Source organism: Phyllobates terribilis, unplaced genomic scaffold (genome assembly GCF_046119375.1).
Source record: "Phyllobates terribilis strain yellow unplaced genomic scaffold, ASM4611937v1 Scaffold_142__1_contigs__length_4687701, whole genome shotgun sequence".
NCBI classification, from domain to species: domain Eukaryota; kingdom Metazoa; phylum Chordata; class Amphibia; order Anura; family Dendrobatidae; genus Phyllobates; species Phyllobates terribilis.
In genome coordinates this window covers 17299-161477 of record NW_027362902.1, presented here as the reverse complement: position 1 = coordinate 161477, position 144179 = coordinate 17299, and positions in this window count along the sequence as shown.

The window sequence follows — 144179 nt, the reverse complement described above, 5'->3', positions numbered from 1 at the left end:
CTACGTATTTTGTGATGTGGACCAAGTCCCTCTTGCAGCAAAGCAACCCCACAACATGATGCTGCCACCCCCGTGTTTCACAGTTGGGATGGTGTTCTTAGGCTTCTAAGCTTCTCCCTTTTTCCTCCAAACTTAACGATGGTCATTATGCACAAAAAGTTCAATTCTAGTTTCATCAGACCACAGGACATGTCTCCAAAAATTAAGGTCTTTGTTCCTGTGTGCATTTGCAAACATTAATCTGGATTTGTTATGTTTCTTTTGGAGTAATGGCTTCTTCCTGGCAGAGTGGTCTTTCAGCCCATGTTGATACAGTACTCGTTTCACTGTGAATTGTCACTCTGACAATCTTACTAGCTTCTGCCATCCTCTTCACAAGGTCTTTTGCTTTTGTCCTGGGGTTGATATGCACATGTCGGACCAAAGCACGTTCATCTCTGGGACACAGAACCCGTCTCCTTCCTGAGTGGTATGATGGCTGGACATTCCAATCTTGTTTGTACTTGCATATAATTGTTTGCACAGATGAACGAGGCACCTTCAGATATCTTGAAATTGTACCCAAGGATGAGCCAAACTTGTGCAAGTCCACAATTCTCTTCCTGATATCTTGGCTGATTTATTTACACTTTCCCATGATGCTACACAAAGAAGCAGTGTGTTTCAGGTGTGCATTAAAATACATCCACAGGTGTGTCTCTAATTAACTCAGATGTTGCCCAAAAAACTATTAGAAGCTTCCAAACACATGGCATCATCATATGGGCAGTCGAGAATTGTTTAACCACTTTGCGCCAGAGCCTGTTTTTGCCTTAGCGACCGGGCCAATTTTTTCAATTCTGACCACTGTCAATTTATGAAGTAATTACTCTGGAACGCTTCAACGGATCCCGCTGATTCTGAGACTGTTTTATCGTGACATATTGTACTTCATGATAGTGGTAAAATTTCTTCGATATCACTTGCGTTTATTTGTGAAAAAAATCGGAAATTTGGCGAAAATGTTGAAAATTTTGCAATTTTCAAACTTTGAATTTTCATGCCCTTAAATCAGAGAGATATGTCACACAAAATAGTTAATAAATAACATTTCCCACATGTCTACTTTACATCAGCACAATTTTGGAACCAAAATTTTTTTTTGTTAGGGAGCTATAAGGGTTAAAAGTTGACCAGCGATTTCTCATTTTTCCAACAAAATTTACAAAAACATTTTTTTAGGGACCACATCATATTTGAAGTCACTTTGAGGGGTCTTTATGACAGAAAATACTCAAAAGTGACACCATTCTAAAAACTGCACCCCTCAAGGTGCTCAAAACCACATTCAAGAACTTTATTAACCCTTCAGGTGCTTCACAGGAATTTTTGGAATGTGGAAGAAAAAAATTAACATTTAACTTTTTCACAAAAATATTACTTTAGACCCAATTTTTTTTTATTTTTGCAGGGGTAACAGGAAAAAATGAACCCCTAAATTTTTTGTGCAATTTCTCTTGAGCGCGCTGATACCCCATATGTGAGGGAAAACCACTGTTTGGGCGCACTGCAGGGTTCGGAAGGGAACGAGCGCCATTAGACTTTTTGAATGTAAAATTTGCTTGAATAATTAGCGGACGCCATGTTGCATTTGGGGAGCCCCTGATGTGCCTATACAATGGAAACCCCCCCACAAGTGCCACCATTTTGGAAACTAGACCCCTTAGGGAACTTATCTAGATGTGTGGTGAGCACCTTGCACCCCCAGGTGCTTCACAGAAGTTTATAATATTGAGCCGTAAAAATAACATTTTCACATTTTTCCCACAAAAAATGTTTTTCATCCCCTAATTTTGCATTATCATAAGGATAACAGGAGAAATTGCACCATTAAATTTGCTGTGCAATTTCTCCTGAGTATGCCGATACCCCATATGTGGGGGAAAACCACTATTTGGGTACACTGCAGGGTTCGGAAGGGAAGGAGCGCCATTTGACTTTTTGAATGTAAAATTTGTTTGAATAATTAGTGGACGCCATGTCGCATTTGGGGAGTCCCTGATGTGCCTAAACAGTGGAAACCCCCCACAAGTGACACCATTTTGGAAACTAAACCCCTTAGGGAACTTATCTAGATGTGTGGTGAGCACATTGGGAGACATAATAAACAAATCAGTAGCAGGTGAAGAATTGGTTTTATTTATTTTTTACGCCGTTCCTCGTGCGGTATAAGTGAAGAGATTACTTTATTCTTCGGGTCGGTGCGATTACAGAGATACCAGATTTATATCGGGTTTTTATGACTGACAGCTGTAACACACTAAAAGACGCTTTTTTTTGTAAAATCTAGTTTTTGCGTCGCCATATTTTGAGAGCTATAATTTTTCCATATTTGGGCCGACAGTCATGTGTCATGCTCCGTTTTTTATTTATTTTTATTACGTTGTGCACAGAAGGAGTTAGTGTGACAGTTTTATAGCTCGGGTTGTTTCAGATGCAGCGATACCAAATATGTGTACTTTTTTTGTTTTTGCATAAATATACGGATTTATCGGTTTAATATTTTATTTATTTATTTTGTGATTTTTTTTTTTAGTAGTTTGAAAACATTTTTTGTTACTTTTTTTTTACATTTTTACTTAGTACCTGTATGGGACATTAATTTTTATTTTTCTGATCACTGATCTCATGTAATGTAATAGACATATATTACATTACATGAGATCTTTGCTGACTGTTTCACAGTCAGAGTCTCCTGCCAGGCTTCAGCTGCAGGCTGAGCCTGGCAGGACACCATATATGGCAGATCTGGAGGCGGTCATGTGACCTCCAGCTGCCATAGCAACGTCAGGTCCTGGAAGGTATCAGGGGTCGTCGGAGAGGTAAGTAGAAGACCCCCTTCTCCTCCTGCTGTCTTCTATATGCCGCGATCACTATAGATCGCGGCATATAGAAGACAGCAAAGGGTTAACATCACTGGGACCTGATCCAATCAGGTCCCGATCATGTTCCCTGTCAGAGCTATCGCTCTGCACCGCACCCGTAGCGCTTGCAGGACCCTCGGGGTGCTGAGCGCTGCGGGACCACCCACCGTTTTTAAGCGTCCGCGCTGCACAGAGCCCTGGCAGCGCCGACGTTTATCTACAGTGGGTGGTCGGGAAGTGGTTAAATTTAAAAAAAAAAGTTTTCACAAAGTAAAATAGAGAGTTACCTTTTTATTATCATCTAGGACTGTGTTCATACTTTCTATCCCTAGCGTATCAATAGGTCCATCAAAGATAACCCATTTTCTTTCCGGGGTCTCAGATAACGCAAACTCCCGGAAAGTATTAGCGACTATCCCATCGGTCCACTGCAAATGAAGAGAGGCATCAATAAAATTGCTCTTCCCATAAAATCCAATACAATCCCACAATTGAAAGGATTATTAAAGGGAACGCCTGGGATTATGATATTGATGATACACATGTATTGACTACACGTGGCCCCTATTGAAGTGAATGTGCCGGCACCGGGAGAGACCGCAAGTAAGTGATTTGCATATATGCGGTCACATGCCAACTAGAAGTGCGTGACCTCACTCAAAGCAAGTGTATTGAGTGAGGCCAGACACAGTCTAGTCAGAATGTGGCTGGAAGTATGCAAATTTATGCTAATTTCTGGCATAAATAATACAATTTGTTGCTTCCATGTCTGATGAGGAAAATAAAATTTTTGTGCAAACAGGGAGTAAGTCATAATAAAATGATTGCCCGGCAATGTATGGCTGGGGTCTATGTCTCTGAAGGAACCCCTTCTACCATGTCCATAAGCCATAAAAGGGGAGATTTTCCCATTTTCAGCAAAGATATTAGTATTATAAACAATAATTCCAATCATAGACGAACCTCATGTGACACTGGATCAAACTGCCCGAACAGCTGCCCCATGGTGATGGCTTTAGGGCTCACTGTCCGGTAAATCACTTTTTCTTCTTCGCACCCTCGCTCACTCATAAGAGACAGCGTATCAGCGAGGACGTGGAGGACCTTTGTTTTTCCAGAGAACGGCTCTCCAACCAACATAAAACTGTACGGGATAAACAAAATGCAGCATGGTCCATTGTATAAAATGGAAACAGCGAAGAATAAATCCCCCGTCCCATGGACTTCTGTAGTTCCAGCTTACCCGTGTCTGACAATCATCATCTCATACGTCTGGATCATTTCCTCCAGGAAGACCTTCTCGGGCTGGATGTTGTGTCCAGCACAGCTCTCCTGTGCGCATTCCAGTAAATCCTGAGCAAAAGGAAGGTAAAATATTTCATCAGTCTGTTTACAGTGGATCCAATTAGAGGTGGGAGAATACATTTTCAGGACCCAGATCAGCATTTTGTGGCCGCTGGACGGGACCCCTGAGAGCCGCCTCTTAGCTGCCGGCATCCCCGGCTCCTCTTCTGATTATATGGCCTGGTGTACATCATGCTGCAACCATAACGTCATGCCAGGCCGGCTAATCTGAAGAAGAGCCGGGGGGCAGGAAGAAATAAGGTGGCTCTCAGGGGTCTCATTCAGTGCCCACCACTGACCTGATGTCACGCACAGTGTAGGAAAGACAAAGTGCGACACAAAGGGGAAGGGAGCCCAGACACTAGGGAAAGAGGGAAATGGAAACCTCCTAGGCTGATCTGCAATCACCCTGTCTCCCCTACCGACTCTATATTGGTTCCTCACCAATTGCCGCACAGGAACCTATCCCTGTATTTCCTTAGCGCTTGGCCCTGGATAGGGAAGGGGGGGTGAGCACTAGTCGATCCCCACTGACAACTAAAGACAGCAAGGGGAGACAGACACAGGGGAAGTAGCTTAGCTAGAGTCGACTTCAGAAAGATGGCACACACATCCTCTTAGCACCAGAGAGGAAGTAAGAACTGCACTTGCTCCAAGCCTTCACAAGGGGTCATGTGAATATCACTGGCACCTCTGTGTAGCAACCAGGAAGTATTTAAACACCAAGGCCTGATTGTCAATTAGAACAGGAGGGAGGTAGCCGCTGGGTCCTACAGTGAGACCGCTAAGAAGATGTGGCAGAGGAAATAAAATGCATAATTATATGCTTAATTGTAAAACACTGGGCAAAACTGTAACTGAAAAAGACCTGGGTGTATTGGTGGACGACAAGCTCACGTTTAGTGGCCAGTGTCAGGCAGCTGCTCATGAGGAGAACATAATTTTACCTCTATACAAGTCATTAGTGCGACCACACTTAGAATACTGTGTACAGTTCTCGTCTCCGGTGTATAAGAAAGACATAGCTGAACTAGAGCGGGTGCAGAGAAGAGCGACCAAGGTTATTAGAGGACTGGGGGGTCTGCAATACCAAGACAGGTTATTACACTTGGGGTTATTTACTGTGGAAAAAAGAAATGCTTAGAGGTGATCTTATTACTATGTACAAGTATATGAGGGGACAGTACAAAGACCTTTCTACTGATCTTTTTACTCTGAGGCCTGAGACGGGGACAAGGGGGCATCTTCTACGTCTGGAAGAAAGAAGGTTTAATCATAATCACAGACGGTGATTCTTTACTGTAAGAGCAGTGAGACTATGGAACTCTCTGCCGCATGATATTGTAATGAGTGATTCACTGTTAAAATTTAAGAAGGGCATGGATGCCTTTCTTGAAAAGTATAATATTACAGGTTATAAATACTAGATTCCTTGATAGGGCGTTGATCCAGGGAACTAGTCTGATTGTCGTATGGAGTCGGGAAGGATTTTTTTTCCCCAACGTGGAGCTTAGTGTTTGCCACATGTTTTTTTTTTGCCTTCCTCTGGATCAACATGTTAGGCTATGGGTTGAACTAGATGGACTTAGTCTTCCTTCAACCTTAAAAACTATGTTACTGTAATGCCAAACGAAGGGATCTCCTGCAACCAACTGCAGGGCGACTGTCTGTCACATCTGACGCACCCATGACACCTGGCCATTGGATTAGTCTCCTGCGAATCGATTCATTCATCTAAAAAAAAATGTCTCCATAACCTACAACTAAACTAGCGATAAATCACTCACAGATGTTTTAACCATTTTTTTTCTACATCAGATCATCTTGCATTGGAGGTATAAGCAAGCCCCCTTACCTCTGGTGCCCCTGTGCAGCTGCCCAGGTTGCACTAATGGGACCGGATGATGAGTGACAAGGTCATGTAACCCAATTGCAAAGCAGTGGATCAGGATCGGGTGATTTCAATGGGATTGGTCTACCATCTACTGTGTATGGGGGTCTCATGACAGATTATGTTGGGGGACATAAAAATCGGGCGATTGGAATTTAATCACGCGATCCTTACTTTCTGACCCTGAAATTAGCAGCTGCCATAAGATTCTGGCAGCGACTCTGTCATAGAGAACAGAGGAGGGAGCATTCCTGAATATGGGGGAGCCGGGAAAGATAACTGTCATCCAAATGATAGCTGGCCAGCTATATAGGACCTATCACTTGCCATTAATATGCAATTTTATTACCTGGTGTAAATGCCGCTGTTCTCCTGAATCCAGTGTTGTTTTTCTTTTGCTCCTGCGCCTCTCCATTCCTGACATATAGCCTCTTTATAGAAATCTAGTTCATAATTTTTAATAGCCAATTGGGCGTGGTCATCAAGTCCTCTCTGTGGGAGTCTTCAGGAAGGCCTTGCCCAGTTGGCTTAAAGGGCTAGAGGAGAGTGACAGATGTCAGGAACGGAGAGGAGCAGGAAGAAAAGAAAAACAATGCCGGAGTCAGGAGAACAGCGGCATTTACATATTTATGGCGAGGGACAAGTCCTCTTTAAGTCTTGGAAAACCCCTTTAAGACACTATTATATTTTAATACCTTATAGTCGGCTTTCGGAAGTTGAATGCCAGGGAACAGGTCACTGGTAATCCCATTGAACAGAGGAATATCATGAGACAAAAATTTGGGTTCGTTTACATCCTTAATTGACCGCAAGAGCTAAATAGAATGAAAAAGGATTAAATGATAAAATAATTCATATACAATATGACATGAAACAATATTAAAAGTGAAGAACCCCATTACAAAGGAGCCGTCAGTTCTTGTGGTATGTCTGTATTAGTAAAGAATAGTATTCTCCAAAAAATAAGTATGAAACCTCTTTTCCTAAAACTCTACATTGTATCGTCCCTGTGTTATACCTCCTGGAAATGTATGTGTAAATGATATATAATGTATATATAATCTATATAGGGGACAACCCTATACAATCTGACTGTGCCCAAACAGTGGTGACATTGTCAGACTGTGTAGGGGACTCGTTATTGACAGATTTCAATTAATTCCTACATTTCCAGGAATGATAAAAGAGGAATGGAACGCTGCTGAGTTGCACTAAAATATGCTGCAGAATTGTTTTTCCATAGGGAATACATGTGGCCTCTGTGTTACTGTTAATTGCCGGCTGCAGAATGAGTTAAGTGAGATACTGTCAGTGAACTCGTTTTTGCTGGCTGACGGGGAGTTTGTAAATGTTTTATCTGTCTTTTTCTGAGCTCCTCTCAGTTTATTTATGACCACAGACCTTATCAAAATTGAATGTGCAGGGAATCAAAAAGCCGGTGAAAGCCAAGCGATGCAACATTTTTAATAAAACCCAATTGTTAAAATGATTTTTAGCCTAAAATACATGCGTTTAAGTTAAAAATCAAAACTGTCCCATAAGATGAACAAGCTACGTGTTTAACAACTATAGTTTTGACACTTTTGCACAGATGAGATCTAACAAGCCAGGAACAGTAATGTGCAGAAATTATTTGTAGGTCTCTGTCTGCTACTATAAAATCATACATCTTTAATTTTTGTGATCCAAATGCTTCTCGGTAAGATGGTAATGCTATCCTATACGAGATGTAAAGCGACCAACAGTTCAGAACTTACAAGAATATCTTCATTTTCATGAGGGAATTTCAGCTTCAGATTGCCAGCAGCGATCAGCACAGCCTTTACTGCACGCATCCCATAATCATAATGGAACTGGGACGAGAGCGGCTCCGAGCACAGCCGGTAAGTCATTACCATCTTCACCGAGAGAGGTTTAGCGTGCAGAAAACCGTAAGAATAAAGGCAGATCTCCGCAATCAGAGCATAGTTGGGGACCATCATTGCTACAGTCCGGAAAAGAACCTGAAATGCGCAAACCAGATGGGTCAGTCAACAAATGAAACTAAATTACTGTAAACTAGGCATAGAGCCGGGGAACCCATTATGTCCATTTACACTATCCTCCACCCCAGACCTAAAAGTGATGTGTCTATTCCACATCAGAGGAAAGTCAGTCAAAGTGTGGCTAAAGGGGTATTCCCATCTCCAAGATCCTGTCCCAATATGTAATAGGTGTAATAATAATAATAATGTTTGCAAATATCTCCAATTAGAAATGTAGTATAGTTATTCTGATTAGCTATGTTGCTTACCCCCATGTGCAGGACATTGCAGTAGCTTAGGTATCCATGGTTACGAGCACTCATAGTAACAGTTAGTTACTTGCTAGTGGTCGTAACCATGGATACCTAAGCTACTGCTATGCCCTGCACATGGGTTAAGCGACATAGCTAATCAGAAGAACTATACTACATTTCCAATTGGAGGTATTTGCTATTAATATTATTATTACACCTATTACATATTGGGATAGAATCTTGGAGATGGGAATACTCCTTTAACACTTTCCAAATCTCTCTCCACACCTCTACTGTGTCCATTTTGGAAAATAGGAGAATGGGACATCAATATTAAGGAGCTTGCAGAAATGAGGGCATCCGGTGTTGTGATTATACATAGGAAATGTACAATCTCATATAGGTTTGGGGGAGAATAATCCCTTTGATGAAATCTTATGTTTCTTTTGTAAACCTAGTATTTACTTGAAAGTTTGTGAACCCCTCAAAAATTTCTGTATTACTGCATAAATTTGACTTAAAGCTACATCAGTCTGTGAGGTCACAAAGGAACTCAAGGTAACCTCTAAGCAACTAAAGGCCTCTCCTCACATTAGCTAATGTAATTGTTCATGAGTCCACCATCAGAAGGACAATGAACAACAATGGCGAGCATGGCAGGATTGCAAGGAGAAAGGCAATGCGATTTAAAATGTCACTGCTAAAACTCACCTGGGCACATCAATAGGTAACTGGAATAATGCTTTGTGGAATGATGAGGCCAAGATAGAGATTTTAAGTGAGAAGCTATATGTTTGCAGAAAGAAAATACTGCATTACAGCATAAGAACCTCCTATCATCTATGAAGCACAAAGATGGTAATCGTAACATGCTTTGGGCCTGTTTTGCTGCACTTGGCCAAGGACGGCTGCCATCATTGATGTAACAATGAATTCTAAAATCTATCAGCAAATGCTAAAGGAAAATATCAGGATATCAGTTCATGTACTGAATCTCAAGAAAACGTGGGTCATGCAGCAAGACAATGGCCCAAAGACACAAGTCGTTCTACAAAAGAATGGTTGATTAAACATAAAGTTTTGGAATGGCCGAGTCATAGTCCTGAGCTGAATCCTATAGAAATGTTGTGGAAGGGCCCGATGCAAGGCACTGGGACGCTTTACCTTGAGGTTATCCGGCAGCTCAGAACGTCCCGCGGAGCCAGGATTCATGGTAATGGCTGCGAAGTAATTTGGGTTAAGCTTCAGTTCTGTTCCTTCGAAGTTGAACATGTCCATCTTCATCTGGATGGCTCTCTGGATGCGGAGAATCTGTTGGGCCACCACGGACAACACCTCCAGCTCAATACGGTTAAACTCATCAAAACACGCCCATGCTCCCGATGATGCCAGCCCTTGGAAAAACTAAAAAAAAAGTATATACCCAATACAGACCAAAAGTTTGGACACACCTTCTCATTTAAAGATTTTCTGTATTTTCATGACTATGAAAATTGTACATTCACACTGAAGGCATCAAACTATGAATTAACACATGTGGAATTATATACTTAACAAAAAAGTGTGAAACAACTGAAAATATGTCTTATATTCTAAGTTCTTCAAAGTAGCCACCTTTTGCTTTGATGATTGCTTTGCACACTCTTGGCATTCTCTTGATGAGCTTCAAGAGGTAGTCACCGGAAATGGTCTTCCAACAATCTTGAAGGAGTTCCCAGAGATGCTTAGCACTTGTTGGCCCTTTTGCCTTCACTCTGCGGTACACCTCACCCCAAACCATCTCGATTGGGTTCAGGTCTGGTGACTGTGGAGGCCAGGTCATCTGGCGTAGCCCCCCATCACTCTCCTTCTTGGTCAAATAGCCCTTACACAGCATGGAGGTGTGTTTGGGGTCATTGTCCTGTTGAAAAATAAATGATGGTCCAACTAAATGCAGACCGGATGGAATAGCATGCCGCAGCAAGATGCTGTGGTAGCCATGCTGGTTCAGTATGCCTTCAAATTTGAATACATCCCCAACAGTGTCACCAGCAAAGCACCCCCACACCATCACACCTCCTCCTCCATGCTTCACGGTGGGAACCAGGCATGTAGAGTCCATCCGTTCACCTTTTCTGCATCGCACAAAGACACGGTGGTTAGAACCAAAGATCTCAAATTTGGACTCATCAGACCAAAGCACAGATTTCCACTGGTCTAATGTCCATTCCTTGTGTTCTTTAGCCCAAACAAGTCTCTTCTGCTTGTTGCCTGTCCTTAGCAGTGGTTTCCTAGCAGCTATTTTACCATGAAGGCCTGCTGTACAAAGTCTCCTCTTAACAGTTGTTGTAGAGATGTGTCTGCTGCTAGAACTCTGTGTGGCATTGACCTGGTCTCTAATCTGAGCTGCTGTTAACCTGCGACTTTTAAGAACCAAGAATATAAGACATATTTTCTGTTGTTTCACACTTTTTTGTTAAGTATATAATTCCACATGTGTTAATTCATAGTTTTGATGCCTTCAGTGCGAATTTACAATTTTCTTAGTCATGAAAATACAGAAAAATCTTTAAATGAGAAGGTGTGTCCAAACTTTTGGTCTGTACTATATAATCAAAACATGTCAGCAGAACATCGGTTGGAGTCAGTTTATTATCTGCAATGGAGCAGCTTAACATTGTATGTACCTTTGACATTGCTATGTAGTCCAAACCATCAGAGCAGTTAAAGACCACACACTGCACGGCCAGCGCCTTGGCCAAATCTTTGGTGGTCTCAGTTTTTCCTGTGCCGGCCGGACCTTCTGGAGCTCCACCAAGATTTAGATAAAAAGCACCGATCTACCAATGAAACATGGAAGAACTGGTATGAAATATCAATAAACTTTCTAATAAGTTTCATGCATCATACAAAAGTCAAAAAGATTTCTGAGCATAACCCATCACATCATAGCAGAGTCCGCTAGCATCTGTCAGTGAGCGGAGTGATGACCAGGCGTGGGGAGCTGCCCAGGTACTCATAGGCGGACTTCACATTGCAGTTGATGATTCGCACTCTCGCATTCTCATTCTCCCAGTAATAGCGGAGTTGGGCAAGCCACTGGAAGTCTGTTTCATGAGAAACTCCTGAGCAATGTAGGAAAAGATAGTCAACCTCTAAGACACTGCAGAATCACAAGGGAGAGTTTCTAAAGGGAAGGCAAATGCACATACATTATAGGACAAAACTCCTAGTCACCGAATTCTGCTTTTTTCATTTAGTCCCATTGCCCACGGTGTATAACATCCGGACTCTAAGCCCCCAGTTTATAAAATCCGGCCTCTCGCCTCCCCCGGTGTATAACATCCGCCCCTTGCCCCTAGTTTAGTATAACATCCGTCACCTTGCCCCCCCCGCCAGTGTATAAAATCCATCCCCTCAACCCCACTGTATAACATCCAACCCCAAGCCCTCCTTTGCATAACATCCGACCCCCAGGGTATAACATCTGGCCCCCAGCCCCGGTGTATAACATCTGCACCCTCGCTCCCTCCCCCTGGTGTATAACATCTGCACCCTCGCTCCCTCCCCCTGGTGTATAATATCCGTCCCCTCGCCCACGGTGTAATATCCGTCCCCTCGCCCACGGTGTATAATATCCGTCCCCTCGCCCCTGGTGTATAATATCCGTCCCCTCGCCCCTGGTGTATAATATCCGTCCCCTCGCCCCTGGTGTATAATATCCGTCCCCTCGCCCACGGTGTATAATATCCGTCCCCTCGCCCACGGTGTATAATATCCGTCCCCTCGCCCACGGTGTATAATATCCGTCCCCTCGCCCACGGTGTATAATATCCGTCCCCTCGCCCACGGTGTATAATATCCGTCCCCTCGCCCACGGTGTATAATATCCGTCCCCTCGCCCACGGTGTATAATATCCGTCCCCTCGCCCACGGTGTATAATATCCGTCCCCTCGCCCACGGTGTATAATATCCGTCCCCTCGCCCACGGTGTATAATAGCCGTCCCCTCGCCCACGGTGTATAATAGCCGTCCCCTCGCCCACGGTGTATAATAGCCGTCCCCTCGCCCACGGTGTATAATAGCCGTCCCCTCGCCCACGGTGTATAATAGCCGTCCCCTCGCCCACGGTGTATAATAGCCGTCCCCTCGCCCACGGTGTATAATAGCCGTCCCCTCGCCCACGGTGTATAATAGCCGTCCCCTCGCCCACGGTGTATAATATCCGTCCCCTCGCCCACGGTGTATAATATCCGTCCCCTCGCCCACGGTGTATAATATCCGTCCCCTCGCCCACGGTGTATAATATCCGTCCCCTCGCCCACGGTGTATAATATCCGTCCCCTCGCCCACGGTGTATAATATCCGTCCCCTCGCCCACGGTGTATAATATCCGTCCCCTCGCCCACGGTGTATAATATCCGTCCCCTCGCCCACGGTGTATAATATCCGTCCCCTCGCCCACGGTGTATAATATCCGTCCCCTCGCCCACGGTGTATAATATCCGTCCCCTCGCCCACGGTGTATAATATCCGTCCCCTCGCCCACGGTGTATAATATCCGTCCCCTCGCCCACGGTGTATAATATCCGTCCCCTCACCCCTGGTGTATAATATCCGTCCCCTCGCCCCTGGTGTATAATATCCGTCCCCTCGCCCCTGGTGTATAATATCCGTCCCCTCGCCCCTGGTGTATAATATCCGTCCCCTCGCCCACGGTGTATAATATCCGTCCCCTCGCCCACGGTGTATAATATCCGTCCCCTCGCCCACGGTGTATAATATCCGTCCCCTCGCCCACGGTGTATAATATCCGTCCCCTCGCCCACGGTGTATAATATCCGTCCCCTCGCCCACGGTGTATAATATCCGTCCCCTCGCCCACGGTGTATAATATCCGTCCCCTCGCCCACGGTGTATAATATCCGTCCCCTCGCCCACGGTGTATAATATCCGTCCCCTCGCCCACGGTGTATAATATCCGTCCCCTCGCCCACGGTGTATAATATCCGTCCCCTCGCCCACGGTGTATAATATCCGTCCCCTCGCCCACGGTGTATAATATCCGTCCCCTCGCCCACGGTGTATAATATCCGTCCCCTCGCCCACGGTGTATAATATCCGTCCCCTCGCCCACGGTGTATAATATCCGTCCCCTCGCCCACGGTGTATAATATCCGTCCCCTCGCCCACGGTGTATAATATCCGTCCCCTCGCCCACGGTGTATAATATCCGTCCCCTCGCCCACGGTGTATAATATCCGTCCCCTCGCCCACGGTGTATAATATCCGTCCCCTCGCCCACGGTGTATAATATCCGTCCCCTCGCCCACGGTGTATAATATCCGTCCCCTCGCCCACGGTGTATAATATCCGTCCCCTCGCCCACGGTGTATAATATCCGTCCCCTCGCCCACGGTGTATAATATCCGTCCCCTCGCCCACGGTGTATAATATCCGTCCCCTCGCCCCGGTGTATAATATCCGTCCCCTCGCCCCGGTGTATAATATCCGTCCCCTCGCCCCGGTGTATAATATCCGTCCCCTCGCCCCTTAGTGTATAACATCCAGCCCTCGGACTTGTATAACATCTAGCCCCTCGTACCCCTAGGGTATAACATCTGGCCCCTCGGCCTTGTATAACATTAAGACTCTCGCCCCCCACCAGTGTATAACATCAATCCCCACGCCCCCCGGTGTATAACATCCGCCCTCTCATGCTGTGTGCGGTTACTAACATATGACAGAACGGCTGGTGGTGCAGAGCTCTCTGATACCAGCGCGGTCCTGTAATAGGAGCCACCGGGGTAACAAGTCTGGATATTACATTTCTTCCCTCCTAAATCTTCCCCCATCACATGTGAGTGATATTATTAAGGAGTAGAAGGAACTGCAGCAACTCAGGAGACCCCGGAACATTACAGAGCGGGGTCACTGAGTGCTGAGGAGCAGAGGGCAGAACGCTTTCCTGACTCCATTGGTAACATCACCACAAACACTGCGCCCCCGCCAGGAGCTTCATGGCCGAGCAGCTGCATGCAGCCTTACATCACCAAGCACGATGCCGAGCGTCAGATGGAGTGGTGTGAAGCCGCCACCACAGGACTCTGGAGGAGACCTGTTCTGTGCAGTGACGGATCACACTTCTCTATCTGGCATCTGATGGACGAGTCTGGATTTGGTGAATGCCAGGAGAACGTTACCCTATTAACTGCATTGTGCCCGCTGTACAGTTTGCTGGTGGAGGTATGGCCTTGTTTTTAGGGGGTGGTCTAGGCCCCTTAGATCCAGTGAAAAGATATCTTAATGCTTCAGCACAAGACATTTTAAACAATTGTAGCTTCCAACCCTAAGGGAATAGAAGAGCAGAACTGTTTCACACACGTTCTCAACCTCAACCCCACTAAACACCTTTAGGATGATTAATTAGAAAAAATACTGCACAATGGCAGCATAAATATGTCACCGCAACATAGGGAAGAACAATGTCAGTCACACATCAATTACATTGCCATATGTCTGCTCAGGCTTAGAATGGCTGACCATTCAGAGAATTACATAATACCTACAAAGAAACCGAACAAAAGGTCATTAACCCCTTAATAACATCTGACGTACTAATACGCGTCTGTGCCCTGGGACTTAAGAGCCAGACCCGTATTAGTACGTCATGGCGATCGCGCGCGCACACAGGCTGTGCGGGCGCGATCGCCGCCGGGTGTCAGCTGATTGTCATAGCTGACACCCGGTACTATGTGCAGGGAGCGGTCACGCACCGCTCCCAGCACATTAACCCCCGCGATGCCGCGATCGAAGTCGATCGCGGCATTGCGGGGGCAAGGGGAGGTGATCGCCGATACTCACCTCCTCTTCCGGCTTCCAGCGCAGTCTGCAAAGGCTTCCCGGGTGTTGCCATGACGACCCGATGTCGTCATGACAACATCCGGGTCACCAGAGAGCAGGAAGATTGCTTGGACATGCGCAGTGCATCTCCAAGCAATCTTCACACTGTGCACTTCTGACAGCCTTCATGGCATAGGGATGGTGCTCCATTCCTGTGCCATGCAGGCGATCAGAAAAAAAAAAGTGAAAGTCCCAGAGTGGGACAAAGTAATAAAGTGTATAAACTGTGTGAAAGTGGAAAAAAAAAAAAAAAAAAAATGTGCAAAAATATTATAAAAAAATAAAAAAAATAATACACCAAAAATAAAAATATAATGTACCCATCAATAAATATTATTATAAAAAAAATAAAAAAAAAACAATAAAAGTACACATATTTGGTATCGCCGCGTCCGGAACAACCTGACCTATAAAACTGTCCCACTAGTTAACCCCTTCAGTGAACACGATAAAAAAAAAAAAAAAAAAACAAGCAAAAAACAATGCTTTATCACCATACTGCCAAACAAAAAGTGGAATAACACGCGATCAAAAAGACGCATATAAATAAAAATGATACCGCTGAAAACGTCATCTCGTCCCGCAAAAAACAAGCCGCCATATAGCTCCATCAGCCGAAAAATAAAAAAGTTATAGCTCTCAGAATAAAGCGATACTAAAAAATATTTTTTTCTATAAAATAGCTTTTATTGTGTATAAGCGCCAAAACATAGAAAAATTATACAAATGTGGTACCGCTGTAAACGTACTGACCCGAAGAGTAAAGCTGCCTCATCAATTTTACCACACGCGGAACAGAATAAAAAAAAAAAAAAAAAAACAATTCCTGAATTGTTGGTTTTTGTTTATTCTGCCTCCCAAAAATCGGAATAGAAAGCGATCAAAAAATGTCACGTGCCTGAAAATGGCACCAATAACAACGTCAAGTCATCCCGCAAAAAACGAGCCGTCACATGACTGTCTGCCAAAATTTGGAAAAATTATAGCTCTCAAAATATGGCGATGCAAAAACTAGATTTTACAAAAAATGCGTCTTTTAGTGTGTGACAGCTGTCAGTCATAAAAACCCCATATGATTCTGGCATTGCTGTAATCACACCGACCCGAAGAATAAAGTCGTCTAATCACTTATACCGCACAAGGAACGGCGTCAAAAATAAACTCTTGAGTTAGGATTGGGCTAGGGTTAGGGCTGGGTTTGGGGCTAGGGTTGTGCTGGGGCTAGGGTTGTGCTGGGGCTAGGGTTGTGCTGGGGCTAGGGTTGTGCTGGGGCTAGAGTTGTGCTAGGGTTAGGGCTGGGGTTGGGATTTTTTTCAAAAGTAAGAAAAAAAGATGACGATATGGCGACTAGTGTTGAGAGCAAGTGCTCGCTACTTGAGTTTGCATCGGGTGCTCTGGTATGCATTTAGTATCGTGGGTATTTGAGTGACATGCTCGAGTCTCTGCCCCATATGCTTCGCGGCCAAAAAACTTTACGGGGATTGCCTGCCATGCACGAGCGATCCCCGCATGTTTTTTTTTGGGTGTCTAATAACCGTGAAACATGCGGAGCAGGGACTCGAGCATGTCACTCGAGCACACGCTGTACATGGTGCATACCTGAGTACCCGATGCAAACTCAAGTAGCGAGCACTTGCGCTCAAGAATAATGAAAACTTATTCAATATGATGACCTAATGTAAACAAATAATGTGCCGTACCTCTGGGTTCAAAATGTTCACTATACACCTTAATAAAATCTTTGAGGGGTATAGTTTCCAAAATGGGGACACTTGTGGGGGAGCTCCACTGTTTAGGCACATCACGGGCTCTCCAAACGCGACATGGTGTCCGCTAACAAATTGAATGGAAAATCGGCTCAAATTGTTAGCGGACACCACATTGCGTTTGGAGAGCCCCTCTGTGCCCAAACTTTGGAGCTCCCCCACAAGTGACCCCATTTTGGAAACTAGACCCCCCAAGGCACCTTTCTAGATGCATAGTGAGCACTTGGAACCCCCAGGTGCTTCACAAATTGATTCGTAAAAATGAAAAAGTGAAAAAAAAAACACTTTTTCATTTTTATGAATCAATTTGTGAAGCACCTGGGGTTCCAAGTGCTCACTATGAATCTAGATAGGTGCCTTGGGGGGTCTAGTTTCCAAAATGGGGTCACTTGTGGGGGAGCTCCAATGTTTGGGCACACAGGGACTCTCTAAATGCAACATGGTATCCGCTAACAAATTAAATGGAAAATCGGCTCAAATTGTTAGCGGACACCACATTGCGTTTGGAGAGCCCCTCTGTGCCCAAACTTTGGAGCTCCCCCACAAGTGACCCCATTTTGGAAACTAGACCCCCCAAGGCACCTTTCTAGATGCATAGTGAGCACTTGGAACCCCCAGGTGCTTCACAAATTGATTCGTAAAAATGAAAAAGTGAAAAAAAAAACACTTTTTCATTTTTATGAATCAATTTGTGAAGCACCTGGGGTTCCAAGTGCTCACTATGAATCTAGATAGGTGCCTTGGGGGGTCTAGTTTCCAAAATGGGGTCACTTGTGGGGGAGCTCCAATGTTTGGGCACACAGGGACTCTCCAAATGCAACATGATATCCGCTAACAAATTGTCGGCTCAAATTGTTAGCGGATATCATGTTGCATTTGGAGAGTCCCTGTGTGCCCAAACATTGGAGCTCCTCCACAAGTGACCCCATTTTGGAAACTAGACCCCCCAAGGCACCTATCTAGATGCATAGTGAGCACTTGGAACCCCTAGGTGCTTCACAAATTAATTCGTAAAAATGAAAAAGTGTTTTTTTTTTCACTTTTTCATTATTACGAATCAATTTGTGAAGCACCTGGGGGTTCCAAGTGCTCACTATGCATCTAGAAAGGTGCCTTGGGGGGTCTAGTTTCCAAAATGGGGTCACTTGTGGGGGAGCTCCAAAGTTTGGGCACAGAGGGGCTCTCCAAACGCAATGTGGCGTCCGCTAACAATTTGAGCCGATTTTCCATTCAATTTGTTAGCGGATACCATGTTGCATTTAGAGAGTCCCTGTGTGGCCAAACATTGGAGCTCCCCCACAAGTGACCCCATTTTGGAAACTAGACCCCCCAAGGCACCTATCTAGATGCATAGTGAGCACTTGGAACCCCTAGGTGCTTCACAAATTAATTCGTAAAAATGAAAAAGTGTTTTTTTTTTCACTTTTTCATTATTACGAATCAATTTGTGAAGCACCTGGGGGTTCCAAGTGCTCACTATGCATCTAGAAAGGTGCCTTGGGGGGTCTAGTTTCCAAAATGGGGTCACTTGTGGGGGAGCTCCAAAGTTTGGGCACAGAGGGGCTCTCCAAATGCAATGTGGCGTCCGCTAACAATTTGAGCCGATTTTCCATTCAATTTGTTAGCGGATACCATGTTGCATTTAGAGAGTCCCTGTGTGCCCAAACATTGGAGCTCCCCCACAAGTGACCCCATTTTGGAAACTAGACCCCCCAAGGCACCTATCTAGATGCATAGTGAGCACTTGGAACCCCTAGGTGCTTCACAAATTGATTCGTAAAAATGAAAAAGTGTTTTTTTTTTCACTTTTTCATTATTACGAATCAATTTGTGAAGCACCTGGGGGTTCCAAGTGCTCACTATGCATCTAGAAAGGTGCCTTGGGGGGTCTAGTTTCCAAAATGGGGTCACTTGTGGGGGAGCTCCAAAGTTTGGGCACAGAGAAGCTCTCCAAACGCAATGTGGTGTCCGCTAACAATTTGAGCCGATTTTCCATTCAATTTGTTAGCGGATACCATGTTGCATTTAGAGAGTCCCTGTGTGCCCAAACATTGGAGCTCTCCCACAAGTGACCCCATTTTGGAAACTAGACCCCCCAAGGCACCTATCTAGATGCATAGTGAGCAGTTGGAACCCCCAGGTGCTTCACAAATTGATTCATAAAAATGAAAAAGTGTTTTTTTTTTCACTTTTTCATTGTTACGAATCAATTTGTGAAGCACCTGGGGGTTCCAAGTGCTCACTATGCATCTAGATAGGTGCCTTGGGGGGTCTAGTTTCCAAAATGGGGTCACTTGTGGGGGAGCTCCAATGTTTGGGCACACAGCAGCTCTCCAAACGCAACATGGTGTCGCTAACAATTTGAGCCAATTTTGCGTTAAATTTGTTAGCGGACACCATGTTGCATTTAGAGAGCCGCTGTGTGCCCAAATATTGGAGCTCCGCCACAAGTGACCCCATTTTGGAAACTAGACCACCCAAGGCACCTATCTAGATGCATAGTGAGCACTTGGAACCCTCAGGTGCTTCACAAATTGATTCATACAAATGAAAAAGTGTTTTTTTTTTCACTTTTTCATTGTTACGAATCAATTTGTGAAGCACCTGGGGGTTCCAAGTGCTCACTATGCATCTAGATAGGTGCCTTGGGGGGTCTAGTTTCCAAAATGGGGTCACTTGTGGGGGAGCTCCAATGTTTGGGCACACAGGGACTCTCTAAATGCAACATGGTGTCCTCTAACAAATTTAACGGAAAATCGGCTCAAATTGTTAGCGACACCATGTTGCGTTTGGAGAGCCGCTGTGTGCCCAAACATTGGAGCTCCCCCACAAGTGACCCCATTTTGGAAACTAGACCCCCCAAGGCACCTATCTAGATGCATTGTGAGCACTTGGAACACTCAGGTGCTTCACAAATTGATTCATAAAAATGAAAAAGTGTTTTTTTTTTCACTTTTTCATTGTTACGAATCAATTTGTGAAGCACCTGGGGGTTCCAAGTGCTCACTATGCATCTAGAAAGGTGCCTTGGGGGGTCTAGTTTCCAAAATGGGGTCACTTGTGGGGGAGCTCCAAAGTTTGGGCACACATGGGCTCTCCAAACACAACATGGCGTCCACTAATTATTCAAGCAAATTTTACAATCAAAAAGTCAAATAGCGCTCCTTCCCTTCCGAGCCCTGCCGTGCGCCCAAACAGTATTTTTTCCCCAAATATTGGGTATCTGCGTGCCCAGGGGAAATTGCACAACAAATTTTGGGGTCCATTTTTTCTTGTTACCCCTGTGAAAATAAAAAAAATTGGGTCTAAATTAACATTTTTGTGAAAAAAGTTAAATGTTCATTTTTTTCTTCCACATTCAAAAAATTCCTGTGAAGCACCTGAAGGGTTAATAAAGTTCTTGAATGTGGTTTTGAGCACCTTGAGGGGTGCAGTTTTTAGAATGGTGTCACTTTTGGGTATTTTCTGTCATAAAGACCTCTCAAAGTGACTTCAAATGTGATGTGGTCCCTAAAAAAATGGTTTTGTAAATTTTGTTGGAAAAATGAGAAATCGCTGGTCAACTTTTAACCCTTATAGCTCCCTAACAAAAAAAAATTTTGGTTCCAAAATTGTGCTGATGTAAAGTAGACATGTGGGAAATGTTATTTATTAACTCTTTTGTGTGACATATCGCTCTGATTTCAGGGCTTAAAAATTCAAATTTTGAAAATTGCAAAATTTTCAAAATTTTCACCAAATTTCTGTTTTTTTCACAAATAAACGCAAGTGATATCGAAGAAATTTTTCCACAATCATGAAGTACAATATGTCACGAAAAAACAATCTCAGAATCAGGGGGATCCGTTGAAGCGTTCGAGAGTAATTACCTCATAAAGTGACAGTGGTCAGAATTGTAAAAATTGGCCCGGTCATTAACGTGCAAACCACCCGCGGGGCTTAAGGGGTTAAAGGAATTGACATAAAACCCCTTTATTAGTCCATCCATGGTTATGGAAGGACACCGCACAGAGGAGGGCACACACACCATTGATAGAAAATATTACACACCGCACCTAGGCCATCCAAAACACTGACTATAAAGAATATCAATTGTGGCAATGAGTCATATACAGGGGACGCCGACACATACAGATGCAAAAACATTCCTATACAGTTATATGAAAAAGTTTGGGCACCCCTATTAATCTTAAGCTTATTGTTTTATAAAAATTGGTGTTTTTGCAACAGCTATTTCAGTTTGATATATGTAATAACTATTGGACACAGTAATGTTTCTGCCTTGAAATGAGGTTTATTGTACTAACAGAAAATGTGCAATCTGCATTCAAACAAAATTTGACAGGTGCATAAGTATGGGCACCCTTATCATTTTCTTGTTTTAAATCCTCCTACCTACTTTTTACTGACTTACTAAAGCACTTTTTTTGGTTTTGTAACCTCATTGAGCTTTGAAGTTTATAGCCAGGTGTATGCAATCATGAGAAAAGCTACTTAAAGTGGCCACTTGCAAGTTGTTCTCCTGTTTGAATCTCCTCTGAAGAGTGGCATCATGGGCTCCTCAAAACAACTGTCAAATGATCTGAAAACAAAGATTATTCAACATAGCTGTTCAGGGGAAGGATACACAAAGCTGTCTCAGAGATTTAACCTGTCAGTTTCCACTGTGAGGAACATAGTAAGGAAATGGAAGAACACAGGGACAGTTCTTGTTAAGGCCAGAAGTGGCAGGCCAAGAAAAACATCAGAAAGGCAGAGAAGAAGAATGGTGAGATCAGTCAAGGACAATCCTCAGACCACCTCCAGAGAGCTGCAGCATCAACTTGCTGCAGATGGTGTCACTGTGCATCGGTCAACTATACAACGCACTTTGCACAAGGAGAAGCTGTATGGGAGAGTGATGCGAAAGAAGTCGTTTCTGCAAGCACGCCACAAACAGAGTCGGCTGAGGTATGCAAAAGCACATTTGGAGAAGCCAATTTCCTTTTTGAAGAATGTCCTGTGGACTGATGAAACCAAGATTGAGTTGTTTGGTCATACAAAAAGGCATTATGCATGGCGGCAAAAAAACACAGCATTCCAAGAAAAACACTTGCTACCCACAGTAAAATTTGGTGGAGGTTCCATCATGCTTTGGGGCTGTGTGGCCAATGCCGGCACCGGGAATCTTGTTAAAGTCGAAGGACGCATGGATTCCACTCAGTATCAGCAGATTCTTGACAATAATGTTCAAGAATCAGTGACAAAGTTGAAGTTACGCAGGGGATGGATCTTTCAGCAAGACAATGATCCAAAACACCGCTCCAAATCTACTCAGGCATTCATGCAGAGGAACAATTACAATGTTCTGGAATGGCCATCCCAGTCCCCAGACCTGAATATCATTGAACATCTGTGGGATCATTTGAAGAGGGCTTTCCATGCTCGGCGACCATCAAACTTAACTGAACTGGAATTGTTTTGTAAAGAGGAATGGTCAAAAATACCTTCATCCAGGATCCAGGATCTCATTAAAAGCTACAGGAAGCGACTAGAGGCTGTTATTTTTGCAAAAGGAGGATCTACTAAGTATTAATGTCACTTTTCTGGTGGGGTGCCCATACTTATGCACCTGTCAAATTTTGTTTGAATGCAGATTGCACATTTTCTGTTAGTACAATAAACCTCATTTCAAGGCAGAAACATTACTGTGTCCAACAGTTATTACATATATCAAACTGAAATAGCTGTTGCAAAAACACCAATTTTTATAAAACATTAAGCTTAAGATTAATAGGGGTGCCCAAACTTTTTCATATAACTGTATAGTGACCACCATCTCAATATGCAGAAATGACTACTGCCCCATAGACGTCATTGTAAGTACACCCCAAGATTGCTTTACTGTGACAAGATCAATTGTGTCCTATGAAAACTCAAAGAAAAGAGGGGGGAATATAACATAGATAAGGAAAGAAGATAGGAATGGGGTGAAATGTATGAAGGTGCTCGGCATATTGAGCTGTGATATCTGTAGAGGGACGGACTCCATATTAACATCCTGTATATGGATTTAGAATAGGGGGCCATAAAAGCCCCTGTAGGTGTAAAGTGGAGGGGGCACAATACCTTTCTCCATGTAGTGTATGATAAATAGAACATGGTATTGGAAAGTTTGGTGCCAGCCATGATGTTTGCACAAACCTGTTTGGATCATTTCCATGCCCACGTCACGAGCGTGCCCCTCTATGGTGATGAGAGCCCCCAATGTGCTGCGAGTCTGCTGGGACAATTTGCCTCCTCGCACAAACTCCACAATATCATTTAGCTGGAGCTGCAGATTATCATAGGAGTTTTTCAGGCCCTACAAGAAGGATGTAACGGTGAAATCATCTGCAGAAACATTCATAGAACATACATATTGCAAGGGGGCTGAAATCTATACAGATTATAAGCTGCAGACTAGATGGAGAACTCCACAATATGCAGGCACTTTATAATGTACACAACAATTTTACAACATATCTTTATAGAAGTTGGAGATCTGGATTGAACCCAGAGCTCCAAATACCCAGATGTACCTCTATAAAACCCTGCCACAAACAGCATGGAAAACTCAATGCAGATGGATTCATTTTATGCTGGTATTATGGGAAATCCCATACAATGTCTTCCCTTATTGGTAGATATGACGAGAGTAGAGATGAGTGAATGGATTTGCAGGACTCTGGTCCAACAGTCCGGTCAGTATTCCACGGCCGCAGGACCGGAGCTCAATGAACCGGCATCTCCGGCTCCTCTTTTGATGTCGATGTCATAGTTGTGGTGTGAGGCACAAATGACATCACGCCTGGCCGGCTAATCAAAAGAGGAGCCAGGGATGCCGGCATGTAAGAGGCGGTTAGCAAGGCTCCCATCCAGCAGCCACAGACTACTAACCTGCTCTCTTAGACCAAGGTCCTGCATATTTAGTTGCTCATCTCTAGACAAGATGCATGAATCAATGCAAAATCCCAACAATACTATGGAGCCTTTTGGGTACCTTCAAGATATTGAGCCGCTGTACAACTGCAACCCCCAGGAGAAGACCCCTGGGCAAGAACAGTACATGGGCTCTTTGCAGTCTAATAACGTGCTGTGAAAGAAGCTACTTGCATCTTTTGATGTGAATGTGGGTCCCCTTACCTCTGTTGCACCAATGGTATATCCGCCCCTGGAAACTCCTATAAGCTGCGTCCCTGGGTATGACAGTCTATTAGCAGGAGAACACATGAAGTCTGTCTATGAATGTATATATATGTATTTCTCCCAGAAAATTATTACAATTACACATGTTTTGTTGTTCACATGTTTATTTAATTTGTGTGTATTGGAACAATACAAAAAGAAGATATTGGTCAACAATTTTGGTTCTCAAGTCCTCAGACAGTTCTCTTTTCCTCTTTCTGTTCTCCCTACTTAGTGTGGCACGTAACAACGCAAAGATTGAGTCAACTTTTCCCCTTTGTATCGGGTTTCAGGTCTGATTTTCATATTGCCCACACCTGTTACTTGCCACAGGTGAGTTTGAACGAGCATCACAAGCTTGAAACAAAATTGTTTACCCACAATTTTGGAAAGATGCCAACAATTTTGTCCGGCCCATTTTTGGGGTTTTGTGTGAAATTATATCCAATTTGCCTTTTTTCTCTGTTTTTTTTGTGTTGTTCCAATACACACAAAGGAAATAAACATGTGTATAACAAAAAATACACATGCAATTGCAATAATTTTATGGAAAAATACTTCAAGGGTGCCAACACTTCCGGCCATGACTGTTTCTAGTGAAGCAACCTTGATCAGTAAAGGAGCTTATGCCGTACCTCTGGGCCACTGCCGATAGCTTCATGCCCTTCACTGGTCCAGAACATCTGAGACACACAGAGCACGACCTGTCCCGGCCATTCCCTCACCCAGTCTTTTCTTGCAGTCTCAGGGTGTGCCTTTTAAAAAAACAAAGTTAAATTACGTTGACAGAAGCATTTAAGAGAGGGACAACCTTACTAGTATTATCCAGCAAATTCATTTCTACCGATTGCAGGTAGAAGATCTGCTACCTGGCTCTATAGCAAGAGATACATCATCCACAAATCATTCACTGCTGCCAAATAATCTTATACAAATATAAAAGTACTAGATTAGTTCCAATTAATGCTTTTGGTCTGTAGGTAGATCCGTACCATTCGTGACCGAGCAATAACATCATGCACGCTCCTTAACATGACATCTTCCCCTTGGATGAGCCACTTCTCCACGGCCCCCCGAGCCTCGGAGGTGGAGATGGTCTGGATGAGCTCTACGCGTTCCCCCTCGGTGCTGTACATGGCTTTGATGTCCAGGTTAGGAAGGAACTCCAGCTTTGCGATGCCTTCAAAGCCCTTCTTTAGATGTGGTTGGACCCGCAGAGGATCTTTAGTCTCAGAGAGAATTTCTAGCATTTCGTCGTTGGACAGGAAGAAAAAGCTAAAGCGAAAATGCACAATATGATAAAGATGTCATTAAAGTATTGGGTCAGGCGCCATTTGTATCAGTGTCTATGTGAGAAAATAGAAAAGCAAAGCTTTAAAGTAAAGATTCAGTCCCCATACACATTGGATTAAAAAAGTTTAAACCTGACGATTGCAGCAGGACCGGCCTACCCACTGATGTGTATGGGGGTCTCCTGACTCTCCCCCGATAGAGGATGTCAGGGCCAGAAGGATCGGGCAGAGGGGATTTCAATACCCGGTCTTTTGGTTCTCAGGGGAGATAACCCGCTGCCGGAGGTGTCCAGTACCGACTTTCTCCTCTCTCCCCATTAAAAACACATGACTGTTCAGCAGAATATGTGGGAGTCAGAAGAAATAGCCAAATAACCATTCAGACCACGGGTATCTCATATCTGATGCGTATGGCTAGCTTAAAGGGGCTATCCAGTTTTGGGAACTTTTTTTATTTAACTGAAATGTGTATTCCCATCTCCAGGATTCTACCCCAATATGTAGTAGCCGTCATAATAATATTAGCAAATACCTCCAATTAGAAGTGTAGTATAGTTCTTCTGATTTGCTTTGTCGCTTACCCCATGTGCAGGGCATTGCAGTAGCTTAGGTTACGACCACTAGCAAATAACTGTCACTATATGAGTGGTCTTAACCATGGATACCGAAGCTACTGCAATGCCTTGCACATGGGGAAAGCGACACAGCGAATCAGAAGAACTATACTACACTTCTAATTGGAGGTATTTGCTAATATTATTATTACTACGCCTACTACATATTGGGATAGGATCTTGGAGATGGGAATACCCATTTAATTGCGAGTATTTGCGACAATTCAGTTTCATTAAAAATGTTGCACCGTTAGGCTTTTTGTTTCCTGCACATTCAGCTTTGATGTGATCTGTGGTCATAAATCGGCTAAGAGGAGCTGAAAAAAGACAGATTAAAAATAAGTCCAATAGCCAGCGCAGCACAGAGCCAATAGAAGGCAAACAGTGCAAAATTATTAATGAAATCCAATTACAAAAATGATTTCAATGCGTTTAAATAAAAAAAAAAAAATTTCTTTAAGTAGTATATAGAATCATTGCAACAAGTGAAAGGACTATACCGTGGGAAAAAAGCCTCTTCTTCTCCAGATAGGCATTCAGCCCTTTCATGATTTTATCCAGAAGCACATTGCTGTCCTGAAGTTTTTCCAGAAGTCCGGTCAGAGAAGTGGCGCTTAAAACCTAAAACAAAGTAGATAGCCCATAAGTAAGATTCCATTATATAGTTATAGAGACTGAAAAAAGGTCACATTCATTGACTATTGTGCCAATAGTTCATATTAAAAAAATAATTAGAACATACAGTTATATGAAAAAGTTTGGGCACCCCTATTAATCTTAAGCTTAATGTTTTATAAAAATTGGTGTTTTTGCAACAGCTATTTCAGTTTGATACATGTTATAACTGTTGGACACAGTAATGTTTCTGCCTTGAAATGAGGTTTATTGTACTAACAGAAAATGTGCAATCTGCATTCAAACAAAATTTGACAGGTGCATAAGTATGGGCACCTCACCAGAAAAGTGACATTAATATTTAGTAGATCCTCCTTTTGCAAAAATAACAGCCTCTAGTTGCTTCCTGTAGCTTTTAATGATTTCCTGGATCCTGGATGAAGGTATTTTTGACCATTCCTCTTTACAAAACAATTCCAGTTCAGTTAAGTTTGATGGTCGCCGAGCATGGACAGCCCTCTTCAAATGATCCCACAGATGTTCAATGATATTCAGGTCTGGGGACTGGGATGGCCATTCCAGAACATTGTAATTGTTCCTCTGTATGAATGCCTGAGTAGATTTGGAGCCGTGTTTTGGATCATTGTCTTGCTGAAAGATCCATCCCCTGCGTAACTTCAACTTTATCACTGATTCTTGAACATTATTGTCAAGAATCTGCTGATACTGAGTGGAATCCATGCGTCCCCATCCGTCCATCCTGGATAGGTGTATATGCCCCGCCATCCATCCATCCTGGGTAGGTGTAGATGCCTCTCCATCCATCCATCCTGGGTAGGTATACATGCCCCTCCATCCATCCTGGGTAGGTGTATATGCTTCTCCATCCATCCTGGGTAGGTGTATATGCCCCGCCATCCATCCATCTTGGGTAGGAGTAGATGCCCCTCCATCCATCCATCCTGGGTAGGAGTAGATGCCCCTCCATCCATCCATACTGGGTAGGTGTAGATGCCCCTATATCCATCCTGGGTAGGTGTATATGGTCCTCCATCCATCCATTCTGGGTAGGTGTATATGCCCCTCCATTCATCCATTCTGGGTAGGTGTATATGCCCCTCCATCCATCCATTCTGGGTAGGCGTAGATGCCCCTCCATTCATCCATTCTGGGTAGGCGTATATGCCCCTCCATCCATTCTGGGTAGGCGTAGATGCCCCTCCATCCATCCATTCTGGGTAGGTGTAGATGCCCCTCCATCCATCAATCCATCCTGGGTAGGGGTATATGCCCTCCATCCATCCATTCTGGGTAGGCGTAGATGACCCTCCATCCATTCATCCTGGGTAGGTGTAGATGCCCCTCCATCCATCCATCCCGGGTAAGGTGTAGATGCCCCTCCATCCATCCATCCTGGGTAGGTGTAGATGCCCCTCCATCCATCTATACATCCTGGGTAGGTGTAGATGCCCCTCCATCCATCCACCCATCCTGGGTAGGTGTAGATACCCAGGATGAATGGATGGATGGATGGAGGGGCATCTACACCTACCCAGGATGGATGGATGGATGGAGGGGCATCTACACTTACCCAGGATGAATGGATGGATGGAGGGGCAAGTGTAGATGCCCCTCCATCCATCCATCCTGGGTAGGGGTAGATGCCCCTCCATCCATCCATCCTGGGTAGGTGTATATGCCCCTCCCTCCATCCATCCATTCTGGGTAGGTGTATATGCCCCTCCATCCATCCATCCATCCTGGGTAGGCGTAGATACCTTTCCATCCATCCATCCTGGGTAGGTGTATATGCACCTCCATCCATCCATCCATCCAATCTGGGTAGGTGTATATGCCCCTTCATCCATCCATTCTGGGTTTGCGTAGATGCACCTCCATCCATCCTGGGTAGTCTATTCTGGTAGGTGTATATGCCCCTCCATCCATCCATCCATCCTGGGTAGGAGTATTTGAACCTCCATCCATCCTGGGTAGGTGTATATGACCCTTCATCCATCCATCCATTCTGGGTAGGCGTAGATGCCCCTCCATCCATCCATCCATCCTGCGCAGTCTATTCTGGTAGGTGTATATGCCCCACTATCCATCCATCCTGGGTAGGTGTATATGCCCCTCCATCCATCCATCCTCGGTAGGTGTAGATGCCCCTCCATTCGTCCATTCTCGGTAGGTGTAGATGCCCCTCCATTCGTCCATTCTCGGTAGGTGTAGATGCCCCTCCATCCATCAATCCATCCTGGGTAGGTGTAGATGCCCCTCCATCCATCCATAGTAGGTGTAGATACCACTCCATCCATCCATTCTGGGTAGGTGTTTATGCCCCTCCATCCATCCTGGGTAGGTGTATATGCCCCTCCATTCATCCTGGGTAGGAGTATTTGCCCCTCCATCCATAGTGGGTAGGTGTATATGCCCCTCCATCCATCCATCCTGGGTAGGTGAATATGCCCTTCCATCCATCCTGGGTAGGTGTATCGGCCTCTCCATCCATCCTGGGTAGCTGTATATGCCCCTCCATCCATCCATCCAGAGTAGGTGTATATGCCCCTCCATCCATCCATCCTGAGTAGGTGTATATGCCCATCCATCCATCCTGGGTAGGTGTATATGCCCCTCCATCCATCAATCCATCCTGGGTAGGTGTATATGCCCCTCCATCCATCCATTCTGGGTAGGCGTAGATGCCCCTCCATCTATTCATCCTGGGTAGGTGTAGATGCCCCTCCATCCATCCATCCATCCTGGGTAGGTGTAGATGCCCCTCCATCCATCCATACATCCTGGGTAGGTGTAGATGCCCCTCCATCCATCCATCCATACATCCTGGGTAGGTCTAGATGCCCCTCCATCCATCCACCCATCCTGGGTAGGTGTAGATGCCCTTCCATCCATCCATTCATCCTGGGTAAGTGTAGATGCCCCTCCATCCATCCATCCTGGGTAGGGATAGATGCCCCTCCATCCATCCATTCTGGGTAGGTGTATATGCGCCTCCATCCATCCATTCTGGGTAGGTGTATATGCCCCTCCATCCATCCATCCTGGGTAGGCGTAGATACCCTTCCATCCATCCATCCTGGGTAGGTGTATATGCACCTCCATCCATCCATCCATCCATCCATCCAATCTGGGTAGGTGTATATGCCCCTTCATCCATCCATTCTGGGTTTGCGTAGATGCACCTCCATCCATCCTGGGTAGTCTATTCTGGTAGGTGTATATGCCCCTCCATCCATCCATCCTGGGTAGGAGTATTTGCCCCTCCATCCATCCTGGGTAGGTGTATATGCCCCTCCATCCATCCTGAGTAGGTGTATTTCCCCCTCCATCCATCCATCCTGGGTGAGTGTATATGACCCTTCATCCATCCATCCATTCTGGGTAGGCGTAGATGCCCCTCCATCCATCCATCCTGCGCAGTCTATTCTGGTAGAGTGTATATGCCCCTCTATCCATCCATCCTGGGTAGGTGTATATGCCCCTCCATCCATCCATTCTCGGTAGGTGTAGATGCCCCTCCATTCGTCCATTCTCGGTAGGTGTAGATGCCCCTCCATCCATCAATCCATCCTGGGTAGGTGTAGATGCCCCTCCATCCATCCATAGTAGGTGTAGATACCACTCCATCCATCCATCCTGCGCAGTCTATTCTGGTAGGTGTATATGCCCCTCCATCCATCCATTCTCGGTAGGTGTATATGCCCCTCCATCCATCCATCCTGGGTAGGTGAATATGCCCTTCCATCCATCCTGGGTAGGTGTATATGCCCCTCCATCCATCCATCCTGAGTAGGTGTATATGCCCCTCCATCCATCGTGGGTAGGGGTAGATGCCCCTCCATCCGTCCACTCTGGGTAGGTGTATATGCCCCTCCATCCATCCATACATCCTGGGTAGGTCTAGATGCCCCTCCATCCATCCACCCATCCTGGGTAGGTGTAGATGCCCTTCCATCCATCCATTCATCCTGCGTAAGTGTAGATGCCCCTCCATCCATCGTGGGTAGGGGTAGATGCCCCTCCATCCATCCATTCTGGGTAGGTGTATATGCCCCTCATTCCATCCATCCTGGATAGGTGTAGATACCTCTCCATCCATCCATCCTGGGTAGGTGTATATGCACCTCCATCCATCCATCCAAACTGGGTAAGCATAGATGCCCCTCCATCCATCCATCCATCCTGAGCAGTCTATTCTGGTAGGTGTATATGCCCCTCCATCCATCCATGGTAGATGCGAATACCCCTCCATCCATTCTTCCATCCATCCATCCTGGGTAGGTGTATATGCCCCTCCATCCATCCTGGGTAGGTGTATATGCCCCTCCATCCATCCTGGGTAGATGTATATGCCCCTCCATCCATCCTGGGTAGGAGTATTTGCCCCTCCATCCATCCTGGGTAGGTGTATATGCCCATCCATCCATCCTGGGTAGGTGTATATGCCCCTCCATCCATCCTGGGTAGGTGTATCGGCCCCTCCATCCATCCATCCATCCTGAGTAGCTGTATATGCCCCTCCAGCCATCCTGGGTAGGTGTATATGCCCCTTCATTCATTCTGGGTAGGTGTAGATGCCCCTCCATCCATCCTGGGTAGTCTATTCTGGTAGGTGTATATGCCCCTCCATCCAACCTGGTTAGGTGTAGATGCCCCCTCCATTCATCCATCCTGGTTAGGTGTAGATGCCCCTCCATCCATCCATCCATCCTGGGTAGTCTATTCTGCTAGGTGTATATGCCCCTCCATCCATCCTGGTTAGGTGTAGATGCCCCTCCATCCATCCATCCTGGTTAAGTGTAGATGCCCCTCCATCCATCCATCCATCCTGGGTAGGTGTATATGCCCCTTCATCCATCCATCCATCCTGGGTAGGTGTAAATGCCCCTCCATCCATCCATCCTGGCTAGGTGTAAATGCCCCTCCATCCATCCACTCTGGGTAGGTGTAGATGCCCCTCCATCCATCAATCCATCCTGGGTAGGTGTAGATGCCCCTCCATCCATCCATGGTAGATGCGAATACCCCTCCATCCATTCTTCCATCCATCCATCCTGGGTAGGTGTATATGCCCCTCCATCCATCCATCCTGGGTAGGTGTATATGCCCTTCCATCCTGGGTAGGTGTATATTCCCCTCCATCCATCCATCCTGGGTAGGTGTATCGGCCCCTCCATCCATCCTGGGTAGCTGTATATGCCCCTCCAGCCATCCATCCATCCTGGGTAGGTGTATATGCCCCCTCCATCCATCCAGTGTAGGAGTATTTGCCCCTCCATCCATCCTGGGTAGGTGTATATGCCCCTCCATCCTTCCATCCTGGGTAGGTGTATATTCCCCTCCATCCATCCTGGGTAGGTGTATATGCCCCTCCATCCATCCTGGGTAGGTGTATCGGCCCCTCCATCCATCCATCCTGGGTAGCTGTATATGCCCCTCCAGCCATCCTGGGTAGGTGTATATGCCCCTCCATCCATCCTGGGTAGGTGTAGATGCCCCTCCATCCATCCTGGGTAGTCTATTCTGGTAGGTGTATATGCCCCTCCATCCAACCTGGTTAGGTGTAGATGCCCTCTCCATTCATCCATCCTGGTTAGGTGTAGATGCCCCTCCATCCATCCATCCATCCTGGGTAGTCTATTCTGGTAGGTGTATATGCCCCTCCATCCAACCTGGTTAGGTGTAGATGCCCCCTCCATCCATCCATCCTGGGTAGGTGTATATGCCCCTTCATTCATCCATCCATCCTGGGTAGGTGTAAATGCCCCTCCATCCATCCATCCTGGGTAGGTGTAAATGCCCCTCCATCCATCCATGCTGGGTAGGTTTATATGCCCCTGACTAGCCCAGGGGAATGGGTATGACTCGGTACCCGGGCCTTTAGGGATGTCGCGGTGGTCGGCTCCCGGGCCCGTACCCTGGGGTCGCTCCTTTAAAAGGGTTGGTGATTTGTGAAGTTTATAAAAGAGTTTGTGACGCCACCTGTGGTTTCTGGTGAGGATCACCAGCGCTGCGCAGTCCACTGAGGCCGGTGATAAGGCAGCTCGATGGTATAGCTTCCCACAGGTGGAGCTAGGCCTCAGGGCAGCGTATGGACGGGGAAAGCAGGACGGAGAGACCCAGCCGGGTCAGAGCAAGAACAGGGACAGGGACAGACACGATTGTCACTTCAGTACCTTTTACTGATGGAAATTCAGGCACGTCCCAGAGCACTGTAGGGTGAAGGGTGCACGTCAGGATCCTCCCCAATGAGCGGGTTTTGGGCCTCCTGTTTCTTGCCTCTGCGTAGTAAGTTTCTGCCCTTCCTGGAGCAAGGCCTAACTTTGTCTCTGTCCTGCGCTGGCTGACCTTCTGGTAGGGCCTTTTCTTGGATTACACGCTCCCGACTTAAGGGGCCTATGTGTCTCCTGGCTCTATTACGTATCAGCACTTTTGCAATACTGGGACTTGTAGTTCTCCAGGGATTCTGGTTATATCTTACTGGGTCGTGGAGATCCCGGTAAGCTTCGGACCCGATGTCCGGTAACTGCTTCTTCGGGGTGAGCTAGTTAAGCTCCTCTGCCCCCTATGTATTAACTCTCCACTCGCCTTCGGCCTACTCGGGCCCTCACTAGGCTATACACACTAACGGCAGCTTGCCGCGCTTCACCGATCTTATGGCGCCGGCACACCTAAAGCTCACCTCTCTGAGCTACAACTGAGTCTAGAACGTGCTCCACTGCAGACTGACCTCTCTCAGGCTTTTGCACTGCAGGAGCTCTCTCAACAGGTTTGCTTTCTGTCGACTCCAGTCTAGACTAACTGCTGCCTGGCTCCACCTTCCCTTATATATCTATCCCTAACGGGCTCCCTCTGATGGTCTGAGGTGGAAGGTGGAGATGTGTGAATGGTTATGGGGGCCTCTTGTGGAGGAATCCATCAATACACCCTGCTAGGATCTGTGATACCAAGCGCAGCTAGGCGTCACACACCCCCATCCATCCTGGGTAGATGTATATGCCCCTCCATCCATCCCGGTCAGTATATGCCCCCCTCCATCCATCCATCCTGGTGGATATATCCTCCCCTTCATACTGGTGGGTATATGCCCCCCCCTACATCCATCCTGGTGGGTATATGCCCCCCCCCCTCCATCCTGGTGGGTATATGCCCCCCCCTCCATCCATCCTGGTGGGTATATGCCCCCCCCTCCATCCATCCTGGTGGGTATATGCCCCCCCCCTCCATCCATCCTGGTGGGTATATGCCCCCCCCCTCCATCCATCCTGGTGGGTATATGCCCCCCCCCTCCATCCATCCTGGTGGGTATATGCCCCCCCCTCCATCCATCCTGGTGGGTATATGCCCCCCCCCTCCATCCATCCTGGTGGGTATATGCCCCCCCCTCCATCCATCCTGGTGGGTATATGCCCCCCCCCTCCATCCATCCTGGTGGGTATATGCCCCCCCCCCCTCCATCCATCCTGGTGGGTATATGCCCCCCCCCCTCCATCCATCCTGGTGGGTATATGCCCCCCCCTCCATCCATCCTGGTGGGTATATGCCCCCCCCTCCATCCATCCTGGTGGGTATATGCCCCCCCCTCCATCCATCCTGGTGGGTATATGCCCCCCCCTCCATCCATCCTGGTGGGTATATGCCCCCCCCCTCCATCCATCCTGGTGGGTATATGCCCCCCCCCTCCATCCATCCTGGTGGGTATATGCCCCCCCCCCCCCTCCATCAATCCTGGTGGGTATATGCCTCCTCCTCCATCCTGGTGGGTATATGCCCCCATATATTCAATGCGAAGGGAAAAAAAACAAAACAAACGCTTCTACTCACCTTCCACGTTCCCACGCAGCGCTTTGTCTGTGTTGCCTGAAGATGTCGGCGGTGATAACAGCTGAGATCACCGCACGGCGCCGCTGCAGATACTCACTCGGGACGTCCACTCCTAGGCATTTCCTCCCCGGCAGTTCCTGTCATGGCATGCTCTGACTGAGCAGTGCGTGCGACGACAGGGGGAATGTACAGCTTACACTGCAGGCTCCACAAAGATGGCTGAAATCTCCTCCCACGGCTGCGACCTGAACAGCCAAGGGGGCGTGCCCAGGTCACAGCTAGAGGCAGGAGGAGCGGCCTCTAATGTTAGAGAAAGGGTCGGTGACAGACTACTGTCTCTTATGGCCAGGGCTGCCGTAAATGAGGTGTGTAAGAGCGCTTCTTACACACCCCCCCAAATAAAAATGGCAGCCCCTAGTGGCCAATGTAAAAATAAATAAAAAACTAATAAAGTGGTACATTTAATTTTGTATTAAAAATAATTGATTACATAATTATTAATACAAAACATAAAATCGTGGCCCCTTCCCTGTAAGAATAGCACATGGCTCTTTTCACGTCTGGTTATTTCTCTAGCAGGTAGAATATGCTCCGTTATAGACCGGGGACAGGTTTACAGCTCTATTTATTGTGGACGATTGATCTGCAAATCAGAACTGAGACCGGTCCGATTTTCATCCGATTTGTAGATAAAGATCATCTATTGAAGTCAACGAGTCTGTCAGAAAAATGGCCAGAACCAACCATGTTGCCTGTACTGCTTGTTTTCCAGTGTCTATAGGCCGGGCAAGCGAGGCGAGGAAACCTTTAGCTTTTTACTTTACATATAAAAAAATATGCCCCACTGAGGAGAAAAACTGACACACTGACCAAAATCAGATGAAAATTAGAAAAAAAACACTGATCAAAACCTGACATGTGAACGGGGCCTTAGGCCTTAATCAGATGTCAGCAGGGTCGGACTGGGGTGTCTGGGGCCCACAGGGGACGCTGACTCTAGGGGCCCACCTCCAGCAATATGCAGATCTCTCTTCTCTGCTCTCCCTGTTATAGTGGAGCAGTGACCGGCGGCTCCTCACATCTACTCTGCACAGACTACAACAGGGATGGACAATTTCTGTAGTTTACATGAAAGGGCTTCTTTGGTTAAAACAAGTCATCACAGATTCATGGGCTACACAGGATAGGTGATCACTTATTGATTGGAAGAATGGGGAAGTTTTATCCCTGACAGGACACTTATCCCCATTTAAAATGCAGCGACAGGTGGGACGTCTGACCACAGCCTCATTCTTTCTCTTGGGGGCTTCCAAAAAAGAGCAGCGCTCACAGCCCCTGAGGGAATGAATGGATCAGTGGTCGAGTCGCACATGAGCTCCAGTGTAATGGGGAGAAAAGCTCCACAGTCTGCCGATCGCTGCAGGTCCCAGTAGTCAGACCCCCACCAATCAATAAGTTATCACTTATCCTGTGGAGAGGGGATTACTTGTTCTCCCCGGAGAACCCCTGTGAGTGCATCTCTGACGCTCTGCTCCAAGTATTTCATCTCTAAGGCCACAGCCCCACTATCAGTATTCAGTCAGGATTTTTTCTCAGGAGTGGGAGCCAAAACCAGGTGAGGAACAATCAGAGAAAAGGTAGAATAGAAACAAGTCACCAATTCTGGATTTATCACCCAATCCTGCTTTTGGCTCTCACTACTGAGAAAAAATACTGACCAAATACGGATAGTGAAGCCGTGGCCTCATGGAAAAAAATCTTTTCCTAGGTAATCTCAGCGAGAACAAATGACCGCCATACACAACATAATCCACTATAACAACACCAATAATATCACATACAAAAGGGACAAATATCACCACACCATGACCAGACCACATATTACCACCACATAGTGACCAAATAATACAATACTGATCAGGAATACAAACCACAATACTAACACTGTCACTATACATATGAGCTCTGTATATAGTGTCAGTGTACAGGTAATACAGTGATCCCCAGTGACAATATAAACAGGATCTCTGTATATAGTGTCAGTGTACATGTAATACAGTGATCACCGGTGACATACACAGGAGCTCTGTATGTAGTGTACAGGTAATACAGTTATCACGAGTGACATTATACACAGGAGCTCTGTATATAGTGTATAGGTAATACACTGGTCACCAGTGACATACACAGGAGCTCTGTATATACTATATAGTGTAAGTGTACAGTAATACACTGACTCACCAGTGATGTCTCTAGGTGAAGTTCTTCATCTTCGCTTTTCCTCATCTGGCACAGTCCACCATCACTTCTTCCAGCCAGGAATCATCTCTGCAGAAAATAACACACAGTTATCAATAACTGATCTTTTAGAGCACATTCCCACTTTTCCCCAGGCTTCTACACTACACCAGTTGAAGAAATAAAGCGACATAGTGGCGCCCTGCACAGTAACAGGACCCCCCTTTTGTCCCCTCTTACGGAAAACAGTTTCCTAAAAATAAAATTATATTACAGAAGTAATAATGTCCCTAATTGGACTCTAAAGTAATAATGTTCCCCACTCGCCATCATAAACTAATAAAGTTCCTCAATCTGGCCCCTAAACAGTAATAAAGTCCCTTGTCCAGCGTGGCCCCCCATCTATCCATCCTGACCCCCCCCCATGTATTCATTCTGGTCTCCATGTGTCCAGCCTGCCTCTCCCATATATCCATCCGGGCCTCCATGTGTCCAGCCTGCCCCCCTTCATATATCCATCCTGTCCCACTCATATATGCATCCCACCCCACCCCATATATCTATCCAGGACCCCATGTGTCCAGCTTGCCGCCCTTCACCTCCATGTGTCCATCCAGGTCCCCATGTGTCCAGCTTGCTGCCCTTCACCTCCATGTGTCCATCCAGGTCCCAATGTGTCCAGCTTGCCCCCCTTCACCTCCATGTGTCCATCCAGGTCCCCAACTTGGCCCCCTTCACCACCATGTGTCCCCTTATGCGTCCAACCAGCCCCCCCCTTTCAGCCCCATGCCTCCATCCATATGTCTCCCCATGGGTCCAGCCAGCCCCCCCTTCAGCCCCGTGCCTCCATCCATATGTCCCCCATGCGTCCAGCCAGCCCCCCTTCAGCCCCATGGGTCCAGCTAGCCCCCCCTTCAGCCCCATGTCCCCATCCATATCCCCATGGGTCCAGCCAGCCCCCCCTTCAGCCCCATATCCCCATCCATGTCCCCATGGATCCAGCCAGCCAGCCCCATGTCCCCATGGGTCCAGCCAGCCCCCCACCCTTCAGCCCCATGTCCCCATGAGTCTAGCCAGCCCCCCTTCAGCCCCATGTCCCCATCCATGTTCCCATGGGCCCAGCCAGCCCCCTCCCCTTCAGCCCCATGTCCCCATGGGTCCAGCCAGCCCCCCCTTCAGCCCCATGTCCCCATCCATGTCCTCATGGGTCCATCCAGCCCCCCCTTCAGACCCATGTCCCCATCCATGTCCCCATGGGTCCAACCAGCCCCCCCTTCAGACCCATGTCCCCATCCATGTCCCCATGTGACCAGCCTGCGACCCCTCCATATATGGATGATGACCAATGCTGGGAACACTCACCCAGAAAAACGTGGATATTGCACTTGACTTGAAGTTGAAGCAGGGAGAGCTGTAGCCAGACCTGCAGCCTTGTTTCCAGGGTTATGGTGAGAGAGCAGAGTGCTGGTCACCGCATACTCAGCCCAGGAGCCGGCTTAAAAGGCAAGAGAGCAGGAGAGAAGAGGGCGGTGCGCGGTGCTGGTGCGGTGTTCCATACCCGGACGGGAGCCGGTGTTACAAGGCCAATTCCAAGGGAGCAGGAGCCGGGACTGGAGAGCAGAGCGCGGCGTCGGCGTATCAAAAGCCGGCAGGGGAGCAGGGAGAGGAGAGCGCGACGTCAGCGTGTCACCTGACAACACACCACTGCCAGCCACCAGCGGCAAAGCAGAGCGCGGTGCGTGTCACCGCCCACCAAGAACACGTCCTCAGTCATGTGACTATGCGCGTCACCCGCTGTCACCACTGAATAGTATGAGCGCCGCACGCGACGCTACATTTCCTTCGGCTGCGCTTTTAAAGGGCCCGCACTTTTTAAGAGCCCCCGCTACCAATTCTCTCACTCTCTCATCGGGGCCCACCGGGAATTTTTCCAGCTATCACACAAGGCCAGTCCTACACGGCGCGCTGGCATCGGGGCCCCCTCCTCAAATACTTACCTCTCCCGTTCCCAGCAACTCCTGTGTCTTCAGCGTCTTCGGAGTCTGTCGTCACTACCGTGCGCCCTCTGTCTTATCTAGCAATCCATAAGTATAATGCAAACTATGGGGCCATTATACAGCATGGAGCAATCTATGGGGCCATTATACAGCATGGAGCAATCTATGGGGCCATTATACAGCATGGAGCAATCTATGGGGCCATTATACGGCATGGAGCAATCTATGGGGCCATTATACGGCATGGAGCAATCTATGGGGCCATTATACAGCATGGAGCAATCTATGGGGCCATTATACAGCATGGAGCAATCTATGGGGCCATTATACAGCATGGAGCAATCTATGGGGCCATTATACAGCATGGAGCAATCTATGGGGCCATTATACAGCATGGAGCAATCTATGCGGCCATTATACAGCATGGAGCAATCTATGGGGCCATTATACAGCATGGAGCAATCTATGGGGCCATTATACAGCATGGAGCAATCTATGGGGCCATTATACAGCATGGAGCAATCTATGGGGCCATTATACAGCAGGGAGCAATCTATGGGGCCATTATACAGCATGGAGCAATCTATGGGGCCATTACCGCATGGAGCAATCTATGGGGCCATTACCGCATGGAGCAATCTATGGGGCCATTACCGCATGGAGCAATCTATGGGGCCATTACCGCATGGAGCAATCTATGGGGCCATTACCGCATGGAGCAATCTATGGGGCCATTACCGCATGGAGCAATCTATGGGGCCATTACCGCATGGAGCAATCTATGGGGCCATTACCGCATGGAGCAATCTATGGGGCCATTACCGCATGGAGCAATCTATGGGGCCATTAGACTAATGGAGCAATCTATAGAGCCATTACAGCATGCAGCAATCTATGAGGCCATTATACAACATGGGGCAATCTATGGGGCCATTATACAGCATGGAGCAATGTATAGGGCCATTACAGCATGGAGCAATCTATGGGGCCATTATACAGCATGGAGCAATCTATAGGGCCATTACGACATGGAGCAATGTATAGGGCCATTACAGCATGGAGCAATCTATGGGGCCATTATACTTATGGAGCAATCTATGGTGCTACTACAGCATGGAGCAATCTATGGGGCCATTAAACAGCATGGAGCAATCTATGATGCCATTATACAGCATGGAGCAATCTATGATGCCATTATACAGCATGGAGCAATCTATGATGCCATTATACTTATGGAGCAATCTATAGGGCCATTATACAGCATGGAGCAATCTATGGGGCCATTATACTTATGGAGCAATCTATAGGGCCATTACAGCATGGAGCAATATATGGGGCCATTATACAGTATGGAGAAATCTATGGGGCCATTATACAGCATGGGGCAATCTATGGGGCCATTATACAGCATGGGGCAATCTATGGGGCCATTACAGCATGGAGCAATCTATGGGGCCATTACAGCATGGAGCAATCTATGGGGCCATTACAGCATGGAGCAATCTATGGGGCCATTATACTTGTGGAGCAATCTATAGGGCCATTACAGCATGGAGCAATCTATGGGGCCATTATACAGCATGGAGCAATCTATGGGGCCATTATACAGCATGGAGCAATCTATGGGGCCATTACATCATGGAGCAATCTATGGGGCCATTATACTTATGGAGCAATCTATGGGGCCATTATACTTATGGAGCAATCTATGGGGCCATTATACTTATGGAGCAATCTGTAGGGCCATTATACTTATGGAGCAATCTGTAGGGCCATTATACTTATGGAGCAATCTATGAGGCCATTATACTTATGGAACAATCTATAGGGCCATTATACTTATGGAGCAATCTATGGGGCCATTATACTTATGGAGCAATCTATGGGGCCATTATACAGTATGAAGCAATCTATGGAGCCATTATACAGTATGGAGCAATCTATGGGGCCATTATGCAGCATGGAGCAATTTATAGGGCCATTACAGCATGGAACAATCTATGGGGCCATTATACTTATGGAGCAATCTATGGGGCCATTATACAGCATGGAGCAATCTATGGGGCCATTATACAGTAGGGAGCAATCTATGGGGCCATTATACAGTAGGGAGCAATCTATGGGGCCATTATACAGCATAGAGCAATCTATGGGGCCATTAGACTAATGGAGCAATCTATAGGGCCATTACAGCATGGAGCAATCTATGGGGCCATTATACAGCATGGAGCAATCTATAGGGCCATTACGACATGGAGCAATGTATAGGGCCATTACAGCATGGAGCAATCTATGGGGCCATTATACTTATGGAGCAATCTATGGTGCTATTACAGCATGGAGCAATCTATGGGGCCATTAAACAGCATGGAGCAATCTATGATGCCATTATACAGCATGGAGCAATCTATGATGCCATTATACAGCATGGAGCAATCTATGGGCCCATTATACTTATGGAGCAATCTATGGGCCCATTATACTTATGGAGCAATCTATGGGCCCATTATACTTATGGAGCAATCTATGGGCCCATTATACTTATGGAGCAATCTATAGGGCCTTTACAGCATGGAGCAATCTATGGGGCCATTATACTTATGGAGCAATCTATGGGGCCATTGCAGCATGGAGCAATCTATGGGGCCATTGCAGCATGGAGCAATCTATGGGGCCATTACCGCATGGAGCAATCTATGGGGCCATTACCGCATGGAGCAATCTATGGGGCCATTACCGCATGGAGCAATCTATGGGGCCATTACCGCATGGAGCAATCTATGGGGCCATTACCGCATGGAGCAATCTATGGGGCCATTACCGCATGGAGCAATCTATGGGGCCATTACCGCATGGAGCAATCTATGGGGCCATTACCGCATGGAGCAATCTATGGGGCCATTACCGCATGGAGCAATCTATGGGGCCATTACCGCATGGAGCAATCTATGGGGCCATTACCGCATGGAGCAATCTATGGGGCCATTATACTTGTGGAGCAATCTATAGGGCCATTATACTTATGGAGCAATCTATGGGGCCATTATACAGTAGGGAGCAATCTATGGGGCCATTATACAGCATGGAGCAATCTATGGGACCTTTATACAGCATGGAGCAATCTATGGGACCTTTATACAGCATGGAGCAATCTATGGGGCCATTATCCTTATGGAGCAATCTATAGGGCCATTACAGCATGGAGCAATCTATGGGGCCATTATACTTATGGAGCAATCTATGGAGCCATTACAACATGGAGCAATCTATGGGGCCATAATACAGCATGGAGCAATCTATGGGGCCATTATACAGTAGGGAGCAATCTATGGGGCCATTATACAGCATGGAGCAATCTATGGGGCCATTATACAGCATGGAGCAATCTATGGGGCCATTATACTTATGGAGCAATCTATAGGACCATTACAGCATGGAGCCAATCTATGGGGCCATTATACAGCATGGAGCAATCTATGGGGCCATTATACTTATAGAGCAATCTATAGGGCCATTATACAGCATGGAGCAATCTATGGGGCCATTATACTTATGGAGCAATCTATGGGGCCATTATACAGTATGGAGCAATCTATGGAGCCATTATGCAGCATGGAGCAATCTATGGAGCCATTACAGCATGAAGCAATCTATGGAGCCATTATGCAGCATGGAGCAATCTATAGGGCCATTATACAGCATGGAGCAATCTATGGAGCCATTATACAGTATGGAGCAATCTATGGGGCCATTATACAGCATGGAGCAATCTATGGGGCCATTACAGCACGGAGCAATCTATGGGGCCATTATGCAGCATGGAGCAATCTATGGGGCCATTATGCAGCATGGAGCAATCTATGGGGCCATTACAGCATAGAGCAATCTATGGGGCCATTATACTTATGGAGCAATCTATAGGGCCATTGCAGCATGGAGCAATCTATGGGGCCATTATACTTATGGAGCAATCTATAGGCCATTACAGCATGGAGCAATCTATGGGGCCATTATACACCATGGAGCAATCTATGGGGCCATTATACTTATGGAGCAATCTATGGGGACATTATACTTATGGACCAATCTATAGGGCCATTATACTTATGGAGCAATCTATGGAACTATTATGCAGTATGAAGCAATCTATGGGGCCATTATGCAGCATGGAGGAATCTATAGGGCCATTACAGCAAGGAGCAATCTATGGGGCCATTATACTTCTGGAGCAATCTATGGGGCCATTATACTTCTGGAGCAATCTATAGGGCCATTACAGCATGGAGCAATCTATGGGGCCATTATACAGCATGGAGCAATCTATGGGGCCATTATACAGCATGGAGCAATCTATGGGGCCATTATACAGCATGGAGCAATCTATGGGGCAATTATACTTATGGAGCAATCTATAGGGTCATTATACAGTATGGAGCAATCTATGGAGCCATTATGCAGCATGGAGCAATCTATAGGGCCATTATACAGTATGGAGCTATCTATGGGGCCATTAAGCAGCATGGAGCAATCTATAGGGCCATTACAGCATGGAGCAATCTGTGGGGCCATTACAGCATGGAGCAATCTATGGGGCCATTATACAGCATGGAGCAATCTATAGGGCCATTACAGCATAGAGCAATCTATGCGGCCATTATACAGCATGGAGCAATCTATGGGGCCATTATACAGCATGGAGCAATCTATGGGGCCATTATACAGCATGGAGCAATCTATGGGGCCATTATACTTATGGAGCAATCTATAGGGCCATTACAGCATGGAGCAATATATGGGGCCATTATACAGTATGGAGCAGTCTATGGGGCCATTATACAGCATGGGGCAATCTATGGGGCCATTATACAGCATGGAGCAATCTATGGGGCCATTATACAGCATGGAGCTATCTATGGGGCCATTATACTTGTGGAGCAATCTATAGGGCCATTACAGCATGGAGCAATCTATGGGGCCATTATACAGCATGGAGCAATCTATGGGGCCATTATACAGCATGGAGCAATCTATGGGGCCATTATGCAGCATGGAGCAATCTATGGGGCCATTACCGCATGGAGCAATCTATGAGGCCATTATACTTATGGAGCAATCTATAGGGCCATTATACTTATGGAGCAATCTATAGGGCCATTATACAGTATGAAGCAATCTATGGAGCCATTATACAGTATGGAGCAATCTATGGGGCCATTATGCAGCATGGAGCAATTTATAGGGCCATTACAGCATGGAACAATCTATGGGGCCATTATACTTATGGAGCAATCTATGGGGCCATTATACAGCATGGAGCAATCTATGGGGCCATTATACAGTAGGGAGCAATCTATGGGGCCATTATACAGTAGGGAGCAATCTATGGGGCCATTATACAGTAGGGAGCAATCTATGGGGCCATTATACAGCATAGAGCAATCTATGGGGCCATTAGACTAATCGAGCAATCTATAGGGCCATTACAGCATGCAGCAATCTATGAGGCCATTATACAACATGGGGCAATCTATGGGGCCATTATACAGCATGGAGCAATGTATAGGGCCATTACAGCATGGAGCAATCTATGGGGCCATTATACAGCATGGAGCAATCTATAGGGCCATTACGACATGGAGCAATGTATAGGGCCATTACAGCATGGAGCAATCTATGGGGCCATTATACAGCATGGAGCAATCTATGGGGCCATTATACTTATGGAGCAATCTATGGGGCCATTACCGCATGGAGCAATCTATGGGGCCATTACCGCATGGAGCAATCTATGGGGCCATTATACTTATGGAGCAATCTATGGGGCCATTATACTTATGGAGCAATCTATGGGGCCATTATACTTATGGAGCAATCTATGGGGCCATTATACTTATGGAGCAATCTATGGGGCCATTATACTTATGGAGCAATCTATGGGGCCATTATACTTATGGAGCAATCTATGGGGCCATTATACTTATGGAGCAATCTATGGGGCCATTATACTTATGGAGCAATCTATGGGGCCATTATACTTATGGAGCAATCTATGGGGCCATTATACTTATGGAGCAATCTATGGGGCCATTATACTTATGGAGCAATCTATGGGGCCATTATACTTATGGAGCAATCTATGGGGCCATTATACTTATGGAGCAATCTATGGGGCCATTATACTTATGGAGCAATCTATGGGGCCATTATACTTATGGAGCAATCTATGGGGCCATTATACAGTAGGGAGCAATCTATGGGGCCATTATACAGTAGGGAGCAATCTATGGGGCCATTATACAGCATGGAGCAATCTATGGGACCTTTATACAGCATGGAGCAATCTATGGGACCTTTATACAGCATGGAGCAATCTATGGGGCCATTATCCTTATGGAGCAATCTATGGAGCCATTACAACATGGAGCAATCTATGGGGCCATAATACAGCATGGAGCAATCTATGGGGCCATTATACAGTAGGGAGCAATCTATGGGGCCATTATACAGTAGGGAGCAATCTATAGGACCATTACAGCATGCAGCAATCTATGGGGCCATTATACAGCATGGAGCAATCTATGGGGCCATTATACTTATGGAGCAATCTATAGGACCATTACAGCATGGAGCCAATCTATGGGGCCATTATACAGCATGGAGCAATCTATGGGGCCATTATACTTATGGAGCAATCTACAGGGACATTATACAGTATGGAGCAATCTATGGAGCCATTATGCAGTATGGAGCAATCTATGGGGCCATTATGGAGCATAGAGCAATCTATAGGGCCATTATACTTATGGAGCAATCTATGGGGCCATTACAGCATGGAGCAATCTATGGGGCCATTATACAGCATGGAGCAATCTATAGGGCCATTACAGCATAGAGCAATCTATGGGGCCATTATACAGCATGGAGCAATCTATGGGGCCATTATACAGCATGGAGCAATCTATGGGGCCATTATACAGCATGGAGCAATCTATGGGGCCATTATACAGCATGGAGCAATCTATGGGGCCATTATACAGCATGGAGCAATCTATGGGGCCATTATACAGCATGGAGCAATCTATGGGGCCATTATACAGCATGGAGCAATCTATGGGGCCATTATACAGCATGGAGCAATCTATGGGGCCATTATACAGCATGGAGCAATCTATAGAGTCATTATACTTATGGAGCAATCTATGGGGCCATTATACAGTATGGAGCAATCTATGGAGCCATTATGCAGCATGGAGCAATTTATAGGGCCATTACAGCATGGAGCAATCTATGGGGCCATTATACTTATGGAGCAATCTATGGGGCCATTATACAGCATGGAACAATCTATGGGGCCATTACAACATGGAGCAATCTATGGAGCCATTATGCAGCATGGAGCAATCTATAGGGCCATTATACAGCATGGAGCAATCTATGGAGCCATTATACAGTATGGAGCAATCTATGGGGCCATTAAGCAGCATGGAGCAATCTATAGGGCCATTACAGCATGGAGCAATCTATGGGGCCATTACAGCATGGAGCAATCTATGGGGCCATTATACTTATGGAGCAATCTATGGGGCCATTATGCAGCATGGAGCAATCTATGGGGCCATTATGCAGCATGGAGCAATCTATGGGGCCATTACAGCATAGAGCAATCTATGGGGCCATTATACTTATGGAGCAATCTATAGGGCCATTACAGCATGGAGCAATCTATGGGGCCATTATACTTATGGAGCAATCTATAGGGCCATTACAGCATGGAGCAATCTATGGGGCCATTATACACCATGGAGCAATCTATGGGGCCATTATACTTATGGAGCAATCTATGGGGCCATTATACTTATGGAGCAATCTGTAGGGCCATTATACTTATGGAGCAATCTATGGGGCCATTATCGCATGGAGCAATCTATGAGGCCATTATACTTATGGAGCAATCTATAGGGCCATTATACTTATGGAGCAATCTATGGGGCCATTATACAGTATGAAGCAATCTATGGAGCCATTATACAGTATGGAGCAATCTATGGGGCCATTATGCAGCATGGAGCAATTTATAGGGCCATTACAGCATGGAACAATCTATGGGGCCATTATACAGCATGGAGCAATCTATGGGGCCATTATACAGTAGGGAGCAATCTATGGGGCCATTATGCAGCATGGAGCAATTTATAGGGCCATTACAGCATGGAACAATCTATGGGGCCATTATACAGCATGGAGCAATCTATGGAGCCATTATACAGTAGGGAGCAATCTATGGGGCCATTATACAGTAGGGAGCAATCTATGGAGCCATTATACAGCATAGAGCAATCTATAGGGCCATTACAGCATGGAGCAATCTATGGGGCCATTATACAGCATGGAGCAATCTATAGGGCCATTACGACATGGAGCAATGTATAGGGCCATTACAGCATGGAGCAATCTATGGGGCCATTATACTTATGGAGCAATCTATGGTGCTATTACAGCATGGAGCAATCTATGGGGCCATTAAACAGCATGGAGCAATCTATGATGCCATTAAACAGCATGGAGCAATCTATGATGCCATTATACAGCATGGAGCAATCTATGGGGCCATTATACTTATGGAGCAATCTATGGGGCCATTATACAGTAGGGAGCAATCTATGGGGCCATTATACAGCATGGAGCAATCTATGGGACCATTATACAGAATGGAGCAATCTATGGACCTTTATACAGCATGGAGCAATCTATGGGGCCATTATCCTTATGGAGCAATCTATAGGGCCATTACAGCATGGAGCAATCTATGGGGCCATTATACTTATGCAGCAATCTATGGGGCCATTATACAGTATGGAGCAATCTATGGGGCCATTATACAGCATGGAGCAATCTATAGGGCCATTACAGCATGGAGCAATCTATGGGGCCATTATACTTATGGAGCAATCTATGGGGCCATTATACAGCATGGAACAATCTATGGGGCCATTACAGCATGGAGCAATCTATGGAGCCATTATGCAGCATGGAGCAATCTATAGGGCCATTATACAGCATGGAGCAATCTATGGAGCCATTATACAGTATGGAGCAATCTATGGGGCCATTAAGCAGCATGGAGCAATCTATAGGGCCATTACAGCATGGAGCAATCTATGGGGCCATTATACTTATGGAGCAATCTGTGGGGCCATTACAGCATGGAGCAATCTATGGGGCCATTATACAGCATGGAGCAATCTATGGGGCCATTACAGCACGGAGCAATCTATGGGGCCATTATGCAGCATGGAGCAATCTATGGGGCCATTATGCAGCATGGAGCAATCTATGGGGCCATTACAGCATAGAGCAATCTATGGGGCCATTATACTTATGGAGCAATCTATAGGGCCATTGCAGCATGGAGCAATCTATGGGGCCATTATACTTATGGAGCAATCTATAGGGCCATTACAGCATGGAGCAATCTATGGGGCCATTATACACCATGGAGCAATCTATGGGGCCATTATACTTATGGAGCAATCTATGGGGACATTATACTTATGGACCAATCTATAGGGCCATTATACTTATGGAGCAATCTATGGGGCCATTATACAGTATGGAGCAATCTATGGAACCATTATGCAGTATGGAGCAATCTATGGGGCCATTATGCAGCATGGAGGAATCTATGGGGCCATTATACTTCTGGAGCAATCTATGGGGCCATTATACTTCTGGAGCAATCTATAGGGCCATTACAGCATGGAGCAATCTATAGGGCCATTACAGCATGGAGCAATCTATGGGGCCATTATACAGCATGGAGCAATCTATGGGGCCATTATACAGCATGGAGCAATCTATGGGGCCATTATACAGCATGGAGCAATCTATGGGGCCATTATACAGCATGGAGCAATCTATGGGGCCATTATACTTATGAAGCAATCTATAGGGCCATTATACTTATGGAGCAATCTATAGGGTCATTATACAGTATGGAGCAACCTATGGGGCCATTACAGCATGGAGCAATCTATGGAGCCATTATGCAGCATGGAGCAATCTATAGGGCCATTATACAGCATGGAGCAATCTATGGAGCCATTATACAGTATGGAGCAATCTATGGGGCCATTAAGCAGCATGGAGCAATCTGTAGGGCCATTACAGCATGGAGCAATCTGTGGGGCCATTACAGCATGGAGCAATCTATGGGGCCATTATACAGCATGGAGCAATCTATGGGGCCATTATACAGCATGGAGCAATCTATGGGGCCATTATACAGCATGGAGCAATCTATGGGGCCATTATACAGCATGGAGCAATCTATGGAGCCATTATGCAGCATGGAGCAATCTATAGGGCCATTATACAGCATGGAGCAATCTATGGAGCCATTATACAGTATGGAGCAATCTATGGGGCCATTAAGCAGCATGGAGCAATCTATGGGGCCATTATACTTCTGGAGCAATCTATAGGGCCATTACAGCATGGAGCAATCTATAGGGCCATTATACTTCTGGAGCAATCTATAGGGCCATTACAGCATGGAGCAATCTATGGGGCCATTATACAGCATGGAGCAATCTATGGGGCCATTATACAGCATGGAGCAATCTATGGGGCCATTATACAGCATGGAGCAATCTATGGGGCCATTATACAGCATGGAGCAATCTATGGGGCCATTATACAGCATGGAGCAATCTATGGGGCCATTATACAGCATGGAGCAATCTACGGGGCCATTATACTTATGAAGCAATCTATAGGGTCATTATACAGTATGGAGCAACCTATGGGGCCATTACAGCATGGAGCAATCTATGGAGCCATTATGCAGCATGGAGCAATCTATGGAGCCATTATGCAGCATGGAGCAATCTATGGAGCCATTATACAGTATGGAGCAATCTATGGAGCCATTAAGCAGCATGGAGCAATCTATAGGGCCATTACAGCATGGAGCAATCTGTGGGGCCATTACAGCATGGAGCAATCTATGGGGCCATTATACTTATGAAGCAATCTATGGGGCCATTATACAGAATGGAGCAATCTATGGGGCCATTATACTTATGGAGCAATCTATAGGGCCATTACAGCATGGAGCAATATATGGGGCCATTATACAGTAGGGAGCAGTCTATGGGGCCATTATACAGTAGGGAGAAATCTATGGGGCCATTATACAGCATGGGGCAATCTATGGGGCCATTATACAGCATGGGGCAATCTATGGGGCCATTATACAGCATGGGGCAATCTATGGGGCCATTATACAGCATGGGGCAATCTATGGGGCCATTATACAGCATGGAGCAATCTATGGGGCCATTATACTTGTGGAGCAATCTATAGGGCCATTACAGCATGGAGCAATCTATGGGGCCATTATACAGCATGGAGCAATCTATGGGGCCATTATACAGCATGGAGCAATCTATGGGGCCATTATACAGCATGGAGCAATCTATGGGGCCATTATACTTATGGAGCAATCTATGGGGCCATTATACTTATGGAGCAATCTGTAGGGCCATTATACTTATGGAGCAATCTGTAGGGCCATTATACTTATGGAGCAATCTATGGGGCCATTACCGCATGGAGCAATCTGTAGGGCCATTATACTTATGGAGCAATCTATGGGGCCATTATACAGTATGAAGCAATCTATGGAGCCATTATACAGTATGGAGCAATCTATGGGGCCATTATGCAGCATGGAGCAGTTTATAGGGCCATTACAGCATGGAACAATCTATGGGGCCATTATACTTATGGAGCAATCTATGGGGCCATTATACAGCATGGAGCAATCTATGGGGCCATTATACAGTAGGGAGCAATCTATGGGGCCATTATACAGTAGGGAGCAATCTATGGGGCCATTATACAGCATAGAGCAATCTATGGGGCCATTAGACTAATGGAGCAATCTATAGGGCCATTACAGCATGGAGCAATCTATGGGGCCATTATACAGCATGGAGCAATGTATAGGGCCATTACAGCATGGAGCAATCTATGGGGCCATTATACAGCATGGAGCAATCTATGGTGCTACTACAGCATGGAGCAATCTATGGGGCCATTAAACAGCATGGAGCAATCTATGATGCCATTAAACAGCATGGAGCAATCTATGATGCCATTATACAGCATGGAGCAATCTATGGGCCCATTATACTTATGGAGCAATCTATAGGGCCATTACAGCATGGAGCAATCTATGTGGCCATTATACTTATGGAGAAATCTATGGGGCCATTGCAGCATGGAGCAATCTATGGGGCCATTATACTTATGGAGCAATCTATGGGGCCATTACCGCATGGAGCAATCTATGGGGCCATTACCGCATGGAGCAATCTATGGGGCGATTATACTTATGGAGCAATCTATGGGGCCATTATACTTATGGAGCAATCTATGGGGCCATTATACTTATGGAGCAATCTATGGGGCCATTATACTTATGGAGCAATCTATGGGGCCATTATACTTATGGAGCAATCTATAGGGCCATTACAACATGGAGCAATCTATGGGGCCATAATACAGCATGGAGCAATCTATGGGGCCATTATACAGTAGGGAGCAATCTATGGGGCCATTATACAGTAGGGAGCAATCTATGGGGCCATTATACTTATGGAGCAATCTATAGGGCCATTACAGCATGCAGCAATCTATGGGGCCATTATACAGTATGGAGCAATCTATGGGGCCATTATCCTTATGGAGCAATCTATAGGGCCATTACAGCATGGAGCAATCTATGGGGCCATTATACTTATGGAGCAATCTATGGAGCCATTACAACATGGAGCAATCTATGGGGCCATAATACAGCATGGAGCAATCTATGGGGCCATTATACAGTAGGGAGCAATCTATGGGGCCATTATACTTATGGAGCAATCTATAGGGCCATTACAGCATGCAGCAATCTATGGGGCCATTATACAGTATGGAGCAATCTATGGGGCCATTATGGAGCATGGAGCAATCTATAGGGCCATTATACTTAAGGAGCAATCTATGGGGCCATTACAGCATGGAGCAATCTATGGGGCCATTATACAGCATGGAGCAATCTATAGGGCCATTACAGCATAGAGCAATCTATGGGGCCATTATACAGCATGGAGCAATCTATGGGGCCATTATACTTATGGAGCAATCTATGGGGCCATTACAGCATGGAGCAATCTGTGGGGCCATTATACTTATGGAGCAATCTATAGGGCCATTATACTTATGGAGCAATCTATAGGGTCATTATACTTATGGAGCAATCTATGGGGCCATTATACAGTATGGAGCAATCTATGGAGCCATTATGCAGCATGGAGCAATCTATGGGGCCATTATGCAGCATGGAGCAATTTATAGGGCCATTACAGCATGGAGCAATCTATGGGGCCATTATACTTATGGAGCAATCTATGGGGCCATTATACAGCATGGAACAAACTATGGGGCCATTATACAGCATGGAACAATCTATTGAGCCATTATACAGCATGGGACAATCTATGGGGCCATTATACAGCATGGAGCAATCTATGGGGCCATTATACTTATGGAGCAATCTATAGGGCAATTACATCATGGAGCAATCTATGGGGCCATTATACTTATGGAGCAATCTATAGGGCCATTACAGCATGGAGCAATCTATGAGGCCATTACAGCATGGAGCAATCTATGCGGCCATTATACTAATGGTGCAATCTATAGGGCCATTATACTTATGGAGCAATCTATGGGGCCATTATACTTATGGAGCAATCTATGGGGCCATTATACAGTATGGAGCAATCTATGGAGCCATTATGCAGCATGGAGCAATCTATAGGGCCATTACAGCATGGAGCAATCTATGGGGCCATTATACTTATGGAGCAATCTATGGGGCCATTATACAGCATGGAACAATCTATGGGGCCATTATACAGCAGGGGTCAATCTATGGAGCCATTATACAGCATGGGGCAATCTATGGAGCCATTATACAGCATGGAGCAATCTATGGGGCCATTATACAGCATGGAGCAATCTATGGGGCCATTATACAGCATGGAGCAATCTATGGGGCCATTATACAGCATGGAGCATTCTATAGGGCCATTACAGCATAGAGCAATTTATGGGGCCATTACCGCGTGGAGCAATCTATGGGGCCATTATACTTATGGAGCAATCTATAGGGCCATTATACTTATGGAGCAATCTATAGGGCCATTATACTTATGGAGCAATCTATAGGGCCATTATACTTATGGAGCAATCTATGGGGCCATTATACTTATGGAGCAATCTATGGGGCCATTATACAGTAGGGAGCAATCTATGGCGCCATTATACAGCATGGAGCAATCTATGGGGCCATTATCCTTATGGAGAAATCTATAGGGCCATTACAGCATGGAGCAATCTATGGGGCCATTATACTTATGGAGCAATCTATGGGGCCATTACAGCATGGAGCAATCTATGGGGCCATTATACAGTAGGGAGCAATCTATGGGGCCATTATACTTATGGAGCAATCTATAGGGCCATTACAGCATGGAGCAATCTACGGGGCCATTATACAGTAGCGAGCAATCTATGGGGCCATTATACTTAAGGAGCAATCTATAGGGCCATTACAGAATGCAGCAATCTATGGGGCCATTATACAGTATGGAGCAATCTGTGGAGCCATTATACTTATGGAGCAATCTATGGGGCCATTATGGAGCATGGAGAAATCTATGGGGCCATTATACTTATGGAGCAATCTATGGGGCCATTATACAGCAATCTATGGGGCCATTATACAGCAGGGAGCAATCTAGGGGGCCATTATACAGCATGGGGCAATCTATGGGGCCATTATTCAGCATGGAGCAATCTATGGGGCCATCTATGGGGCCATTATACTTATGGAGCAATCTATAGGGCCATTACATCATGGAGCAATCTATGGGGCCATTATACTTTTGGAGCAATCTATAGGGCCATTACAGCATGGAGCAATCTATGGGGCCATTACAGCATGGAGCAATCTATGGGGCCATTATAATTATGGAGCAATCTATAGGGCCATTATAATTATGGAGCAATCTATAGGGCCATTATACTTATGGAGTAATCTATGGGGCCATTATACAGTATGAAGCAATCTATGGAGCCATTATGCAGTATGGAGCAATCTATGGGGCCATTATGCAGCATGGAGCAATCTATAGGGCCATTATGCAGCATGGAGCAATCTATAGGGCCATTACAGCATGGAGCAATCTATAGGGCCATTACAGCATGGAGCAATCTATGGGGCCTTTATACTTATGGAGCAATCTATGGGACCATTACAGCGTGGAGCAATCTATGGGGCCATTATACAGCATGGAGCAATCTATGGGGCCATTATACAGCATGGAGCAATCTATGGGGCCATTATACAGCATGGGGCAATCTATGGGGCCATTATACAGCATGGGGCAATCTATGGGGCCATTACACTTATGGAGCAATCTATAGGGCCATTACAGCATGAAGCAATCTATGGGGCCATTATACAGCATGGAGCAATCTATAGGGCCATTACAGCATGGAGCAATCTATGGGGCCATTCTACTTATGGAGCAATCTATGGGGCCATTATACTTATGGAGCAATCTATGGGGCCATTACAGCATGGCGCAATCTATGGGGCCATTATACAGTATGGAGCAATCTATAGGGCCATTACAGTATGGAGCAATCTATGGGGCCATTATACTTATGGAGCAATCTATAGGGCCATTACAGCATGGAGCAATCTATGGGGCCATTATACAGCATGGAGCAATCTATGGCGCCATTATACTTATGGAGCAATCTATAGGGCCATTGTACTTATGGAGCAATCTATGGGGTCATTATACTTATGGAGCAATCTATGGGGCCATTATGCAGCATGGAGCAATCTATGGGGCCATTATGCAGCATGGAGCAATCTATGGGGCCATTATGCAGCATGGAGCAATCTATGGGGCCATTATGCAGCATGGAGCAAGTTATAGGGCCATTACAGCATGGAGCAATCTATGGGGCCATTATACTGCATGGAACAATCTATGGGGCCATTATACAGCATGGAGCAATCTATGGGGCCATTATACAGCATGGAGCTATCTATAGGGCCATTACAGCATGGAGCAATCTATGGGGCCATTACAGCATGGAGCAAGCTATAGGGCCATTACAGCATGGAGCAATCTATGGGGCCATTACAGCATGGAGCAATCTATGAGACCATTACAGCATGGAGCAATCTATGCAGCCTTTATACTAATGGAGCAATCTATAGGACCATTATACTTATGGAGCATTCTTTGGGGCCATTCTACTTATGGAGCAATATATGGGGCCATCATACAGTATGGAGCAATCTATGGGGCCATTATGCAGTATGGAGCAATCTATGGGGCCATTATGCAGCATGGAGCAATCTATAGGGCCATTACAGCATGGAGCAATCTATGGGGCCATTATACTTATGGAGCAATCTATAGGGCCATTATACAGCATGGAGCAATCTATGGGGCCATTATACTTATGGAGCAATCTATGGGGCCATTATACAGCATGGAGCAATCTATGGGGCCATTATACAACAGGGAGCAATCTATGGGGCCATTATACAGCAGGGAGCAATCTATGGGGCCATTATACAGCAGGGAGCAATCTATGGGGCCATTACAGCATGGAGCAATCTATGGGGCCATTATACAGTAGGGAGCAATCTATGGGGCCATTATACTTATGGAGCAATCTATAGGGCCATTACAGCATGCAGCAATCTATGGGGCCATTATACAGCATGGAGCAATCTGTGGAGCCATTATACTTATGGAGCAATCTATGGGGCCATTATGGAGCATGGAGCAATCTATAGGGCCATTACAGCATGGAGCAATCTATGGGGCCATTATACTTATGGAGCCATCTATGGGGCCATTATACAGCAATCTATGGGGCCATTATACAGCATGGAACAATCTATGGGGCCATTATACAGCAGGGAGCAATCTAGGGGGCCATTATACAGCATGGGGCAATCTATGGGGCCATTATTCAGCATGGAGCAATCTATGGGGCCATTATACTTATGGAGCAATCTATGGGGCCATTACAGCATGGAGCAATCTATGGGGCCATTACAGCATGGAGCAATCTATGGGGCCATTACAGCATGGAGCAATCTATAGGGCCATTACACTTATGGAGCAATCTATAGGGCCATTATACTTATGGAGCAATCTATAGGGCCATTATACAGTATGGAGCAATCTATGGAGCCATTATGCAGTATGGAGCAATCTATGGGGCCATTATGCAGCATGGAGCAATCTATGGGGCCATTACAGCATGGAGCAATCTATGGGGCCATTATACTTATGGAGCAATCTATGGGACCATTACAGCGTGGAGCAATCTATGGGGCCATTATACAGAGTGGAGCAATCTATGGGGCCATTATACAGCGTGGAGCAATCTATGGGGCCATTATACAGCATGGGGCAATATATGGGGCCATTATACAGCATGGAGCAATCTATGGGGCAATTATACTTATGAAGCAATCTATAGGGCAATTACAGCATGCAGCAATCTATGGGGCCATTATACAGCATGGAGCAATCTGTGGAGCCATTATACTTATGGAGCAATCTATGGGGCCATTATGGAGCATGGAGCAATCTATGGGGCCATTATACAGCATGGGGCAATCTATGGGGCCATTATACAGCATGGGGCAATCTATGGGGCCATTATACAGCATGGGGCAATCTATGGGGCCATTATACAGCATGGGGCAATCTATGGGGCCATTATACTTATGGAGCAATCTATGGGGCCATTATACTTATGGAGCAATCTATGGGGCCATTATACAGTATGGAGCAATCTATGGAGCCATTATGCAGTATGGAGCAGTCTATGGGGCCATTATGCAGCATGGAGCAGTCTATGGGGCCATTATGCAGCATGGAGCAATCTATAGGGCCATTACAGCATGGAGCAATCTATAGGGCCATTATACTTATGGAGCAATCTATTGGACCATTACAGCGTGGAGCAATCTATGGGACCATTATACAGCATGGAGCAATCTATGGGGCCATTATACAGCATGGGGCAATCTATGGGGCCATTATACAGCATGGGGCAATCTATGGGGCCATTACACTTATGGAGCAATCTATAGGGCCATTACAGCATGAAGCAATCTATGGGGCCATTATACAGCATGGAGCAATCTATGGGGCCATTATACTTATGGAGCAATCTATAGGGCCATTATACAGTATGTAGCAATCTATGGGGCCATTATACAGTATGGAGCAATCTATGGGGCCATTATACAGTATGGAGCAATCTATGGGGCCATTACAGCATGGAGCAATGTATAGGGCCATTACAGCATGGAGCAATCTATGGGGCCATTTATACAGCATGAAACAATCTATGGGGCCATTATACAGCAGGGAGCAATCTAGGGGGCCATTATACAGCATGGGGCAATCTATGGGGCCATTATTCAGCATGGAGCAATCTATGGGGCCATTATACTTATGGAGCAATCTATGGGACCATTACAGCATGGAGCAATCTATGGGGCCATTATACAGCATGGAGCAATCTATGGGGCCATTATACAGCATGGAGCAATCTATGGGCCCATTATACTTATGGAGCAATCTATGGGGCCATTACAGCATGGCGCAATCTATGGGGCCATTATACAGCATGGAGCAATCTATGGGGCCATTATACTTATGGAGCAATCTATAGGGCCATTATACTTATGGAGCAATCTATGGGGCCATTATACTTATGGAGCAATCTATGGGGCCATTACAGCATGGCGCAATCTATGGGGCCATTACCGCATGGAGCAATCTATGGGGCCATTATACTTATGGAGCAATCTATAGGGCCATTAGACTCATGGAGCAATCTATAGGGTCATTATACTTATGGAGCAATCTATAGGGCCATTATACTTATGGAGAAATGTATGGGGCCATTATACAGTATGGAGCCATTATGCAGTATGGAGCAATCTATAGGGCCATTACAGCATGGAGCAATCTATAGGGCCATTATACTTATGGAGCAATCTATGGAACCATTACAGCGTGGAGCAATCTATGGGGCCATTATACAGCATGGAGCAATCTATGGGGCCATTATACAGCATGGGGCAATCTATGGGGCCATTACACTTATGGAGCAATCTATAGGGCCATTACAGCATGAAGCAATCTATGGGGCCATTATACAGCATGGAGCAATCTATGGGGCCATTATACTTATGGAGCAATCTATAGGGCCATTATACAGTATGGAGCAATCTATGTGGCCATTATACAGTATGGAGCAATCTATAGGGCCATTATACAGTATGGAGCAATCTATGGGGCCATTATACTTATGGAGCAATCTATGGGGCCATTATACAGCATGGAGCAATCTATGGGACCATTACAGCATGGAGCAATCTATAGGGCCATTACAGCATGGAGCAATCTATGGGGCCATTATACAGCATGGAGCAATCTATGGGGCCATTATATAGTAGGGAGCAATCTATGGGGCCATTATACAGCATTGGGTAATCTATGGGGCCATTATACAGCATGGAGCAATCTATGGGGCCATTATACAGCATGGAGCAATCTATGGGGCCATTATACAGCATTGAGCAATCTATGGGGCCATTATCCTTATGGAGCAACCTATTGGGCCATTACAGCATGGAGCAATCTATGGGGCCATTATACTTATGGAGCCATCTATGGGGCCATTATACAGCAATCTATGGGGCCATTATACAGCATGGAACAATCTATGGGGCCATTATACAGCAGGGAGCAATCTAGGGGGCCATTATACAGCATGGGGCAATCTATGGGGCCATTATTCAGCATGGAGCAATCTATGGGGCCATTATACTTATGGAGCAATCTATGGGGCCATTACAGCATGGAGCAATCTATGGGGCCATTACAGCATGGAGCAATCTATGGGGCCATTACACTTATGGAGCTATCTATAGGGCCATTATACTTATGGAGCAATCTATAGGGCCATTACACTTATGGAGAAATCTATGGGGCCATTATACAGTATGGAGCAATCTATGGAGCCATTATGCAGTATGGAGCAATCTATGGGGCCATTATGCAGCATGGAGCAATCTATAGGGCCATTACAGCTTGGAGCAATCTATGGGGCCATTATACTTATGGAGCAATCTATGGGACCATTAAAGCGTGGAGCAATCTATGGGGCCATTATACAGAGTGGAGCAATCTATGGGGCCATTATACAGCATGGAGCAATCTATGGGGCCATTATACAGCATGGAGCAATCTATGGGGCAATTATACTTATGAAGCAATCTATAGGGCCATTACAGCATGCAGCAATCTATGGGGCCATTATACAGCATGGAGCAATCTGTGGAGCCATTATACTTATGGAGCAATCTATGGGGCCATTATGGAGCATGGAGCAATCTATAGGGCCATTACAGCATGGAGCAATCTATGGGGCCATTATACTTATGGAGCCATCTATGGGGCCATTATACAGCAATCTATGGGGCCATTATACAGCATGGAACAATCTATGGGGCCATTATACAGCAGGGAGCAATCTATGGGGCCATTATACAGCATGGGGCAATCTATGGGGCCATTATTCAGCATGGAGCAATCTATAGGGCCATTATACTTATGGAAAAATCTGTGGGGCCATTATACAGTATGGAGCAATCTATGGAGCCATTATGCAGTATGGAGCAATCTATGGGGCCATTATGCAGCATGGAGCAATCTATAGGGCCATTACAGCATGGAGCAATCTATGGGGCCATTATACTTATGGAGCAATCTATGGGGCCATTATACTTATGGAGCAATCTATGGGGCCATTATACTTATGGAGCAATCTATGGGGCCATTATACAGCATGAAGCAATCTATGGGGCCATTATACAGCATGAAGCAATCTATGGGGCCATTATACATCATGTAGCAATCTATGGGGCCATTATACAGCATGTAGCAATCTATGGGGCCATTATACAGCATGGAGCAATCTATGGGGCCATTATACAGCATGGAGCAATCTATGGGGCCATTATACAGCATGGAGCAATCTATGGGGCCATTACACTTATGGAGCAATCTAAAGGGCCATTACAGCATGAAGCAATCTATGGGGCCATTATACAGCATGGAGCAATCTATGGGGCCATTATACTTATGGAGCAATCTATAGGGCCATTATACTTATGGAGCAAGCTATGGGGCCATTATACAGTATGGAGCAATCTATGGGGCCATTATACAGTATGGAGCAATCTATGGGGCCATTACAGCATGAAGCAATCTATAGGGCCATTACAGCATGGAGCAATCTATGGGGCCATTATACTTATGGAGCAATCTATAGGGCCATTACAGCATGGCGCAATCTATGGGGCCATTATACAGCATGGAGCAATCTATGGGGCCATTATACTTATGGAGCAATCTATAGGGCCATTATACTTATGGAGCAATCTGTGGAGCCATTATACTTATGGAGCAATCTATGGGGCCATTATGGAGCATGGAGCAATCTATAGGGCCATTACAGCATGGAGCAATCTATGGGGCCATTATACTTATGGAGCCATCTATGGGGCCAGTATACAGCAATCTATAGGGCCATTACAGCATGGAGCAATCTATGGGGCCATTACAGCATGGAGCAATCTATGCGGCCATTATACTTATGGAGCAATCTATAGGGCCATTATACTTATGGAGCAATCTATAGGGCCATTATACTTATGGAGCAATCTATAGGGCCATTATGCAGCATGGAGCAATCTATAGGGCCATTACAGCATGGAGCAATCTATGGGGCTATTACAGCATGGAGCAATCTATGGGGCCATTATACTTATGGAGCAATCTATGGGGCCATTACAGCATGGCGCAATTTATGGGGCCATTACCGCATGGAGCAATCTATGGGGCCATTATACTTATGGAGCAATCTATAGGGCCATTAGACTCATGGAGCAATCTATGGGGCCATTATACTTATGGAGCAATCTATGGGGCCATTACAGCATGGCGCAATCTATGGGGCCATTATACAGCATGGAGCAATCTATGGGGCCATTATATAGTAGGGAGCAATCTATGGGGCCATTATACAGCATTGGGTAATCTATGGGGCCATTATACAGCATTGGGTAATCTATGGGGCCATTATACAGCATGGAGCAATCTATGGGGCCATTATACAGCATGGAGCAATCTATGGGGCCATTATACAGCATGGAGCAATCTATGGGGCCATTATACAGCATGGAGCAATCTATGGGGCCATTATACAGCATGGAGCAATCTATGGGGCCATTATACTTATGGAGCAATCTATAGGGCCATTACAGCATGGAGCAATCTATGGGGCCATTATACAGCAGGGAGCAATCTATGTGGCCATTATACAGAAGGGAGCAATCTATGGGGCCATTATACTTATGGAGCAATCTATAGGGCCATTACAGCATGCAGCAATCTATGGGGCCATTATACAGCAGGGAGCAATCTATGGGGCCATTATACAGCAGGGAGCAATCTATGGGGCCATTATAAAGCATGGAGTAATCTATAGGGCCATTACAGCATGGAGTAATCTATGCAGCCATTATACTTTTGGAGCAATCTATAGGGCCATTATACTTTTGGAGCAATCTATAGGGCCATTATGCAGTATGGAGCAATCTATAGGGCCATTATACAGCATGGAGCAATCTATGGGGCCATAATACAGCATGGGGCAATCTATGGGGCCATTATACAGCATGGAGCAATCTATGGGGCCATTATACAGCATGGAGCAATCTATGGGGCCATTATACAGCATGGAGCAATCTATGGGACCATTACAGCATGGAGCAATCTATGGGGCCATTATACAGCATGGAGCAATCTATGGGGCCATTATACAGCATGGAGCAATCTATGGGGCCATTATACAGCATGGAGCAATCTATGGGGCCATTATACAGCATGGAGCAATCTATGGGGCCATTATACAGCATGGAGCAATCTATGGGGCCATTATACAGCATGGAGCAATCTATGGGCCCATTATATTTATGGAGCAATCTATAGCGCCATTACAGCATGGAGCAATCTATGGGGCCATTATACTTATGGAGCAATCTATGGGGCCATTACAGCATGGCGCAATCTATGGGGCCATTACCGCATGGCGCAATCTATGGGGCTATTATACTTATGGAGCAATCTATGGGGCTATTATACTTATGGAGCAATCTATGGGGCTATTACAGCATGGCGCAATCTATGGGGCCATTATACAGCATGGAGCAATCTATGGGGCCATTATACTTATGGAGCAATCTATAGGGCCATTACAGCATGCAGCAATCTATGGGGCCATTATACTTATGGAGCAATCTATAGGGCCATTATACTTATGGAGCAATCTATAGGGCCATTAGACTCATGGAGCAATCTATAGGGCCATTATACTTATGGAGCAATCTATGGGGCCATTGCAGCATGGCGCAATCTATGGGGCCATTATACAGCATGGAGCAATCTATGGGGCCATTATACAGTAGGGAGCAAACTATGGGGCCATTATACAGCATGGGGTAATCTATGGGGCCATTATACAGCATGGAGCAATCTATGGGGCCATTACAGCATGGTGCAATCTATGGGGCCATTATACTTATGGAGCAATCTATGGGGCAATTACAGCATGGAGCAATCTATGGGGCCATTATACAGCATGGAGCAATCTATGGGGCCATTACACTTATGGAGCAATCTATAGGGCCATTACAGCAGGGAGCAATCTATGGGGCCATAATACTTATGGAGCAATCTATGGGGCCATTACAGCATGGAGAAATCTATGGGGCCATTATACAGCATGGAGCAATCTATGGGGCCATTATACAGTAGGGATCAATCTATGGGGCCATTATACAGCATGAGGCAATCTATGGGGCCATTATACAGCATGGAGCAATCTATGGGGCCATTATCCTTATGGAGCAATCTATAGGGCCATTACAGCATGGAGCAATCTATGGTGCCATTATACTTATGGTGCCATCTATAGGGCCATTACAGCATGGAGCAATCTATGGGGCCATTATACAGCATGGAGCAATCTATGGGGCCATTATACTTATGGAGCAATCTATGGGGCCATTATACTTATGGAGCAATCTATAGGGCCATTATACTTATGGAGCAATCTATGGGGCCATTATACTTATGGAGCAATCTATGGGGCCATTATACTTATGGAGCAATCTATGGGGCCATTACAGCATGGAGCAATCTATGGGGCCATTATACTTATGGAGCAATCTATGGGGCAATTACAGCATGGAGCAATCTATGGGGCCATTATACTTATGGAGCAATCTATAGGGCCATTACAGCATGCAGCAATCTATGGGGCCATTATACAGCAGGGAGCAATCTATGGGGCCATTATACAGCAGGGAGCAATCTATGGGGCCATTATACAGCAGGGAGCAATCTATGGGGCCATTATAAAGCATGGAGCAATCTATAGGGCCATTACAGCATGGAGCAATCTATGGGGCCATTATACAGTATGGAGCAATCTTTGGGGCCATTATGCAGCATGAAGCAATCTTTGGGGCCATTATGCAGCATGAAGCAATCTATGGGGCCATTACAGCATGGAGCAATATATGGGGCCATTACACAGTATGGAGCAGTCTATGGGGCCATTATACAGTAGGGAGCAATCTATGGGGCCATTATACAGCATGGGGCAATCTACGGGGCCATTATACAGCATGGAGCAATCTATGGTGCCATTATACTTATGGAGCAATCTATAGGGCCATTTCAGCATGGAGCAATCTATGGGGCCATTATACTTATGGAGCAATCTGTAGGGCCATTATACTTATGGAGCAATCTATGGGGCCATTACAGCATGGAGCAATCTATGGAGCCATTACGGCATGGAGCAATCTATGGGGCCATTATACTTATGGAGCAATCTATGGGGCCATTACAGCATGGAGCAATATATGGGGCCATTATACAGCATGGAGCAATCTATGGGGCCATTATACAGCATGAAGCAATCTATAGGGCCACTATACTTATGGAGCAATCTATAGGGCCATTATACTTATGGAGCAATCTATAGGGCCATTATACTTATGGAGCAATCTATGGGGCCATTATACTTATGGAGCAATCTATGGGGCCATTATACAGTATGGAGCAGTCTATGGGGCCATTATACTTGTTCAAGAGAGGCCTGGACGCCTTTCTTGAGAACAATAAAATTACATCTTATGCTTAGTTAATTAATCCAGGGATTTAATCTGACTGCCAGATTGGTGTCGGGAAGTGAATTTTTCCTCAATGATGTAAATTGGCCTATACCGCATGTTTTTTTGTTGCCTTCCCCTGGATCAACGCTGCGGAATAGCTGCAGTGCACAAGAAATAGGCTGAACTGGATGGGCGATTGTCTTTTTTCGGCCTTATAAACTATGAAACTATGAAACTTGTGGAGCAATCTATAGGGCCATTACAGCATGGAGCAATATATGGGGCCATTATACAGTATGGAGCAGTCTATGGGGCCATTATTCAAGAGGGAGCAATCTATGGGGTCATTACACAGTATGGGGTAATCTATGGGGCCATTACTGTATGGAACAATCTATGGAGCCAGTATACTTATGGAGCAATCTATGGGACCATTACAGCATGGAGCAATCTATAGGGCCATTATACTTATGGAGCAATCTATAGGGCCATTACAGCATGGAGCAATCTATAGGGCCATTACAGCATGGAGCAATGTATGGAGCCACTATACAGTATGGAGCAATATATGGGGCCATTATACAGTATGGAGCAATATATGAGGCCATTATACAGTATGGAGCACTATATGGGGCCATTATACAGTATGCAGCAGCATGTGGGGGCATTATACAGTATGGAGTTATATATGGGGCCATTATACAGTTTGCAGCAGTATCATGTGGGGCCATTATGCAGCATGGAGCAATCTATGGGGCCATTATATTATGGAGCAATCTATGGGGCCATTATATTATGGAGCAATCTAGGGGGGTATTGTACAGTAGGGAGCAATCCATGGGGCCATTATACAGTATGGAGCAATCCATGGGGCCATTATACAGTATGGAGCAATCTATGGGGCCATTATACAGTATGGAGCAATCTATGGGGCCATTATACAGTATGGAGCAATCTATGGGGCCATTATACAGTATGGAGCAATCTATGGGGCCCATTATACTGTATGGAGGTTTATGTGGGGCCCATTACATTTTATAGAGGACTTTGTGGTGCCCATAATTCTGTATGGAGGACTATGTGGGGGCCGGGAATTGGATGGTTCGCCCCCGCACAGTTCGCCCCCAGGATGTTTCGCCCAGAACATTTCGCCCCCAGCAGTTCGCCCCCAGGATGTTTCGCCCCGAACATTTCACCCCCAGCAGTTTGCCCCCAGGATGTTTCGCCCCGAACATTTCGCCCCCAGCATTTCATCCCTGGATGTTTTGTCTCTAGCAATTTGCTCCTGATCTTTCGCATACGGGAAAGACCTGCCTGAACTGAACTTTGGCAGGTTCGCTTATCACTAATAATACACCATATGAGTCTAAGATATAGAATTCTGATCAAATGAGTTTTTTTTATTCTAAAACATTGTTTTCTAGATAAGTCATTTTACAAACAGACAGGAAAATAGTAGGATTTCATTGGTTACTAAGGAGGTCATGCCCCCTTGGTAGCAGAACGGATCCTGGCTCCCTGTGATACATTCAGGGCTGCTTGTTCACAGCCCTCTGCAAAGCTCCCCTTCACCCTCCGCTCATGTGCTCTGTCCTGGACAAGAGGAGGGCTCCCCCCCGCCTGTGTAAAGCCGTTACAGGACGGAACACATAGGGGGGGGGCTCTGCAGAAGGCTGTAAACCAGCAGCCCTTTATACATCATAGGGAATCTATTGTTACGGTAGTTGCATGCTCCTGTGCAGCCACAGCCTCTAGAATCCATCCACAAGTTCTGCTACTAAGGAGAAACAACCTCCTTAGCCACCACTGAAATCCTGCAGCACATGGAGCTTTAACTTGGAGGAGACTTTTCACACAGAAGTGAAGCTGCTGGAAGGTCTCCTTTGGAAATGAATATCATGGGCACAGGTACTATAACAGAACTTATGTTTTTTGGAGAGTTCTGCTTTAACTGTATATATCAAAACTGTTGTAACAAGAAACATAAAAAGGTATAGAGGGGAAGGATTAGAGAAAAAGAGAAAAGACAAATTACAGGTTATAATGCTTGAATGATTTTACAGCTAAAAACACTGCTCTCAAAACATACAATATGTGACCATGAACTAAAATCCAAAGCTGTAGGCAATGCCTCTCAGATAATCCATCACGCTTCTATTATTGAAATCTTGCTCGATACGTTTAACCCTTGCTGAAATTGCAGCATACTTTTTGTTTCTTGCAGCGATGGGATTTCCTGCTATTATCTGAATAATTTCAAAACTATGGAGCTCTTGCTGATGTTTCAGACAGTTAATGAACCGGTATATATTTTGGAAAAGAGTACCACATGTTTCTGGAAAGCTACGGTGCCATCCTTCGACATCATTATTTGTTCGCTGTTGATCATTCAATGTTCGTTCATACACATTCCAGAGTTGAACTGGAAACAAATGTGCTTGACGTCCTCTGCGATTCATTCGACCGATATTAGCCGTCTTCAAAATAGTTGGCGATAGGTATTGCTTCTTGTGGAAAGTCAGGAACTTCCACCAATTCTTCAAATGATTGCACAACATTCTGTGGTGGTATAAAGGCCAGGGCAGGTATCATGCGTATCCAACGGGCAAATTCATGGTCACCTTGGTATTGCATCTTGAGTCCTTCATTTTGAACTTTACGCCAAACCGACTGTGATAGGTGGAAAAAGCAACCAGTCTTCTCAAGGTTGGGGAATTCACTTTCAAATGCCTGTATTGCAGCTAGTTCAAAATCCAACATCAGGTTGTCTGGCTGCCGTCCAGGCTGCAAGTTCTTCAGCTTTTGCAGCAACCTCTGGTATGTAGAACAGCTCTGGTCTGTCAGCAAGGTGCACACTAGCGGAACAACAAGGCCGCTATGGACTACATGGATTGTGTAAAGCTGCTTAAACAAGGCTGGTGTAGTGAAAAACATGCCATCAGCAAACCACTCTTTAGTTTGTGCCAGTAGATGGAGATTGTCTCTTGTTCCAAATATCAACATACGGCTGTGTCCATTTCCTAATTTAAAATGAAAGTATTAGTAGAGGAAATAACAGAAAAAGTGTAACAAGCATCAGACAGATAATTTTGGGATGAATTCACAAAAAAAAATATCCTAATCAGAAGCCTCTGTTCATATCTCACATTAAAAACTCACATTTTGCTCCAGATTTTCTGATTTCATAACTGAAGCAAAATCTAGTGTAAAGGGGCCAACCAATACTTTTTGACAACATATATTGTCCCAGTGGAAAATGATATATTTTTATTTAAAAAAAAATTATGCATAATGGAATTGTTTTAATACAATGTTAAATAGTTAAGTAGCTTACCAGAGTCATGCAGAAGGTACTGCTGCTGGACACCATCAATACTGATCTCCTGAAACTCCTGGGGGATAGCAAGTTGATCAAGGGTTTGAGGGAACCTTGGAATATTGCCAAGCTGCCTTGCTAATCGTATTGTTCTCTTCAGTGATGCTTTCCTTGGGAGAAGTGCTACAACATTAGAATGGGCTCCTGAAACGACATCTGTGAGAATCTGTTGTGGTGTCTCCCGTGTTGTCCTTGCCCTGGTGACTGCCACATTAACAAGTCGGATTGCTTCAGGTCTTGCAGCTGGTGCTGCGTGACTGTGAAGATTGACTACTTTCACAACTTTGCCAGATTCTTCATTGGTCCAAACACGTCCCATGCAAGTCGACCGTTTTTCACATACCCAGATGGAATGGACATCATCAGCGGTTCGTTTGGAAAATAAGTAAATGTGATTCTCATGGACCAACTTCCTCCTTCCACGTTTGGACAGAACTGAATTCATAGTTGTAGAAAGTGAATTGATGTGGAAGCGGACTGATTTTTTGTGGCAGTACACTTCTCTCTTTGTGGAGATTTCAGACACTGCTATATTCTGATGTACAAATGGAATAAAAGCTAGTCTAATGTAACTTGCTGGACACCTGACCTGCTACTTGTTACATCTGCAACAAAACTTGCAACAAAGCAGGCCCGTGCTGGGTCAGGTAAAAGTTGAAAATTGTTTTGATTTTAGGCCTCTTGCACACTGTAATTTTAGAGTGGTTTCACACTTGTGTTTGGGGCCGCCAGAGGTCGATCCGCTCTGGATCTGACATCCAGCTGACCCCGGGGCAATGCTGGCATTCTGCTTGCATTGCCCATAGATGTGAACGGCTGGGTTCCGCGATCTGCAGCCGCCCGTTCGCTTTCGTAATACCGCATTCCGCTATCAGTGTCAGAACAAAAAGAAAAGCATTTTCTTCTTTTCATTCCGCTGCAGGTTAGCGGAACGGCGGCATTACAGAAGCGAACAGGAGGCCTGTAGTACATATGTAGTGGAAGTGTGAAAGCACCCTTATGCTGCCACTGTTTTAGAACTCCAAAGCACGTGCTTTACTAGCATTTTTGAGAGCACTTTTGTGAGCGCTCTCGGTAATGACCCATAAGATACAGGCTATTGATGAACGCTAAGTGCTCAAAAATAGCTCCTGTAATAAAATAAAAAGAGCTGGCCGAAACAACACCTCGCTTTTCCAGCCATTGACTTATATATTCAAAATTGGCAATCTTCTTAGCAATTTTCCAGTGCTTAGCACTTGGGAAAGTGCCTACTGTGAAAGAGGTCATAGGGCTAAAACACAAGGCCGAAATTCCCTGCCTAATTTGGGGCCAAAACATCTGGGGGCAAAAAGCTGGGGGCGAAACATCCTGGGGGTAAAATGCTGGGGGCGAAATGTGCGGGGGCGAAACATCCTGGGGGCGAAACTTCCTAGAACCGTTTGAGGGTACCGTTGAATCGCTCACACAAACCATTGGTTTGGGGATGATACGTGCTCGATACCAGATGCTGCACCTGCATTTTCTTACATAGGGCCTCCATTAAGCAACACATGAACTGGGTCCCCTGGTCGGTAAGCATCTCACTGGGGAAGCCTACTCGCGAAAAGATGGCCAAGAGGGCGTCCGACACCTTATCCACCCTAATTGAGGACAGGGCTACTGCCTCCGGATACTGGGTAGCATAGTCTATCACAGTAAGGATGAAACGTTTTCCAGAGCTGCTGGGTATGGCCAGTGGTCCCACAATGTCCACAACAATCCTCTGGAAAGGCTCCTCTATCACTGGCAAAGATATCAGGGGGGGCATTGGGAGCCGGCCCTGACTTTCCCACTCTGACACGTGGTACAGGAGTGACAGTAGTTCACCACATCTGTCCTCATTTTGGGCCAATAAAAGTAGTGAGACAGCCGGGCCTTGGTTTTGCTGACCCCCAAGTGTCCAGCAAGTGGAATCTCATGGGCGATCTGCAACAACTCACCCCTGAATAGGTAGGGGACGACCAGCTGTCTTCCCCTCAGCCACTCCTGTTGGGGTGTACAGGGAACTGTCTCCCAGTACAACCTCCTATGGTCCCACAATACCCTCTCCTTATCCGACTCGGAGGTGGGTTTCTCAGCGAGGCTCCTTAACGCCTCTAGGCTAGCATCTGAGTGCAGAGCTGCTTGAAACTCCTGGCTGGAGGAAGCCAGAAGTGAGGTTAAGGCCACGTCCTCACTGGGACCGGCTCTGGGTCCCTAACTGATTCCGTTATTCCTCTGTCCGAGGAGGGTCCAGAAGGCAGGGCGTTACTTGCGTTCTGGGCACTCTGACTGCGGGTAACAGCGGCTATATAGGCCGTCTCCTCGGGGAATAACACCGTCCCATCAGCCTGCGCGGCTATGCGTGCCACTTCCCCATCCTCCCCCATTACCTCAGGCGCAGTGCTACTTATGGGGCAGCTACCATCAGCCAGATCACAGTCTGTGACACTGGTCGCTGGCACAGCACCACCTGCTTCATGGTCCCCGTGCCTCTCTCCATTACCCATAGCACTGACACTTGCTCCTGCTAGGGGATCTTCAGCAATATCACCCTGCAGCGTGACATGGCTGAGTTCTCCTGTACCTTCAAATACATCATCATCAGGTAAAGCTTTGACATTCACATTATCAGCATTAACCTTAACAACTGTATCAGATCGGGCAGGGGTGTCAGGGATATAATAAGCAAATATCCTCCCCAAATCAGATCCCAACAAAACATTTGCAGGCAGGTTTTCAGATACTCCCACTTCCTTCACCCCACTCCCCGCACCCTAATCCATAAAAACCTGGGCAAGGGGCATCGGACACCACCAATCCCGGTGACAGTCAGGGTCTTTCCTGGAATAAGCTTCAGCGGACTCCATTTCGGGTCGGATGAGGGTTCGTTCGGCCCCAGTGTCCTTGAGGCCTACAGTGACAGTATCCACCACAGTGACAGACTGCAAGTTTTCACAGGCCCTCCCAACCGGCCCACCCACCAAAAGAATTGATGCATTAGGCCCTGGGACCTTGGATGGGGGGTTCTTCCTCTGCTTCTCTGGGCAAGTGGCGCTGAAATGACAAGTCTGGTTGCAGAAATAACACTTGCGGGCATCAGATGCAGGCCGGGCGTTGGTAACGGGGACAAGGCCTCCAGAAGGTCGGATGCTGGGGCAGGGATGGCGGTTGATGGCTTACCCCCTTTCCAGCTGGCAACGCCCGGCTTCCGCACCTCCGGTTGGCCTTGTAGGTGTCTGCGATCTGCGCTGCTTTATTGGCATCTGGTGGCTCCCGATCCATTACCTCAGTCGGACACAGATGCAGGAACTGGTCTTTCACCAGCAGGTCCTTTAACTGCTCAAAGGTGGTCGCTGACAGTCGTTGGATCCACTGCTTGAAGTTGGTTCTGAGCCCATGCACCACATCGCTGTAACTGTCGTGCGGTCCACGTTGGAGGTTCCGGAACTTTTTACAGTACACCTCAGGAGTCAGTTGGAACCTCTGGATTAGGGCCTGCTTAATGGCATCATAGTTCCCATCTAGGCCCTGAGGAAGAGCCACAAACACATCCAGAGCTTTGCCTCGCAGCCCTGCAGTTAAGTACCGGGCCCACTGGTCCACAGGCAGCTGGTACTGTCTGCAAGTCTTTTCAAAACCCCTCAGAAAGGTGTCGAGGTCGCTGTCCTTTAACATCACAGGAAAATGCTCTGGACGGGGTTTAAACAGGGTCGCATTGTTGGTCTCACCGTTCCGTGAGGTGGATGGTGAGATCCTGAGCTGGGCCATCTGCAGTTCATGGGCCTTCTGAGCTTGGGCCTGCCGCTCGGCCTCTCGCTCGGCTCTCTCTGCCTCTGACTGGGTTTGGGCCTCCGCTCGTCAGCCTCCTGGTGCTGCTGAATTACTTTCAGCCGTCCTTCATGATCCTCTGCAGGAAGTTGCTGTAGAGCCATCTGCAGATAAGGGTCCAGGCTGCCCTGGTCGCTGACGCGGCATGCGTCTACAGGTGGGACCCCTGCAGCAGTACTGTCCATATCTTGGCTGACCCCTGGCCCTGCTGAGGTCTGGAGAAGGGCTTGCTCTGCCTCCAGTTGCGCCAGCGCAGCAGCCATTTGTTCTTTGTTTTTGCCGAGGGGGTCCATGCCTTTGGTTATACATATTCCAATAAGAGTGTCCATTTTCTGCTGGCTGTACCAGAACTCCCCAACAATGACCTTGATCACCAAAATACAAATAGAAAGAAAAAACGAAGAAGGGTAGGGGTGACTGCTGCACATACAGTATTGTCTCAGATCTAATAAACACTGAGTTCAATCTTCAAAACTTTTGTGCAGGGTCCAGGTAAGAACCGTGCAAGTTTTTAGTGAGAGGAATGATTGCTCAAACCAGATCACTAATGTCCTATGATCCCACCGCTTGCCACCAATTGTCAGGAAAACTTGGTCAGACCTTGCAGCACTCTGGCACCCCCTTATCCTGCTGGTGAAACACGGTATTGACCGAGGATAAGCAACAGGGCGCAGCTGCTCTCATTTATGTCGACTATTGCGGCACGTGATGTGACAGGATGTATATATACCACCAGTTCCGTCCAGGAACGTATATATACCTCAATCCCACCACCCTCAACCACAATATCACATAAATACACCGTATGCTGCCACCACCGATCTCTTAACAGGTGGATCGGGTACCCGTTCGGTAACGTGAATTAGCGGGTGAGGAACGGGTTTGCTCAACATAGGACAAGAAGAACGAAGCTAGTAAATAATAATTTACTCCTGAAAGTTGGCAGTGTTTGCAAAAGATATACAAGATATTATAAAAGACAATTTACATATATGCACAAAACAGTTATTAAAATAAAAGGGGTAAATAATAGCAAAACCTGCGCCACGAGGTGATGGTCTCAGATTCTGTGGGGGGGACGGCTCCCCGGAAATTAGGTGTGATTCCTCCACGCAGCTAGGAGTGCTTGCATCTGACGTCCCTGGGTCGGAATGAGCCAACATGGACGTTCTGGTTTTTAGTAAGGAGGCAAAACACTAGGACACACCCATGTTGTTTACCTCACACGGGGGCTCGGTTTTGTGAACCCACCCAGCTGCACAAGACATAAAAATCCTTCATCTTCCATATCTTGGTATGGGGGGGCCCACATCCAAGATGGATACATCATGTTTGCCGTCACCAATATTCACGGAGATTGATATCAAATTTGATATTTCTATGATGTTCAGAAGCTCAGAACCCATTTCCTAGGTTTCTGGTGGTTTCCCAGTTATGAAAGATACATCATAACTGGAAAAAGGTGAGCATTCCAAAAATGTGGTCCATGTGTTTGTGACAGTCATGTGCATAGTTAACCCCTTAACATTTTACGTACTAATACGCGTCTGTGCCCTGGGACTTAAGAGCCAGACCCGTATTAGTACGTCATGGCGATCGCGCGCGCATACAGGCTGTGCGGGCGCGATCGCCGCCGGGTGTCAACTGATTGTCACAGCTGACACCCGGTACTATGTGCAGGGAGCGGTCACGCACCGCTCCCAGCACATTAACCCCCGCGATGCTGCGATCGAAGTCGATCGCAGCATTGCGGTGGCAAGGGGAGGTGATCGCAGATACTCACCTCCTCTTCCGGCTTCCAGCGCTGTCTGCCGTGGCTTCCAGGATGTTGCCATGATGACCCGATGTTGTCATGACAACATCCGGGTCACCAGACAGCAGGAAGATTTTTTGGACATGCGCAGTGCATCTCCAAAAATCTTCTCCCTGTCCAGCGCTGACAGCCTGCATGACACAGGGATGGTGCTGCATTCCTGTGCCATGCAGGCGATCAGAGAAAAAAAAGTGAAAGTCCCATAGTGGGACAAAGTAATAAAGTATAAAAACTATCAGAAAGTGAAAAAAAAAATAAAAAAATTGTAAAAATATATATATAAAAAAATAAAAAAAAATAATCCACCAAAAATAAAAATATAATGTACCCATCAATGAATATTATTATATATAAAAAAAAAAAAAAACAATAAAAGTACACATTTGGTATTGCCACGTCCGGAACAACCAGACCTATAAAACTGTCCCACTAGTTAACCCCTTCAGTGAACACGTTAAAAAATAAAAATAAAAAACGAAGCAAAAAACAATGCTTTATCACCATACCGCCAAACAAAAAATGGAATAACACGCGATCAAAAAGACAAATATAAATAAAAATGGTACCGCTGAAAAAGTCATCTCGTCCCGCAAAAAACAAGCTGCCATACAGCTCCATCAGCCAAAAAATAAAAAAGTTATAGCTCTCAGAATAAAGCTATGCTAAAAAATAATTTTTTCTATAAAATTGCTTTTATTATGTAAAAGTGCAAAACATAGAAATACGATATAAATGTGGTACCGCTGTAAACGTACTGACCCAAAGAATAAAGCTGCCTTATCAATTTTACCACACGCGGAACAGAATAAAAAAAAAAAAAAAAACAATTCCTGAATTGTTGTTTTTTGTTTATTCTGCCTCCAAAAATCAGAATAGAAAGCGATCAAAAAATGTCACGTGCCTGAAAATGGCACCAATAACAACGTCAACTCATCCCGCAAAAAAAAAAGCCGTCAAATGACTGTCTGCCAAAATCTGGAAAAATTATAGCTCTCAAAATATGGCGATGCAAAAACTAGATTTTACAAAAAATGCGTCTTTTAGTGTGTGACAGCTGTCAGTCATAAAAACCCCATATGATTCTGGTATCTCTGTAATCACACCGACCTGAAGAATAAGGTCATCTAATCACTTATACCGCATGAGGAACGGCGTAAAAAATAAACTCTCGAGTTGTGCTAGGGTTAGGGTTGTGCTACGGTTAGGGTTGTGCTACGGTTAGGGTTGTGATGGGGTTGGGATTTTTTTCAAAAGTAAGAAAAAAAGATGATGATATGGCGACTAGTGTTGAGCGCAAGTGCTCGCTACTTGAGTTTGCATCGGGTGTTCTGGTATGCATTGAGTATCGTGGGTATTTGAGTGACATGCTCGAGTCTCCGCCCCATATGCTTCACGGCCCAAAAAACTTTGCGGGGATTGCCTGCCATGCACGAGCGATCCCTGCATGTTTTTTTTTGGGTGTCTAATAACCGTGAAACATCCGGGCGGGGACTCGAGCATTTCACTCAAGCACACGCAGTACATGGTGCATACCTGAGTACCCGATGCAAACTCAAGTAGCGAGCACTTGCGCTCAAGACTAATGACAACTTATTCAATATGATGACCTAATGTTATCAAATTCTGTGTCGTACCTCCAAATGCAACATGGTGTCCACTAACAAATTGTCGGCTCAAATTGTTAGCGGACACCATGTTGCATTTGGAAAGTCCCTGTGTGCCCAAACATTGGAGCTCCCCCACAAAGTGACCCCATTTTGGAAACTAGACCCCCCAAGGCACCTATCTAGATGCATAGTGAGCACTTGGAACCCTTAGGTGCTTCACAAATTGATTCATAAAAATGGAAAAGTATTTTTTTCCACTTTTTCATTTTTACGAATCAATTTGTGAAGCACCTGGGGGTTCCAACTGCTCACTATGCATCTAGATAGGTGCCTTGGGGGGTCTAGTTTCCAAAATGGGGTCACTTTGTGGGGGAGCTCCAATGTTTGGGCACATCAGGGGCTCTCCAAACACAATATGGCGTCCGCTAATTATTCAAGCAAATTTTACAATCAAAAAGTCAAATGGCGCTCCTTCCCTTCCGAGCCCTGCCGTGAGCCCAAACAGTGTTTTTTCCCCACATATGGGGTATCTGCGTGCCCAGGGGAAATTGCACAACAAATTTTATGTAGATACAAGTCTGTACATCAGTACAGGGGAGAACACAAGAGCGGTGTATGATCCGAGCTGCGGTAATACATTATACCTGTATAACAATTGGCGCAGGCTTTGGCACTTTCCGGTCTCCTTTCAGAGGCTGCCCGTTCTTCTGGGTCATTACTTGCTTGTTGCCATTTCCTAGAGCTTTTCTTGATGTTTTCCCACATGATACAGAACCGCGCACTTTGTCCTGGTGGCTTTTGACAAGTGACTTTACTTTAGGGAAATATAGATCATGTGAGGACGGTTCCTGAGCCAACCATGTGGAGCATCAATGGGCATGAAAGTGAAAGATTGCCAACACCAAAGCTGCAGAGGCAAAAGTCTTCCAATACACAAGGAACAGAATTATGCCCACCTGGATGTCAGGTGTACTAGTAATCCCAGCACCCAACCCTCATGCCCAAAAGGACTACGTCATTTCTGCACTAAAAGTATTTCACGTGTCAAAACCCCACTGAAGTGGCACTTTAACCCCTTACCAACATGATTTGCAGTTACATCATATGCCAGCTCTGACTTCTTGCCTGGAAGATGATGGCTGTGATATTTAGCCATCTGCCTTTAATAGCCACATGTAGAGCAGAGCTCCACCTGTTAGAGATGGACAGCAGCATTAACAGCGAACTGAGAAGGGAGTCATGCCATGTGCCCAACTGTGCCCCTGTAACACGATCGTGGGATGCCATCACTGCCAGGAAGGAGTCTGCTGAAAAGACCCATGCCTGTCATGACAGATCTGTGAGTGCTGGCTATATACTGCAGTATTGCTGTACATAACACAAGAAATCAGATGATTGCATGTTCACGTCCCCTAAGGCTATGTGCCCACGATGCAGAAATGCTCCGGATTTTTCCTGAGCCTTTCTGCATCTCTCCTGGCAGACAAAACGCATGCGGATTGTACATGCGGATAGTACATGCGTTTTTCCTGCCAGGGACATGCGGATGTGAAGCGTTCTTCACATGCATTTCTGCATGCGGGTTGACAAGCGCTTTTCAAGCGATTTTAGCATCACTTGGAAAGTGCTTGTCAACTTGGTCACACTATATAAATCCATGCAAATGGAGTGTGACCCGAGAGAATGTCAAAAAAATAAAAAATAAATCTATACTTACCTTGCGATGGCCCCCGGAGTCTTGCTTCACTCGGTGCTGACTGCCGGCAGATCGCGGTACAGTGCACTGAAGGACCTGCCGACGTCAGCGTCGCGTGACCAGTCACAAGAATATGACGTCAGCGCAGGTCCTTCAGTCCATCGCGATTTGCCGGCATGAGAGGAGGAGCGCAACGGGGGCCGCCAGAAGGTAAGTATCATATTTATTTTTTATTTTATTCTTTTTTTCACAGTTTCTATGGTACCTGGGTCTGGAGGAGAGTCTTCTCTCCTCTAGACCTGGGTACCATCCGCACATTGGAACACGTGGATTGCGCATCTACAAATACAGTGATGCGTAGTCCATGCGTTCTAATGCAAGTCAATGGCGTATAGCAAATGTGGTGCCAATATTCAAAAAGGGGACAAAAACTGAACTTGGAAATTATAGGCCAGTAAGCTTAACCTCTACTGTGGGTAAAATCCTGGAGTGTTTCCTAAGATATGCTATGATAGAGTATCTGAAGAAGAATAACCTCATGACCCAATATCAACATGGGTTTATTAGGGACCGTTCCTGTCAAACTAATCTGATCAGTTTTTATGAGGAGGCAAGTTCTGGACTGGACCAAGGAAATGCAGTGAATGTTGTGTATATGGACTTTTCAAAAGCTTTTGATACGGTTCCACACAAAAGGTTGATACATAAAATGAGAACATTGGGGATAGGGGAAAATATATGTATGTGGGTTAAGAATTGGCTCAGTGATAGGAAACAAAGGGTGGTTATTAATGGAAAACACTCAGACTGGGTCTCAGTTAACAGTGGGGTACCACAGGGGTCAGTATTGGGCCCCCTTCTTTTTAACATTTATTAATGACCTTGTAGGGGGCATATAGAGTAATATTTCAATATTTGCAGATGACACTAAACTCTGCAGGGTAATCAATACAGAGGAGGACAATTTTATATTACAGGAGGATCTATGTAAACTAGAAGCTTGGGCTGATAAATGGCAAATGAGCTTTAATGGGGATAAATGTAAGGTAATGCACTTGGGCAGAGGAAATAAAATGTATAATTATATACTTAATTGTAAAACACTGTGCAAAACTGGAACTGAAAAAGACCTGGGTGTATTGGTGGACGACAAAGCTCACGTTTAGTGGCCAGTGTCAGGCAGCTGCTGCAAAGGCAAATAAAATAATGGGATGCATTAAAAGAGGCATAGATGCTCATGAGGAGAACATAATTTTACCTCTATACAAGTCACTAGTGCGACCACACTTAGAATACTGTGTACTGGTCTCCGGTATATAAGAAAGACATGGCTGAACTAGAGCGGGTGCAGAGAAGAGCGACCAAGGTTATTAGAGGACTGGGGGGTCTGCAATACCAAGACAAGTTATTACACTTGGGGTTATTTACTGTGGAAAAAAGAAGGCTTAGAGGTGATCTTATTACTATGTACAAGTATATGAGGGGACAGTACAAAGACCTTTCTACTGATCTTTTTACTCTGAGGCCTGAGACGGGGACAAGGGGGCATCTTCTACGTCTGGAGGAAAGAAGGTTTAATCATAATCACAGACGGGGATTCTTTACTGTAAGAGCAGAGAGACTATGGAACTCTCTGCCGCATGATGTTGTAATGAGTGATTCACTATTAAAATTTAAGAAGGGCATGGATGCCTTTCTTGAAAAGTACAATATTGCAGGTTATAAATACTAGATTCCTTGATAGGGCGTTGATCCAGGGAACTAGTCTGATTGTCGTATGGAGTCGGGAAGGAATTTTTTTCCCCAATGTGGAGCTTGGTGTTTGCCACATGGGTTTTTTTTGCCTTCCTCTGGATCAACATGTTAGGCTATGGGTTGAACTAGATGGACTTAGTCTTCCTTCAACCTTAAAAACTATGTTACTATATAATGGTGGCGAAAACGCAGCACTTCCGCAAAATAATTGGTAGTGCTGTTTTTTTTCCGCAATGATAATCCGCAGCGGAAATTTCCACAGCATGTGCACAGCACATGCGGATCATCATTGGGGAACATGGCAGGCCTTCTACCATGCGTTTTTTAAGCATTTCTGCAGCGTTTTTGCCGCTGCGGAAACACTTAAAAAGGAATCGTGGGCACACAGCCTAAGGGGACAAAAAGGAAAAAGTTTAATCTGAATATTCAAATCACTCCTGCCCCTCTATGACCCATTTTAAAATAAAACATATGGGCGTTATCCAATCAAAATATAAAAATAATTAACCTGATCAGTGAATGGCATAAAAACAAAAACCCTCATATGGCTGTATTGACAGAAAAATAAAGCTACTGCTCTTAGAAGAATAAGAAAAATGCAGAGCCGGGAAATAACATGGTCAGGAAGAGGTTAAATTCTGCCACTTCTATAGAAAATTGAACCCATTTCGCTGACTGCCTTCAATGGCAGCCAAATAAGGCAGAGGGTTAGAGGAATACCGACCTTATATTGTAGACTTCTAGGATGCTTAAGAAGTGGACAATCCCTTTAAGCTACATTGTGCAGACAAAGCCATGGCAGTGTAGAAGGCCGACAAGATCTCAGTGGAAAGGCTGCAGGTTTGCGTCTGCATTAGGCAAGTTATAGAGGTAGAAGTGTTGGGAGCTTGTTGCTGTGCAGGTAGAATCTGGAGCCTCGGCACCGTCCTGCGGAGCCCATACTACAGGGAGGAGGAGCAGCGCCATGTGCAGTAATCTGAGCAGGATAGTCAGTGTTCAGCCAGCACTGATGGAGACTGACACCCCAACTCATTACCCAATACATGACCGGCTTAAAGACCCTCTCCCATCAGAGCTTATCCTCTTACTATATTGTAATCAGATTATACAGCACTGTACTTACAGCTGCTCATTATACCTTTCTACTGGGCTAATTATTCTCTTTTCTCTGCTCTATGTAGAATTAGCTGGGTCCCCTCCTGACCCAGCCGCTCTCATCCCCCTGCCAGGGACTTTTGCAGTGACTTATGACTCATACAAGGAAAACTGACCTCCTGTTTCTACATACAGCTTATAAATATTAGCAAAAATGTCCAATCACATTGTAAATATAACGACATCCAAAAATGTGTGCGTCCAATGGACATTCCACACGGACAGTGTAGAGCAGGGGTCTCAAACTCGGCTGGGTATATGGGCCGCATATGGAAAAAATTGGAATTTGGGGGGCCTCATTCTTTGCAGGTCAAAGTGACATTTTTAGTGATGCCATTTTTTTTGTATACACCGTCTGAACATTTTTGCTGTGTTTATTTTATTTTTTTATAGCTTGGGTCGTTACGGATGTGGCGATAATAAATGTGCACTTTTTGTGTTTACTTTAGTTTATATATAAAGCAGCATTTTTAGTGGCAAAATATTTTTTCATGCTTTATTTTTATTTTTACAATTTTGTTTCCCTCTTTTGGCCACAGAGTAATATAGTTTCAGAATTAGCACCATATATAGTAATTCTGGCAAACATCTAGTAATTTGCCCCATCCTGGTCCCCACCTTGTAGTAATATGCCCCATCCTGGTGGTCCCCATCTTGCAGTAACGTGCCCCATCCTGGTGGTCCCCATCTTGCAGTAACGTGGCCCATCCTGGTGGTCCCCATCTTGCAGTAACGTGGCCCATCCTGGTGGTCCCCATCTTGCAGTAACGTGGCCCATCCTGGTGGTCCCCATCTTGCAGTAACGTGGCCCATCCTGGTGGTCCCCATCTTGCAGTAATGTGGCCCATCCTGGTGGTCCCCATCTTGCAGTAATGTGGCCCATCCTGGTGGTCCCCATCTTGCAGTAATGTGGCCCATCCTGGTGGTCCCCATCTTGCAGTAATGTGGCCCATCCTGGTGGTCCCCATCTTGCAGTAATGTGGCCCCCATCTTGCAGTAATGTGGCCCCCATCTTGCAGTAATGTGGCCCATCCTGGTGGTCCCCATCTTGCAGTAATGTGGCCCATCCTGGTAGTCCCCATCTTGCAGTAATATGCCCATCCTGGTGGTCCCCATCTTGCAGTAATGTGCCCCATCCTGGTGGTCCCCATCTTGCAGTAATGTGCCCCATCCTGGTGGTCCCCATCTTGCAGTAATGTGGCCCCCATCTTGCAGTAATGTGGCCCATCCTGGTGGTCCCCATCTTGCAGTAATGTGGCCCATCCTGGTGGTCCCCATCTTGCAGTAATGTGGCCCATCCTGGTAGTCCCCATCTTGTAGTAATATGCCCCATCCTGGTAGTCCCCATCTTGTAGTAATATGCCCCATCCTGGTGGTCCCCATCTTGTAGTAATGTGCCCCATTCTTGTCCCCACCTTGTAGTAATGTGCCCCATCCTAGTGGTCCCCATCTTGCAGTAATATGCCCCATCCAGGTCCCCATCTAGTAGAATTGTCCTCTGCGCTGTTCTTCACACACCTAAAAAAGTAAAAAAAAAAAAAAAAAAAAAGATTCCTTTCACCTGTCCTCCGTTCCCTCTGCTTCCTTTGTGCACATGTGGCCCGCGGGCCGCATGTTTGAGACCTGTGGTGTAGACGGTTATGTAAAAGAATGGGAAGCCACTAGGTGGCAGCACAACGTCACATAACAGGATTTTTTATCCAGATGGCTGTGAATCTACTAGTCATTAGGTTACCTGACTCAAGTAATCATTCATAGATCTCCACAGCCCAATGTAGATGTATTGAAGTAGAACAGTGAGACCAGAACCAGTTAGGCTTGTATTTTACCATGGAGATTCAGAAACACAATTTAAACTTCCTTGACATTACAATAATAAATACCAACCAAGGCCGGTTACCACAACACTGAAAACTGACAGCCACAAGTGGGTTACTATCCTGGCAGAGCTACCATCCGGCTCCCCTACGTAGAGGAATACCGAAAAGCCAATATATACGCCTAAGGAGAAATTGCTCAACGGTGAATGAGTACATGATAAAATCGAGGGAATTACAAAAACGCTTCCTACAAAAGGGATGTCCTAAAAAAGTGCTAGGCCAACGCCCTTACAAGAGACAGAAATTCTCTATTGACCCCTAAAGCACGAGAACAACAAGATAATGAGATCCATCTAATAGGAACCTACGACGACCGAAATCAGGGGGTGATGAACATACTCTATGATCTTTGGGCAATTTTGAGATCAGATAAAGATCTGCAAGATGTGGTCCCTGAGAGCCCCAGGGTCACATACAGGAGAGGCAGGAACCTTAGAGATCACCTTGTGCGCAGCCACTTTGTGGAGGACAACACGGGCAAAACAACGTGGCTGAGCAGTGACACCACGGGGACTTCTAGATGTGGTGACTGCAAAGCCTGCAAATACATCTGTAAAAGCAAGAAATGTATCAGTGCCACAACCAAACTAGAAGACCAAAATCACGAATTCACAAACTGCAAGACGCAAGGAGTAATCTATATGGCAACTCGCCAATGTCCGATGAACTACATCGGCAAAACCAAAAGAGTTCCGGAGACGGATATTGGACCATATCGGTTATGTCAGACGTAGGGAGGACACAACTCTCTCGAGACACATGCTTGAGAAACACACCTTGGTCCCGTTTTCTTTATACTTTCAAGCCATCGAAGTAGTACGCCCCCCCGAGAGGAGGTAATTGGGACCAACTGCTGCTTCAGAAAGAAAGTAGATGGATCCATAGAATGAAATCCTATAACCCACACTACACAAATGAAACATTGTCCTTCTCATGTTTCATTGACACATAATAACATTTTCACCCCCTATGAAACCTCTTGAACCTCGCTAGACCTAAAACCTCTCTAAAATATAATATGTAGAATCCAGTCCATGTTCTTCATAATGGATATTGGTCCACATAACTATCAAATCAGCGCCATATAGGACCAAAACTATTAAAGTTATTATACTTTAAAATCACAAAATGACCTCTTGAACAAATTGAACTTTAATAACAATAAGACAAATTTCATCAGAATTTCTTCCTTTGTTTTTATATTATAAAATACTCATCTGAAGACTTAATAATACAGATACATCGATACAATCAGACACACTGATACAATCAGAATAAAAGTCATCCCAATGTCTATTATGGACATATTGATACGATCCAATGACATGAACTTTGAGGAAATAGACGTCCGCAAGCGTTTGCTGGTGCGGAAGCAGTGACATAGCCAGATGGCATTTGTCACGATGAAAGGAAGTTCTGCATCGATCTAAGTGTAGGTGGGACGAGGTAGCACATGAAACAGGCAGATCTGTCTGTAAACAAATGACAAACTACGAACTAACACTATTAACAACTCATATCGCAACAAACTCGTAGAGACGACATTATAAGATGCAATGCAATATACCAGTCTCCTTCCCTAGATATGAAAGACATATTAATACTGTGAGATCGCAGCGCAGCCAAGACATCTCTGAGAAAAAGATCCTACTGGAAGAATGAGACGAGTCCCTGCATGATTATATGATCGCAACATGATACGCCTGCAACGCACCCGAGTCACTCGATTGGATGACAGAAGGGGGGCGCACAAGAGGGGGCACCAACTTTCCTATAAAGTCACGCTGGTTTAGCCGCCAGACGCTGCCGGCAACCCTGCCGATAAGTTTATTACAAAACCATCGTACTATCAAACCAAAAAAGATCATAGACTGTGAGCCCCTGATGACCATGAGAGTCTCATATAAGAATGATGAAACGCGTAGGGCTGAGCATTTCTATAGAAAGTCCTACAAGAGATGGATTAGCCAGGCTACCTCAATATAAAGCTCCTAGATCAGGAGAAACAAGCACCGCACCGGTATATGACGGCAGCACTATAAAGCCGTTCTGAAGAGAATAGCACAGGACATGGTAAAATGAATATTATCAATGCCATTATCAGACTGCAGACTCACAATGAGGAGAGATGAGATGGCATGATTTCTAATAGCCAGAGGCTAAATTGAAAAGGGAGTTATACATATAAATAAAGAGATACCCCTAGGAATTGTGACTAATCCCTGGCCTCCCAACAAGACAATATATATAAATGGTTAGCCGGTGAGATAAATTAAAACCATACACAATAGTCCTATGTTTAGGATAATTTTAGGAAATTTGTCACGGATTTTGGACACTTAAAAAAATCTTTAAAATATTTAATAAAGGTTATTTTTTATATTTTACTCCCATTATATTTGACTGTGAAATACTGCAGAATTATCTTGGAGCAAAATCACACAAAAATCATCAATGGAAATCAAATTTATTAACCAATTGAGGCCTGGATTCGGAGTCACCCCCAAAATTAAAGTGGAAAAACACACTACAGGCTGATCCAACTTTGATGTAATGTCCTTAAAACAAGTCAAAATGAGGCTCAGTATTGTGTGTGGCCTCCACGTGCCTCTATGATCTCCCTACAACGCCTGGGCATGCTACTGATGAGGTTGCGGATGGTCTCCTGTGGGATCTCCTCCCAGACCTGGATTAAAGCATCCTCCAACTCCTGGACAGTCTGTGGTGCAACGTGACGTTGGTGGATGGAGCGAGACATGATGTCCCAGATGTGCTCAATCGAATTCAGGTCTGGGGAATGGGCTGCCAGTCCATAGCTTCAATGCCTTCATCTTGCAGGAACTGCTGACACACTCCAGCCACATGAGGTCTGGCATTGTCCTGCATTAGGATTAACCCAGGGCCAACCGCACCAGCATAAGGTCTCGCAAGGGGTCTGAGGATCTCATCTCGGTACCTAATGGCAGTCAGGCTACCTCTGGCGAGCACATGGAGGGCTGGTAGGTCCTTTGACAAGCATTCTGGTTGTACTATCGCTTCTGGTCAGCCTGGGCTCTCGTCATATTGTCGTGCACCAGGTGTGCCAAGGCCTGCATTTTGTCATGGAAGCGCAAGACATATTCAATGACTGACACTCCAGGGGAGGCCAAGTCCCCTTTCCAGACCTCCTTCACCAGAGCCAGATGCCCCCGCACGCCGGTCGTACAGGAGCTCAAAAGGGAGAACCCCGTTGAGGCCCGTGGAACCTCCCGGTAGGCAAAGAGCAGGTGTGGGAGGTACCGCATCCAGTCGTGCCACTAGGAGTCAACCAACATCTTAAGCATCTGCTTCAGAGTGCCATTGATCAGTTCGCACAGGCCATTGGTCTGTGGGTGGTATGGGCTGGTCACCAGATTTTGCATCTGTATTTGCTTACAGAGGGTCTCCATCAACTGCGACATGAACTGGGTTCCCCGGTCGGTGAGCATTTCCTGGGGAAAACACTCGGGAGAACATCTTCAGTAAGGCGATAGCCACCTTGCCTGCCCGAATGGATGACAAGGCTACCGCTTCCGGGTACCAGGTGGCATAGTCTACTACCATCAGTATGAAGCGTTTCCTGGAGCTGCTGGGAGTGGCCATCGGGCCAGTCAAATCCACAGCCACCCTCCTGAAAGGCTCTTCGATGATGGGCAGAGTTACCAGTGGGGCTTTGGGGCATTGCCGCACCTTCCCCACCCTCTGACAGGTGTAACAGTTACCTCAGCCCCCAACCTTGGCCATTAGAAATGCTGGGCTAGCCTGGCCTTGGTCTTATGGATCCCTAGATGTCCAGCCATCGGAATTTCGTGTGCTATCTGCAACAAACTCCACCCTGAACGGATAGGGTACCACTAACTGTCGATCCCTGGGCCACGCCTCCGGTGAGCCTCGCTGGACTGTTACCCGGTATAGCCATCCTTGGTCCCAGACCACCCACTGGAGGACCGAGTTCGAGGGAGGCTGTGCCACCTGCTCCTCACGAGCCTTCAGGCTGTCAGTCTCTAACGCCACCTGAAACCCCTGACTGGACGTGGCCAGAATAGACAAACCTGCCACGTCTCCTGGCCTCCGTCTGACCCGGCAGCCACTTGGTCGGAAGGGGAGAAGCCGTCGGACTCCCGAGGGGCCACTAGGGCCCGGGTGCCGCCACTGCAAGCAACAGTGGCTACGGCCGCTGAGACCGCAGGTAGCGCCCGTTTCTCCTCCTCTTCTGACCAAGCCTCTGGTCTGAGCGGACTACACTGGCCCTCTAACATCCTGGTTGTGGAGGAACCCTACCATGCGGCCTTACCTGGTAGCCCCATCTCTCCTGGAACTGCCCCGCCCTCCATGGCATGCTCTCCCTCTGTAGCTGTTTGCCCCTTGTCTGCCCCCTCTGCGACAACCTCACAGGACAAATTTCTCCAGCCTGCCGTATGGCCACATTCTGAGGCCTCATCACAGCTGACTTGATTGATCTCGTCCCCCATGGGGAGAGAGGTGTGAGGGGCTCAGGGTGGTAGTTGTGGTGAGGGGCTGCTGTGTTCCCACACTCTGGCTCCCTGATAAAGACACATGTCCCAATTCTCCTGTGCTCTGTATGTGGTGTGTAACACTCACGTTTTGGTCGCAGATCTCTGCTGTCTTCGGTTCTTCCACCTCAGGAACCACCGCACACACACATTAGGGAACTTCCACTCCATTTTATAAAAAAGAACTTTACTTGAACGTTTGAATACAACTTCATACAGCATGCAGCATTGATCACATACACCTTGGCGATGGACAGCGCCGGCTTGATGCCTCCAATCCCGGAGCCGGCGAAAGTTTTACCAGGCATCAAATCCTGGGGTGACACCAGTTCGGGCCGCACAAGGGTCATCTCAGCACCGGTGTCTCACAGTCCCATTGCTCTGGCGTGGCCTATGGTAACAGTCTGAAAGTTGTCAAGGGACCTCCCACCACCCCCACTCACACAAAACAGTGGACAGAATCTGGGACGAGGATCAACTGCTCTCATTAGGGCCCACATGTGATCAACCCAGCAGTCTGCAGGACACCACTGCATACTCTGGAGCTTCTTCCGGTATGACTCAGGAGTCAAGTTGTACTGCCAGACCAGAGCCTGCTTGATGTCCTCATAGCTCAGGGTGGTCTCACTGTGCAAGTACCCAAAGATTTCCAGGGCCTTACCCCTAAGCTGAGGGGTTAGGAACTGGACCCACTGTTCCTCAGGCAGATGGTACTGATGGCAGTTTTTTTCAAATGCCAGCAAGAAAGTGTCCAAGCCCCCTCCTTTGTCCAGCAGGGAGAAGTCATTCGTCCATAGCTTCGGGACTCGGATCTCAGGGGACTTGCGACTGGCTGGGGCCTGCAGTTGGAGCTGGAACACATCTTTCTGGTGCTCGTGCTCCCGCTGACGTTCTGCCATGAGGGTCTCATAGGTGGCCCTGTCTCCAACTTGGAGACTCGCTAGGGAAACTTGTATGAGGGGGTCAGGTGGTGGATAGCCCACTGCGGGACCGACCGCTGGTGAATCTCTCTCTGGGGGGCCTAGGTTGGACTCCCCTTCTCTTAGAGTGACGTGGTCTTCCCCCTCCTCAACACCATACGGAGCATTGGCCATCTCCTTGGTTCTGGCCCTGGTGCCACTGGCCATCCTTGCACTCTATGGTCAGTGACACCGAAATGCCACCTGATGCACCCACACACACACCTTACAGTATTTGCACTCGGACTGTCTAGTGCTGAGCTGATCTTAAGACCCGAGCAGCAAAAGCTACTACTACTACGGGCAGTCTTTAGTGTCCGAGTATGCGTTACACACACACACACACACTATTATCTTGATCCCACCGCTTGCCACCAATGCAAAGAAATTGGCAGCAGGAGGGACCCCACAGAATCCTACCGCTGTCGGAACTGATGAATCCACACCCCACCACCTGCCTGACGTCACAATTACGTCAGACGGAGCAAGCGGTACGGATCTGTCATTTGCACCATCGTAACATTCCGCACCCCCTCGAGGACGTGTAAGGTCAGATTGGTACAGTTCTACACAGACAATGGGACCTCTGCTTATAAAATATATAATTCCCGGCATGACTATATTCTCAACTACAGCTGGAACTTTTATGCTGAAAGGGGCCCTGCCCACACATTCCCCTGTCATGACCTCACTGTGGGCAGGGCACCACTTCATGGTTTTATTAAGTTCTCTAACTTCCACAATAACTCCTTGCTGGTTGACCGCAGAAGTTTGCAAGTAATATCACATTTCTTATTACAAATTTACCTTTCTTTAGAGACTAGACATGACATATCTTCGGTTGGTCATTCCTGCCTTCTTGCGTCATAGCGCACCCGTAATGTTCTCAGATAAGGAAAAATATGCATATTGTTCCTTAGCTAACCCTGCCACTAAAAATATGTGTCCTATCACAATCTGTGTTATAGAAACTCTGATATTCCATATTTCATTTCAGTGCCTACCAGACTGCAGCTTGAATACATGTGCAAATGGAGATGAGCTAAGCTTCAAAGGAATTCTAGGAGCTGTATCCTCTTCACCCAGGTGTCAATTCATCACTCCTGTCTCCATTTTATATGGTGATTAGCCTGAACACTTGGTGGATCCCGCTATTTGCATATGGGCAATTGGGTAGAGTGTAAGCTCTTGCTCCTTTGACAAATGGTAGATAGGGAAGGAGGGAAGAGTGAGTGGGATTTCGGAGGGGGAGAAAGATTCTCAATATTTCTATGACCGTGACATTTCCCATTCTCTTGGGATCTCAAAAATCTAGATTATGAATAACTAGGACATGCTATAATTCAATACAGAGTTATGGGAATACTGTATCTGCCACAAAGGGCATGCTGCATGGCTGGGGTCCAAAGGGGGTCTTGCTGTGGCAGCTTCTTGGCTGAGAGCTGCTGTGAGACATTTGTCACTCGCTGCCTCTCTGCCCCCTCCCTTCTTAGCTGCAGAAGTGTCCAGTTACAACTGTATGCTGTAGACCTCTATAATCCCGCCAAACAGGGCACAATGATGGACATGGGGTTAAATTTTCAATATTCTTCTCAAGGCAAAATCACATTAAAAAAGATGGCATCACTTGCTAACTTCTGTGATCAACCAGTGAGAAGTTATTGCAGAAATTATAGATTTCATAAAACCATGAAGGACAGAGATGAGCCCACGTGAGGTCATCACAGGGGAGTGTGTGGGCAGGGCCACCCCTTCAGCATAAAAGTTCCAGCTGAATATGGGTCTATACTCATGCCGTGAGATACATATTTGTAAGCACTGGTCCTGCTCCATAACAGTCCATTGGAGCACCTCTCCTCCAGGTAAATTGAATAGTCTCTGATCTGTCTAGTAAGTTCTTCCATTAATACCTTTTATTTTGTGTAACTGTATATGTATTGTACTGTCCCTCTTTGTAAAATCCTTTGTATATTTTTTCATAATCCCTGCCTCCCTTTGGATTAAATATAAAATGTATTAGTCCTGTTTCTTCTGTTCTGTAATCGTTCCTCCCCCGAAGCCATACGCTACCAGAAAGCAGGAGTCCGATCAGGCCTGTATTTAGAACTGATCGGTGGTGGCAGTGAATACTATTAATTGGGTTATCGTGAAGCTGGCAATGATCGTATGGGGGCATATACACATTCAATGCGTTGAAATTCGGAGGCGTGTACGCCATACGCTCACTGCTTGCTTGCAGGTAACTACATAGTGAGTAATCAGGATAGTCTGTGTGTGCAAATCCCTGACAAATTGGTGGCAGCGGTGGGATATTGTAAGATCTCGCCGATGCCTTCCCCCATAGTTCACTATCCAGCTACATCTAATTTTCCTACTTGTCAACTGGGCATTCTGCATATGGGCTGCTTAGATTGCCCTCTTTTGTCCTATTGCAAAAGAAGAGGTGAGAGGGGTGAAGGAATGCTCCTTTACTAGTGGCTTCAGAAATTGCAATATTTTCTATGACACGGTGCAATACCACATTATTATGCTATATAGTGAAAATACCAGTTTCCTTCAAAGCTTTGATTCAGATCAGTTCAAATATAGTCGAGACAGGGACCTTCAGCATGCCACCAGCTTTCATTTTAACTCATCGGCCTCATCCCAGAGCGCCAATGGGAGCCAGCAGCATTTAAACGGTTAACAGCTGCGGCCAAAACGATGCTCTGACTGCGACTGTTAGAGATAAAATGTCAGCTATATAGAAAGGGTTGTCCACTACTCAAACAGCTCTCAATCACAATATTTCCTACATATAAAACAGCTATAATCACCTTTTGTGCTGTTGCTGTTCTACCCATGTCTGCGCTTAGTCTCCCAGGACTCGAGTGACCTCATATCACGCAGTCAGTAGCCATTTCGCTCTCACTTCCTTCAGACGAAAGGGACACCCTAAAGAAGTGTAATCTGCTGCTGCTCTCTGGCTGTAAGTTCTGTTCAAAGGATGAGAGAGTGATGCAGTTGTAGCGCCCAGAGGGTTCGGTCGCTACAGGGGTATTGCACCTTAACCAGAGGTGTGATATTCCACTCCCAGGTAAGGATGGAGTATGGACCAAGGCTCAGTTAGCTGCATACACACACTCCTCATTTCTGGGGGACAGTTCGCAGATGCTCCCATTTATTGCAGGCACAACTGACCATGTCCCTGGCTGGAGTGGGGAGGGGGGAGAGAACCCGGTGATGCAGGAGCAGAAGGGGACGGTTTCTGGAGCATAGGAAGGCGCTCATTGGTTGCAGGTCACCTGAGCTCAGACACAGTGAAGCAGATAAAAGGTGGGGACCATCTTAGGAGAGTGTTCAGTCGGTTAGTTCAGAGAGGGAAGAAGTTCAGCCAGAGAGGGCTGACAGGGAGCTGACGCTCAGCTTGGGCTCAGCTCCACGAGGCAGGCCTAGAGAAGAGGCCGGGGCCAGGAAGGAGAAGAGGAGAAGGAAGGAAGAAAGGTGGAGAGAAAGGAGTAGAAAGGCTCCAGAAACAAGAAGGCAGAAGGGACCCTGAGAGAGAGAACTACATCACCGGACACTGGGATCCGAGGCTGTCAGGGTTGCAAGCCCGGCAGCAGATAACCTACCTGCGAGGGATTTTAGATCCCTGGGCCTGAGAAGCCTGGAGGCTCCGCCACACAGAGGGACTGGTACAGCACAGAGAAGCAACAGGTACCTAAGGCCCGAGTCGCAAGCCATACAGGGGTAGTACACGGCCAGCTCAGGGACGTGGGCTATCACACCACTAAAGGAGGAGATAGTCAGCAAGGGCAGAGAGAACGGTAGGCCTACCCACTCACCCTGACCAGTGGGGCTCGCCTGAATGTTCTCAGACACCCAGGCCCATTCCTACCCTGTACTCCTGTTGGGTCATAAGTACCACCTACAATAAAGACCCTGGACTGTTTGAAGTAGACTCTGGACCTTTATTATTGTGGCCTGCACCATCACCCCCAGCATCCTATTACCTGCTCTGAGGCTACACTCTTCCCGTGGGGAGTTATCCTATCCCTGTGCTGCATATCTACATCAGCCTCAGCGGTCTGCCTTGCAGCGGCGGTCCTCCCTGACCGCAATCCACAGGTGGCATAGTCTGAAATTCAAAACCCTACAAATAGATTGTCACAACGTTTGGTCTGACCACCCTGAGCCACGGGATCAGGTTGCCACTACTACCCCCATCATCACACTGAAGCCCGGTTCCAAGTACCCCACGGCCCAGGGGGTGAGTCACAGTCACTGATTGGCTGCAGGGATCCTATGATTAGTCATGCATGTGACTAATCATAGGTACCGTGGGGTACCCGGAACTGGGCCTTGTAGTGTACGGTGCTGATGGGGGTAGTAGTGGCAACCCAATCCCGTGGCTCAGGGTGGTCAGACCAAATGCTGTGGCAGTCTATTTACAGTTTTGTGAATGTCCGACTACGCCACCCGTGGATTGCGGTCAGAGATAACCGCCGCTGCGAGGCAGACCGCTGAGGCTGGTGTTAGTGTGCAGCACAGGGATAGGATAACTCCCCATGGGAAGAGTGTAGCCTCAGGGCAGTGAAAGTGAATGCTGGGCGTGATGGTGCAGGCGCAGCATAAATCACACAGAGTCCAATGATGCAGTCCAGGGTCTTTTACTCACAGTTGATATCCAAGTCACTTCTGTCAGCAAGGACTGCCCGAGCCGTGTTGCGTCCACCAGGTGAGGAGCTCAGTCAACCCCCAGGCAATTCAGGAGTATGGCACAGGACCCCCTTCTGTCCTTTCTCTGGCCTCTCGTGCCCCACCAGTGTCCTGACTTCTGTCCGGCTACCGCGGACCGTGTCGGGTAAGCGTTGGCCTTCACTTCCCGCTATCCTATATGGTGCCCTCCTAGCAGGGGGTCGCACCAATAAATGGTCACAACCTCCGGCTCTTGGCTGAGGGTAGATTTGCCTCCACCAACTTAGGGATCCGGTACCTTTCCACGGCCTGACCCTTTCACCCGGTATAATGGGGTTTGCAACGGTTGCTGGCCGTTCTGCACTCTTAGGATCCCTCCTGCCTTCTTGTTTCTGGAGCCCTTCCACTCCTCTGTCTCTTCTCCTTCCTTCCCCTTCTCTTCTTCTCTCTGGCCCCAGCCTTCTCTCTAGGCCTGCCTCGTGGAGCTGAGCTCAGGCTGAGCTGCTGCTCCCTGTCAGCTCTCTCTCTTACTACTCCTACTATTCTCCTAGACTTAAGATGGCTCCCACCTTATATCTGCTTCTCTGTGCTGAGCTCAGGTGACCTGCACCCAATGAGCTCCTTCCTATGCTCCAGAAACCGTCCCCTTCTGCTCCTACACCACTGGGTTCTCTCCCCCCTCCCCACTCCAGCCAGCGACATGGTCAGTTGTGCCTGCAAAAATGGGAGCACCATCGAGCTGTCCCCCAGAAATGGGGTGTGTGTGTGTGTGTGTGTGTGTGTGTGTGTGTGTGTGTGTGTGTGTGTGTGTGTGTGTGTGTGTGTGTGTGTGTGTGTGTGTGTGTGTGTGTGTGTGTGTGTAGCTAACTGAGCCCTGATCCACACTCCATCCTTACCTGGGAGTGGAATATCACACCTCTGGTTAAGGTGCAATACCCCTGTAGCAACCGAACCCTCGGGGTGCTACACATGCCCCAGGAGACCAGACATAGACATCACTGGAATGGCGTCGGCTGCAGGGTTCCCGTGATATGTCATGCATGCTCCAGGAGACCAGACGCCGACATCACTGGAATGGCGCCCGCACCAGAGGAGAGCATAGCTGCTATTTCACATGATTGAAACCGTAATTAAGAAGGGGTTGTCTGAGTAATGGACAACCCCTTTATTACAGTCTGCATCAGACACGTGTGGAAGGAGTTCAGCTCCTGAGCCGCCTCCACATGCAGTCACCTCAGCGCGGATGTACAGTTACGCCCATATATGCAAAGGGGTCAAATTCATATAAAACATTAAATGTTATTCTGAATTTATCTGCCTTTCATTCATTTCTAACAGTAAATCCTCATAGTAGTTGGTGCTCAGTTTTTCAGATTCAGAGCTCCAAATTTTCATAAGCAAAATTAAAGGGGAGGCATCATAAAAAAAGTTTTCTTTAAGTGCATTCAAAAAAATTGGCAATATTTTCCCATATCAAAATTTATATTTAAAATTAGAAATCTTAGAATTTTTTACACTGACCACTGAGGCTATTCTATGTTCATATGTCCTGTTCTTTCAGGAAATCTACATTAACAGCAATAAACTCACTTAGACACTATGGGCCTCATTCAAAGCCAGAATACTAGTGCAAAAAGCTTTGAAAAGTCACAAAGTTTTACCGCAACTCGAAGCTGGGCTGAAATTGTGACTTTTTAGCGTTCACACACCATTTTCACCCAGCCCTGATAAAGTGGGCACCAGCAAAATTTTATAAGCTGTGGCATTCTCTGTGCGACATATCTTACTCCGGTCACTGACTGGAGTAAGATTATTGGCAAGGTACACATGGAGACACACAAGGCGCTCGCTAGTTCTCTGATAGTCCTGATTCATTGACCTCTGCATGACTCTAGCACACCGACCTCATCAAGATTAGCATGAACACCACCGGTCTGAAGTCAGGGCCTCTGTTTTGCATTGAAGCATCCAATGAGCTTGTACAAAGATCATTGGGTGAAGGGGAGGGGAGTAAGGTCAGGTGTGACCTCAACTGTGATTGGTGGAACCTGCGTTATCAGCTGTATGTTACCGGTCATTGTAATCCGGCCTCTGATAAAAAGCTTTGCTGAAAATTCTTCCTGAAAGGACAGAAGTAAATGTCTAAAATAGCCCTGGTGGCCAGTGTGAGAACTGCAAGATTGTGAGAAGAAAGTATGAAAACATTAAAAAAACACACGGAAAACAAACTAATTTAAACATTTTCTGATGACTAGATCTGAGCGAATCGATTCAACGGGAATCAAGTTCATGTTGAATTTTTGTGCCTAAAATGAATGTCACCTTTTGAGACATTGCAGAAGATTGCATCAGTCAGAGAAGATGGGCTTTCCCAGAATGCCTTGCTGCCATCATATTAGGTCTCATCTGCATTGCACGCACGAGTTGTAGCAGTTTTAATGGATAGAACGTGTACTCAATGTATGGCGCTATTCACACACCAGTGTTTTTACACACCCCTTGTGTCCATACAGAACACACAGAGCCATGTCCATTTTTTTTTCGGCAGCACGGATGACACGGAGGTCCAATAGTGGTCTATGGGTCGGTCAGTGTGCCATCAGTGTCCTGTACAAGTTTAACATTGTATAGGAGAAGCTTTGTAATTTCTTTATCCATCAGTGAAAAACACTGATCGAAAACTGAGGACACCGGTACCATTTTTTCACGTACAGGTTTAAACCCTGCACATGTGAATGAGGCCTAACATAGTATAGCTCAGACAATTAAGAAGGACTATTATAGCAAGTATAAAAGCAGAAGCAGGAAAGGAAGCAGCCATTTTGTGGTGAACCTGGATAGAGAAAAGTACATCACAGCTCACAGCCTAGCCATAGAAATAGGGAGAGAAAGCCATGAAACATGATAGAAAACAGACAGAGAGAGAGGGCGACATCAATGCAGTGAAGGGGATTAGTGTGTTAAGGAAAAAAGGGAATGGCGTCATACATGTTTTTCAGGGCAAGTAGAGGCTTTGGAAGACATTTGCAGAGAATGGAATTTCCTGGGAAAACTCTGCAAATGTAAGTTTCAAAAGTCTTGCTCATCTTTACTGATCGGGCATTATCCATTGGTGGCAGTTTTACCTATAGTATGTTCCCCTCCATACAGGGCAGTAACTCCCCTGTGGGCCTCATTCTTCCAGTTACCTTACACATCTTCCTTCCGTGTAGTGCACATTCCCATCATCTTAATGCTTTCCCATCCTGCACAGCCGGCTGCAGCAGAGGAGGATCAGGACAAATTCCTATCCTCCTCCTTGAGGGATAAGAGGGAATGTGGAGCCATCACCCTGCTCCATGCTGCTCTGCTCCTCCAAGCTAATTACTCTAAAGGCAAACCTGTGACTGAGCTTTATATTAACTCTTCTCCTCCCGCCTTCTGGATGCTACATAGCTAATCTGTTGGGTTAACCCTGTAGTGTGTAAAGTGCTGAATTATACAACAGTGATATGTCTTCTACTCACAAAAATGGTGTAAGTGTGATGAGTGTTTTTTATCAGTTTCATCACAGTTTGGTCAGGGTTCATTAGCTTTTCTCAGCTGAAAATAAAACTGATGAATGTTTCTCCCCCTTCTCATAACCAACAGTCCATTTCATGACTGGCACACAGATGACATCCAAATGCTGTCCACAGTTTTTGCGGCCTAATAGACTTGCATTGGTGATACTGTATATAATTTTGTGTGGACCACTTAGGCCTCATTCAGACATCAGGTTTTTTCATGTACGAGAAAAATGGAGCGAGTTTAATCAGTGATTTTTACCTTAGGTTGGTCAGAATTACATCAGTACTTTTCCCATCGGTCAGTCAAAAACGGACAAACTTCATCCGAGTTCTGGCCCATCTTTTAACAGACCCGGACACTTTCATTGATGAATTTGATCTGACACTTGAATCAATATAAAACATATCTCAATGAAAAATCATGGGCATGTGAGCATCCCCATAGACTGTCATAGGTACACATGCTACCTGTGAAAAAAATAAAAAATAGCACAGAAACTAACAGGTGAATGAGCCCCAAGACTGTGAAAATACACTGGCATGTAAACAGGCCCATAGACATGGGTGTACATAGAAATCATGGGATCCCATAGCAGAAGTGCTAGTTGCCCCCCACCCAACAAAAAAAATAACATTCGACGGGGTCACAGAAGAGCAGATCTCACAACTTTCCAGCCTTTAGAAAGTAATTTTCCTCCTACTGAAGCCCCAGATTCCTCTTTCATTGCATGTTTAAAGTATGATACCAACAAAAGTGCCCAACAAACACAGTATGTGAATTCTTTCACAGTACCCTGGACATGCACATAATGATGACCCTACTGTACTCTACTTCAACTCCCCCGGCAAAGTATGGTGACCGTGACACAGTGTGATCCCCCAGCTTTGGCCCCCACACAGCCCTCTATAAAGTATAATAGGTCATCATACAGTATAATGGCCCCACACCTCGCCATGCTGTATAATGGCCCCCACTAGCTCTCCAAACAGTACAACCAAACAGTGCAATGACCCCCACGGCCCTCCACATGGTATGATGGTCCCCACTCAAACCTTCACACTGTATAATTGCTTGCATACAGTATATTGGCCCTCACATAGCCCTCCACAAAGTATAAAGGCTCCCACATAGCCCTCGAAATATTATAATAGCCCCCACATAGCCCTCTATATACTATAATGGGCCCCATATTCCTCCATATTGTATAATGCAAAATCATAATCTTTTATATAGTGTGCTGAACCCTATAGTCCTCCATATAGTATCATGCACTCCCCATAGTCTTCCATATAGTATAATGCACTCCCCATAGTCCTGCATATAGTATAATGCAATCCACATAGTCCTCCATACAGTATAATGCACCCCATATTCCTCCATATACTATAATGCACTTCCCATAATCCTCCATATAGTATAATGCACTCCCCATTGTTCTCCATATAGCATAATGCACTCTCCATAGTCCTCCATATAGCATAATGCACTCCTCCATATAGTAAAATGCACTCCTCATAGTGCTCCATACAGTAAGATGCACTCCTCATAGTCCTCCATATAGTATAATACACTCCCCATAGTCCTCCATACAGTATATGGCACTGCCGATAGTCCTCCATGTAGTATAATGCACTCCCCATAATCTGCCATATAGTATAATGCACTCCCATAGTCCTCCATATAGTATAACACACTCCCCATAGTCCTCCATATAGTATAATGCACTCCCCATGGTCCTATATAGTCCATACAGTATAATGCACTCCTCATAGTCCTCTATACAGTACTATGACCACCACAATGTGTTCATTGATTTTAAAAAAAAATACTCACCTCTCCTCCATGTTCTCCGCTGCTCAGGTCTATGCAGCAAGCATTCTGAAGTGCTTGCACATCTCAGGGCAGTGGATGCCATGTAATGATGTCATAGGGCCCGCTGTACTGAGACGTCAGATGCTGAGGAAGAATGACGAAGTAGGAAGTCACAGGCCCCATAGTACTCGCGTGGCCTATGTTCCAACAATGAGCTTTTGGTTTGCTTTTGACACTAATTATTTTCTGTGGCAAAAACTGAGTGTTTTACAATTCAAGCAAAGTGGATGGAATTTATAGAAACCTCATGGCCACTGTGCTTTAATTTTATTCAGCGTAAACTGAGCTGCGGTGTGTGTATCAAATCCACATCATGTCAATTTCTCTTGTGAGTATGCTGAGTTTTATGTGTGGATTTTCCCCATAGATTTTCATTAGATGCCGAAAATCTGCAGGTAAAAACGCACATACATAGTCCTGCATATAGTATAGTGCAATCCACATAGTCCTCCATACTGTATAATGCACTCCACATAGACCTCTATATAGTATAATGCACCCCATATTCCGCCATATAGTATAATGCACTCCCCATAGTCCTCCACATAGTATAATGCACTCCCATAGTCCTCCACGTAGTGTAATGCACTCCCCATAGTCCTCAATGTAGTATAATGCACTTCCATAGTCCTCCATATTGTATAATGCACTACCCATAGCCCTCCATACAGTATAATGCACTACCCATAGTCCTCCATATAGTATAATACACTCCCCATAGTCCTCCATATAGTATAATGCACCTCCATCGTCCTCCATACAGTATAATGAATTCCCCATGGTCCTCTATACATTACTATGACTACCAAAATGTGCTCATTGATTTAAAAAAAAAAAATACTCACCTCTCCTCCTTGTTCCCCGCTGCTCCGGTCTATGCAGCAAGCATTCTGAAGCGCCTGCACATCTCAGGGCAGTGGGTGCCATGTAGTGATGTCATCAGGCCCGCTGTGCTGAGACGTCAGACGCTGAGGAAGAATGATAGAGGAGGAAGTCACAGGCCCCATAGTACTCTTGTGGGTTATGTTCCCACAATGAGCTTTCGGTTTGTTTTTGACAATATTTATTTGCTGTGGCAAAAACAGAGTGTTTTGCAGTTCAAGCAAAGTGGATGGGATTTTATAGAAACCTCATGGCCACTGTGCTTTAAAGGGGTTGTCTACTACTTTCACATTGATGCCATATCCATAGGATAGGGCATCAATTTATGTTTGCCCGGGGTCCCGCACACAGCACCCCCGCCATCAGCTGTTATCGGTGCCGGCGGTGGCCGCCGGCCGGAAGTGCTTACCTTCCGGTGACTGGTCGCCATGTTGTAGTGGTCGGCACTTGTTAGTGCACATCAAACTGCCATTCAATTGAATGGGAGGCGGATGTGCAGTACCGCAGGCAAGTACTTCCGGCCGGTGGCCGCCGCCGCCAGCACCGATAACTTCTGATCGGCAGGGGTGCTGCGTGCAGGACCCCGGCCGATCATACATTGATGCCCTATCTTATGGATATGACTCGCCCCCTGGGCCGTGGGTTACCCGGAACCGGGCAATAGGGCAATAATGGGGGTAGTAGTGGCAACCCGGTCCATGGCTCAGGGTGGTCATACCAAATGTTGTGGCAGTCTATTTGTAGGGTTTTAAATGTCCGACTACGCCACCCGTGGATTGCGGTCAGGGTTAACCGCCGCTGCAGTGCAGACCGCTGGGGCAGATGTAGGTGTGCAGCACTAAGTAGTATAACTCCCCACGGGAGGAGTGTGGCCCCAGGGCAGTATATAGATGGATGATGGAGGGGATGATTCTGACCGCAATAGCCAGGAAACGGAGGCCTCTTAAACAGTTCAGGGTCTTTATTAGAACAGGTGAGACGACCCAAAAACAGTCCCGGCTAGGAGGGGGCCTGGATGTCTGAGAACAAGTGGGAAACTGGCCCTGGTCAGGGTGAGGGTGAAGGCCTACCATGCTCTCTGCGCTCTTTCTGGCTATTTCCCTCCTTGTGGTGTAACAGCCCACGTTCCTGAGCTCACCGTGTCTTCTCGCCCGTATGGCTTGCAACTTGGGTCCCTTTCTACTCTTGGCCTGGTGCAGCTTTGCTGGTCCCTTCTGCTGTGGCGGAACCTCCGGGCTTCTTAGGCCAAGGAACATACAGTCCCCTGCGGGCTGGTTATTTGCTGTAGGACTTGGATTCCTAACAGCCTCGGACACCAAGTCCGGTAGATCAGTTTCTCTCTCAGCCAGGACAGGCTCTCCTCGCCTTCCGTCCCTGGCTCGTGGCTCCTCTACTGCCACACGACCTCCTCAGCTTCAGCTGAACTGGCTCTCCCTTCTCTGGGACACCTCTCACTCCATAGACAGGTCGTCCAGAACTCTCTAACCCTGCCCCCAGTTCCAGCTTTTATAGGGTCAGCCTGCTCCCCCTACTGACTTGGGACAGGAGGTGCTGCATGCTAATGGTCCCTGACCGGAGAACCTCCCCCTTGCTCTCAGACACAGCTTTATTATACATTTGTGGCATCCAGGCCAGGGTGACACATTCCCCCCTAGTAAAACTTAGTACTCCGGGACTAACAGGAAACACAAATATAGGTTATAAATCTTCCAGCGAGCTGGCATTTGCCCCTTAGTGCTTCGGGTTGACCTACGTAACCCACTGTCTGGTGGTGGTCTAACCTGGTTTTTCTCACTAGCGCTCGGGGTGCAGTCACTGGCTAAACTTACAGGCAGGGCAGGCAGCTGTCTGCGGGTCCTCTGGCTTACCGCAGGCATGGCAGGCTCACTGTCAGCAGAGGGTTGACTCTCCTGGGCTGCTGGTACAGGCCCTTCTGCCTCTGGAACTGCTTGTTCTTCTCCACCTTCCTGCTCTGGTGTAGGTTGTTGCTGAGCCGGTTGCAGGAAATGCAGGACGGGTACCACTATGGCACCGTTTATTCGAGTCCAGGACTGAGGGAATTCTCCGAGAATGGTGCTGATCATTTCTTCCTTGTCCTCTGCGGGTTCAAGGTCACTTTGATCCTCTTCTGCACTACGGAGTTGCTCGGGGCACATTTTTAGGTGGTCTCTGGAGACGGTACTAGTGGTTTCTCCTCCATCCTTAGTGACCACGCACACCTTCGGGTTGTCGTGATCAGACTGCAGTACTGTGTAGGGTTCCCTTTCCCACTGGTCATCCAGCTTGTGTAGCCTTCTCTTTCGCTTCAGAACCTGCTCACCAGGTTCCAGGGGACAAGCAGGGACGTGTTGGTTGAAGAGCCTCTCTTGCTTTTGTCTCGCCTGGGCCAGGCTCTTCTCCACACTCTCCTGTACCTTCTTGTACTGCAGTCGCCTTTCCATATCCCAGTCCGCATCTGGGGAGGTGTCCTTGGGTGTTAGGACTCCCATCTCCAGGTCTATGGGCAGCTTACCTGGTCTGGCTCTCATCAGGTAAGCCGGGGTGCAGTTTGTAGCATTCACCGGGATATGGTTGTATAAGTCTGTCAGGTCCGGCAGTTTTTCTGGCCACAGGCTGCATTCCTCCAGGGGCAACGTCTTCATGAGATCAATGACTATATTGTTCATTTTCTTACACATCCCGTTGGTTTGTGGGTGGTAAGGCGTTGTCCGAATCTTCTTACAGCCATAGAGGTTGCAGAACTCTTGGAAGATTTTGGCCTCGAATGCAGGACCTTGGTCTGTCAGGACCTGTTCTGGATACCCGTGTGGGTGGCAGAAGGTTTGCTGGAAGGCTCTGGCCGCCGTTTGAGCTGTCAAGTCTTTTACCGGGACCACCACTAGAAATCGGGAATAGTGGTCCATGATTGTCAGGGCATAAACGTATCCTGACCGGCTTGGAGCCAATTTGACGTGGTCCAGAGCTACCAGCTCAAGAGGCTGCTTGGTGACGATGGGCCTCAAGGGTGTCTTCTGGCTGGTGCGGTCCTTCCTCCTTAGATTACAAGGGCCACAGTCTCTGCACCACTTCCCTACAGCCCCTCTCATGCTGATCCAGAAGAACCATCCTCTTAGCAGGAACTCCAGTTTCTTCCAGCCGAAGTGCCCCGCTCTGTCATGGTAAGCCTCCAGGACCACAGCTGCATCTCGCCTTGGGACGACTTGCCAGGTCAGCTCGTGCGTCCGGTGGTTGACGAGTCTTCTGCACAGCTTACCTTCATAGAGGAACAGCCTGCTCTTCTCTTTCCATAGCTGCTTGGCTTCCTCTGGGGCATCCGGATCTAGACGGACGTCTTCTCGGGTCAGCAGGTCTTTCACCATGCGGACTGCAGGGTCACTATCTTGGGTCTTGGCCCAGCTGTGGTGAGGTAGGGGATTGATCATGATGGTTGTTAAGTCTTCCTCCTTCACGCGGTGGGAATATTGAGTGGCCCCATACCGGTGGAATGCAGGGAGCTGTTATGAACTGCTACAAACACTAAGGAAAGAAAGGAAAACTGTCCCTACCATAGGACTAAGCTGATTCCCTACGATGCAGCGGGGGACCTGTTCCTTGTGAACAGACCCGCCTAAGTCCTCGGCTAGTCCGAACGCTGACCTATAGATATAATGGAGGGGTCCCTACAAGAACTAAGGACTGGGATATAGTTGGACACCTCCTAGCAGAAATTGTAGCAGAGCAAAGACAAACAAACAAACAAACAGAAGTACTAGTGGTCAAAAGACCAAGCAAAATACAGAGTAAGGTACAAGGCACCTGGCTAGCTTAAGAGTAAATGTAACACTGAAGTCCTGCAAGGCCAGGAGGGCGGAGCTGGATAATATAGGCAAAAAGTCATGTGACCAGCAAAATAGAACCCTCCTGTTAGTTTTTTCTAACAGTACCCCCTCTTCAATGAGGATCCTCCGGATCCTCCAGGCCCAGGTCTATCAGGAAACCTCCTGTGAAACGCTCCGACAAGTCTAGGAGCAGAGACATCATCCGCCCTTACCCAGGAGTTATCCTCGGGACCGAAACCCTTCCAAGCGACGAGATACTGCAATCTCCCTCTATGCCATCTAGAATTAAGAATGCGAGAAATTTTATATTCACCTTCTTCCTCCACCGGAGGAACAGAGACAGTGGCGTCCCTATCAGAAACATCAGCTTTTTTCAATAAGGAAACATGAAACACCGGATTAATCTTCCAGGAGGTAGGAACCTCCAACCTAACAGCAGATTGGTTAACTACCTGAAGCACCTTAAACGGACCTACAAACTTCGGGCCCAATTTCTTAGAAGGAATCCTCAACCGCAGATTCCTAGAGGACAACCAAACCATGTCACCAACAGTATCAAAACCTCTTGACGTTTCCTGTCAAAGTACCTCTTGGATTTTTTGTTGGCCTCTTGAAGGTTACGACGTACATCAGTCCAAACTCTCTCCAAATCATCGGAAAAATTCTCCTCCTCCGGCACAGCCGATACCAATTTGGAGAATGACCCAAACGACGGATGTCTCCCAGTACAACAAAAAAAAGGAGAACACCCAGCAGAAGAGGATGTATGGTTGTTAAGAGCAAATTCAGCCAGTGGCAGAAACTCAGACCACCCCTCTTGATTGTCAGCCACAAAACAACGCAAGAACTGTTCAACATCCTGGTTCTTTCTTTCTGTCTGTCCATTAGACTCAGGATGATAACCAGACGAAAATGACAAATGGACTCCCAACCTGTCACAAAAGGCATGCCAAAAACGAGCCACGAACTGAGGTCCCCTATCGGAAACAATGTCGGAAGGAACGCCATGGAGCCTGACAATTTCTTTAACAAAAGCCTTAGCGAGTGTCCTGGCGCAGGGCAGTTTGATGAAGGGAACCAAGTGACACATCTTGCTAAAACGGTCCACGACCACCCAGATAACAGTGAAACCCTCAGAGGCAGGAAGGTCAGTAATAAAATCCATAGCAAGATGCGTCCAAGGAGCACTAGGAACCTCCAGAGGGCAAAGCAACCCCGCAGCAGGAGCATGTGAAGACTTAGATCTAGCACACACAGTACATTGACGCACCCACTTAATGACTTCCTTCTGCCACCCAGGCCACCAAAAACTGCGACCTACAAGTCTCTTAGTCTCCGAAATTCCTGGATGACCTGCCAACCGAGACTTATGACACTCCACAAACAAATCTCTCATAAAGTTCCTAGGCACAAACAACCTTCCATGGGGAGTGTTAGATGGGGCATCCTCCTGGGCTTTCAGAATCCCATCTTCCAAAACGGAGTCCAATGCTGCTATCACAACACCTTCCTGTAAAATGCTCTCCTCCTCCTCGGTACCAACCATGGGAGAAAAACTGCGAGATAAAGCATCAGCTTTTACATTCTTGGTACACGGGATGTAAGTAACAGAAAAATTAAACCGCGAAAAAAAAAGTGCCCACCTAGCTTGACGGGCATTCAAGCGCTTGGCAGCATCAAGATAGATCAGATTCTTACGATCAGTAAAAACCTGAATGGTAAATTTAGCACCTTCCAAGAGATGACGCCAATGTTCAAATGCGAGTTTAATCGCCAGCAATTCCCGATTACCGACATCGTAATTAAGTTCGGTCTCAGAAAATTTTTTTGAAAAAAAATCACAGGGATGTACTCCATCCTTGTTTTCCTGAGACAAAACAGCACCGACCCCCACCGAAGAAGCATCAACCTCGACCAAAAAAGGCTTGGTCTCATCAGGCTGCATAAGGATGGGGGCAGAACTGAACCTCTCCTTGAGATACACAAAAGCTTCAATGGCCTCAGTAGTCCACTGAACCGTATTCGCACCTTTCCTGGTGAGATCGGTCAGCGGCTTAACAATTATAGAAAAATTCTTAATGAATTTTCTGCAATAATTGGCGAAACCCAAAAATCTCTGTATTGGTTTCAAACTAATAGGTCTAGGCCATTCCTGCACCGCCTGAACCTTCACCGGATCCATCTCAAAGCCCTCACTGGAGATAATGTAGCCCAAAAAACTAATTCTCTGCACAGCGAACTCACATTTCTCCAGTTTAGCAAAAAGTGAATTGTCGCTTAACAACTGCAATACCTCACGTGCGCTCTGTCAATGAGACTCCAGATCCGGCGCAAAAATCAAAATGTCATCCAAATACAACACCACATTCTTACCGATCAACGGTCTTAGGATGTCATTAATAAGGTTCTGAAAAAAAGCTGGTGCGTTGGTAAGACCAAAGGGCATAACCAGATTCTCAAAATGACCCACTGGAGTGTTAAAAGCAGTTTTCCACTCATCACCTTCCTTCATACGTAACAAATTGTATGCCCCCCGGAGATCAATCTTAGAGAACCACTTGGCCCCCACTAACTGGTTGAACAAGTCAGGAATTAATGGCAGTGGGTAGGAATTGCGTACTGTAATTTTATTAATTTCGCGAAAGTCCAGACATGGACTTAAACCGCCGTCCTTTTTTTTTCCAAAAAAAAATCCAACAACCACAGGTGACTTAGAAGGTCTAATGTGACCGGCGGCCAAGCTTGTCTGTATGTATTCCTCCAAGGCCTTTCTCTCAGGGATAGTAAGATTAAATAAGCGACTCTTGGGAAGAGTTGCTCCAGGGACAAACTCAATAGTACAATCATAGTCCCTATGAGGAGGCAAAACTTGCAACTCCTCCTCTGAAAAAACCTTCCAAAAATCCTGAATAGGTACAGGTAATTCCCCTCTTTCCACAGCAGCAATGCGACCGTTACAACATCTATCATAACACTTAGGACTCCAAGACTTAATTTCATTGGTAGACCAGTCCAGTACAGGATTGTGCAATTTTAACCAAGGTAACCCCAAAACCACTGGAGCAGGCAAATTATTTAACCGGTTCCCGACCGCCCACTGTAGATAAACGTCGGCGCTTGCTGGGCTCTGTGCAGCGCCGATGTTTAAAAACGGTGGGTGGTCTCGCAGCGCTCAGAACCCCCAGGGTCCTGCAAGCGCTGCGATTCCGGTGCAGAGCGTTAGCTCTGACAGGGGACATCATCGGGACCTGATTGGATCAGGTCCCAGTGATGTTAACCCTTTGCTATGTTCTATATGCCGCGATCTATAGTGATCACGGCATATAGAAGATAGACAGAGGAGAGGGGGTCGTCTTACTTACCTCTCCGACGACCCCTGATACCTTCCAGGACCTGGGGTAGCTATGGCAGCTGGAGGTCACATGACCACCTCCAGATCTGCCATATATGGTGTCCTGCCTGGCTCAGCCTGCAGCTGAAGCCTGGCAGGAGACACGGTGTGAAACAGTCAGCAAAGATCTCATGTAATGTAATACATGTCTATTACATTACATGAGATCAGTGATCAGAAAAATAAAAATTAATGTCCCATACAGGGACTAAGTAAAAATGTAAAAAAAAGTTAAAAAAAAGTTTTTAAACTGTTAAAAAAAAATCACAAAATAAATAAAAAATAAATAAAATATTAAACCAATAAATCCGTATATTTTTACAAAACCAAAAAAAGTACACATATTTGGTATCACCGCGTCCGAAACAACCCAAGCTATAAAAGTGTCACACTAATTAACTCCTTCTGTGCACACCGTAATAAAAATAAATAAAAAACGGGGCAAAAAAATATGCTTTTTCATCATATCGCCAAACAAAAAGTGGAAAAAAATGCGATCAAAAAGCAAAATAGAAATAAAAATGGTACCGCTGAAAACGTCATCTTGTTCTACAAAAAAAAAGCCGCCATACAGCTCCATCAGCCGAAAAATAAAAAAGTTATAGCGCTCAGAATAAAGCAATGCAAAAAAAATATTTTTTTCTATAAAATTGTTTTATTGTGTAAAAGCGCCAAAAAATAAAAAAAATACAGTAAGTGTAGCATCGCTGTAAATGTACTGACCCGAAGAATAACGCTGCCTGATCACTTTTACCACACGCAGAACGGCATAAAAAAAAACCCTCAAAAAACAATTCCTGAATTGTTGGTTTTTGTTAATTTTACCTCCCAAAAAACGGAATAGAAAGCGATCAAAAAATGTCACGTACCCAAAAATGGTACCAATAAAAATGTCAACTCGTCCCGCAAAAAACAAGCCATCACATAACTCTGTCAGCCAAAATATGGAAAAATTATAGCTCTCAAAATATGGTGATGCAAAAACTAGATTTTGCAAAAAAAAGCGTCTTTTAGTCTGTGACAGCTGTCAATCATAAAAACCCGATATGATTCTGGTATCGCTGTAATCACACCGACCCGAAGAATAAAGTAATCTAATCAGTTATATCACACGAGGAAAGGAGTAAAAAATAAATAAAACCAATTCTTCACCGGCTACTGATTTGTTTATTATGTCTCCCAAAGATCGCAGTAAGGCTCTGCCCACATTTATCCTGCGCTCTGCGCTGAGCGCTTACACAAGAGTTTCCGTGTAAATCTCTGAAATACGTGATTCAGACAAAACCCATGACGGAAGATTCCCTCTAATGAGGCAGATATAGGCCACTGTGGATGCCGTCTGGCCTGGGATCCCACGGTGTCATTTGTTTTAGGCGTGCATAAAAGTGCGGTTGGCCACAGTTTTGTGCACTTCTGAAAAAAAGGACACCGCTAAACAGAGGCCAGACGGAGTCCAGAGTAACTCTGCTGCCTCATTATAGTGAATGGATCCCGCAGGGGTTTCATCTGAATTACATCACTTGGAAATTTAGATGGAAACCCCGATGTAAGTGCTCAGCCTAGAGCGCCGGATAAATGTTACGTAAAATGTTCCCAATAAAAGCTTCAACTCAGTCCTCAAAAAAAGCTAGTCCCCACTCAGGTCCGTCATCTGTTAAAAATATAAGGGACTTCCAAGTTACTGGTAGCAGAAAGGCTCTGGAAAAGCGAAATGGCCCTTGCCCCCCAAAAGAAATTCAGAAAATGTTGTGCTCCCAAATTCAAATGCCTATTCTACAATAATTTGTTCTCCAATTGTCAAATAGCACTCCGTCCCCCCAGATCTCGCCGTATGGCTGAGCGGTACAATACAGCCACATATGGGGTATTGACACTTTTAGTAGAAATTGTGTGACACATTTCGGCACCATTTTTACCCATTGCCCTGTGTGAAAATGTAAAATCTGAGGGTAAAACATTTTTTTGTGGTAAAAATATAATTATGCTTTTTTCACTGCCCAATGGTATAAATTTAAAAATTAAAAAATACTCACTACTTCCCTAGATGAATTCCTTGAGAGATGTAGTTTACAAAACGGGGTCACTTGTGGGGGTTTCTGCTGTTTAGGCATGTCAGCGACTCTTCAAATGTGACATGGTGTCTGCCACCTATCCCAGCCAACATAGCGCTCCTTTCTCTTCCGAACCCTGCCGTACACCAAAGCAGTGCTTTTCCCCCACATATGGGGTATCGGCGTACTCAGGAGAAATTGCACAACAAATTTCATGGTGCAATTTATCCTGTTACCCTTATGATAATGCAAAATTAGGGAATGAAAAACATTTTTTGTGGGAAAATTGTATTTTTACGGCTCAATATTATAAACTTCTGTGAAGCACTTGGGGTGCAAGGTGCTCACCACACATCTAGATAAGTTTCCTAAGGGGTCTAGTTTCCAAAATGGTGGCACTTGTGGGGGGTTTCCACTGTTTAGGCACATTAGGGGCCCCCCAAATGCGACATGGCGTCTGCTAATTATTCAAACAAATTTTCCATTCAAAAAGTCAAATGGCGCTCCTTCCCTTTCAAACCCTGCCATGCGCCCAAACAGTAATTTGCCTCCACATATGGGGTATCGGCGTGTTCAGGAGAAATTGCACAACAAATTTCATGGTGCAATTTATCCTATTACCCTTATGATAATGCAAAATTAAGGGATGAAAAACGGTTTTGTGGGAAAAATGTGAAAATTTTATTTTTACAGCTCAATATTATAAACTTCTGTGAAGCACCTTGGGGTTCAAGGTGCTCACCACACATCTAGATAAGTTCCCTAAGGGGTCTAGTATCCAAAATGGTGTCACTTGTGGGGGGTTTCCACTGTTTAGGCACATCAGGGGCTCCCCAAATGCAACATGGCGTCCGCTAATTATTCAAACAAATTTTACATTCAAAAAGTCAAATGGAGCTCCTTCCCTTTCAAACCCTGCCGTGCGCCCAAACAGTGGTTTGCCTCCACATATGGGGTATCGGCGTGTTCAGGAGAAACTGCACAATAAATTTCATGGTGCAATTTATCCTATTACCCTTATGATAATGCAAAATTAAGGGATATAAAACGTTTTTGTGGGAAAAATGTGAACATTTTATTTTTACAGCTCAATATTATAAACTTCTGTGAAGCACCTTGGGGTTCAAGGTGCTCACCTCACATCTAGATATGTTCCCTAAGGGGTCTAGTTTCCAAAATGGTGTCACTTGTGGGAGGTTTCCACTGTTTAGGAACATCAGGGGCTCTCCAAACGCAACATGGCGTCTGCTAATTATTCAGACAAATTTTACATTCAAAAAGTCTAATGGCGCTCCTTCCCTTCCGAGCCCTGCAGTGCGCACAAACAGTGGTTTTCCCTCACATATGGGGTATCAGCGCGCTCAAGAGAAATTGCACAAAAAATTTTGGGGTCCATTTTTTCCTGTTACCCCTGTGAAAATAAAAAAAATTAGGTCTAAAGTAACATTTTTGTGAAAAAAGTTAAATGTTAATTTTTTTCTTCCACATTCCAAAAATTCCTGTGAAGCACCTGAAGGGTTAATAAAGTTCTTGAATGTGGTTTTGAGCACCTTGAGGGGTGCAGTTTTTAGAATAGTGTCACTTTTGGGTATTTTCTGTCATAAAGACCCCTCAAAGTGACTTCAAATATAATATGGTCCCTAAAAAAATGTTTTTGTAAATTTTGTTGGAAAAATGAGAAATCGCTGGTCAACTTTTAACCCTTATAGCTCCCTAACAAAAAAAAATTTTGGTTCCAAAATTGTGCTGATGTAAAGTAGACATGTGGGAAATGTTATTTATTAACTATTTTGTGTGACATATCTCTCTGATTTAAGGGCATGAAAATTCAAAGTTTGAAAATTGCAAAATTTTCAAAATTTTTGCCAAATTTCCGATTTTTTCACAAATAAACGCAAGTGATATCAAAGAAATTTTACCACTATCATGAAGTACAATATGTCACGAAAAAACAGTCTCAGAATCAGGGGAATCCGTTGAAGCGTTCCAGAGTAATTACTTCATAAAGTGACAGTGGTCAGAATTTAAAAAATTGGCCCGGTCACGAAGGCAAAAACAGGCTCTGGAGCGAAGTGGTTAAAACATTATCTTTCTTATTATTCTAACATTTGGCAAATATTAAAAATTATGGTAATCCTAATTGACCTAAAACGGGAAAGGTTTATTCTTATTTCATGTCAGATTTTGAGAAAAACATGCATATGTGTCTTTTTATATAGTGTATGTAAACTTCTGGTTTCAACTGTATATATGTATATATGTGCACATCTCATTGCTATAGCAAATCAGTGGGAGTCATCAACAGTGATAAAATAATAGAAAAAAAGGAAGAAAATTGAATCCTTAGAGGAAAAGTAAGATGATTTGTCTAAAAAATGCCAGTGTAAGGAGGCTCGTAAGCTCCCCGGGGAGCCATTGCATGGTTTATAAGCCTCCTTACTCTAGCATTTCACTCTCCTCACTAGGATCTAAGGGGTAAAGTTTTTCCTTCTGAAGTCTCTCACACAGCTAAATCAGATCTCATGCTTTGCACTGCTGAGGGGCAACACCCCGAAACACCATGGCTGCAAATTGAGATTCTAGTTTCTTACAGACTGGACCAGTCATTGGGGAAGCCCTCACTGTTTCTTTCTGGATAGATTCCACTTCCTACCACTATGAAATGGAATAAATGCTATGTTTTAGAGAAATTAACAATAGTAATGGTAATAATCTGACACCATATGATAGCAAATCCAAGCAACATGCCGTCATTTGTAACAATGGGAAAGCCTTTTTTTAAGAGGTTGTCCAGAATAAGGATGCCATATTTCATCGCTTTGTGGAAAAATAGGTAAATCGTTTCTCATGTTATATTCTCTGAACTGTAAATCATAAACAGTTGCACAAATTTGGTTGAATGCCAGTGGACCCAAAAAAATGCTAATTTCTAATAGTAAATTTAAAAATGACTTTTTTTTACTTTTATTTATTTCCAGATAAAGTGAAAGATCGAGGCTCTAATACAATTGGGTCAAGATTGAACCGTGTCGAGGACAAGGTAAGAAAATAAGATAAAACCATTTATATTTATATTATGCACAGCTACTACTTACACATACACACATGGAGTACAGGATATACAGACAATTACCACATACTACATACAGAAGATTTCTCACTCTCTGAAAAAGTGTAAAATACATAATGGTGCATCCAGACACCAATTCTACAGCGCTGCTCATACACTGCAAAGAGTCTAAATACCTGTGGTCATCTGTGACTTCAACACACAAGTTAAGGTGGCCACACACAATAACTGAACGTTGATTGCTGGTTCGGCCGTCCACTACCTCTCCCAACTCTCATACACGAGAAGGTTTGGCTTGGTTAAATGTTCATGTGTTTTCAAAGTGGAGAACTGTGAAAATCACTGCCAAACGGCTCTGGCAGCAGCTTATCACCTGAATAACAAAAGGGTCGGGCATTAAGGGTCAGGCAGTTTGAATTTTACCTCCTCTGACCTCATCTGTCAGGGAAGAGTCTGGATGTCCCCTTAGACTATTAGCTTAGTCTATTGTGTATGGAGGCTTAAAGGGGTTTTCCATTACTCAGACAACTCCTTCTCAATCCATATGTGTGTCCCCCAGTAAAATAATAACACCTATACTCACCTCCAGTGCCAGCACTATTCCAGCGGTGTCTGCACTGGCTCTCCTGGGGATTGCGTGTGTCATGGGTGTGTCAGAAGTGACAGACAGTCATCCTGCAGTTGGTTGCAGGAGATCTCTTCATTTGGCCTTACAGACAACTTCTTAGAATATGTATCTCTAGGACCCAGGGGCTAGCTTCCTCGGGCTAATTAACACCCTGGCCTGGATGTATAAATACCTGTTGTGAGCCAGAGGGAGGTGCCAGCGATATTCATTGCCCCTTGTGAAGGCTTGAGCAAGAGCAGTACTTCTATCTCTCTGGTGCTAGAGAACGTGTGCACATTTGTCTGGAGTCGAGTAAAGCTAAGCGATTTTCCCTTGTTTATCCCCCCTTGTTGTCTTTAGTGTTCAGTGGGGATCAACTAGTGCTCATCCTTTCTGTTCCCTAGCCTGAGCCTAATGCCAGGGATAGACAGGCTGAGGTATGCGTGCGGCGATTGGTGAAGAACCAATAAAGGGACATTAGTGGAGACAGGGTGACACTAGATCAGCCTAGGAGTTCTCCACTCCCCACTTTCCCTAGTCTGGGTTCCCTTTCCGTTTTCCCTTTGTGTTGCACTTAGTCTTTCCCACACCTTGCGTGACAGCATGACATTATGTCTCATGATTCCTAGGGGCAATCAGTGCTGACTTTACTCTCCCCGCCTTTGGCCAACTTGCATACATCCAGAGGAAGTGAGAGATGTTGCTAATCTTACTTCCTCCGGATGTACAGGTATGTGCTATAACTGGAGGCAGGAAGAGTGAAGCCAGCGCTGATTGGCAGCAGGGATCACTTGACATAACAATGTCACGTGATCCCAAGGAGAGCCAATGCCGACACGGCTGGAACACTGGAAGGGAGTATAGGTGTTATTATTTTACTGAGGGCAAAAATATATATATGGAGAAGGAGATGTCCGAGTAGTAGAAAACCCCTTTAAGTGTTGGCTACTACTTTCATGAATGTGGACAGAAAGCTCTTTCTGAGTTCATTAAGTAGTTCAATCTGACAAAGGTTTCCAATAGAGTTGGTGCGAGTCAATTCGCAGGACCCAGTCCATCAGCCACATCCATAATCTGTGACGGCTGCATCGGAGCCCTGAGAACCACCTCCTACATCCCAGCATCCACAGCTGTTCTACTGATTAGCCGGCCTGATGCAATGTCACATATGCATCATGCTGTAACCATAAAGATGCAGCTAATCAGAAGAGAAGCAGGGAATCTTGGAAGGTAGAAGGCAGGTCTTGAGGCTCCTGTCCAGCATCCAAAGATTACTGACGTGGCTGATGGACCCAGTGCTGCGAAAAGAATCGCACCAACTATAGTTTTCAATTAAAACAACAATGTCTAAATGGCTAACCAATATTGCATTAAAGGATCTATCTACTTTATTTCTCCCCAAAACTGTGCCTCTCTTGTCCATGGGGTGTGTCTGGTATTGCAACTCAGTGCCCCATTGATTTGGTTAGGGATAAGCTACAATATCAGGCAGCGCTCATGGGTAGTGTAAAATGTGTATGGAGTGTGGTCTGTATCTATGCTATTTTCTTTGTTTGAATTTTTTTTTATATATTTGTAGGTAACTCAAATGGATCATAAACTCAATCTCATAACCGATATGATTCACCACCTGATAGCAAACCAACAAAGCGGTCAGTCTACCAACAGAACACCGCACCGGAGCAACTCTCTGAACGACGGGAGCAGCCTCTCCAGTACTCTGCCTACCTACCAACAGTTACAGTGCCAAGACGAAACCAAGATAATGCATCTTGATGAACAAACACAAACTAGTTCTTCTACTGTCCTCAATGCAGATATTCATTATTTTAATGAATGCATTTATAAGCAGAAAGTAAAATGAATGATGAAATTAGACTGAGTATGGAGAAAGTGTGTAACACTGTAAAGGACGTCTTGTCTATTCTCTGTAGATCCTATCAGGGTTCAATGAAGGTTTCTTAGAGGAAGGGACATGGAACATATGTGTATTGCTCCATGTAGAAACATGCAAGAAAGCATCTGATACATTGATGAATCCTTTCTCAGGAAGATTGTAGCTCATCGGCCTGTGGGATCGTAAATCGCTACGGGTCGTGCTGTAAAACTGGCAATACAACTGAACAATTACCCTGATTTTTTTTATTGTATTAAAATACACTTTTTATATTGATTTTCAATTTTTGGGGGGCCTAAAATGAAAATTCATTTGAGAAAAATAGAAATAAATATTGTACTGTAGAAAATTACACTTCTTTTTTTTTACAATGTATTTTTGGTAAAAATGGTATTAAAGAGTTAATTTTTCTTTATGATTTCTGATCACAATTTTTTTTTTCTGGAATATTTTTTGACATCTGATCAAATGTATTGTATTTTCTCAAAAATGTTGATATTTGCACATTGATTGGTTTAAAACAGTGATGGCGAATCTTTTAGAGACCGAGTGCCCAAACTTCAATCCAAAACCCACTTATTTATCGCCAAGTGCCAACACGGCAATTTATCCTAAATATTGAGGTTTTACTGATACAAACAACTGATACAAAGAGCAGGCGAGGGCAGCATAGAGCAGCCACAGACAGGAGCAGGGGTAAGAGACTGCAGAAATAAAGAATGTGCTCACCCACATCCTGGTGTATAAGCTGGCCCTCCCCTCAATCCTGGTATATATGCTGGCCCTCCCCTCAATCCTGGTATATATGCTGGCCCTCCCCTCAATCCTGGTATATATGCTGGCCCTCCCCTCAATCCTGGTATATATGCTGGCCCTCCCCTCAATCCTGGTATATGTGCTGGCCCTCCCCTCAATCCTGGTATATATGCTGCCCCCCCCCCCCAATCCTGGTATATATGCTGGCCCTCCCCTCAATCCTGGTATATATGCTGGCCCTCCCTTCAATCCTGGTATATATGCTGGCCCTCCCCTCAATCCTGGTATATATGCTGGCCCTCCCCTGAATCCTGGTATATATGCTGGCCCTCCCCTCAATCCTGGTATATATGCTGGCCCTCCCCTCAATCCTGGTATATATGCTGGCCCTCCCCTTAATCCTGGTATATATGCTGGCCATCCCCTCAATCCTGGTATATATGCTGGCCCTCCCCTCAATCCTGGTATATATGCTGGCCCTCCCCTCAATCCTGGTATATATGCTGCCCCCCCTCAATCCTGGTATATATGCTGGCACTCCCCTGAATCCTGGTATATATGCTGGCCCTCCCTTCAATCCTGGTATATATGCTGGCCCTCCCCTCAATCCTGGTATATATGCTGGCCCTCCCTTCAATCCTGGTATATATGCTGGTCCTCTCTTCAATCCTGGTATATATGCTGGCCCTCTCCTCAATCCTGGTATATATGCTGGCCCTCCCCTCAATCCTGGTATATATGCTGGCCCTCCCCTCAATCCTGGTATAAATGCTGGCCCTCCCCTCAATCCTGGTATATATGCTGCCCTCCCCTCAATCCTGGTATATATGCTGGCCCTCCCCTCAATCCTGGTATATATGCTGGCCCTCCCCTCAATCCTGGTATATATGCTGCCCTCTCCTCAATCCTGGTATATATGCTGGCCCTCCCCTCAATCCTGGTGTATATGCTGGCCCTCCCCTCAATCCTGGTATATATGCTGGCCCTCCCCTCAATCCTGATATATATGCTGGCCCTCCCTTCAATCCTGGTATATATGTTGCCCCTCCCCTCAATCCTGGTATATATGCTGCCCCTCCCCTCAATCCTGGTATATATGCTGCCCCCCCTCAATCCTGGTATATATGCTGGCCCTCCCCTCAATCCTGGTATATATGGTGGGCCTCCCCTCAATCCTGGTATATATGCCGGCCCTCCCTTCAATCCTGGTATATATGCTGGCCCATCCCTCAATCCTGGTATATATGCTGGCCCTCACCTGAATCCTGGTATATATGCTGGCCCTCCCTTCAATCCTGGTATATATGCTGGCCCTCCCCTCAATCCTGGTATATATGCTGGCCCTCCCTTCAATCCTGGTATATATGCTGGCCCTCTCTTCAATCCTGGTATATATGCTGGCCCTCTCTTCAATCCTGGTATATATGCTGGCCCTCTCCTCAATCCTGGTATATATGCTGCCCCTCCCCTCAATCCTGGTATATATGCTGCCCCCCCTCAATCCCGGTATATATGCTGGCCCTCCCCTCAATCCTGGTATATATGCTGGCCCTCTCCTCAATCCTGGTATATATGCTGCCCTCCTCTCAATCCTGGTATATATGCTGCCCTCCCCTCAATCCTGGTATATATGCTGGCCCTCCCTTCAATCCTGGTATATATGCTGGCCCTCTCTTCAATCCTGGTATATATGCTGGCCCTCTCCTTAATCCTGGTATATATGCTGGCCCTCCCCTCAATCCTGGTATATATGCTGGCCCTCCCCTCAATCCTGGTATAAATGCTGGCCCTCCCCTCAATCCTGGTATATATGCTGCCCTCCCCTCAATCCTGGTATATATGCTGGCCCTCTCCTCAATCCTGGTATATATGCTGGCCCTCCCCTCAATCCTGGTATATATGCTGGCCCTCCCCTCAATCCTGGTATATATGCTGGCCCTCCCCTCAATCCTGGTATATATGCTGACCCTCCCCTCAATCCTGGTATATATGCTGCCCTCCCCTCAATCCTGGTATATATGCTGGCCCTCCCCTCAATCCTGGTATATATGCTGGCCCTCCCCTCAATCCTGGTATATATGCTGGCCCTCCCCTCAATCCTGGTATATATGCTGGCCCTCCCTTCAATCCTGGTATATATGCTGGCCCTCCCCTCAATCCTGGTATATATGCTGGCCCTCCCCTCAATCCTGGTATATATGCTGGCCCTCCCCTCAATCCTGGTATAAATGCTGGCCCTCCCCTCAATCCTGGTATATATGCTGCCCTCCCCTCAATCCTGGTATATATGCTGGCCCTCCCCTCAATCCTGGTATATATGCTGACCCTCCCCTCAATCCTGATATATATGCTGGCCCTCCCCTCAATACTGGTATATATGCTGGCCCTCCCCTCAATCCTGGTATATATGCTGGCCCTCCCCTCAATACTGGTATATATGCTGGCCCTCCCCTCAATCCTGGTATATATGCTGGCCCTCCCCTCAATCCTCGTATATATGCTGGCCCTCCCCTCAATCCTGGTATATATGCTGCCCTCCCCTCAATCCTGGTATATATGCTGGCCCTCCCCTCAATCCTAGTATATATGCTGGCCCTCCCCTCAATCCTCGTATATATGCTGGCCCTCCCCTCAATCCTGGTATATATGCTCCCCCCCTCAATCCTTGTATATATGCTGGCTCTCCCCTCAATCCTGGTATATATGCTGGCCCTCTCCTCAATCCTGGTATATATGCTGCCCTCCTCTCAATCCTGGTATATATGCTGCTCTCCCCTCAATCCTGGTATATATGCTGGCCCCCCCTCAATCCTGGTATATATGCTGGCCCTCCCCTCAATCCTGGTATATATGCTGGCCCTCCCCTCAATCCTGGTATATATGCTGGCCCTCCCCTCAATCCTGGTATATATGCTGGCCCTCCCCTCAATCCTGGTATATATGCTGGCCCTCCCCTCAATCCTCGTATATATGCTGGCCCCCCCCTCAATCCTGGTATATATGCTCCCCCCCTCAATCCTTGTATATATGCTGGCCCTCCCCTCAATCCTGGTATATATGCTGGCCCTCTCCTCAATCCTGGTATATATGCTGCCCTCCTCTCAATCCTGGTATATATGCTGCACTCCCCTCAATCCTGGTATATATGCTGGCCCTCCCCTCAATCCTGGTATATATGCTCCTCTCCCCCCCCCCCCCAGCCATTGTGCATCCCATATTAAAAAAAAAAAAAACACATAATAAACCCTCCTCCTCACCTTCCTTCTTCTCCCGCGCAGCGTCCTCTCCTGTAGTCGGCACATCTAGCTGAAGTGTATTGCCGCGCACGTACTAGCCAGGTCCGTGCGCGCTGCAGTACACGCTGCCGGCCAATCAGAGGCAGTCTCTGATTGGCCAGCCGACGTCATGCTGGCCTCTGATTTGCCGGCAGCCGCTTCTGATTGTCCGGAAGTCGCTAGCCTCTGATTGGCCGGCCAACGTCATGCTGGTCTCTGATTGGCCAGAAGCCGCAGGCCTCTGATTGGCCGGCCGAATTCATGCTGGCCTCTGATTGGAAGGAAGCCGCTGGCCTCTGATTGGCCGGCTGACGTCATGCTGGCCTCTGATTGGCCGGCAGACGCTGGCCTCTGATTGACCGGTCGACGTCATGCTGGCCTCTGATTGACCGGCCAACGTCATGCTGGCCTCTGATTGGCCGGCAGCCGCTGGCCTCTGATTGGCCGGCAGCGTGTATTGCAGCGCTCGGGCCTGGCTAGTTCGTGCGCTGCAATACACTTCAGCTCGATGTGTTTCCGTCCGAGAGAGATCGCACATCTAGCTGCAGTAGCGGAGCTGGTGCCGGCACTCGGCGGCTCAGAGTTCTCCCCGCCGGCCCGATCCAGTAGCGCTAGTGCTGCGGCCATGATGCCCCCCAGGAGGGCTCTGCTGCCCCCTCTGCACGCTGCCATAGGTTCCCAGCACTGGTGTAAAGCATTTCTTCTTCTACAGCTGACGACCCAAAATTGGTGATTTTCTGAAAAAAATAAAATAAAATGGCCAGTCTGCATTATATATGGTGGAAGTGAGAATGTATCATCTGGATAAGGGGGTGGTCTTCACAGAGGGGTCTATGGAGAGATGTCACTTTATAAGGAGCACATAGCATGGAATACCGGGGGGAAGCCTTCTGGCTCATTATGTTGCTCCAGTCCGGAATGCTCCACTATGGTCCATCCTTCTATAGTTCTTCTCTTACACTTTCTGCTGGTCAGTATATGGACGTATTCGCTCTATGCTGACAGGCGCTCCCTTAGTATAGCCCATGTAATGCACGGCACCACAATGTTGTAGGTTCTGACTACTGTGTAAAAAAACACCACCCAGAGACCGGCCATAATCTTATAGTCTGGGTGTGAATACGCTGTAGGTAGAGCTACACTTTTGTTGTGGAAATTTTGGTAATTTTATTTACCTTTTTGCATTTAGGCTATGTGCCCACGATGCAGAAATGAAGCAGAAAATTTCTGCAGCATTTCTGCATCTCCCTGGCAGAAAAAACGCATGCAGATTGACAAGCGCTTTCCAGGCGATTTTAGCATCACTTGGAAAGTGCTTGACAACTAGGTCACACTGTATAAATCCATGCAAACAGCATGGATTTATATAGTGTGAACCGTAAAAATGAAAACAAATAAAGCTATACTCACCCCTGATGCCCGACGTGGCTGCAGCGCTCGTTCCTGTCTGGTTCCTGGATGCCGGCATATCGCGAGACAGAGCGGTGAAGGGCCTGCGGTCACATGACTGTGACGTCACCGCAGGTCCTCAAGCGATGCCGGCATTCAGAGAGAAGCCGCCGGACAGGTGAATATAAACTTTATTTGTTTTTTTATTCTTTTTTTACAGGTACAAAGGTACAATGGTACCCAGGTCTGGAGGATTGTCTTCTCTCCTCCAGAACTGGGTACCATCAGCACATAGAGACGCATAGAAGCCGCTTGTAAAAATGTACAGTCGCGGTTTCTATGCGTCTCAATGCAAGTCAATGGCGGGAGTTCCGCTGCGCTTCTGCAAAATTAAATGACATGCTGCGGATTTTTGCATAGAACATGCGGAATCCCCTTGGGGACCATGGGGTGCGGATTACCTAGCGTTTCACAAGCGAAATTCCGCATCATAAACGCTTGAAAAACGCTACGTGGGCACTCAGCCTTACCCGAATGAGGCTTGTGAGAAATCCTTAAATATGCAGCAGATTTCTCCTGTATGATGCTGACCAATCATAAGCAAGCAGCAACACTCAAAGAAAAGAAGAACACGCCCCCACCATAGATCAAAGCGGGTTTCTTAGGGTATAAAGCTACGTTCTCACTATGAGTTTTCAATGAGTTTTTACGCTGCATATTTTAGAAATAATGCAAGTAACCTATCTTAATGGGTGCAGAAATTCTGCAACATCAAAAACTCACCAAAAGCTCATCGTGGGAACGTAGCCTAAGATGTGTAATGATGGAGAGTCCTGATCTCCTGGTCTACCCTTCTGCATGATTAGAAAGCAGAGGTAACAGCTCTTAGACAAGGAAGGAGCCGCACAGCTGAGTTTCTCTGTGTCACATTACAAACCCTTTTATTGACTCTCCTGATTATGGAGTGTGCCAGTATCACACTTATGTCTTCTGTGCTCAAGCAACTTGTATTCTTTCTGCAGTGATATTAGGCTGTTATTACACCTCACACAGGAGCAGTGTGTTCTGGGTTACTTCTATGGTGAAATGCAATGACAGTCTGCTCTAATCTCACTGCAGAATGAGTACAAGTTGAGCACAACGGATCTAAGTGTGATACTGACACTGTGCTCTCATTTCTGGACAGGCAGTTTGGGATAGGCGCAGAACAGCAGAGGTGAGAGTGCCATAAGAGGAGGAAAGCTGTTAGAAAGGTTTGTAATGTTGCACAACTAAACTCTCTTGTGCTGCCCCTTCACCCACAGAGACCTTAACTGAAAGGTATTAGTCAGTTGTGTGCTCTAATCATGCAGGAGGTTAGCCCAGGAGACCAGGTCTGTATCCTTACATCTTAGACACTGAGAAATCTGCTCTAAGCTATGGTGGGGATGTGATCATCTTTCTTTTCAGTGTTGTCGTCTGCTTATAATTGGTCAGCATCATGCAGGGAGAAGAATTTCGCACCCCCAGTGAAAACTCTGATAACATCTACTTGGACTTAATTTTTTTTAACTCATTAGGCGCCAAATACTTTCATTGCTAATATCTCTGCAAATGAAAGATAAAATAGAAAGAGCATGGATGAGATACCAGGACACTGTGTGTGGCACTTTATTATTATTATTTATTATTCTAGCTCCATTTATTCCATTGTGCTTTACATGTGAAAAAGGGGTTATACATAGCAAACACAATTGCAAAAATCTTGAACAAAAACGCAATGGCAAACTGGTACTGGAGGAGAGAGAACCCTACCTGCGATGTCTCACAATCTTCAAGGGATGGGTGAGGATACAGTAGGTGAGGGTAGAGCTGGTCATGCAGCGGTGTGGTGGAGCAATGATTACTGCAGGTTGTAGGCTTTTCGGAAGAGGTGGGTTTTCAGGTTCCTTTAGAAGGTTTCCACGGTAGGCGAGAGTCTGATGTTTTGGGGTAGAGAGTTCTAGAGTAGGGGGGGTGCACGGGAGAAATCTTGTATGCAATTGTGACAAGAAACGATAAGAGGGGAGTAGAGAAGGAGATCTTGTGAGGATCGTAGGTTGCGTGTAGGTGTGTACCGGGAGACTAGGTCACAGATGTATGGAGGAGACAGGTAGTGGATGGCTTGGTATGCCACGGTTAGGGTTTTGAACTGGAGTCTCTGGGCAATGGGGAGTCAGTGAAGCATTTGACAGAGAGGAGAGGCCGGGGAGTAGGCGGAAGGCAGGTGGATTAGTCGGGCAGCAGAGTTTAGGATAGATTGGAGGGGTACGGGAGTGTTAGCGGGGAGGCCACAGAGCAGGAGGTTGTAGTAGTCGAGGCGGGAGATGATGAGGGCGTGCACTAGTGTTTTTGCAGATTCATGGTTGAGGAATATGCGGATCCATGTTTTTGAGTTGGAGTCGGCAGGAGGAGGAAAGGGCTTTGATATGTGGCTTGAAGGAGAGGTTAGAGTCCAGGGTTACTCTGATGCAGCGAGCTTGTGGGACTGGGGAAAGTGGACAGCCATTGATTTTGATGGATAGGTCAGATGGGGAGGCTGAGTGAAATGGGGGAAAGATGATGAATTCTGTTTTATCCATGTTAAGTTTTAGAAATCTAGCAGAGAAGAAGGATGAGATAGCGAACAGACATTTTGGGGTTCTGGTTAGTAAGGAGGTGATATCAGGTCCAGAGAGGTAAATCTGTGTGTCGTTAGCATAGAGATGATACTGAAAGCCGTGGGACTCTATGAGCTGTCCCAGGCCGAAGGTGTAGATGGAGAAGAGCAGGGGTCCTATGACTTAACCTTGGGGAACACTGACAGACAGGATGCGAGATGAGGAGGTGGTGTGTGAGTGAGAAACACTGAAGGTTCTGTCTGTTAAGTATGAGTAGATCCAAGATTATTATGATCTGCAACATAAACTAGGGAAAGAAGGGGAGAGCTGTCCCCACAGTAAGACTAAGCTGAGTCCCTACGTTGTAGCAGGCAACCTGTTCCTTGTGAACAGACCCGCCTTCGTCCTCGGCTAGTCTGAACGGAGACCTATAGAGAAAGGAAGGGGTCCCTAAAAGAACTAAGGACTGGGACAAAAATGGGACACCTCCTAACAGAAGTTGTTGCAGAGCAAAAGAAAAACTGACAAAAGTACTAGAGGTCCAGAAGACCAAGCAAACTAGAGATAGATAGGCACAAAAGCACCTGGCTAGAAAGACAGTCTAAACAACACTGAAGTCTAGCAAGGCCAGAAGGGTGGAGCTGGAATAAATAGGAAGATGGTCATGTGACCGCAAAACACAAGATAGAAACAAAAACAAACAGGAGGGTTCTAACAGTACCCCCTCTTTTATGAGGATCCTCCGGATCCTCCAGGCCCAGGCCTATCTGGAAATCTCCTGTGGAAAGCTCTGACAAGTCTAGGGGCAGAGACATCATCCGCCTTAACCCAGGAGTTATTCCTCGGGACCGAAACCTTTCCAAGCGACGAGATACTGCAATCTCCCTCTATGCTCTCTGGAATTCAGGATACGAGAAATTTCATATTCGCCGTCTTCCACCACCGGAGGAACTGTGACAGTGGCCTCCCTATCTGATACATCAGCCTTTTTCAACAAAGAAACATGAAACACAGGATTAATCTTCCAGGAGGAGGGAACCTCCAACCTAACAGCAGACTGGTTAACCACCTGAAGCACCTTAAAAGGCCCCACAAACTTCGGACCCAATTTTTTAGAGGAAATCCTCAATCGCAGATTCTTTGAGGACAACCAAACCATGTCACCCACAGTAAACAAAACCTCTTTACATTTCCTGTTAAAATACTTCTTGGACTTTTTGTTAGCCTCTTGAAGGTTACAACGTACATTAGTCCAAACTCTCTCCAAGTCACCGGAAAAATTCTACTCCTCCGGCACCGCCGACCGCAATTTGGAGAACGAACCAAAAGACGGATGTCTCCCAGTACAACAAAAAAAGAACACCCAGCAGAGGAGGATGTATGGTTGTTAAGAGCAAATTCTGCGAGTGGCAGAAACTCAGACCACCCCTCTTGATTGTCTGCCACAAATCAACGCAAAAACTGTTCCACATCCTGGTTCTTTCTTTCAGTCTGTCCATTAGACTCAGGATGATAACCAGACGAAAATGACAAATGGACTCCCAACCTGTCACAAAAAGCACGCCAAAAGCGAGCCACAAACTGAGGTCTCCTATCAGAAACAATGTTGGTGGGAACGCCATGGTGCCTGACAATTTCCTTAACAAACGCCTTAGCGAGTGTCTTAGCGCAGGGTAGCTTAATGAATGGAACCAAATGACACATCTTGCTAAAACGGTCCACTAGGAACCTCCAGAGGTCAAAGCAACCCCGCAGCAGGGGTATGGGAAGCTTTTGACCTAGCACACACCGTACACTGACACACCCACTTGATGACTTCCTTCTGCCACCCGGGCCACCAAAAACTGCGACTGATAAGTCTCTTAGTCCCAGAAATTCCTGGATGACCTGCCAACCGAGACTCATGATACCCCACAAACAAATCTCTCCTAGAGGTTCTAGGCACAAACAATCTCCCATGAGGAGTGTTAGATGGGGCATCCTCTTGGGCTTTCAGAATCCCTTCTTCCAAAACAGAGTCTAATGCTGCTACCACAACTCCTTCCTGTAAAATGCTCTCCTCCTCCTCGGTACCAACCATGGGGGAAAAGCTGCGAGATAAAGCATCGGCTTTAACATTCCTAGTACCAGGGATATAGGTAACAGAAAAATTAAACCGAGAAAAAAAAAGTGCCCACCTAGCTTGACGGGCATTCAAGCGTTTGGCAGCATCCAGATAGATCAAATTCTTATGATCTGTGAAAACCTGAACAGGAAATTTAGCACTTTCCAAGAAATGATGCCAATGTTCAAACGCAAGTTTAATAGCCAACAATTCCCGATTACCAACATCGTAATTAAGTTTGGTTTCTGAAAATTTTTTTGAAAAAAAATCACAGGGATGTACTCCATCCTTGTTCTCCTGAGACAAAACTGCACCGACCCCCACCGAAGAAGCATCAACCTCGACCAAAAAAGGCTTGGTCTCATCAGGCTGCATAAGGATAGGGGCAGAACTGAACCTCTCCTTGAGATACACAAAAGCTTCAATGGCCTCAGTAGTCCACTGGACCGTATTCGCACCTTTCCTGGTGAGATCAGTCAGTGGCTTAACAATTATAGAAAAATTCTTAATGAATTTCCTGTAATAATTGGCGAAACCCAAAAATCTCTGTATCGATTTCAAACCAATAGGCCTAGGCCATTCCTGCACAGCCTGAACTTTCACCGGGTCCATCTCAAAGCCCTAGCTGGAGATAATGTAGCCCAAAAAACTAATTCTCTGCACAGCGAACTCACATTTCTCCAGCTTAGCAAAAAGTGAATTATCACTCAATAACTGCAACACCTCACGTACGCTCTGCCAATGGGAATCCAGATCTGGTGAATAAATCAGAATGTCATCCAAATACACAACCACATTCTTGCCAATCAAAGGTCTCAGGATGTCATTAATAAGGTTCTGAAAAAACGCGGGTGCATTGGTAAGACCGAAGGGCATCACCAGATTCACAAAATGACCTACCGGAGTGTTAAAAGCAGTTTTCCATTCATCACCCTCCTTCATTCTTAACAAATTGTATGCCCCCCGGAGATCAATTTTATAGAACCACTTGGTCCCCACTAACTGGTTAAACAAGTCTGGAATTAACGGCAATGGGTAGGAATTGCGTACGGTTATCTTATTAATTTCACGAAAGTCCAGACATGGACGTAAACCACCGTCTTTTTTTTTAACAAAGAAAAATCCAACGGCCACAGGCGACTTAGAAGGTCTAATGTGACCAGCAGCCAAGCTCGTCTGTATGTATTCCTCCAAGGCCTTTCTTTCAGGGATAGTCAGATTTAATAAGCGACTTTTGGGAAGAGTAGCTCCAGAAACAAACTCAATGGTGCAATCATAGTCCCTATGAGGAGGTAAAACTTGCGACTCCTCCTCTGAAAAAACCTTCCAAAAATCCTGAATAGGTACAGATAATTCCCCTTTTTCCACAGCCGCAATGCGACCATTACAACATTTATCATAGCACTTAGGACTCCAAGACTTAATCTCATTAGTAGACCAGTCCAGTAAAGGATTGTGCAATTTTAACCAAGGCAAACCTGCACATGCGGATTTCAATTGGGGAACATTGCTGCCCTTCTACCATGCGTTTTTCATGCGTTTCCGCGGCGTTTACGCAACTGCAAAAACGCAGCGGAAACGCATGAAAAACGCATCGTGTGAACTCAGCCTCAGGCTATGTGCCCACGTTGCAGAAATGAAGCAGAAAATTTCTGCTTCATTTCTGCAAGTCCTCTCCCGGAAAAACGCATGCGGAATTCCGCACGCGTTTATCGCGCGTTTTTCATGCGTTTATCTCGCGTTTTCCACATGCGGAATTGCCTTGCGTTTTTAATGCATTGCACAAGGCTTGCTTGCGGAAACGCAAAATTAATTGACATGCTGCGGATTTTTGAACGCAGCATAAAAGCTGCGGAAAAATCCGCAGCATGTGCATAGAACTTGCGGAATCCCCTTGGGGACCATGGGGTGCGGATTACCATGCGTTTTACAAGCATTTCCGCTGCGGAAATTCCGCATCAAAAACGCTTGTAATCCGCAACGTGGGCACGCAGCCTAAAAGCAAAAGTATAAATACTAATTATTTATCAAAGCTGGACAAAATCTAGAAACCATATAATAAAACTGGCATAAAATATAGTGCTGAACAAGAGTTTAGGGAGAGATGTACAACTGGCACTGGCCTTTAAAAGGGATTGTGTAATCGCACAAAACTAGCAAAAATGTAAAGTGCCTGTAAAACAAGGAACGTGCAATTTACCTCTTAGTAAAAATCCTATTCTTTCTCAAGAACGGGAGGAATTTTAATTTCATGATTTTTTTTTAATCAAATAATTTTTATTGAAAAACTCCAAATACAAATTTTCCATCTTTCAAATAACATACATGACATAGTAATTCCATAGTATAAAACATGAACAAAGTATCTGAACTTCAATTCCCTAACCCACCCTAAACCCAAATCCCAACACTCCAGAGAGAACCATTTTAGAGCAGTTCTAGAATAACGGACTACAGCATTCGTAGAAGGGGGAAGAAGATAAAAAAGTGACTAACAAAGGGATAGCAGCGTTTTAATTTTATCATTTACTGCTTGATGCCTGAGTCGGGAAGTGCACGCTTGAAAACTGTTGCAGGCTGCTGTAATCACAGGACACAAGCAAACAGCATGGCATTTCCTATCAGCAGGGAGGAAGTAAAGGGAACAGTAATGAAAGTCTCCTCCTACTCCGCTCCATAATGAAATGAACAGTGTGCATCCTACAAATGCGATGCATACAGCAAACAATTCATTTTCCATACACAGGTTGTGAGTTGACCACTGGATATATACATGTGTATAACTAATTACCAGAACTGGAAATCGAAAAAAAAGACGAGCAAGTTTGGGGTGAATCCTGCCTTCATTACTGCACAGCCGCTCATAGAGGGATCGGTACTAGGAACAGCAGCAGTGCCGGCGATGTTCACAGATTTACCTGCTGCGGGACTGAAGGAGTCTGATAGTGTTCGGCTCTAAGCTTTTTACCTTGTTTACGACAGGAATAATTGAAAGCTGTGTTTCAAAGGCGAGGAAGAAATTGGTCACCGTCTGCGCTTGAATACCCTTAAGGGGGGAAAAAATATATATATACATATATACAAATACTGAAACATCTAAATGCATTATAACATCAAACCTGGTGAAGCGGTAAATGACTTGTCCTCCAGGGATACAGGCTACTGTCATTCAGTAATTATTTAATAGGAATTTTACATTTTATGTGATCACCACGCTAGAATGTAAATGATGAAAACACAACACAACTCCTCACCATATGAAGATATTTTGTGTTTTAGGCTATGTGCCCACGATGCAGAAATGAAGCAGAAAATTTCTGCAGCATTTCTGCATCTCCCTGGCAGAAAAAAACGCATGCAGATTGTGCATGCGTTTTTCCTGCAGAATACATGCGGATCCACATGCGGATTCACATGCATTTCCGCATGCAGATTGACAAGCACTTTCCAGGCGATTAGCATCACTTGGAAAGTGCTTGACAACTAGGTCACACTGTATAAATCCATGGAAACAGCATGGATTTATACAGTGTGAACCGTAAAAATTAAAACAAATAAAGCTATACTCACCCCCGAGGCCCCGGCGTGGCTGCAGCGCTGCTTCCTGGCTGGTTCCCGGCTGCCGGCATATCGCGAGACAGAGCGGTGAAGGGCCTGCGGTCACATGACTGTGACGTCACCGAAGGTCCTTCAGCGCTGCTGGCATTCAGAGAGAAGACGCCGGACAGGTGAGTATAAACTTTATTTGTTATTTTATTCTTTTTTTTACAGGTACAATGGTACCCAGGTCTGGATCAGAGTCTCCTCTCCTCCAGAACTGGGTACCATCCGCACATAGAGACGCATAGAAGCCGCTTGTAAAAATGTACTGTCGCGGTTTCTGTGCGTCTCAATGCAAGTCAATGGCGGGAATTCCGCTGCACTTCCGCAAAATTAAATGACATGCTGCGGATTTTTGTACGCAGCATAAACGCTGCGGAAAAATCCGCAGCATGTGCATAGAACATGCGGAATCCCCTTGGGGACCATGGGGGGCGGATTACCTAGCGTTTTACAAGCGTTTCCGCTGCGGAAATTCCGCAGCATAAACGCTTGAAAAATGCTACGTGGGCACACAGCCTTATAGAACAGCATTTCTGTGGAATAACACGACTGATTTACTGTGTATGCACCATAGCCTTCATTTGATGTCACTTACTGTCACCTGTCACCTTGCCCCAACTCTGCAATCCCCAATATCAGTCCATGACCTCAATGGGGTCACTATAAAATTCTAAAGAGGACTGGTCATGTCTCTATTAGAAAATAGATAAACTTAGGATAGAAACAATATGAGCATATACCCTGCTATAAGTAAGTAAAAAGCAATAGTGAATATATATAATATAGGGTACTTAGTAAACATGGTTTTTGATTTAAAAAAAGCCATCCCACCCACACCAAGGTGTACCCAGTCAGTTATGTGAAATATATAATAAAATACACTTTAGTACAATATTAGTGTTTTGTCCCTTTAAATCTGCTGCTACTTCTGTCACCATGGTAACTGCATTCATACTCGGCCAATAGGATTGCTCGGTTTGAATTTGAAAAAAAAAAAAAAAGTCCTATATCGTCAGTTTGTTCCTTCTCATCTGAGTGTGAAGACAGACACCTGCGATCAGCGAGAGATTATAGGTATAAGACGTGATATAATATAACGGACGGAGCCACATCCCATCACACGCACTCAGCGACCACAACTGACAGGAGTCAGCACATTTACCAGACAATAAGTTATTATTCCCCAACACATAATACGCTGAGACACCAGTGGGGGGCGCCGCACTCGTTACATCTCCCATCTGGATGGATCCAGCGACGAGATCCTGATATTTCCCCCCAGCTCCGCTCCTCCATAGGGAATGGCCCAGATGCACGCAGAACGGACCGAAGTGTAATACTGCTAGAACTCTGCATGATATCACATCCTCCATATATACCACATAATAAAGGGGTGCTCCCACTGGGACAGGTCATCACCTATCCAGAGATCAGTGATAACTTGTTCCAACTAGACATCCCCTTTAATGGAAGAGATCACATCTCTAACAGTCAATACGCTATTCATTCCCAATCTTCCCTGGCCCCAGTAATGCCCCTGAGTATATCGCCAATATGAGCCAATCATCAAACCCTCTGCTGACTGTTCCCGATGTTTTATAGAGTTTGGAGACGTTGCTACAAGAGAAGATATCAGCGGACACCATGGGGGTGGAGTATTCTGCCAGCGATGGAGCAGGTAGTATCCACCAGTCTGTGATATCTGACCTTCCTCCATATTCTGCTCTTACATGCGTTTCTTCAGCTTTACCCCTTCCCGACATAACCAATTTATGTTTTTTTTCTGTTTTTTCCTCCGCTTTTTCCAACTTTACTAACTTTTTGATATCTGTCCACATAGTGTGAGGTCTTGTTATTTTGTAGGATGAGCTGTCCTTATAAATGACACCATTCATTTACCACATAGTCCTAGAAAACGGGAAAAACATTCCAAGTGCAGTAAAAGTGCGAAAAAAAAGCCTGACATTGTTTTTCTGGGAACGGTTTTAACGGCGCACATTGTGTGGTAAAAATGACCTGGTAATAGGATCCTACTCCTCAGTGTGATTACAGCAAGACCAAACTTCTCCAATAGTTTTGGCAAAAGAAAAAAACTTTTTTTTGATGCTGTCACCATTTTTTCTGAGACCCGAAACATTTTCAGTTTCCGGGTTGATGGAGCTGTGTGGGGGCTTATTTTTTGAAGGGCAAGAGGACTTTATTGATAACATTTTGGGACACATATGTCATGGTCATCGCTTCTTACAGGATTTTCTGCAGTATTGAGGCGAACGAAAAAATGCAATTTTGTCTTTTTGAATTTTTTTCTGTGTTCACTGATCGTTTTTTTTTAATATTTTGATAGATTGTATTTCTCTGAAAGAGACCAAACCACAAAATGTGTATATTTTTATTATCTTTATTTTTAGTGGGAGGTGAGTTGAACGTGTGGGGTTTTAATAAATATATATATACTTTTTTTCACTGTATTTGTATACATCATCTGATTGCTTGTGCTATATACAGCGATACCACAGTAATGCTCCATATAGCAAAACCACGGTCTTCTTTACAGCCCAAATGAAGCTTTATGATGACAGGCACGGAGGCTTCAGCAGACCCCCGGATGTCATAGCAGTCCATCGGCGCCCTATGATCGCGTCACAGGAGCGCCGGTGGGCGCATGGAATGACGCGTCCCAATGCTGGCGCACTGTTAATGCTGCTGTTAGAGATTGACAGCAGCACTGAACAGGTTAACAGTGGTGGGCAGATCTTCGCTCCACTCGCAGCTGTTAGAGGCAGGTCCTGGTTGTTTGTCACAGCCATTATCTGCCATGTACGGGGCGAGCTGACCCTGCTCCATACACCCGCTACTGACTTATACCATACATGTACGGCAGATGTTGGTAAGGAGTTAAAGCGGTTGTCCAGCTTTGGGGCCATTTTTTTTACTTTAATGCAAGTATTTGGGGCTAAAATCGATTTCTGTAATTGAGTTTCATTAAAAATGTTGCCTTCTGTAGCATCTGTGCTGCACTGTCTATTGCTGGCTGCAAAATTAGCTAACTGAGAATCTATCAGTGAGCTCCTTAGTCTTAAGGGAGAGTTTGTAGATCTTTAATCTGTTTTTTTTTCCTGAGTGCCTATTAGCTGATCTATGCCCAAAGAAAACACAAAACTTGAATGTGCAGGGAAACAATAAGTCTGTAATAGTCGGTGTAAAACACTTAATGAAACTTAAATGTAAAAAATTACTTTTAGTAGTAAATACATGACATGAGAAAATATACACTGCTCAAAAAAATAAAGGGAACACTTAAACAACAGAATATAACTCCAAGTAAGTTATTAGACGTGGAGGGGGCCATAGCAGGGCAACAACCCAGCAGCAGGACCCCTACCTCTGCCTTTGTGCAAGGAGGAACAGGAGGAGCACTTCCAGAGCCATGCAAAATGACCTCCAGCAGGCCACAAATGTGCATGTGTCTGCATAAATGGTTAGAAACCGACTCCATGAGAGTGGGATGAGGGCCAGACGTCCACAGATGGGGGTTGTGCCCAATGCCAGACCTCATGTGGCTGGAGTATGTCAGCAGTTCCTGCAAGATGAAGGCATTGAAGCTATGGACTAGCCCGCCCGTTCCCCAGACCTGAATCCCATTGAGCACATCTGGGACATCATGTCTCACTCCATCCACCAACGTCACGTAGCACCACAGACTGTCCAGGAGTTGGTGGATGCTTTAGTCCAGGTCTGGGAGGAGATCCCACAGGAGACCATCCTCAACCTCATCAGGAGCATGTCCAGGCGTTGTAGGGAGGTTATACAGGCACGTGGAGGCCACACACAATACTGAGCCTCATTTTGACTTGTTTTAAGGACATTACATCAAAGTTGGATCAGCCTGTAGTGTGTTTTTCCACTTTAATTTTGGGGGTGACTCCGAATCCAGGCATCCATTGGTTAATAAATTTGATTTCCATTGATGATTTTTGTGTGATTTTGTTGTCAACACATTCAACTTTGTACAGAACAAAGTATTCAATGAGAATATTTCATTCATTCAGATCTAGGATGTGTTATTTGAGTGTTCCCTTTATTTTTTTGAGCAGTGTGTATATATAATATAAATAATTACTGCAGCTTTAATGCTATTTATTACGTCTCAGGAGGAGGACGGAAGAGGAAGAGGACGGAAGAGGCGGAGGACGGAAGAGATGGAGGACGGAAGAGGCGGAGGACGGAAGAGGAGGAGGACAGAAGAGGAGGAGGACGGAAAAGGAGGAGGACGGAAGAGGAGGAGGATGGAAGAGAAGGAGGACGGAAGAGGCGGAGGACGGAAGAGGCGGAGGATGGAAGAGGCAGAGGACAGAAGAGGCGGAGGACGGAAGAGGCGGAGGACGGAAGAGAAGGAGGACGGAAGAGGAGGAGGACGGAAGATGAGGAGGACCGAAGAGGAGGAGGACGTAAGAGGAAGAGGACGGAAGAGGAAGAGGACGAAAGAGGCGGAGGACAGAAAAGGCGGAGGATGGAAGAGGCGGAGGACAGAAGAGGCGGAGGACGGAAGAGGCGGAGGACAGAAGAGGAGGAGGACGGAAGAGAAGGAGGACGGAAGAGGAGGAGGACAGAAGAAGAGGAGGACAGAAAAGGAGGAGGACGGAAGAGGAAGAGGACGGAAGAGGAGGAGGACGAAAGTGGAGGAGGATGGAAGAGGAGGAGGACAGAATAGGAGGAGGAGGACAGAACTGCACCTTAAGATCCCTAGGGGGAAAGGGATGGTAGTAATATAGTGGTAGTATATCCGTATTAGTGTAATATGAGTAATAATACTAGTGATAATAGTAAGAAAGTAATAAAATAACAGTAGTAATAGTAGTAGGTAGAATAGCAGTGTGATCCAGGGTCCTAGGACTGATCGCCTTTTCTCGGGGTCAAGAAGGAATTTTTCCCCTGTGACACAAATTGGCTGAAGGTGTCCTGGGGTTTTTGCCTTCTTCTGGATCAACACTGTAGGTATAGGGCAGTATTAGTAGTGATAGGAAAGAAGAATAATACTGTAATAAGATAGCACAATGTAATAATAACCATATCAAATAGATTTATAAAAACAAATTAAAATAACTCCAGTAGTACAATAATTAGTGTAATATTATATAACTTGTAATAACATTAATAGGTTTGATCCAGGGTCCTAGGACTGATCGCCTTTTCCCGGGGTCAAGAAGGAATTTTTCCCCTGTGACACAAATTGGCTGAAGGTGTCCTGGGGTTTTTGCCTTCTTCTGGATCAACACTGTAGGTATAGGGCAGTATTAGTAGTGAAAGGAAAGAAGAATAATACTGTAATAAGATAGCACAATGTAATAATAACCATATCAAATAGATTTATAAAAACAAATTAAAATAACTCCAGTAGTACAATAATTAGTGTAATATTATATAACTTGTAATAACATTATTAGGCTTGATCCAGGGTCCTAGGACTGATCGCCTTTTCCCGGGGTCAAGAAGGAATTTTTCCCCTGTGACACAAATTGGCTGAAGGTGTCCTGGGGTTTTTGCCTTCTTCTGGATCAACAGCTTTAGGCATAGGGATTTTAGTAATACTATTATTAGAATCACAAGATTAATAAAAAAAAAATTAGAATTACATTTTTTTAATTCGTTTTATAACAGTTACAATTAATTGCATTAATGCAATAATAATAAATAGTAAAAATGGTGGTAATAATAATAATACAAAAAACTAGTCCCAGTTAGTAAGTTAGTGTAATGTTAGTGTAGGGACCCATCTGAAGAGGTCGCCTTGACGTTGGCAGATGGGCTCGCACAATTTGCTCAAAATGTGCGCTAAGAACCTCATATTTCTATGTACAGGAGATCTAGCAGTAATACCATTCAGGAGATATGTGTACACACATTTTGTTATATACTTTTGTGCAGCACACAGGGCAGGTATACAGGTACAGGGCGAGAGTGTTACAGTGATATTATAACTCGGCCTTAAGGATAAAATGCTGATAACTACAGATCCTGGAAACACATTCGAAACTAGACCTTGTAAGTAACTGGTTCCCAGCTAGTGGTAAATATGTACAGGGCAGTCCGGTACCAAGACCTGCTCTATAGGACACATTATCATCAGGCAGGTCCTTACAAGATCTGCGGCAGAAGTGTTGCTGTGTAACACAGTCCTGCTCCTGCCTCAGCTGCCCACAGTGGAGCCAACCTTGATCCTGGCAGCTTAATCCATTGTATGACACAGTAGGGGGCTTCCACAGCATTTAGGCACTTTAGACAGGAGAGGGAGGCATGATCATGGTGCCAATGAGTTTCTATGGCAGCTGAGATCTAACAATGGACCCCATGACGGCCATTTTACTGCTCCTATTAGACCCCGGCTGAGGAAAGGTCTATGAGGACACCGGTCAGACTTATGGCGCCTGCTCTGTACTTATTAGAAATACCTAGGGCTGATTAGTTTGCCATTTGTAAATCTGATCCAGCAGCGTTGGGCTACCACTGACGTGATCAGGGCTATTGAGCTCCTAGATTGGGCAGAGGAGCTCAGTATTCAGCAGGAGCTGGCCGAGGAGAGCAGAGCAACTTGCATGGGGCTGCTGCACAAGAAGCAACTCACAAGGTGGAGATTTACCCGGAGACGCTGTGCTCGGGCTGTGATCTGCTGTGCAGGCTGCATAGTAGATGCCTCGAAGGACCCGAACTTCACCCCTAACAGGCACAGCAGAGCTCGGACGGCTGCAAGTGAACAGAGAGCGGCTGATTAGTAACTGCTGCGTCCCCTGCAGCTCAGATAAGAGCCGCACAGAGCAGGGGTTCAGTAATGATGAATATGGGAAGTGTCCGCCCCTCACATGCCCTAAATGCGGCCTCCAGAGGTAAAGTTTCCCCTGTAACCAGCGCCTCCTCCCACCTTCTCTGCTGGCATGCTCCATTACTTAAAGGGGATGTCTGTAGAAAACAAGTTATCACTTATCCACAGGCTCGGTGATCACTTACTGATCGTGGGGTCTGACCGCTGCGAGCCATCGTCTGATCGGGAAGGAGTGGAAAGTCAGGGATCAACTGCTGCTCCATTCATTCTCTATGGGGCTCCGGAAAAGCCGAGCTCAGCGCTTGAATGCCACATAGGGAATGAATGGAGCGGATCCTGGAGTAATAACATGCCCTCCTCTCTTCAGCTTTCTGTCTGTGTAAGTGGCTCAGCCCTTGTCTCCCCTTCTGCTCCGGCTTCTGTGCTGGTCCTTGTGAGGAAGAGGAAACCCTCTGCCCTTCTGCTCCGGCTTCTGTGCTGGTCCCTGTGAGGAAGAGGAAACCCTCTGCCCTTCTGCTCTCAGTCCTCTGCGACTTTTCACAATCGCTCAGTGCACCCATTATATGTAATAAGGATCATTCTTCATCCCTTGTCCAGCTTTCATCCCCCCCAGTCTGACCAGCGGACAAGATAATAAACATGTGAGTGGAAGGTTCACAATTATTAGATGTGTTGTGAAAAGTCTCCACAGCATTATCCAGAGAAAACTGCAGGGTGACCGCTTGTGAAACCAGCACAAAATCCAGCGGACAGCGCTTCCCTGTCCCCCGCCGGTCTCCGTATCCTGGCATTCAGCTATTCCATTTGGTGCTTATTCTGGAAGGAAAACAAAAATATGATGTTCTTACACAGACGCCTGAAGACGCAGCTTTTCATCATCCATGTTGGGCTGTTGTATGACGTGTGGATTACTCTGCTTGCTGGATTCTTGCATTACCACAAACACTGCCTTTATTTTGTGATTTCTGTGCCGCTTCCCACTTCTATTGGCACTGTGATATATCAGCACGTGAGGGCTGCCACAATCATGTGTCAATAGGTTATTGCTGGAGCCTGTGATATAGAGACCATCCTGGACCAGGGAAGACTTGGTACAGAAGCACCTAGAGAGGGGGGTACAGGGGCTTCATTTCAATTTTAAACTTAGCTGGATTGTGTTTAGCTACAAGAATGGAAAGTAAAATAATAAAATCTTAATTTTTTTTTTCTATTTGGCAAAATCGTCCATCAGAGGTTTGGCCACTACCGAAAAGTTTTTGATGAACTTACAGTAGTAGCTGGCGAAACCCAAAAAACTTTGTAATGCCTTTAAGTCTTGAATATAATACCAATCCAGTACCGTCCGGACTTTGGCCAGATCCATGCAAAAACGGTGAATGATAAGAACTAACCCTGAATGGAGAACATACATTTCTCTGGTTTGACAAATAATTTATTATCTTTGAGTATCTGTAAGACCTGCCTGATATGTACCTGATGTGACTGGAGGTAAGTAAATTAATATGTCATCAAGATTGGTTTGTTGTGATCTACCTGCCAGATGACTAAAAATGTCACTAACAGTGTTGAAAGAAAGCGGGAGCATTAGTCAACCCAAATGCCATCACAAGCTTTTCATAGTGCCCCTCAGGAGTATTGAAGGCCATCTTCCACTCATCTCCTCAATGTGAATGAGATTATAAGCCCCCCTGAGGTCTAGTTTAATCAAATCGTAGGAGCCAAATTTTTTTCTAAAGAGGTCGGGGATGAGAGGGAGAGGATATGCATCCCAGACCGTGATCCGATTAAACTCGCGAAAATCAAGGCGGGGGCGCAACCCCCAGTCTTTTTTTTTGACAAATAAAAACCCCACTGCAACGGGAGATGAAGAACGTCTTATAGGGTCCAATGGTAGACTGACTGACCATTCTGTTCTGAACTGCCACCCTAAGATGGCTTCCCATTATATACCTACTGTATAAGTGCTCCCTCTAACGGCTTCCTCCACCCACACCCACTACTGGTTCCCCCTACCTTTGGGTTCCCCCCACTCCAGCCAGGGACAGGGCTCAGCAGCTGCACTCTGCATGTTGGATGCAGGTGTTTTGGGGGGTTCTGTGCAGCACTCCCATCTTACCTGAGTGAAGGGAGACACCACACCTCTGGGTGAGGTGCAGTACCACTGTGGCGACTGAACACTCAGGGGCGCCACATTCCCCCCCCCCGGTAAAACACAGCATGTCCGCGGGCTGGAACAGAGCAAAACCAGGCATAACTGACATGCAAAATTTTTAAGATGCATCAGCATATTTGACCATAAAACAACATTTCTTCCCTTCATGGGAGGCACATTTCTTTTAACGTTACTGGTTACATTATAAAACATCATAAGAGTATTGTCATATAAAACAATTTTCAAGACAGTTCCAGCACCAGGGTGCAACAGTAGCAGCATGAGGGACCCGTCCACAAACCCTCAACGTAGGCCCTAGGCATGGCTGCAGGGCATAGACGATCCAATCCTGGACCTCGTCTTCCGCCACGCCAAACGGGTTTTTGTTCTGAGGTATATTTGTAATTATAAAACCAATAGGATGCACTTTAAGAAGTGCTAAACTATGTACAATGTCAACGTCCGGCTTCTCACAGTCCTCAGCCTGTCAGTCTCTGTACCCTGACGGGTAACTGGGTAGCAAACATGAAGTCAACTGCACCCTTCCGGGCAACTTATGTACAGTCCAGTTAACTAAAACAGTTTAACAGTGGGGCCCCCTCCGGGGGAACCCCTGGTTTCTGCAGGCTGACCCAGCCTGGTCATCAGCCTCAGGCTGCAGGGGGACCAGGGATGGAGCAGCGCCAGCCGCATTTGGGACAGGGACATCACTCCGACCTGCTCCCGTGACTGCGTCAGCTCGGCCTGACACCTCCCGGTCTTTACGCAGCTTCTCTCCACCACCTCTCCTCTTTCGGGGGCGGTCCCATGGCACTTTGCTGTCGGTCACTCCCTGTGTCGGCCTCCCCGCTTTGACGGACACATCTATGCGGACAGTCACTGTTGCAAGGGGCAGGGCCTGCTTTTGGAGCCATTCTGGGACCCGGCCCACGACGGGAGGTTCCATTCTGTTGTTCTTTAGCACGCACATAATGACGCCCGTTCTTCTGGGGCGGGCGCCACATTCAAGGCAGAAAACACTTCTTTAGGCGCACATTACCCGCAGATGGCAGGCTGGTCACGTATCCTGTTCGTGACGCCAAGTGGTGACTCGCTGTCCCCTGGGCCGCGGGGCACACGGCAGCCGGGCCGTATGGCTGCTTTGGGGAATATCACGGTGGCTGGCCCGGGGCGGTCAGTGCAAAAGGGATTATTTATAGGATTTGTCGTGAAGCCACCTGTGGTGTCTGGTGAGGATCACCAGCGCTGCAACAGTCCTCTGAGGCAGATGTTAGGGCAGCTAGAGATGGAACGGCTCCCCACAGGTGGAGCGGGCCTCAGGGCAGTGTAAATAGATGGAGGGTGCGCTGGGCGTTGTAGTGCAGGGAGGGAAATGGCACCAGTGAAGGAATAGACGGAGGCAACTCAGTGCAGTCGTCCAAGATTTTAATTCACAGTTCTTCAGGAAACACAAAAGTGCAAGTTACAGGTGAAGGCCTCCCACGTTGCGCCGTGTTCACCCTGGCAGGGGTTCAATCCTTCCTCAGGAAGTTTAGGAATGCTTGGCAGAACCCCACTTTCTCGTGTTCCTACTTTGACCGTCTTCACACTAGGTCCTTCTCCCTGCTGCCCTGCGCTGCCCACTCTCAATCCCGCTCGGGTATGCTGAAGTCCTTCCTGTACGTCGGATCCGGGACCAACCTGACCCCCTGGAGATTAGAATGGGGCAACCGGTCCCTCTGTCTTCTGACAGATGCGGGGCGTATGGGTGCTGTCCTGCACGCGCCGTACCCCTGGGATCCCTTCTTAGAATGGAGCCTACTCCCTTCTCCCCTCCGGGGCCTCTATCCCGGGCCCTTCTTGTGGAGCAGAGCTCCTGCTGAGCCTCTGCTCCCAGACAGTCCTCACTGACCGTCTGTACTGTACTGACTGACCATTCTGTTCTGAACTGCCACCCTAAGATTGCTTCCCATTATATACCTACTGTGTGCTCCTTCTAACTGCTTCCTCCACCCACACCCACTACTGGTTCCCCCTACCTTTGGGTTTCCCCCACTCCAGCCAGGGACAGGGCTCAGCAGCTGCGCTCTGCATGTTGCCCTTCCAGCCGGTCTGAAGCAGTGTAATGTTGGATGCAGGTGTTTTGGGGGGTTCTCTGCAGCACTCCCATCTTACCTGAGTGAAGGGAGACACCACACCTCTGGGTGAGGTGCAGTACCTCTGTGGCGACTGAACCCTCAGGGGCGCCACATGCCCACGATGCAGAAATGCTCCGGATTTTTCCTGAGTGTTTCTGCATCTCCCTGGCAGAAAAAACGCATGCAGATTTTATATGCGTTTTTCCTGCCAGGGACAAACGTAAGTGAAGCATTTTTCACATGCATGTCCGCATGCGGGTTGTCAACCGCTTTCCAAGCGATTTTAGCATCACTTGGAAAGTGCTTGACAACTTGGTCACAACTATATAAATCCTTGCAACCGGCATGTATTTATATAGTGTGAACAAGTTAATAGTTGAAAAAAAGAATAAAAATGGTAAAAAAAAAAAAATAGAATTAGACTTACCGGTAATTCTGTTTCTAAGACCCTCCACGACAGCACACCTGGAGGTAGCCTCCCCATCCTAATTAGGGACAGGAAAACAAGATGTTAAATAGCCCCTCCCTGCTACAATCCCCAGTGTTTTCAAAGGACCACACAGTATGAATGCTCTAAATATTTATTAACACTAAGGATTTTTCCAATCAAAGAGATGGAGGGAACTACCCATGCTGTTGTGGAGGGTCTTAGAAACCGAATTACTGGTAAGTCTAATTCTATTTTCTCCAATCCCCTCCATGACAGCACACCTGGAGTAATACCAAAGAATGAATTTTAGGGAGCGACAACAGCCTGAAGGACTTTCCTTCCAAATGCTAAGTCTCTATTAGATATTACATCTAGTCTATAATGTTTAGCAAAGGTATGGACAGACGACCATGTAGCTGCCCTGCAAATCTGCTCAATGGATGCACTAGCTTTTTCCGCCCAGGAGACCCACATAGCTCTAGTAGAAAGAGCTTTCAAAGATTTCAGAGGAGGCAAATCTTGAACTATGTATGTTTCACAAATTGCTTTCTTAATCCAATTTGTTAGCATATTTTTGCAATTTTCTTTCCTTTATTGGGGCTTCCATATTGGACAAATAGGTTCTGATCCTTCCTCCAGGTTTCAGTCTGCCTCAAATAGCGGATTATAGTCCTTCTTACATCCAACGCGTGGAATTCTTCTTCCTTGCTATTTGATGGATTTTGACAGAATGACGGAAGAATTATTGGCTGAGACATATGAAAATTAGACAACACTTTAGGTAGAAAAGAAGGATCCAACTGGAGGATGATCCTGTCCTCCAAAATACGACAATAAGTCTCTCTGATAGACAGGGCTTGGATTTCACTCACTCTTCTGGCTGTAGTCAGAGCTATAAGCAATGCCGCTTTCCAAGACAATTTGTCTATGTGTGCCTCGGCTATTGGCTCGAAAGGATGCATAGTTAGGCCTCTAAGAACTACGTTGAGATCCCAAGGTGGAACTATTTTAGCTCTATCCAAGAAGCAGCTATCATGAACCTCTTAATCCATCTGTTTTGGGCCAAATCAGCATCAAAATAGGAACTTAAAGGCGAGACTTGGACCTTCAGCGTGCTTGGTCTTAATCCTTTAGACAGACCGTTCTGTAGGAAATCCAAGATTCTGGCCACGTCAGGCCGAAAGGGATCTAATGGACGAGGCTCATACCATAGCTTGAAAGCTTTCTAGATTTTTCCATAGATGGAAATTGTGACTGGTTTTCTGCTTTTCTGCAGTGTATGTGACTCGCCCCCAGGGGTGTCGCGGGGCACCCGGCAGCCGGGCCTAAGACTGCCTGCGGGGATTATCGCGGTGGCTGGCCCAGGGCGGTCAGTGCCAAAAGGAATTATTTGTAGGGAATTTGTTGTGACGCCACCTGTGGTGTCTGGTGAGGATCACCAGCGCTGCAACAGTCCTCTGAGGCAGATGTCAGGACAGCTTGAGATGGAACGGCTCCCCACAGGTGGAGCAGGCCTCAGGGCAGTATAAATGATGCAGGTTGCGCTGAGCATTGTGGTGCAGGGAAAGCGATGGCACAGCAGGAGTAACGGACAGAGACAGGGGATTTGCTTCATTTCCTTTACTGGTACAGCTGTTAGGTACGGTCCAGGGTACTCCAGATGAAGGGCGCACTTTTGGACTTCTCCCCAGGGAGCAGGTATAGGGCCTCCTGATCCGTGTCTGTCCCTATGTATGCTCCTGGCCAGCCTGCAACTGGGCCTAGCTTATGTGTCCTGCTTTTACTTCACCAGATGCTCAGAAATAGGACCTCTGGTTGGTAACCACTTTCCCTGGACGTCGGGGCCTTCGTGGTTCCTGATCCTGTGTGTGTCTAGCCTTCAGGTTTGTCAGGGACTTGTAGTCCTCCTGTAGGCGCGGATCCGGTGTCCGGTAGATATAATGGGGTGAGCTTATTGTGCTCCTCTGCCCCCTTGGTTTCACTCCCCTTTTTCTCCTTGCCGTCGGCCACACTCGGGGCCCTCACTACTAGGCAGCTGACGTGCTGCGTCTTCACCGCTATCTGAGTGTCGGCACGCTCTCAGGCTCTCTCTCAGCCTGCCTGCTCTGCTCTGACTCTGAGCACTCACTAATCAACTGAGCTGCCTGGCTCCACCTTCCCTATATATATCCCTATCTGGGCTCCCTCTGCTGGTATGAGTTGGAAGGTAGAGGTGTTTGTATCTAGTGAGGGCCTCTTGTGGAGAAATCCATCCATGCACCCTTCTGGGTTCTGTGGCACCAATGCACAGCAGGGCGCCACATTTGGATCACCTGTACTGAGAAGCCTCTGGCTTTTCAGAGGGTGGTCTCAGAAGCCAAGCTGCTAGAGCCAAATTCTGAGGGGCCGGATGGAAAATCTGGCCCTAATGCAGCAGATCGTGGATTCGAGGAAGCATCAATGGATCATCCATTCTTAGACTGCTCAATGTTCCGAACCATGCTCTTTTTGGCCACATTGGAGCTATTAGGATAGTCTTGAGCCCTTCCGACCTGATTTTTTGTAAAGTCCTTGGTATTAACAGAATCAGGGGAAAAGCATTAGCGAGCCCAACTTTCCAAGGGTGAGCGAATGCATCTATCCCTGTTGCTGAATCCTCGGGTTTCAAAGAGAAAAAGGCTCTTACTTTTGCGTTTTCCTGGTTCGCAAACAGGTCCACATCTGGGTATTCCCACTTTTGAACAATCATCTGAAATATCTTCGAGTTCATGCTCCACTCCCCTGGATGAATGTATTTTCTGCTCAGAAGATCTGCATGATAGTTGTCGGAGCCCCTCAGATGCAGAGCCGATAAGGATAGTAGATTATGCTCCGCCCAGTGGAAGATCCTTTCGGAGATCATCTGTAACCTCCTGTTTCTTGTACTTCCCTGATGTCTCAAGTGGGCTATAGTTGTCATATTGTCCGAGTAGACTCTGACATTCGACCCCTGAAGCACAGTAGTGGCTGCCCATAGGGTTTCTTCCACCACTTTAATTTCTCTTAAGTTTGAGTACTGCTCTGCTATTTCTTGCGACCAGACCCCTTGGAAGGCCACGTGGGAGACTACTGCTCCCCATCCTCTTTTGCTTGCGTCTGTTTTGATGGATAACAAGGGAAGTTGAATCCATGCTGAACTTTTCTCCAGATTTCCTGGACGGAGCCACCAATTTAAAGATGCTTTCACCTTCTCTGGCAGATGAATTCTGTTGGAGAGGGAACTTGGAGATCTGTCCCAACAGGAAAGGATGTAGTTTTGAAGGACCCTTGAATGCGCTTGAGCCCAAGGTACCGCCTAAATAAATGAGGTCATGGACCCGAGGACGGACATGGCGAATCTTAATGACACTCCTCTCTGGTTCTTTAGTGCATAAACTTTCGACCTCAACTGAATCTGCTTCTCTTTTGGCAGAAAAGAGTCTTGTTGCTGAGAATCCAGGAGAATTCCCAAGGAGGTCTTCCTGGTGGAGGGAATCAGATCTGACTTTTGGTAGTTTATCAACCATCCCAAGGATTCCAGGATCTGGAGGGTCATCTGGAGGTCTCTTTCCAAACTTGAAACCGAGGGAACCATCACCAAAAAATTGTCTAAATATGGGACGATGCAGATATTCAGTTTCCTTAGATAAACCTACTACCTCTGCCATGATCTTTGTAAACAGGCGGGGTGCTGACGAAATGCCGAAGGGGAGTACATTGAATTGAAAATGAAGTACCTCTCGGTTCTGAGTTACAGCAAATCTGAGAAATTTTCTGTAATCCTGATGAATTGGCACGTGGTAGTAAGCCTCTGGCTGGTCTACTGTTGCCACGGCAAATCCTTTTCCAATCAATAAGCTGCCATTGAGGAAGGAAGCTCGCAATTCTGCCTCCTACCTTCTTGGCGTCATTGTCTGTCCTGCCTAGAACCTTGAAAGATATTCCTACCTCTTCCCCCTTTTGTGTAACTCCAGCGACCAGTTTTACCCTTGCCTCTGTACTGAAATGCTTGCTGCTGTTGTTGTTGAGGGAGAAGAAATGGTCTCTTTCTGAAACTTTTTGGATTCTTTGGCTCTGGCAGAGACTTCTTCTTGTCGGATGCTTTCTCCAACAACTCGTCTAGCACCGCCCCAAACATATACTCTCCTTTAAATGGAATGGAACAAAGCTTAGATTTTGATGCGTTGTCCCCACTCCACATCTTCAACCACAGAGCTCTTCTCATAGAATTTGATAATACTGCCGATCTTGCCGCAATCTTGACCGACTCCGCCAAGGCATCCGCTAGGAATCCAGTGGCCTTCTGCAGAAAAGGAAGAGATGCTAGGAGGTCCTCTTGAGTGGTACCTTTCCAGAGATGTTCCTCTAGTTGTTGGAGCCAGAGTAACATGGAACGAGCTACACAAGTTGAAGCGATATTAGTCTTCAGTGAAGCCGCCGATGTTTCCCATGCCTTCCTTAGAAGGCTGTCCATCTTCCTATCCATAGGATTTTTGAGCTGTGACGAGTCTTCAAAGGGAAGGGTTGTTTTCTTCGCAACCCTTGCCACCTGTACATCAACCTTCGGGACTTCCATCCATAGCTTAGCCGCCTTTTCATCTAGAGGGAATCTATCCTTCATTTCTCCTGCCATACTAAGCCTTTTCTCAGGTGACTCCCATTCATCCAAAATAAGACTCCAAATGTTGTCATGCACAGGGAACACTACCTTCTTCTTGGATTTCAGACCGCCAAACATTTCATCCTGAACTGTACGGGTTTCCTTCTCCTCTTCCACCTGCATCGTGTCTCTCACCTGCGACAACAATTCCTCCATATTCTCAGACGAAAAGTAATATTTCCTATCTTCCTCATGATCTTCACTTAAGACCCCTTCTTCCGGTTCCTCCATAGACCCTAATTCTGAATCAGAGGTCTCCCTAACCGTATATTTTCTCCTTTTGGGGGGAGATGGACCTTCAGCTCTGGCTTGTGAGAAGGAGGCTAGGGAAGATTGTATTTCCTGCCGAACCATTCCCCTGACTTCTTCCATAAGGGAAGGCTGTTCTTCCTTCACAATGTTGTCAGTGTATTTCCAGCATATGGGTTTCTTGTGCCCTGAAGCCAGCTTTTTTATACAGATGGCACATTTGCAAACTGTAGTGCTTTCTCCCACTGTCGGTGCCGGATCCTTGTCTCCCTAAATTAAAAATAAAAAAGGGGAGATTTAAAATATATTTAGGATCCTGCTCAAAAGAGAGTGGGGAATAACCTAGGACCTAGTACTTAGTGGGGCCGGGTTAGCGCTGGGCTCTGCAGACGCAGGCTTTGGAACAGCACCCTCCATAGTAGCAGAATATTCTGTCCTACCTTAATGGAGTCTTCTCATCTGGGTCTTTTATAGGGGAGACCGAGATCCAGTGCCAAATTTTCACCTATCTGGTGAAGGATCCTCATTTTCAGGGCAAACCGCGGCTTCTCCTTTTGAATTTCCCGCCGCGGCCCCATGCGTTCCACGGTGGAACGCACCAGAAGTGACGTCCCGCTGGCCAAAAGCCTGACTTCCGGCACGCCGCCATGGAGGACAGAGGAGACTCCGGCCGGGGAGCTACAGGAGGCCCCCAGCCCCCAAAACCCTACTCGGCTTTACACGCAGGCGAGTGTGTGTGTGGGGGGTCCCGCTCTCAAGGAGACATGGGAGCTGCAGCCCGGCAGGTAAATTTAATAGGGCCCTGCTTGCCGGCTGCAGGCACCCCAGGTAACCTCTTCATCCCATAGGGACAGGAAAACACTGGGGATTGTAGCGGGAAGGGGCTATTTAACCTCTTGTTTTCCTGTCCCTAATTAGGATGGGGAGGCTACCTCCAGGTGTGCTGTCATGGAGGGGATTGGAGAAAATAACATTATACTTACCTTCTGATGGCCCCCGGTCTTTTCTCCACTGCGTCCGGTCTCTTGTACGGCTCGCGTTGGTGTGAAAGGACCTTCCATGACATCATTTAGTTATGTGACAGGTCACGCGACCGCCGTGACCAGTTGAACATCCGCAACAAGACCACAGAGAAACAAATCAAGAAGAAACGTCACACTCACCGGAGTGTTGATCAGGTTCAGGAGATACTTCTTTCCCTCGTAAGTGTAAAACAGAGACGCAGTCAGGGCCTTCACCGTAATCCCGCACTCCCTCTTCACCTGCAGCTTGTCCAGAACTTGCTTATTGGAGGAGGCT